Source organism: Amblyomma mixtum, chromosome 3 (genome assembly GCF_055824585.1).
Source record: "Amblyomma mixtum isolate Tamu chromosome 3, ASM5582458v1, whole genome shotgun sequence".
Classification (NCBI taxonomy): Eukaryota; Metazoa; Arthropoda; class Arachnida; order Ixodida; family Ixodidae; genus Amblyomma; species Amblyomma mixtum.
Window position 1 is genome coordinate 145,138,906 of NC_143014.1, and position 136,528 is coordinate 145,275,433.

General features: G+C 44.2%; 1 protein-coding gene and 3 long non-coding RNA genes across 7 annotated transcripts; 2 read left to right on the top strand and 2 right to left on the bottom strand.

Moving 5' to 3' along the window:
- The first annotated feature begins 56,490 nt into the window (after nucleotides 1-56,490).
- LOC149352273 (uncharacterized) lies at nucleotides 56,491-73,125 on the top strand. The gene is made up of 3 exons (XR_016290725.1): nucleotides 56,491-56,827; nucleotides 71,286-71,358; nucleotides 72,789-73,125. It is a non-coding gene; the product is annotated as an uncharacterized LOC149352273 (long non-coding RNA).
- A 6,539-nt stretch (nucleotides 73,126-79,664) lies between these two features.
- On the bottom strand, nucleotides 79,665-99,225 carry LOC149352274 (uncharacterized). The gene is made up of 3 exons (XR_016290726.1): nucleotides 99,196-99,225; nucleotides 85,533-95,647; nucleotides 79,665-84,800 (listed from the first exon to the last, which is right to left on the bottom strand). It is a non-coding gene; the product is annotated as an uncharacterized LOC149352274 (long non-coding RNA).
- LOC149352275 (uncharacterized) lies at nucleotides 85,176-93,509 on the top strand. 3 transcript variants are annotated; one of them, XR_016290723.1, is made up of 4 exons: nucleotides 85,176-86,071; nucleotides 86,248-86,311; nucleotides 89,745-89,907; nucleotides 90,428-93,509. It is a non-coding gene; the product is annotated as an uncharacterized LOC149352275 (long non-coding RNA). The 3 variants fall into 3 exon arrangements; XR_016290722.1 differs by having other exon boundaries at nucleotides 85,186-86,071; nucleotides 89,745-93,509; XR_016290724.1 differs by lacking the exon at nucleotides 89,745-89,907 and having other exon boundaries at nucleotides 85,214-86,071.
- Nucleotides 99,226-101,700: 2,475 nt separating the features above from the next.
- LOC149352276 (uncharacterized) lies at nucleotides 101,701-107,474 on the bottom strand. Of its 2 annotated transcripts, XR_016290727.1 has the most exons (3): nucleotides 105,815-107,473; nucleotides 105,118-105,280; nucleotides 101,701-102,289 (listed from the first exon to the last, which is right to left on the bottom strand). XR_016290727.1 is itself a non-coding variant. In XM_089581435.1 (2 exons), the coding sequence occupies exons 1-2, from the start codon at nucleotides 106,067-106,069 to the stop codon at nucleotides 105,188-105,190; spliced, it is 348 nt and encodes a 115-aa protein (XP_089437561.1). In that variant the 5' UTR covers nucleotides 106,070-107,474; the 3' UTR covers nucleotides 101,701-105,187. The 2 variants fall into 2 exon arrangements, 1 of the variants encoding a protein (XP_089437561.1); XM_089581435.1 differs by having other exon boundaries at nucleotides 101,701-105,280; nucleotides 105,815-107,474.
- Between the last annotated feature and the right edge of the window lie 29,054 nt (nucleotides 107,475-136,528).

Sequence of the window (136,528 nt, forward strand, 5' to 3'; positions counted from 1 at the left end):
CAGTGCTAAGTGAAGTTCACTCAGAAGCAACGCTGGTTGCAAATATATTAATTGAAGAACAAATGCACGACTAAAATTGCAATTGGGTTCCACTCATCTACACCAGAGCAGAAAAACAAAATTGGCAAGCTGATGCCAGTAGGAAAGCAAAGCAATGAAAACATAGCATTGTTAAAATTCCTATCAAAAATGCAGCTGTGCATTTGGTACACTAAAAGCTTGCTTATATGAACTTCAAGGGACCGGAAAAAATGTTCGAAGTATCTGGAAGTTTGAAGCATCGAATGACCCCGTAAAAACTTCCAAGAACTGCTTTTGCTTTTGAGATGAGAACAGCATGGCAAATGATTATCTTTCAGGTTTTCAGCAATACTTAATTGTGTGCATACTTTTGGGAGCGTCGTAGCAGGACAGCTTCAAAGTGGTAAGGGCTTCCCCAGCATCCTTCACGGTACAACGCGGTGGAACTCCACTGTTACTGTATCACACCCCCTCCCAAGCAGCACTGTCATGTGTGAAAAGGCTTCACTGCAGAAATGGCAAATGGCCCGTGACAATGCACAGTTTCGGCGCACTGGAAGAGCGGAACCTCACGGACGGAAGCGAAAAAAAATGCTCAATGGCGCCGAAGCAATGAGAAAAGAAAAGGGGGAAGAAAGCACCACCAACACACCAATCTGTGTCTGAAATGGTGCTCAGGTGGGTTAGGTTGGCTGGTAGATGTTGGCTGGTCAAGCCGCCGTTGTTGTGGGCTGGCATGAAGCTCAATAAAGCGAATGCTAAGCGGTTGGACTGTTCGCGGGGACAGGGCTGTACGTTTGTCACCATGTCTGCCACCATGTCTGCCATTGCGCGCACATCGGAGGTACACGAGTGACTCTACAGCATGGAATTTAGGTTTAGAGTAGGACAATTTCAATCACCTCTTGCTGAGCCGGTCACATCCATGAGAGACCCGTAGCATCCTAATTAGTGAGCGTACAACGCCACAGACTTACATGGGTGTTGGCCAGGACTGAGCCAGCAGTTCAAATTATCCGAATTTCTGTATTAACGGGGGTTGAATTAACGAAATTTTACTGTACTGAATTCACCTGGAGACACAAGTGGAAAGGAAAGGGTGTTCAAACACCTGGCTCATTGTCTGCTCTGATATCAGGACTCTTGGCATTGCAACAGAGATTGCCCTCCGGGGAACAGAGAATGGCAGGGAGAAACCACACACAGGTTAACCAAAGGATGCTGTTGTGCTTCCTCGCAGATGTGCATGCAGGAACTACAGTAGAAAAATCGGAAGTGCAGCAACAGCTATTGTAGTCATGGCAGCAGAAGGACAAAAAAATTAACACCAGTGAAGGAAGTATGGCATGTGTTGCTGCATAAGAGGCTGTTTTTAAGAAATTTGTTGAGGAATACTTTGGCACCGCATCATATCCAATTATCAAAAGCATTAAAAATTATTTCAAAACATTCCAAAAATATTTGTAATGTAAAATGGAGTTAGACCGTGATAAAAAAAAATTGATAACAGTTTGCAATTTTTCATTACATGCAATTTTTTATGAGAAGATTCGTAACAATAATGCAGAAATGAAACCAAAACGAGAGTTCAATTCAAGTGAACTCTCCTTAAAAATGTTCGCAGGAAATAGTCATTAACTCACAAGTTGTAAAATAGAGAAACATTCTGTGACAAACTCATTTTCAAGCTAAGTGAATACTGAACATGCATTGTAACAATTCATGATTTTTACCTAGCTTTGTTTGGCAACGCAAGCTTCATTATAAGAACTGAGTGCTTAAATAATAGTAAAAGAAGTCTTGTGATGTGCCACCACAGCACAAAAAACACTGCCAACAAAGAAGAGCGTGCGACTGTGTTAGTGACACAACAGGAGCAGCAGCTGCCACCTCCACTGCGGCATCATGAAGCTGCTACGCATGGGGGGAGCTGGGGGATGGAGTTGTCAGAAACTCCTGCCTCTATCCACATGTCTCGTGGATACCCTTGTCTCACATTTCTGTCATATCTGTTGCAACTTCTCCCCATGGCTGAAGTGAATTGGTTGTCAGTCCCGAAAATGCGTGAGCCAGAGCAGCAGCAGCGTGCATTACGGCATGCTGGCATAAGCTGTTGGTTTGTAGTGTGAGCTGTAGGATGCACAAACTGGTGCACACATGTTGACACACAGGCAACGGTGGCAAAAGCGTGTATAAGCATTTAAAGGGATACTGAAGCAAAATCTTAAAATTGAATAAAAACGCTGAAAACAGATTCTCGTAATGTGATTACACTGAAATCTGGTCGTCACTACGCATATTTTTCAGCGGATGGTTTTATTTTTTATGTTTTATGAGCGCGCGCCAAGCCCTCCCCGCCAGCGCAAGGAGAAGAGCGTGACGTCATGACACCCTCGTCCAACAGGCAACTGGTCGCGTCACTCAAAGCGCAATGTCACACTGCAGTTTGGGTAGACCAAGCGACAAAGGCGTGTTCACACTTGCGACATTCGGTGGCGAGATATCGGTCCTTGACTGATCAGGCTTTCCGCTGGATATTTCGGCGGAATGTCTGCCGCGATGGCGAGATCCGCCATCGTGGCAGAGATTCCGCCAAGCCTGATCAGTCAAGGACCGATTTCTGCTGCCAGAAAAAATTCTCCCGATTCTCATTGGCTGCGGGTATGAAGTTGCATTCCCACGGCGACAAATATGGCGGCGCCCTTCGATGCATGATGCCTCGCTTCGCACTGGATTCATCGTTGTTACTGCCTTCTTCAGCACGTTCAATGGCCATAAATGGGCCACTGGGCTTTCGCTTCGTCTCCTGTCGCCCATAAGAAAACGTACCAGTAATAAACTAGGCTTTTTTTTTTATTTAGAGTGATGATTCTGCCCCCTTTAGGTTTAAGAGGGGCATCGGTTTGTTGACAACAATGATTCCCCTCCTAACCACCACATGGCACCACTAGTCTAAACATCATGTGCCTCTGTTTTAAAAGTGAGAATGTTAGAAATGGCGTAAGGTCCGGAAGAAACAGCTGCATTTAGCGTCCGTAAGCGTGCATACGGGTATGGTATGTAGACAGCATCGATTAACATCCTCCCATATCTGTATACGCCGTGAGCGGACGACACACAGACGCAAAACTGGAAAATCCATGAGTAGCGCTGGCAATCGTGCTCCTGCGGGAACAGTGGGCGTGTAGGTGTTATGACGTCTAGTCGCAGCTTCCACAGGAGGCCGCCAGGTGCAACGATACGGCAATAAATCACGAAAAAAACATGCTATCCACTTTTTTTTGCTAAAAATTTTAGCAGTCAAGCTCTTGTTTACATGTAAAAGAGCAGCTCCAAAAGTTTGGTTAAGTATCCCTTTAAGAAATTTTGGGAGAGAACATGATGTCACGGCCACATTTCTTAACTGCTTAGATGTGAATAGGAATTAAAAAAGAAAAAGCAAAGTCTCACACATAGCCAGCTGAGAAAACAAATATATAGAACAAAGATGAAAAATGCATGTGCATGCAGACACACATGCACAGAAGCATATAACCAAGGGATGCTATTTTTTGTAGTGGAACTTGGAGTTGCACTACAGAAGTGAAAGCTGCAAATACTGCTATGTTTACCACAAAGTGATACTAGTGGTGCTCGTGTGTGGTGTACTGTTGCGACTATGTTCATTTGCTGAGATCATAAATGCTCCTCTCATGGCCATTCATGGTTTATTATTAATCTAGGCTGAACTTTCATGTGGTTTGGCTGAATTTCAAGGAACAGTGCACTAGCTATTAAAGGTGCACTAAAGATAATTCTGAGCTTGTCTTTTTACCGCGGAAACTCGATCTACACGTTCCGAGCATTCTTAGAAACTTCGAATTATTGTCTTGTGTGGCCAATTTTCCTATTCAATCAGATTAAACATCCCGGCTCCTGCCTTTATTTTGAACTGACCTCCGAGAGTAGCAGGGGTCAACCAACACGTGGAGTGCCTTTCAGCGAGTCGCATGGCGGCTTCGCTTTCACTTTTATTTTGTTTTTATGTTTCCGTGAATACATAGTTTCAGTCACAGACAACACAGCTGTAAATTAGGCACATGGAAATAAAAATGTGCGTGGACTCTTTGCTTTACGTATCACTTCGCCGATGGCAGAGCGGCAAGCCGCCATGGGACTGGGTGAAAGGCACTCTACACATTGGTTAACTTCTACTTTCGAAGGTGAGTTCAAAAAAAAAAAAAAAAGGCAGGAGTTGGGATGTTTAATTCAATTTAATCGGGAAACCATCCGCACAGGACAATAATTTGAAGTTTTGAGCGTGTAGGTAGAGTTCCCGCGGTAAAAAGATGAGCACAGAACCCTCTTTAGTGCACCTTTAAATGGTTGGCATAGCCCATTCACTATATTGAGGTCAACTCGAGCGATTCCTTTGTTACATGGAGTTCCCAAATGCACAGGCTTCAATGGGTGCTGTAGCTAGGAATAATTTTTGTGTTTCAGATTAATTTAGTACTTTACATATTGCAAATCGGATGCTTACTGATGTCCACAGTGAATGTAGTAGGTATTATTTCTTGAAACAGTCAGCTTGGTAGCGTGCAAGTGCACTGAAGCGAACAGGGAAAGTGGCAGAGGCAGCCCGCTCACACTCTGTGGGCTTTCCAACAGGCGGCGCAGCCATCGTCATGCGCATGTCATATTGCATGGTGAATTGTAACCCTTAAGTGGGAGTAATGGCAGGCGTGACAACATTTGGAGGGCCCCTGTTGCTAGGCCAAAATATAGCCTGGCCATGTATTTTCGGTTTCTGAGCTTCGCCACTCACCCGCCACAACTGCAGCTGCCTGCCCGCGCTTTCGCCGGCAGTCCAAACCCAGCTACAAACCGCTTTCGGACGCTGACAAGCATGTCACTGGTCATTTCTTTTCCCTTTTTAAAAGCAGTCTAGCCGTTGCTATGCATTTCCCCTCGCTTACGTTCGCGTTGTTCTTCCGCCATGCCAAAACTGGGCGCTGGTCACGGGCTTACAGCTGTTTGCGCGATGGAGTCACCTCATAAAGCTTCAGTGCATTTTCAAATTTTTGCCGTTTTTTTTTTTTTGGGGGGGGGGGGGAATCTTGTAACTCTACCTTCGAATAACCTGGAAATTTCTTCTTTCTGGTCTCTTGAACTCCAAATTAATGAGGTTTTACAAGTCATCATGCTATTTTTTGTTTCCAGTTTTGTCAATTTACGAATTTCATTTTTCACAACCACATTACAGGTTGGATATTGTTACGCTGTCTAATCAAGTGGTACAGATTTTTGTGCACACCAGGTTTTTCATATGGTGCTAAGACACTCTAGTTTTTGTTTATTTCAGCTGCAAAGACCATACACTACTTGAAAAAAAAAATAAGGCAACATTTGCTTGTTTATCATTTTCTGAAATATTTTTTTTTGTACTGAGCAGATGGTCGATATTAGATTTGATATTCGAAGCCATTTTTTCTTTATATCTGCATTCGATTCATTCAAAAATTTCAATATTTGCACACCCCTAGTTATTAATCATACAAGACTTACCAGCGGTGGCAGCAACTTTTCAGGAGGAAGGTGTAGGGCCATAGTGTCGATAAGCTGCACAAGTGTAAAACAGTATTGTGACAAACGGGCAACTTCACGAAACTGCGTTGCAATCCACACATGCTTACACAACTATGCTATTTGTGAGAGTGTACATTTTCACCTTGCAATGAAGAGTTTTCTTCTCAAAATGAACATAAATTTTAAGTCTGGTACCTTTGTCTCTGATGATGCCTTCCATTACTGTCATTTACAACCTCTGTATTGCTGCCAATGGTTGCAACCTCAACCATGTACCATGCCTGTGAAGTCAAACACTATAAAGTACTGAACATGGAAATATAGCAAATTTGCCCTCATACTGACTAACACTGAATCATTAAAGGCAAAACGAAATGTTGAAATATGCAAAACACTTTGTGGAATAGGAGCCCACTGTACTGAGCTTCATGAACTACAAAACTGCTCATGAGCTTGTCCTTAAGACAAGGGCAAGCTACAGAAAAAAAATGTTTCTGCCAAAAGCCACTTTTGAGAATCCATGCCACCTCACCCCCTCTGGCTCTATACTAGTAGGGCTTGAGATGACGCTTAGCTAAAGAAATAATTCGCAGAACTACTGGTACATGCGGAGCACGTACCAGTAGTGCAAAAGGCAAAATGGCAGTCAATTCTTGTGAATCCAGTGTTTCTTGTGAAGCACGAAGCGTAAGCAATGGCTGTAGAATGCTGCCATGCTGCCTGACAACACCATAAACTGTGTTCTTAACGAAATGGCATGGCTTAAACCCTTTTATTCTAGTTTCCCTGTATTGCAAAGGCTCCCAATAGTGCAGTAGGACAAGTACAGTGTGCTTTGAACCAGAATCTTCCAGTTGTCATTGTGCTTAGGTTAGGAAGGGTTGAACACTGCCAAGGTGAGAGGCACGGCAAGCCTCGTCTTAGCATTCTACGGATGCTGCTGCATACAGGTCACAGTGCCCTGAAGGAGCCACTGTGCTCCAGTGTGGCTGTGGGAGATGGCCTATACAGCTAGCCGTAAGCACCCTACAAGTGTAACTGCATGTCAGATTCATCAGATGCTACTCAGCAGCTATGTTAGTGCACTCAAAGACAATGGCTAGTTGCCCAGAAAATCTAGCTGGCTTTGTCTGTGCTACGTGATAGAAGAAACCAGCAAAAGCCTTCCTCATCATTGAGGCCACAAAGCACATGGAAAGCACTAACAACACCTAGTAAGGTTGTAAATGACAGTAATGGAAGGCATCATCAGAGACAAAGGTACCAGACTTAGGGAAGGTGCTGTTCTACAAGATGAACATTTCCTTATCAGACCACACAGTGTTTGTTAGCTAAGCACCATTGTGATTACAGGTTGTCTTTTTCACTCCGATTCCTGCTATTCTCCTTTATTTCAAGCTAGTATGCATAAAAATTTTCAATTTTTCATAAGTTCAGTAATGAGATTAAACTTCAGTAGTAAGCCAGGTGTCAGCACTAATGCTCTCTTTTGCTCTCTTTTGTTCCCTTTTTACTTGATGCTTGCTAGAACACATCCACTTTTAACCACAGTCTATCAGACCATAGCTAGAACGAGGTAGAGGCAATATCATTGTTAAAGTTAAAAACTGTAGCGAAAATTGTGGTTCGTTCTAAAGATGGTTAATTATATTCATGCTACCCAATTATTTCCACATTTAGGTTGGGACATGGTAAAAGCATGCATACACACAAATTTAATCAAGAAAGAATGCAAGTGCATCACACAGTGAGAAACCACATTTACAAGTAAATAAAAATGCAAATTGCAGACATAGCTCTGCTGATGATAAGGCACATACATTGCTTCATCCACACAAGTACTAATTTGACTTTTACACATTCAATGCACTTGTTTAATTATGAGAAAAAAGGAAGCCAGGTTCGAGGTTCCCTATGTTTACTTTTCCCAAGGTTCCCTCCCTACCACTGGTATTGCTAGCTTGATGAACTTATTTCGGTTTCTGAAGGTAACTTATGTAAATGACAGTGACTACGCACGTGAAAGTGACAAAACTGTTTTTAAGAACTAGTACATGGAATTGGGCCAGTTTTAAATCCATATAGCACTCAAATGCTGAGACAATCTTATTTTTCAGCTCTGCAAAAGGTCATACTAACTATGCACATAAATGTGCACTCATCACCTTCCATGCAGTCAGCAGCTAAAGCCTTGAGACAACACGAACCATGGAAACATTAAATGTGTGCCCAACCTAGGTATGCACTCGAAATGTACACAGCCACTGACACAAAGAGAAGTGCAGATAGTAGTAGTAGATTTCAGTGGCAAGCTATTCAGTCATGCAATCTACAAGAGAGAACACATGAGCATATGGCCCTCATTGTACAATCAACACAGCTTAGTAAGAGTGCAGCTGAGTTTATGTCTGCAGCGATGGAGTAGAGGTAGAGCATCCACCTCGTGTGCAAAAGGACCGGAGTTTGAATGCCGGTGCCACGCAAACCTCCAGCGGGTTAAAAAAAAAAAACTCTGTGTGTTGATGGAATTGCTCAACCAGGCCTGGGGTGCGGCCTGATCTCGGTGACCAGAACCAACAACGCACTCCCCTCACCAGAACAGGATTTGGACACCCTGGTGTAGCCCTTGGACGCAGCCTTCTATGAGCAAACCAATTAACTCTTGGTCCTTAGCCCCAGTGGCTGCAAAGCAACTGACCAAGGCGGCGGTCACACCTGTGACGTAGCGGAGGGTGCTAAGAATCACTGGCTCTGGACAGGCCGCCATTGGAAACTGAACCCGGCAATGTTTAATGCTAGAACCTTATCCAGTGAGGCTAGCTTAGCAGTGCTGTTCAAGGAACTAGCGGGTACTAAATGGGATGTCATAGGGCTTAGTGAGCTTATGAGGACAGATGAGGCCTATACCGTACAAAAGGGTGGGCACGTACTGTGCTATCGTGGATTAGCAGACAGACGAGAACTAGGTGTGGGATTCCTCATCAATCAGAATATAGCTGGCAACATAGAGGAGCTTTATAGTATTAACAAAAGGGTGGCAGCTATCGTAATTAGGCTTAATAATAGGTACAAGTTCAAGGTGGTGCAGGCCTATGCGCCTACATCGAGCCATGATGACCAGATCGTTGAAAGCTTCTATGAAGACGTGGAATCGGCAATGAAAAAAGTAATATCACAGTACACTGTACTGATGGCCAACTTTAATGCGAAGGCAGGCAAGAAGCAGGCTGGAGACCAGGCGGTAGATGACTATGGCATAGGTTATAGGAATAGCAGGGAAGAGTTATTAGTACAGATCGCAGATAAAAATAATTTACAAATCATGAATACCTTCTGCAAAAGAGAAAACAGGAAGTGGACGCGGAAGAGCCCTAATGGTGAGACTAAAAATGAAACAGACTTCATATACTATGCGCTCACCCTGGTATCGTAGACGATGTGGAGGTCCTCGGAAAGGTCCGTTGTAGTGACCAGAAAATGATAAGGTTTCATATTAGCTCAGATTTGATGAGGGAACAGAGGAAACTAGTGAAGCGGAAGCCCATCGACGAGGTAGCGGTAAGAGGGAAAGTAGAGGAATTCAAGATTTTGCTGCAGAACAGATATTCCCCTTTAAGTGAGGAAAATGACTGTAATGTTGAAACAGTGAACGATAATCTCACAGCTATCGTTACGGAATGAGCCGTAGAAGCAGGCAGTAGGATGGTTCGACAGGATACCGGCAAGCTATCTCAGGAGACGAGAAGATCTGATTAAGAAACGCCAAAGAATCGGGGCATCTAACTTTACAGACAGAACAGAACTAGAAGAGCTATCAAAGTTAATAAATAAGTGCAAGGTAGCCGACATAAGGAAGCTTAATGTGGAGAAAATCGAGCTTGCTCTAAAGAATGGAGGTAGCCTAAAAGTGGTGAAGAGGAAACTAAACATAGGTAAAAACCAGATGTATGCACTAAGAGACAAAGAGGGCATTGTCATTAGCAATATGATAAGATAGTTAATATAGCAGAAGAGTTCTACACAAATCTATACAGCAGCCAATGCAATCAGAATGTCAATGAGAGAGCAAGTAGCACACAGCAATGGGACATCCTGCCAGGAATGAAAGAGGAAGTAAAAAAAACCTTAGGAGCAATGCAAAGGGGGAAAGCAGCTGGTGAGGATCAGGTAACAGCAGATTTGTTGAAGGACGGAGGGGAGATTGTGGTAGAAAAACTAGCCACCCTGTATATGCAATGCCTTGTGACTTCGAGCGTACCAGAAGCTTGGATGAATGCTAACATTATCTTAATTCATAAGAAAGGAGAGGTCAAGGACTTGAAAAATTACAGACCGATCAGCTCACTGTCCGTTGCCTACAAGGTATTTACTAAGGTAATCGCTAATAGAGTAAGGACAATCTAAGACTTCAATGAACCAAATGATCCAGCAGGCTTTAGTAAAGAATACTCGACAATAGACCATATTCCTATCAATCAGGAGAGAGAGAAATGCACAGAATATAAACAACACCTATATATAGCCTTCATTGACTATGAGAAAGCACTGGACTTAGTGGAAACCTCAGCAGACATGCAGGCATTGCGGAATCAAGGTGTAGAGGTCTTACGTGAAAATACTGGAAGATACCTATAAAGACTGCACAGCTACCATAGCCCTTCATAAAGTCAACAATGAAATTCCAATAAGGAAGGGTGTCAGGCAGGGAGACATGATCTCGCTAATGTGATTCACTGCCTGTTTACAGGAGGTAATCCGAGGCCTGAATTGGGAACAGTTGGGAATAAGAGTTAATGAAGAATACCTAAGTAAACTGCAATTCGCTGATGACATATTGCCTTGCTAAGTCACGTAGGATATGAACTGCAAACCATGATCAATGAGCTAGACAGGCAGAGCAGAACGGTGGCTCTAAAAATTAACACACAGAAAAACAAAGTAATGTTCAACAGTCTAGCAAGAGAACAGCAGTTCGCAATTGGTAGCGAGGTGCTGGAAGTGGTAAGGGAATATGTCTACTTAGGGCAGGTAGTGACCGCTGACCTGGATCATGAGAGGGAAATAACTAGAAGGATAAGAATGGAGTGGAGCGTATATGGCAGGTTCTCTCAGGTCATGAATAGAAGTTTACCAATATCCCTCAAGATAAAAGTATACAACAGCTGCATCTTACCGGTACTCACTTATGGGGCAGAAATGTGGAGGCTAACAAAGAGGGTTCGACTTAAGTTAAAGGGACAGTGAGGAGAGCTCTATTAATATTTCTTTTATAGCAAAATCTGATAGTTCGGCATTTGATGGCTTTGTTGCCATTTGGCCGGCAGTGAAAGATGAATTTATTTCTAAGAAATTTGGATTCGAAGTTGAAAAGTTTTTCCCGCCGCTCTGATTCAAACTTGGGATTCTCTTATGACGACACAGGACTAAGTGATGTGAAACATGACGTGCACATGACGTAACGCAGACTCCGTGATTTCTGACGGCCAGCAGAGCGGCCTAGCAGCAGCCGAAAAGAAAGCTACCGCCGGCCACACGTTGAAGGCATCTATCGGCTATTGCGGCCGTCGCTACCGTCGCTTCGTTTACGTTTGCACCGGCGTTTTGCCAGCGTTACAATGGATCCCGTTCTCGAAGTAGTCAACGAAGTTCTCACAAATAGACACCTTTAGCATACTGTGTACCTTGTTACCATTAGCGGAATACCGGGAGCCCGCCTACCGCCGGTGAGCAGGCGCTGATTGGTCCCGATGCTGCAGGCGCGCGCGTAGCTGCCGGGTACGTGGCGCCATCTGGCGACATCAAAGAGATTTGCGCATGCAGTGGCTGCGCCTCAGTGATTCGTGGCTTCTCGTGTTCTAGCGTTGCTAGAACCATTGATTCTAGCAACACTGTTTTGTCCTATGACGTCATCACGCTTGTACTTGCGAGTTTGGCCTGTGGCGGCGATACCTGTACTTTGGTTCTTGCTTTTTTCTACGTTACATGAGCTTTGTTGTCAGTATGAGCGGCGTTTTTATAATCAGGAGCTGGTATTCTGTCGATACAAGACAACTTCAATTTCTCCTCAGTGTCCCTTTAAGGATAACACAGCATGCTATGGAAAGAAAATTGATAGGTGTAACGTTAAGAGATCAGAAGCACGCGGAGTGGGTGAGGGAACAAATGCGGGTTAATGACATCCTAGTCGAAATCAAGAGGAAGAAATGGGCTTGGGCAGGGCATGTAAAGCGAAGGCAAGATAACCACTGTTCCTTAAGCGTAACGGAGTGGATTCTGAGAGAAGGCAGCGTAGCAGGAGGTGGCAAAAAGTTAGGTGGGCGGATGAGGTTAAGAAGTTTGCGGGGATACGGTGGCCGCAACTGGCAAAGACCAGGGTTAACTGGAGAGACATGGGTGAGGCCTTTGCCCTGCAGTGGGCGCAATCAGGCTGATGATGATGATGATGATGTCTGGAGCACTCCCCCTTGCCTCTTACATACTACACTTGCTCCCAGCTGCACACTTTATCATTCAAGATTGAAAGGTGTAAGCATGATAGAATTCCCTGAATTGCCCTGCTCTACATGTTAGGCGACAAGAATCTTGCATCAGTTGTGATCTATTAAGCCCTCATTTACTTCCTACCTCTCCAACATGCAGCAGAGCGCAGCAGTTAGGGCAATGTTATTGTCCCTGTGCACATTTATTGTGACGTGCAACATGCAAGCAGAGGTGAATCTAGCAGAAAACATGCGAGGAGGCAATGCCTCCCCTTGCTCTGCTGCACTGATTTTACCAAAAAACACAAGCTAGTATATTCTCTCTCATAAAGCACACACTCAATGTGCACTCTAGATTAAAAGAGAAAGCAGAGGAGCCTTTGTTTTTTGTGGTTAAAATGGTCGGTAAATCCTTGCAAGTGAAAGTTATACACTGCATTAGTCAGAAGGTGCCCACCTCTCTAGCCTAGTGAGTGAACGACGAGGATGGAGAATAAGGTGACAAGTGACAAGGCATGTTTATGCCTCCCCACCCTTCTCTGAAATGCCTGGTTACCTGGGCTGCACAGGCAGATGGAGACTGGCAATACCGCTCATCATCCTCGTCCTCATGCTCAGAGTCAAGGTCACCAGGTGACACTTCTTCCATGATGGGGAAAAGCACCTCCAGAATATCGGGGATGAGCTTGTACTTCACAATTGTCTGCACAAAACCAACAAGTGAGGCCTGCATAAACCTTTGCTGCACAAAGCAGTGTGACCATGATTATAATATGAATGACACAAGGCAGGTAACAACAACAAAAAAAAAAAATCAGGTCAACTTTAGTCAATTTTCTTGGCCACAATAAGCCTTCGGAGCCCCAGTATCAAATTTCCGAAATTTTGCCAGTCTGAAAAAAGCAATAAAAAATTCCAACCCATTCAATTTCATCTTAAGGCAAATTGGTGAATAGCCACAGATGACAAAATTTGAAAGTTGGTGCAAAAAGATGGAGACGAAGCATACTTAACACAGGACTGGTGCCAACTGCCAACTGAAGTTTATTGCCAAGCTAAGTGGGGACGTGGCTTTCAAATCCCTAAAACCTCGAAAAAAAAAAAATTAATTTTAGAAAACACCACATTTCGTATCTATGATGTCTTTCTAATTATATTCCGAAAAGAGCCCAGAAATGACTTTAAAAAATATTTTTGTGACCGTAGGCAGCAAAAAACTGGCTGAAATCTCCATGAAAATGTCTGCTTTCTCAAAAGGTTTTTTTGACCCGTCTACTCTGCTTGCAGATGTGTAGCACAACAATGGCTTCACGATTTTCATGCAGTTTGTTACACTGTATTCCTTGATGCATTTTTTATGCAGTGGCATTCCTATATTTGTGAATTACTTTCTCATTTCTTTTTATGACAGTAATGAGTGCATTATGCAAGCGTGGATAAACATTCTATACAGAAAAAATTAAGCTGCTAAAAATATTTGGTGAATGTCACTGCAACAATCATTCCTTTGGGTAAAACTTAGAAGTAAGTGCAGACTCCTATCCTGTTTTGTTGTCCTGCCAGGCTTTCTGCAAGTTTGGTACAGCAATGAAACACAAAAATTTATCTAAAAGTCATATATTTATTTAAGTGTCAAACCTACTTGAGATATTTCAGTGAAATTTTGTATTTAAGTATTCAGTGGGCTTTCCAGTAAGCGTGCCAAACTTCATTGCTCTATGGAAAAAAAAAAAATTCACCTCCGAAACCCAAGTCCCCCCCCCCCCCCCCTTCTAGGCACTTTCATACAGCCAATGGGTCCCCATCAACAACATTTCACAGGAGGGTGCACAGACCTGCTGAAGAAAGCGAAAAGCTCAGGTGATCAATGTGATAAACAGACAAGAAAAAAAGCCCGTACAAGTGATTCTGTACTATTGAAGGCTTTCACATAACTCGAAGGAGTCTGGCAGGTACAGTGATAATGTGGTGATTTCTGCTCCGTGCACATTAGCAAAGATTTGCATCCTCCATGAAATAAAATGAAGCCAGTGCACTAATGAAAACGTGACAAAATACACAGAATGCACCTCATGAGTAACATAGACGGTACCTCTTGGTTACATAAAATATACCTAGGACAGACAGGAAAGGACCGGAGAGCACAACTTGTTCCTGTGCAGACACTTGGGAGGCCACCTGGTTGATCACTGCAGTCGTTGCAAAAACTACCACTCTGACTTCTATAACACAAATTCTTGAACAGAGAGGGTGACAGCATTGAGCAAAAAAATCATTGAAGCCTATTTCATCAGCCAACCTGCAACATCCTTTTCTTTATCACAGCGAGCTACAATTTCTAAGCAGATGGTTGTGGAAGTATTGGCATTTGTTAGCCTTCAATTATTTTTCAGTATTTCAAAAAATTTTTGGAATCACTGATTTGAGGGTTCCAGTAATCTACTTGCCAGTCTTACAATTTCAGCTTTTATATAAATAGTTTAACGAATAAAAAATTTCTGCATTCCCAGTTACTGAAAGTAAATACACCTTTGCAGCGACCTTAATAATCAGAATGCTATCATTTCTCATCTATAATTCACCTTTTTCTTATTGTCAGTTTATAATTTTTTATTTCACTTTCAACTCAGTGGGTTGACGACATGGCTGATAGCTGTAGTTGCAGGAAAAGTACATTGCTTACTGCAGTGGTTACAAATTTAACCATCTATGCAACTCTGCCTGATGCATGCACGGTTGATACAGCATCATGGTAGCGTGATTCTGCGCAAAAAAAAATGGTGGTGACATGTTGGCTTCATTAAAAATGCATGGCTTAGTAGTAAACTTCAGTCGGTAATAGGCATCAGTCCTGTGTTGTGTTCTTTGTTCCCATCCTTTGAACCAATTGTTCAAATTTTGAAAATATACCAGCTAGCCCACACCAAACAACTATTACAACTGACAAACTTTCAGATGGCCATGAGAACTTTCTGGCAAAAAGCATAAAAATATTGACGTCTAAGGCAGCAAAACGACGAAGTTTGCAAAAAATAATTTTTCAGGACTGTTTATCCATTGTTATTGTGCTTATATGGCACAATCTTTCTTTCTCTCTCTCTCTCTCCCCATATGTCCATCCGTCTCGTGTGTGCGCGTGCACATGCATGCATATATTCAAAACGAAAAAAAAAAAATGCAAAGAGCCCTTGATAACCTCATTTTATATTCTTTAAAATTCAAAGGGTAATAATGAAGATTTAATTCTTGTGCCAAAAAACTACGAACAAACCAGCTTTTTCTTGAATCTATTCCCCAATTAGGGTTATTCAGGTTTCTCTGTTATTTGTGGAATTAAAAATATTAACACCTGTTTTATTGAAGGGCACAAAATACATCAATTTGACAAACAAGCTGCTAAAGCTAACTTACATCAAGGAAATGTTAGCTACCACACGTTACATTTGTTGTTTCCAAAAACTACCTGATATTGTTAACATGTTCATTTGTAGCACAGTCATACTTGTCCTAGACTTAACTCCTAAAGCCTTATCACCCTTATCACCTTAACCTTGTACTAACTCCTAATGCCTTATCACCCTTATCACCTTAACCTTATCTCCCTAAACTCTAAACCCTATCACCCTTAACCCTAAAGGATGATAAAATTTTAACATCACAGATCCCATCTGGATGCACAACACAGCAGCACAGACTAGCAACAAGTACCACTTCACACAGTTACCACAACCTGTCTTGTGGACAGAGGCCTTTAATGTGTACTGCTCGCTTTCAGCACCAGGGGATAAAATCAACTTAAGGGGACTGAACACTGAATTTTAAAGACAATCTTTTTCGGCACAACAGAAAGCTTGCTGTAAAAGGCGCTAAAAAATTTTTACCCCAAAATTTTTCAATCAGTGCATGAGCCCATTTTTATGCATCCCAATGCTGGAAACCATGATCAGCGAGCGCGATGGCGATTGCACATTGACAAAAATGCTTAACCAAACACTGATATCTATCTCACCCACCAAATAGTAATAAGATATTCTTAGTACAGAGTAGAGTCAATTTTAGTTTCCATACCCAAAGCTGTTACGGCCCAGTGATGTGCACCTCGCCAATGCAAGTTTTAGTAGACCATGGTTGCCGCTCCAGCCAAGAAATTCAAAACACTGTGGCACCATCTAGTTACAAAAGCTAAAAGCTCATGGTCGACGACGCGAAGGGAGCGTTGCTTTTCATTGAAGGGCACACTGGAGGGAGTTTAAACAGTAATGAAGCCCGACAAACACTCCTGAAAGGAAAAAAAATGTGCTGTGCACTTAAAACAAAGAAATATTTTACCAAGATGTGGTCACATGGTGGGCTACACTATTAGTGGCGTGTTTCACCACACAATGACTTTTTATGTGATTTTCAACGCCAAATTAAAATTATAAATCCTCATTTCTTTGATACTGCAGCACTCAATTCTTACAGTATGAGGCACAATCTTTTCATTTCCGTCATTATCTCATGACATGTTTTGATCAGTGGTGAGTCCCTTTGAGGAGGGTGATAAGGGTGATCAGCCGTTTTCAAAGGCAAAAATATGCTTCTGAAAGACACATTTTGGGGCAGAAACAAGTATGACTACTTCAATAGAGAAAAACTGAGTTTTACCAGAAAGCGAAGGGCCCCATACATACTATACAGAGTACACACAGTAAAAAAAAAATTAATAGTACAGAAATAAAATATAAACTGAAAACATGATGGTCTGATGGAATACAACTTTTACTTTGTAGATTCCCCACCTGTGTCACATCTAACTTTCTTCTTGTGAGTCAAATTTATTTTAGTAAGTCTGAATTCAGTGACCTTTACATACACTTTTATTGCAATCTTGACACACTTTTACTTGTTGGGCACCTTGATTTTTTATACTTAAAAACAAGCTACAGTACATCAGGACTACTTACCCATATTTTTAAGGCTACTTAAAATACAATTACTAAATTGTAATAGGCTACCTAAAATACAATTACTAAATTGTAATATACTTTAAATATGCCAAGTTGAAGCAAATCTAGAAATAAATGCCCCAAGCAAGACTTAAAAGATATAAAAGTTTCAATAAACCACAACACGTTACCGAAACAAAATCTGTAATGAACAAGAGTAACAATAAATGACTAAGAATATATGTTGATATATACTCCTAACTAGGAGAGACATATTTACACAGTGAAAACAGATTACTCCAAAAGATTTACTACCAGAGTTTGCATAGTGATAATAATGTCTCAACACCACCTTTACTCAGCAATTGACACAGTAACCCAATGCAGAAAACAAACCTTTTTCTTGACGTTGATCATCCAGCTCAGAACAGACATGGCTCGCACACGCAGTACATCGCCACTCTTGGAGTCACTGGCAATCTGAAAAGATAAAGCTACTACTTTAATTGTTTGTCCAACACAAAGCTTTGGTGTACAGCAGATTCTCGTGATAGAATCAGATAGAAAAAAAGAATACTGCAGCTGTGCAGATATAGTTGTACGTATGTAAGGCAACCATATGCACTCAAGGGGGGGACCCTAGTCTCTGAAAAAAAAAAAAATTATTAATGAAGTCACAATTATGCAATCTTCAGGGAACATGTATTATTGTGTGCTGATTCCAAACAAGTCATTTAATTTCATGTAAAACAAGTCCTTGTGCACTTGTGCAATACGTTATGCAAGTCCTTTGGAGGGAAAATTGAAGAAAGTTTGGTGCAGGCAAGTTGCTGAAATGCATGCCATTGGTTTGTCTTAACACTCCTTGCAGCAAGATTTCTTAAAAGCTCTCTCTAAAAAATTACATAACATAATGCACAAATGCACAAGGACTTAAATTGCATTAAAAATTTGCCCACCACTTCAGACTCAACACATCTACACCAAAGCAGATTTTGTTATTACTGTTTTGAAGTGAATGGCAGTGCAGCCTAGCCTCTGGGATCCACAACCAAAAAACTGTTATGATGCATTGCAATTTGCTTGCAAGATTTGGCAGTGATGGCGACATCTGTAATTTCTTTTTTTGGCCTGTTCTCCCTTTTAGAAGCTGCACTGTCAGTCAAAGTGGTCACTACGCATAGAGTTACACGTATGAAAGAGCATGAACACACAACAGAGTACACTTCCCCGTGGGTGCAAGTATGAGTAGTCAACTACATGTCATGCAAGTCAGAGGCACCAATGCAGATGTATGTACTGTCAGCATCTTGTAGCACTGAATACAAGCTTTTTACACTGCCCCTTGCTCAATGTGCGTGCCTGTATCCCAGTTGTCAGCAAGCTAGAGAACTCTTTAGTAATTGTTATGCCAGCTTCACCTCCATGATACACGACAGACTAACGGCAGATCTGTAAATTTTGAAAACAGAATATAGAGCTACTAATTGCGTTTTATGATTGGAACATGACAATGTGCTTCAAGTAACAGTAACACATTGGCCTGTCATGCATTTGCATCTGTTTTACAGATGGCCAGTGAGGCCATTACTAGGGCATAACACAATGTGGGGACTCCAACTACTTGAATTATGAAAAGGGTGTATTGCACTGCACTAAAGAGCGAAGCTCCTACTCCTGTATATTCTCAAAGAATGCTCTGAACTTAGGAAAATAGACTCACACATAAGGAGTGCCACGAAGAGATTATATTGCAAAACTGTTGCATTTCAAAACCTAGAGCACAAATGATTGCTTTTTTGTTTATCCTCATTTTGCGTATGAAAAATAACATGACAGCTGATGGGTGGGGCACCATGAACAACCTAATTATTATGAACAAATGTTTTGCAAATAGCCAAAAATTTGGAGAAAATTTGTACCATGGAAAATGCACACTATCACATAAATTAAAGATGCACTAACAAGGATTCTGAGCTCATTTTTTAACACAAGAACTTGATCTACACGCTCCAAGCATTCTTAAAAACTTAGAATTATTGTCCTTGGTGGCTGATTTCCCGATTAAATCAAATTAAATGTCCTGGCTCCCGCCTTTTTTTCTTTAACTCACCGCCAAAAGCGGAAGAGGTCAACCAACGCTTGGAGTGCCTTTCAGCCAGTTGTGTGATGGTTTTGCTGTCACTTTTATTTTGTTTTTTAGGTTTCCATGAATAAATAGTTTCAGTCACAGAAAACACAGCCACAAATTAGGCCCACAGAAATAAAAATACGTGTGGACTCTCTGCTTTACGTATCACTCCACTGATGGCAGAGCTGCAAGCAGCCACGCGACTGGCTGAAAGGCACTCCACATGTTGGTTGACTCTCCTACTTTCGGAGGAGAGTTAAAAAAAAAAAAAAAAAAGGCGGAAGCCGGGACGTTTAATTCAATTCAATAGGGAAATGGTCGCACAGGACAATAATTCGAAGTTTCTATGAATGTTTGGAGCGAGTAAATCCGAGTTCCTGCAGTAAAAAGACGAGCACAGAATCCTCTTAAGTGCACCTTTAAATTCAGGCATCAAGCATTAGACTTCCTCCGATATGAGAATAATTTTGCACAGCACAAAGACTCAATTGAACGTGACCATGCTTTAGAAATTTAGCTTCCATCATTCCCGTCTAAAATATAATCCCATGTTAAATGAAGGACTGAGCAATGAAACTATGAAGTTTGCAACTTGCAATCAAGAATTATAGGTGTGGTTGAAAACATGATGGCAGCAAAAAGGTCGGTATTCAAAAAAAGGCACAATGATGTGCAACACTCTAACTGGCTAATCAGAAACATTCACCCCTCTGTCAAGGTCCAATTTCTGCCAAAAAGAAACCCTTTTAAGTCCATTTTCTATAAGAAAGAATAGGGTTTGCAGTTATTTTCATTTTTTGTTATACACTCAAACATTTCACTGGGCATCAACCCTGAGGCTTTGCAATGTTTAAAAACTAATCAGCAAAAGACAACTAAGGAAACAGTAAACAAAACACTGAACATTTGCACAGTTCTGCCACCATAACACAATTTAACACTGTTCTATTTGACAATGATCAATCTCTAAGCTGTTATCTTTTTTCTGCCTTCTGCTTTTCTCTTTTGCATTTCAACGTGAATAGTACATTAAAAAGGTAGGCGCTCCCCCCCCCCCCCCCCCCCCCGCTGGGCTCAGGCATGAGCAAGTTCTAATGCTTTCATTAAAAAGCTTCTAAAACCATGACCATGAAAGACCACCGCACATGCTTTCAGTATACCAAATCATCTCCTTCGCATATTCAGAGCAGCAACCAGATGAAGACACAAACTTCACAAGGCAAGAAGAAAAACTTTGCAGCAAATATTAACAGAAGAAGAACATACCTCAAGGCACATTTTAATCAGTGGCTTAATGTGAGGCAGGAGGACTGTAATCTCAGAGTCGATCAGTTCATCAAAAATTTCCAGTGCTTCTGTGGCCTTCTCCTGTTCCCAAAAATATACATCAGCAGAATAAAACACACATGTTTAGCTCATACTCATGGCAAAACAGCATAAAAGATATGAGATCTTATTCCTACTAAAGGCATTAAAATTTTCGGGCTGCGCACATTAACTCTTCCATACCATGAGAAAATTGGGCACTTTTTGTGCGTTTGTTTCACTATTTTTGACTGAAAAAATGCTGCTACTTACATGAGCAAGCAGCACACCAACATGTAGCTAAATAAATGTACTCGGGTTCGATCCCGGCTGCGGCGGTTGAATTTCTTTGGAGGAGAAATTCTAGAGGCCCGTGTACTGTGCGATGTCAGTGCACGATAAAGAACCCCAGGTGGTCGAAATTTCCGGAGCCCTCCACTACGGCGTCTCTCATAGTCTTAGTCGCTTTGGGACATTAAACCCCATAAACCAAACCAAACCAAATAAATGTACTACTTGAAAGTAAGCAATTAAAGTAGAAATATTAGGCAACAATGTGAAATTTTATTTGTCTAATACAAACATTGCTGAAAATTATTGTAAATATTTATGACGTTAAGCTTATAATGAGAAAAGAAAAATATAAAAAAAAACTGAAATATATAAAAAGTTTTTTTTTATAAAGCACCTGAAAGTTTCAATGCTTTGACAAGTATTTCGAGATACAAAAGAATATGTACAACCTTATAAAAAGCAGCCTTTTTTTTTAGGTCTTATAAAAGCTATTTTTCTCAAAATATTCTGGTTGCAAAATGCTGGAAAGTACAAGCATCAATGCTCCCTTGAAGAACAGACATTAAAAGCATATATGCAGAATTGTAATCCACAAGAAAAATCTACACAAGATGACAGTGAAACTTAGAAAGAAATACGAATGCCTATCATGAAAGAAAAAAAATGGCTAATATGTATTTTGTGCAGAAAACATGTTTTGAATCTAAGTGACTAAAGGTTATGCACAAAAATAGAGTTGCATCCCGATAATGTTTCCAGCTACAAAAAAAAACTTCACTAACCAAGGCTGACGTGTTACTGCGCGAAACAGTTCCTCAATGTTGAAAGACGCGTACAGACACCCAGCAAGCCCAGAAGAGCAGTAAAATAACTTGTGGAGGATAACCTGGGATACTAGAAAACAAGCTGGCATTGCTCCAGCAGAGATGCAATCACAGGAGCTCGACGACGTTCTTGGAAATGAGCAAGGCATCGGACGACACGCCTCTGCCCTTGCAGCCTTTTTATGGGTCATCTGATTTATTTCGAGGTTGTTTGCTCAGAGTTAGCATCCAGGCATACTTATTCATGTGGACTGAAATCTTAATTATTGCTGCTGTTGAGAAAAAATGGATGGCACACTTAAGCTCCTCCTTAAGGGCATGACGAGATAGTGCTAATGGGTTAACTCCCATATATGCAGAAGGTCATTCTCTACTTTACGTTCATGAACAGATGCTTGGGAGCCGTCATATCCCTCCAGGCGCAGTGGTGCAGCGGCTAAGTGATGCACCACTCCTTGTGCATCCCAGGCTGCTGTTCCCGGGCGACCAGTACTACCACCTGCCACGGTGGGCAGTTTGCTCATTACCTGGCTGGCAGGCTGTGTGTGCTGCACACACGACGACAACCGGCTTTACTTGGCAGAGTGAAGCTGTCGCTTCAAAAAAGCCCGATAACATTGTTACATCTCGTCACCTGTCTGCTTGACAGCACAGGTGCCATTGCCTTCACTGCATAGCGCAATGCAAGGGGAAGGTTCTTTTTTCGAGCAGAACGGCTGTATCTGTATAGATGGAAGTACCAAGTACCAAATCTTGGCTACATAATGTAGACAGATGGCAAATAGTAGCCAAAGTACCGTGATCATGTCTATTACACTTTAGGTGGCAAAAAAAAAAATTTAGTACAGTGGTAGCAGGTAGAAAACAATGCTCCCCAGTGAACAGTAGTTGATGTTTTGTCAAAACTAAAACCAGACTATCTGACATCATCCTGAGGTTCACTGCCTTAAATAGCAATCAAAAATATTGCTACAGCCAAAATAAATGACAAACACAAGGTGGTTTGCAAGATGGTCGGGATATCAGGGAGTTTTCCATGCCGTCTAAGAAAAGTCGTGCACTGCACTCTTTGGTCCCGCAGCAAAATTCACTACTTCTTAGCAGAGTTACAAATTACTTCGAAATTGAAAGTTGACTTCTTAGACTACATAACTGATAGAGTAACAAGTCGGCAAGTTCATTGGTAGCACTGAAATAGCGTGCAATATCTATGGGTCACTGGTGAACCCAGCTCCATGGGCACGATACAGAGAGTTAAACACAGATAGAACTGCAACCAGTGGCATTGCTACAAGAAAGAAAAACTGATGCCACTAAAGTTGGGAAAAAAAATAAAAGCATATGAATGCAAACATTAAAAAGAAATGCGACGAAAGGATCACATGGGCAACAGACGACTAAGAACATTGAGACAGCTTATAGCAAAACCTACGCACTTTGCATTTCCGTATTTCCTACAACATTACAGTGGCAAAGCCATGAACATCAAGTGCTTACCTCACTAACTTTCGCCAATCGCCGGATGACTTCCAGAACATATGGGATCAGCACTTGGAAACAGTTCTGTGTGGCCAAAAAAAAAAAAAAAAAAAAAGAAACCTAAGTTCAGAGATGTGATCAACATCATTTTCTGGACCATAAAGAAATATACAAAGTTCAAACAGTCTGGGAAGCACTTGCTCTGTGTTACTGAGGTGCTACTAGCCTCTGTGAAATGTACATTTAAATGTGCTGCATTACAGTTACTATCCCTATGTCCCACCAACCACAATTTGCTACTTCTCCCAATTTTCTAACATGAATTCATGAAAAAAAAAGGTTTACAAACATTAGGATAAAACTTTTTAAGAATGTGCCACAGGGTGCTCAGCCACAGCCAGATAGCCAGATAGGTGAGCCAGATAGGTGCAATGCCACTGAGTAACAGTCAATACCGATACTCGGCAGCAAGCTAAAAATAAGACAATGTCAGATGGCGATGATGTGGTTTTAATGACTGGCAGGCATACCTTGGCAGCATGACAGGTGGCTCAATCAAACTCACAGCCACTCGCACTCACACTCATGACCACTAGCACTCACAACCACTCCCTCAAACTCACACTCATAGCCACTCACACTCACGACTCACTCACACTCCCGTCCACTCACTCACACTCACAACCATTCACTTACACTCATGTCCACTCACTACATTAACGTTCACTCACCTCTAGCATAGCTTAGGTCGCACTGATGTTGTGGTGAGCCGCCTGGGGCCCTGTCAGTCTCTTTGGCATTTTTAGTTTTGATGCACGAAGGAAGTGGTCACTTATCATGCACCTTCCATGGCCCGAACCAATGTTATGCACGTGTGCTTCCGCACTTGCTGCTGAGACGATGAATGCCTGTTTAGCGTCCGCCAAGATGCTTACACATGTTTTTCAACAGTGCTTAAGTAACAATAATGAGCTTGCCTTGACAATGATGTGTCCGCGAGTATGCATGAACCCATTAGAGGCAAGTGGGGACTATGAATACTTTTCACGGCGTGGGAAATGCCAGCACCCTTCCAACATGCCAGCACCCTTCGACCTATTTATGAAAAGTTCCCCTGTGCACCCCTTCCCCTCCCCCTTTCTACCCCCCCCCCCCCCCCCCCCCCCTCCTGTTCTCTTTGTCACATTTTTGGCTATGGTGTCTTTTGGCTAGTTCTTTTTTGCTGCCTTCTCGGTATCGGCAGTTTGAACAGCAGCACTAACTTGCAGGATACTTTTAGGCGAAACGAGAACTGTCGCCCATAGCTTGATTCTTATTAGCTTTCATTCGCTTGTACTGCTTTTCTTTTGTAGTCTTTTCTCGAGCAAAATATGAAAGTACCGAGAGACATTATATTTTAGATCCCTATCCCGAGTATAGAAGAATTAAGTTCGAACTGTTCGCCAACCAAACAAAAAGGGTGCGGACAATTTGGTTGCCGCCTCATATCCACTGCCGAAAATCGACGCAACGTTTCGTCACCATAGGCACGAAACAAGCATTTCTAGAGCAGATTACAACATCAAATATTACTACTTCGACTATCTCTTCAGCATCAAGGCATCGTCATGTCTGATGCTATGCATACATAAAATAAAAACCACATACATGATTTGCGACGCAGGATTCCTTCAAGTACACGACTGAAACAAGAACCTCTGGCATTACCTAAAAGCGTGCTTGGTTTTCACGTCTTTTCTAAGCTTCAGCCGAGCTTGTGTAGTTCAAAAGCCGGGCCAAGTAGATCAGGTTCTTTGCGTCAGCAATGAAAGGCTCTGCCAGTTCTGGTTCCGGTCCAATAATAAAAAAATTACGATCAGAGCAGGGCTTTACAATACACACTTGGGCTAGTTATTGCTGAGAAGCAGGAAGTCATTGTTTCAGCAGCAAGCATTAGAACTCTGCGTATATGAGCTCGAGCCGTGTACGAGGCATGAGAAGAGACATCTACCTTTCTAGCAGTGGCAATGCAAAATTCAATCGAAGGATCAGACACAACACGTAGCAGCTCATTGCACCAGTAAGGCAAACAGCACTGAAACAGTGCTGTTCCCACGCCAGCGAAATCCTCTGTTTCAGGCATCCAAAGACACCGGCATGATGTCTTATGCTGCCTCGAGTGTACACGGCAGTGAATATTTGCTTCCCTCAGCTGTCAACAACATGCAAATAGCTAAGTGGACACCATCCTCGTGAAACACAAGTGGCAAATTTCGCTGTCATGTCCACCCACCACTCATGTCCGCTCATATCCACTCACAACCACTCGCATCCACTCATCACTCATGTTCACTCACCACTCACCTCCCCTCACACTCACATCCACTCATCTCCACTCATTCGCACTCACACTCGTGACCACCCACACTCACATCTACATACTCACACTTACGTCCACTCACACACATGGCAACTCACTCACAGACATGAGTGAGGCGATATGAGTGCACTCATGATTGAGTGTGCTGACTTATGCTGGAAGTACTAGCAGAGCACTCTTCTTCACACCACTGGCTGTGTCATTGTCTTCGGTTTCTCGTAACATCATGCTGGGGCACCATGAGATCACCTCGATTGATAAATAGCAAAGCACAAATATGCAACACATGACATGGCATGACAGTGGGCAGGACATGACAGTGGGCGTGGCATGACAGTGGGCATGACATGACAGTGGGCATGACATGACAGTGGGCAGGATATGACAGTGGGCGTGACATGACAGTGGGCGTGACATGACAGTGGGCGTGACATGACAGTGGGTGTGCCATGACAGTGGGCATGACATGATGGTTGGGCAAAGGAGAGAAGAAAGTGAAGGGCTTGCCACCGCGATTGATGAGTAGATGATCTGATGAGTGTGGGCCCATGAAGCTTCACTGCCAACAGTCCCAGGAGCAAACGGTCTAGGCCCAAGAATGCATCAAATGGCAGTGGTGGCTGTACAGTCTTCCCATGTTTGAGTGTGGTTTATCAGGTCATTGGGGTAGTCGTTGGGCTTTCATGTCTTCTGGCCTGGACTAGGGATGAGATGAGGAGAGCAGCAAAGTCGGGTCTGGAAGGCTGGGGCAGTGCCAGGTAGCACAGATGACAGATAATGAGCCGACGACCAAAGTGAAGGCAAGGCATTGAAGCTCCAGGGCTGTGATGATGATTGCCAAAAGCAACTCCACCAAACAATATATGGCAGCAAGCCGAAGAATAACATGGAATGACAGATGGTGATGAGAGGATTTAATGGCTGGTAGCCGTAGCGCAAGCACTTTGCTTCGCGCCACTGCCCATGTTGTAGTCTTCAGTCTCTTACATCCCATGTAAAAAACTGCATACTGTTTGGACTAATTCAGTTTTATTTAAGTCTAAAGAGGCATGCATAAAAATGCCTCTTGGTGGTGACAACTTTAGGTATCCTGGTAAATAACCTCTTGTTTTTTGAAGCGATAGCTTTAAGGCTCCTGTTAAGTGGAAAAGGTGGCATTGGCGTTGTGGCCAGGAACCCTCGTCACATGTGTTGAGAAAAAAAGGACTTGTAAGGTGAATTAAAGGTCGATGCATGTCTCAAACGACAACTTTTTTCACCCACAGAACCCAATCACTACCAACCGAAAAAAAAGAGAAAAAGTAGGAACTGCAAGCTTTGCTATAAAAAAACAAGAACAGAACTCAGAACAAGTGTAATGTGCAACAAATCCCTTATCTACCTCCACTTCACGTCCTCACATGACTGCTTTCTCTAGTGGCACAGAAGTCACATTGCCTAACTTGAAAGACCACAGAAAGGGCAGTGTATTATTTATGCAGCTGAAAATCACAAGAATGGTAGCTAAGAACATGTGCATCATTTTGTATCATTTAATTTTATGGTAATCAATTTCTGGCTCAGTGTAGCAGCTTATTTTTGTTTTGCTTGTATTCTTTTTTGTGCTATCAGAATATTTAACCAATAAATTTTCAAAAAGTTCTGCACACACAACTATGCTCAGTGCGCTTATCACTTCTTGAAGAAATAATATTTATTTTAAAACACTCAAAATCGGTAATTTTGCCGCAGTAAGGAAAGAGCTAAGTGTCCCCCTATTTTCTAAAGTATGAATGCTGTCTTCAATTAAAAAGTTTGTTCATTATTCCATGCTTGCACTTTTTGAATTGACAGACATGACTCATCAAGACACAAGCCACATTGGGTGAACAAGCTTTATGAGCGATTTGCTGAAACATGGTGAAGCGCAAACCTATACAATGATGGAATGCCCATGCTTGGTTCCCACAAGGTGAATAATTTTGAAGCAGCCGAGCCCATCAATATCCAAACACAGGCAAAAGTAAATGCAAGAAAGAATCAAATGGTCAGGTAAACTTACAACATCATCACTGCCAACGGTTCTCACTAGTGCTGACATTGACCTGTAGTAAAACGAAACACAAAAAAATGAAACCCAGTTACCAAAGGTGATAAGCAGGTGCAACTAAAATGCCTTTAGCAGCTCACTTACTTGATCACATAAAAGCAGAGATGCTCATCAACAAAGCTTTGCAAACAGCTCCCAAACAAGTTGAGAAGTTGCTTCATATGAAACAGGAACATTTCTGGAGCCTCAGAAGCAACAACACTAACAATGTAGAAGCCCAGCTGTGAAGCAGAAATGAAAAACCAAGTAGTGTTAAGCCTCACTGCTTGGCACATAAAGGTCCAGCGAGAGACTGTTTACCGCACGCTGCGCAGTGGGGCTTTGCTATTTTGCTTACATAGGGCACAGCAGCTACAGTAAACAAAGGCGCACTTGCTGTGCTAAGTACACACAGTAAAAACAAGCAATATTTTGCTCTTTCTTTTTTTTTTTTTATTGCTTTCACTCATGGCAGGGGCTTCTCTAAGGCAATGAATTTCTCGCTGCTGAGTGTGGCGCCGGTTAAGAGCTTTTTGGCCAGCCACAGCACTAGCAGAACTACACCTGGAGTGCGCAAGCGCGTTGCAACCACCTGCTCCCCCTTGAACTATTCAAGCCTTGCAAAGGTTCTGGCATCACAATAACTTTGGCTCCCACCACCTGTTTCTCCTTAGTTCTATCTTAGGTTGCGATGGCTCTCACGTCTTGCCGCCTGTGTCTTCAGATTACACTGAAGCTCAGCTCAGGGTGAGCTCCGTAAAACAGCTCTTGCCATAAAACAATGTTACAGGACATTCATCTCTAAATTAAATCCTCGGTACGTGTGTCTGATTTATGTCCAAGTCTCAATGCTCATGCAACTGGATTCAAAAGGTAGCAAAGCTCAGTGCAGAATTTAAACTGATATAAATCATTGACAGTTTTTTTGTACAGGCAAAACCTCGGTGCTATATAGTTCATAATTTTATTCCTTTTCAGTTTAGCCATATCAGTACACCCACTACACAGGCATAGAGAAAGAGTATGTCATGAACACATACACAAAAAGAAAGTAACAAAAGAAGCAGAAATTTCCCCAACTAACCCTGCATTCTTCAACATTCTTGCTGTTCATGAGCACATTCAAGAGTTCCTGTAACTCTGACCAAGGCCCGACCTGGCACTCGTGCTTGGCTATGACTGCCACCAGCTGGCCAATTGCCAGGACAACTGCCTTCCTGCATTGCACAAAAAAAGACTCAAGCCAATAAAGTCAATGTCAATGTTCTTCCTCTAGCCACATGCATTCATCAATGCTATCCATGAAGTTTTGGTTTTAATATGCCCCAAACTATGATAAGAGCAGGACGAAAAAGCACCGCCTGATGCAGAGTACAAGGCAGCATGGGCACTTTTCTCAGAAAAGCCTGCACAGGAACTAGCCTGTGCTGTCACACAGCTATGCAGCACTCCTATGCTTGGTTTATTTTGGTTTAACGTCCCAAAGCAATTCAGGCTATGAGGGACGCCGTTGTGAAGGGCTCTGGAAATTTCGACCACCTGGGTTTCTTTAACGTGCACTGACATCGCACAGCACACGGGCCTCTAGAATTTCGCCTTCATCGAAATTCGGCCGCCACGGCCGGGATCGAACCCACGTCTTTCGGGCCAGCAGCCGAGCGCCGTAACCACTCAGCCACCGCGGCGGAGCAGTACTCCTATGCAGTGCTGCAATGCAGCGCGCCCATGCTGACATCTTGCCTTTTCACCTTTTGCAGTCTTTTCACATGCACAGCTTCCAAAGCTCACTGTAGGAGATGCCTTTGCAGGGTGGCACTGGGGGTGCTAGTGAACAGTGCCCTCTTCAAGCAACTCAACGTAATTGGCCGAGGAGACCAACTAGATTTTCTACCCACGGCTTACGCGTAAGTATGTGACCAGAACTGGCTTTGCACAAGTGCTTTCTTGCTTGCATTTGGATGCCATCATGCATCAATTGAATGTATGCACCAATGTAGAGGGACAAAAGTAACTGACCCTTCCCTCAAAATTCTGAACCGTGCCGCACTGCATGCGGGCACCACCTAATGATGCACTCCTGGTGTCGAGACCAACATAATAACCCCACTCCAAGTTCTGAACTGTGCCGCTATAGTGTACTAGAAGAGACAGTGTAGCACGTGATAGAGACTGCCCATGGGGTGCTTATCCCCACCCGTGGCGGACGTGTGCCACAAGAGTCTGTGCCACAAGAGTCACAAGCTGCCTCCTAAACCTTGAAAGATACAGGCGGGCCACCCGCAGGTTTGAACATATTCCGACAGAGTCCTCGGACTCTGACCAGATGGCTCACAACTTTGACAGCCACGCTGCACAACCCTGATAAAAGGTTTAAAAACTTGGGGGATGCTTAAGCTTCACTTGAGAGTATAACAAGATAACATTATTGGATCCCAATCACATCGCCTACTCAACACACACAATGACCTAATTCTTAATTAGTGTACCCGTAATTACTCATGTTCGCATTAGTACATGTCTCTAAGTCACTTCATGAAGTCAAAGACCCCAACGCATTCAATAGGTCCACCTTTATTCAGCCTGAACGAACGAGCCTTTGTGTCCTATGGGTAGTGCGCCTGTCTCGCAGTCCAAGGTCCTGGGTTTGATTCCCACCCAAACCCAAAGTAACCAAATTTTCTTTTCAGCTCAGTTACTCTCCTCTGGTTACAGAAACCTCCCTAAGAAATTTCGTATTAATCCAAACTCTGTTTGGCCTGTTCCTGAACATTATTAATTCTTTGCTTCCATCGAGATTTTTCACTCACGACCATTGCCGCTGCCGCCATCACCAACAGCTTTTCTATAACAAGGGGCCCTTAACGCTGTCGCATTAGAAAGGCAGGCTGCATCCCATTGAGGTAGTGCATTTTCGGCAGATTCAGTCTCTCAGATGCCTCCCGCAGAACCGTATGTCCACAGTTCTTCCTACATCACACAGCTGCAACAGTCTCGTCATCAAGTGCAATTGCATCCAGGATGTGAGAGCTTTTTGTCTTCAGTATGTCTTGAACTTTCTTTCTCGCTCTCTTACTTTTATTGTTTATGCCTGTGTACCCCTGTATATTCCCCAACTACTTGTACCCATAATTATTCATGTTCGCATTAATAATTAGTTCCTATTCATCTCATTAATCCTGTGTGCTCCATGCTAATTGCTTGTGCCGCACTTTCCTAGAATTGAATGTACTGACTTCTGTCCTTATGAAGCTGTGGTAGTAGTACTTGGCCCACTTGGCTTTGTAAATTTTAGTCCTGCTATAAATACATATTTTTTAATGTGTGGAAACCGCAGTTCCATGAACTCCTTCTTTCAATCCACATGACACAGGTCGACTGGCCTAATGAAGTTAATGTGCCTCAAGGTTCGGTAGAGGGAAGGTGGGTAACTCTTTTCAGCTCAGGTAACCTGCCCAAGATGGAAGTTTGTGACAACTAGAGAGGAAAAACAGTTAACTGCAAATGTAGCTACAAGTAATAACCCCATTTTAGGGGGAGTCCTACTAAAGAAAAATAAAAGTCTGCAGCAACATAATGTAGAAAAGGAAAGAGAGTTTATCAAATTATAGTGCGCAATAAATCAATCATGCAAAGATAACACACAAAAGTCACTGAACAGAATACATGGCTCAAGAACTGAAATCAGCTTACACGCTTGTATATCTTACACAAACAAAAAAAATGGTCAAAGTGATTTAGTGAATTAACTGCTCAAGTACATGTGAAATGAAACTTCAATTAGGTTAAGATGCACAGCTGACACCTCAGTGAGCCATCTGCCTTTCTAGTAGTATAATATTAAGAACCTCAGAAAAGCAATTACAGGCCACAACTAAACAACAAGCACTGCAATTTGCAGGAATGGCTTGCTTTTCACAAGGCAAGAGCGGGGCCTAGTTGGTGCTTCATAGTGGAGATATCGCACTAACTGATACAGAAAACACATTTAGAGAACACATACACAGCAATATCTCCTCTAGGAAGCACTAACTAGCCCCCGCTCTTGCCTGTTAGTACCTAGTCATTACAAGTGCATCGGGCTTATATGTTCCTTGTCTTCCCCCATTGCCTGATACTTATGATGGCCATGCTGAAAATAAATGAAAAACAATTTTTCACAAATCTCTGCCAAACAGCCAAGCACTCTGTTTCCCAAAATTTCATACCAGTAACTCTGACAGCCTAAGGCGATGTTTTTGCTTTTTTTCCTGAAGAAGTTGACGCTCACCCATTATGTGCTTTCCTATTCTCTTGCATGCAGGAAATGAAGAAGGTGGCTTTTGTCACTGGTCACCGTAAAGGGATAAAAATCACATCCTTTCCTTCGATTTCGATAAAGAAATTCAAAGGTGGTGGTTTTGGTTGGTTTGGTTGGTTTATGGGGTTTAACGTCCCAAAGCGACTAAGGCTATGAGAGACGCCGTAGTGAAGGGCTCCGGAAATTTCGACCACCTGGGGTTCTTTAACGTGCACTGACATCGCACAGTACACGGGCCTCTAGAATTTCTCCTCCAAAGAAATTCCAGCCGCCGCAGCCGGGATCGAACCCGCGTCTTTCGGGTCAGCAGCCGAGCACCATAACCGCTGAGCCACCGCGGCGGCTAAAGGTGGTGGTTTTACATTAAACCTTGTGGCCTTTGGTTAATAATCATGGAATCCATCATGCACAAATTTTCCAATTATCAAAGGCTGCTTGACTCCAAAGTTTTCTGAGAAGCATTATGCAATCAATTTTTTAACCAAGTACTAGTGGTCATGTTATGCAATCTGCTGGTGCCAAATGGCAGTAAATGAGTGTGCCAAGATGGTGTCATATACAGCCAATAGTTCATTCTTAAGCTGTTTCACTTTCAGAAAAAAAAATTTTAAAAATTGCACTCTTTGCTTTCAGTATGGCCTGTGCAACCCTCACCAACATGTTTTATGACATACTAAACAATAATAATTCCATGAATATAAGTAGTTGACCCAGGCTGTTAAAATAAAATAAAAAGAATCTTCATTGGTAACAAATTTAAAAGAACAATGAGGACAGACTGATGTTGGCCGGTTTGAACAGAATACTGCCTTCTAATACAGACGCTATAGTTGGATGAAACTCGAGAACGAAGTGGCAGATGCCCCTCAAATTAGGCCCTCCAGAGAATGGCGTCGACCAATTCTCCACTTTAACAGATGCTCCCCCCTCACCCCCTTGACCAATCCCCTTGTGCCGGCTAGAGTGAAATCGCAAGGAGCGGCAGTTGAATGGGGAATAACGACGGCTTAATCAGATTAACCATGGCGTCATGAAAATCGATTGATGCCAATGGCTGGAGGGCCTTCTTGGAGGGGCATCTGCCGCTTCGTTTTTAAGTTGTATCCGAGTCAGTTCCACCAAAAATGAAGCTTTTATAAGCTAGAAAAGGTAAAAAAATGAAACAAAGGTGTCGCCACCACCAATAGTTTTTTTGCAAGCAAACTGCAAGGAGCTAAGACATTTTTTTGTGCACAGATCCTTCAGGCTAGGCTATATCACCACTAACTTCAAAGCAGTAATCATGAAGTCCTTTTTGGTCTTGACGCCCCGAGTTTGAATCAAATGGCAGGAAAATTTTTAAATCCAATTTTCTTGGCAATAAATGTCTTTTGCTGCTGGAAAAACACCAAAATAGGCAGAAAGAGCCACAGAATCACTTTTTACAAAGAACAAAAGTTGGGAGTTGTCCTCAGTGTTCTTTTCATATGACATGTTACTAGCACTAATGCTGCAGAGTGATACAAGTGGCCTTACTCTCTCTCAGAAGTGATTCTTTGGAGAAGGACACATTTTAACCTGAAACAAAGAGAGAAATCACACTCAAATTACAGTGAAAGCAAACAATGCCCAAAGCTCGAAGACATCAAAGGGCTTCTAATATAAAAAAAAAGCACAGATAGTAGACCAGAGAAAGATGTATAGACACTAGTATAACTAGGAAATCTTAGACCTGCACATACCGACACGTCCCTAATAACAGCATGCCCAACAGCAGAAATAGTAATAACAATGTGGGGAAATGTCTTGGGGCAAGCAGCAAGGCAAATTATAGCCACATTATTCTCCTTAAATGTACACCAAAACTTAAGCCTACTCGACCTCGCTATCATACACACACAATGACAATGGCCAGGACTAAACTCACATCCCTGAGTTCAACAGCCCTTTCCCTTGCTGCAACGCTACCATGGCCGCAGTAGCAAAAGGCTTGGTGCATTAAAGTGGCTCAATACAAAAACTCATTTTAGTTAAATTAACTAAAAAGAACAGGCTACTTGCAAAGCCTCTCTTCCACAGTCTTTTTACAATGTAAACAATTCCAAAGCAGAGCAGCATGTCCTTGAGGAAGAAATATTTACCCTTGTCAGAAGGGCACCTCTGATCCTCCCCGATTGTGATCAAACACCGCTCATCATCAGCTAATGTAACTGCACGGTGCTGAGACTATGAACACACTGTAAACATTTTCTTTTTCTTTTCTGAGCACAATTTTTCACAACTTTTTCCATGCTGAAATTTGAGAATTCACAGACACTAACTTCGTGAAATGTGCAAAACTAATTTTGTAAGACAGGTGCAGCTTCTGCAGATGATGACTACCAACACTGACATCTTTGTCCCAGCCAGCTGCCTTTGCATGACTCTCACATATAAATAACCTCAAAATTAGCATGTTTGAGATAGGCATGATAAAATATTTTATTATTACTATGCTGCAGCAGTACAAGAGGGCATGGAAAACATGACATTAAGGTGGACTTCAGAGGTAGTGCAACGAATCCTGTGCATGCAGCAAAGAATACTGAGGAGTAGAAGTGCAGTGAAAATATTACGGAGCATGCTTCGGTGCATGAAATTTTCTCATGCATTCTGCATAGAAGATATGATGCTTTTATGTAGAAAATACTTCCTGCTGTTGCTAGCTAGAACAACACACAAACCTGTTCAATCATGCAGCTTTCTGTATGCTGTTGGTCTCATTGTTGCATTCCCTTTGCTTACACAATGAAAAAGTGACACAGGCCAACCAGCTGCTTGACACAGCAGAATGCCAGACAGAGTAGCACTACAAGGTTTGCACAAGCTAAGATGTGTCATACCAAGTCCCTTTTTCTTTTTTGGCACTGCACCTATCGCAATACATTTCTGCAAAACTAAAGAAGGGTCTCCTCATTGTTCAGCTTAACATGCTTTGTCATAAAGGGAGTCCACTGAATACATTGCAGCCAACAGCCAAAAGTGTGAGTAATGTATAATCCCTGCAGAAGTTTATGAAACTAGTAAAAAAAAAAAAGAGAGGTCTAAATACTGAATGCCATAGTACATCTCATCATCCTCTGGCCAATGAGTGTGCTGCGTGACAAATAGTAGAATGCAAAATTAATTACAGAGAAAAGGAGACAAAGAGAGCTATATCCCAACTCCAAACCTTACCCATTTCGCTTGTCTTGTGAAAGTTTCCTCCAGCCTTTCAGGCGGTATATTTTTTTCCGCAGGAGTACTGCTGAGTATTGCCGGACCTAAATGCAAGTAACAAGTTCACTTGAACTTTTAATAGTTCAAGGAAGCAAAAATGTTGAAATACTACAGGACAGCTTCCGGTACCTAAGCATACGCAGAACAGTTATTTCCAACACAGTTACCGCACACCACCTCCAACCCATGAACCTTCAAAAGAAGGCCTGAATTTACTTCCCTTACAACAACTTAGAAGTAATGGGGTGGTCGTAATTGGTCATAATTCTTAAAGATTACACTTAACTGTATAAAATACCTATACATCTGCCAGTTTAACACAAAAGATAGCCACCACCAAAAATATTGATGATTTAAAAAATGTCAAAAGCTTTCAAAAAGGTGAAATAATTTTTTCCAGCAGTGTAAACACAATCACTGAGTATATAAAGGCATCCCATTTTAAGACTTTAATGTGCAAGAGGTAAAATCAAAACGCCATTTTGGAAACTAATTAGCATCAGGTTTTACAGGTAGCATTCTAGAATTGCGGCTGTACCAGGTTAGCTTTTCAATAAATAAAAGTGAATAAATGGTTTATGGGGGTATAATGCCCCAAAGCGACTCAGGCTGCGAGGGACGCCGTAGTGAAGGGCTCCGGAAATTTCAACCACCTGGGGTTCTTTAACATGCACTGACATCGCACAGTACATGGGCCTCCAGAATTTCGCCTCCATCGAAATCCGACCGCCATGACTGGGATCGAACCCGCGTCTTTTCAGGTCAGCAGCCGAGTGCCATAACCACTGAGCCTCCACAGCGGTTTTGAAAGTGAATAAAGGTTACAGCACACAAAATTTAGCAAGGCTCATTTATTGAAATAACAAAAACTTTTTAGCATTGGTTTCTTACTGAGCTACGCAGAAAATATTTATTTCCACAGCAAAATTTCTCTCGTGCAGATTTTTAAAACTGAGAGTGCATGTCTGCATAAGCATTCATTTTTTTTAAAGGGTCACTAAAGTATATGCTAACAGAAACAAGGAGCTAAACTAGACTGATAAATTAGCCTTTGGGACCATCACCTGCGCTTTTTCTGCACAAAAAGGTGGTTGTGTTTTTGATAAAAATTATAAGCGACGTCCCTGATCTTTATAAAGTTAATAATTCTTTTTGTGCTCCCTTGAATACCACTACCTTCTTTCAGATAGTTTTTTCTTAATCTGCGCTGAAAGTGTTTTTTTTTTCTGCATTGTTTTTGTATTCTTAATCACAGCTGTTAAAATTTTTAACGCTTTTCTATTTGCGCTCTAGTGTTGTTTTTTTACTGTACTTCAAAAAATGGCATCTGTATTTTTTGTTTCTCTCTTTTCTGCACCTTTGATTTTGAACAAAGTGCTTCGGATATCCCCTCTAGTAATACCCTCCCCGGAGGGCCTCTCGTGTTTTTGAATAAATAAACAAATAAATAAATAAATGCACGCAATATATTGGCCGCATATATGTAGACCCTTCACCCCGCAACCCTTGCTGCACAAAAAAAAAAGAGAGTTAACTTCAAATATAAGATGCACACCCCCTCCCACCCCGGCGCACACTGTGTAGTTCCCTGCGGGATGGCATGATGACATGTGCGAAGCTCAAAGCAATAAATGTGCAACCATACAATCGCGAAGTCGGCAGTCAGAGGCAAATGGAGATAACAGGCGATAAAACAGCATCCTCGCGTGCGGCTTGGCTGACCAGCGGCAAACTAAACAACAAATGGCTCAACAGTTTCGAATTTGGGCGCGTGCGCAACTGTTCGTCTGGGAAAGCAAGCGAGCCAGGTAAACGGCACACAATTCATGCTCTCGCCACTCACACCTTTCACAACTACACACGGCGACACAGCTGTGCCGATCTTCCCAAGCCTGCCTTGTGCGCACCTGCGGACATGCTGGCGGTCAGGCGCAGCAGAGAGCGCAAAATATGCGAGTAAAAGTTTCTTTTTCGAAATTCTGAGTAAAAAATTGTAGGAGTGCAAATTACACAAGTAAATACAGTACTAGTTGGAGCATGACGATGAGTCAGTGAATGGAAAGCACAACTGAGTGCACCTTTTTAAAGAAACGCTCGATGGACTGTACTGAGGTGAAACTAAGCAAGATAAAATATTAGCAGAAAAAAAAAAACATACAAATCTGCTAAGAGATTACAAAGGCACTTCCAATGATGTTACCGAAAATGTGGCCCAAATACAGGTTTGCAACAAATGCCATAAAACTGCCACACAAATGTGAATACCAAAAAGCATTTTTAAAGCCATGCAATTAAAAAAAAAAATCAAAAACTTACTTGAACACTCTGCGACTCGCAAAGTGTGCTGAGGAGGAGCTCAATAATATTTGGATCTTTGTAGAGCTCTCTAAGCTCCTGTGTGGCCTGTGTAAAAAAGAACGTTGAACCTGATATCAATTTTACGCAATGAGCCCCTACTATGCTACTGTACGCAAAAGAATTAACTTTAATCACATTATACAGCAAGCAAGATTTAAAATGTTGGTATGACTGCTAAGGCATGTATACAGTAAATCAGCTGACAAAGTCTTCAAAATTTGAGTAACAATTCCCAATTCAACATATGGCAACACACAGAGTACTGGGGCCGAATTACGGAACAATCACAATCTCAAAACAGTCACACAACGATCACAAAGCCCCTGTCCTATTGGTCGACAGTGGCTGGCAGACATCAACCAACAGGAGCAGGGCTACTGCATCTGTTTGTGACAGGTGTGTGGTTTGACCGTTCTGTAATTCGGCCCTTGGTGTGTCTGGTGAGACATGGAAAAGTTGAACAAAAGACACGAACAGAAGGCAAGATACAGGATAAATGCAAATGACATTTATTAGAGGGGTCCTCACAAGATATCCGAAGAAAAAAATTACACATGCACTAGAACACATACCTAACACTTAAAGGTGCACTGAAGAGGAATCTGAACTCGTCTTTTTGCCGCGGGAACTCGATCTGCACGTTCCGAGCATTCTTAGAAACTTCGATTTATTGCCCTGTGTGGCCGATTTCCCTAATTAAATCGAATTAATGTCCGGCTCCCGCCTCTTTTTTTTTAATTCTCCCTCCTACGGTGGGTGGAGTCGACCAACGCGTGGAGTGCCTTTCACCCAGTCCCGTGGCGGCTTGCCGCTCTGCCATCAGCGGAGTAATACGTAGTAATCCGCAGAAGCAAATAGTCAGCGCATTTTTATTTCTGTGGGCTTATTTTGCGGCTATATTATCTGCGAATGAAACTATTTATTCACGGAAACCTAAAAAACAACATAAAGCGAAAGCAAAGCCTCCATGGAGCTGGCTGAAAGGCACTCCACGCGTTGGTCGACTCCGCCCACCGTACGAGGAAGAATTCAAAAATAAAGGCGGGAGCCGGACGTTAATTAGATTTAATTAGAGAAATCGGCCATACAGGGCAATAAGTCGAAGTTTCTAAGAATGCTCAGAACGTGTAGATCGAGTTCCCGCGGCAAAAAGGCGAGTTCAGATTCCTCTTCAGTGCACCTTTACCAAGCAACAAGGGGTTGTCTTAGAGCATTGCATCTCAAAAGGCAAACTCACTTTGGCATAGCACAACTGATGTCTCGCTAATACAATCACGGCCCTTTTCCTTTATACAGAACGCTTCCATAGTTCACCTGCAACTGTACTGCAGCTCTTTCCTAGAATCTTAATCTTGTTCTTCTACAGCGTGTACGTATCAAAGAGAAGCCATCATAAGTTTCAATGGAAGTAATGTGAAAAAAACTGACAGAATGGTTACCATTGGTTAACACGAGATTCAGCGAGAGCTATTAAGGTATTTGTACTTTAGAATATGTTGTGGTAGAGAACAGCAGAGCGACTTTAGATCTGTATCGTTCTAGGATACTCTTTTTAGTTTTCCAGACTGTCGTTTTCTTCTATGTCTGCTCTCCAGCCTGCCTCTCTAATAGCACAGCGCTGCAGATGACCCTCTCCTCGGGTGGTGCATTTTGCAGCAGCTGTCACAGATTGACCATGCTACATTCCTCCACTTTCGCCATACCCTCCTCCACCTTCCACGGTAACCACATTTCCGATCGTTACTGTGGTACGCGTTCCTACACTCTTGCTGTACCCTCCTTTCAAACCAACCCTCTTTCTCCTTCTAGGGTAACTACCCTCCCATTGGTTTCCATAACAACCCCGCACCACCTTCTCACGCTCTCACCATAACCTCCTCCTTCTATGTTAACCAACTTCCGGACGGTTAGTGCTGTAACCATCCTCTGGTTATGCCTTCCTACGCTTTCGCCATAAAGCCTCCTTCCATGGTAACCCTTCTCGTCCTTCCAGGGTAACTACCCTTCAGGAGGTTTCCGTGGCTACAACCGATCAGTCGCACCTTCTTATGCTCTCGCCGTACCCTCCTCCTTCCAGGGTAACCATCCTCCTGTTGGGGATCCCTCCACTTTCCCAATACCCTCCTCCGTACCTGGTAACCACCCTGGGTGGTTCCAGTGGTAACCAACCGCCGGCTACACATTTCTCCACTTACATAATACCTTCTTCCTCGCACGACGACATCTTACTACGACACAAAACCAAGGAACGGCTGCTTAACAAAAGATTAAGCCAAACTAGAGCAACACCAAATTTGATAACTTATACTATACATTGGGTAGCAAAGCTACTTGAAATTTGTGAACTCTAGTGCACTTTCAAAGCACCTTTCAGCGTAGCATTGCTTCTCCGATGTGAGTCCTATGCAGTAGTCATGTGATTCGCTTCCTAAGGCACAAGTAAACAAAGCAAGCCAGCAGTTCACACTCGGAAAATCTACTGACCAACTTATTACTTTGCTGACATTTTGCATTCAGTGCTTCTTGCATCCACTACTCTAGCTGGACCCCCAATTTCAACATTACCTCCACTGAACAACAGGCATATCAATCAGTCGAACACCTTTACTGCAACTGAGAAAGTTTTTATGACAGGCAATAAACATAGTACCGAAACTACATTATTCAGATATTCTTTGCAGATATGATTCTTGTACAATGGGCTACAGAGAAGAACCTTGTCCAAGGTTAGTAAAATATCTGTACTGAAATAATTTTAAATATAGTACTGATATCAGGGTGTTCAGCCAGCAAACTGTGTTGAATTATACCTGTCACATGGCCAACTCGGAACACCCTTAAACTTCCTTGACCTAAAGGAACACAAAAGAAATTGTCGACATGTCACATGGCCAATAACGAGCTTCTCAGAGGAGCCAGCAGGGCCCATTAGGTGCTGTTCATTTAGTAAAAACACATAAAAGAATGACGTTCAAAACAACTTAAAAGTTCTTGGTAGCTCTTTTTTTATCTCACAAAATGAGATTATCTTACTGTAAAGGATCGGCAGTGTACGTGGCGTCATTGGAACGCGGCTAGGGGCGCTCAAAGCGGAGCGTCTCCTTTCTTGGAACGCGACCGCTCGCGAACGCGCCGGGAACTACGGGTGTCCACCGTCCCGCGGTACCGATTCGCGCACGTGCTGGCACGAACGTGTATTTGTGTTTGTTTTTATTTTGTAGTGGAGAGGGTGCTTCACCTTACGGGAGCTGGAGGGCTGGCCAGGCTCTCGATAAACCAATCATGTGAACATTGTAACATGATTGGAAGTTACCGAATGTGGGCTGGGCCTTTAGGGCTTTAAAACCGGGCCCCGGAGCTGGAAACGGGGGTTCTGGGATGATAAGAATTACTGCAAAAAACGAGCATGTTCTCAGCACAGAGCTTTTGTCCGCTCTCTGTAAACCATGTGCGGCACTGTGAAATGCTTAATGCTTGTGCAATGATTGAGATTCTGCGAGTGTGCGTGTATGGTGGCCTTCCAGCCACTGTAACACATGTGACAGATCTAACGGACCAAAACAAACAAAAATGATGTAGTCAAGGCAAGCCATCAAGCGCATAGTTTGAAACAGTAGTGCAACCATTAGAATTAAACTTAGCTGAGCTGGAATACTTAATTTATACAATCAAAACTAACAATTTTTAGTAAAGAAAATTATTGCAGAAAAAGATTATTTACTTATTCAGACATAAAGCACATTGGAAACAAGAGCACTCCTTTCACCCTTCGAAAAAGATTATCTCCTTCCTTTTGTTAGGAACTTCTTTAAACTTCCTTCCCTTAAAGGGCAGCTGCACCACTTTTTTGAGAATTTCGCGATATTAAAGGAATCAAATCTATGTAGGCTGTAGGTAAAGCATGCGAAGTGTTTTTGCACTAGCATTTGAAATAGTGACGTAATCGACGATTCAATTTTGCACTTCTCCTCAATGCAACGGAGGAGTGCAGGGAAACTCAGTGTGACGTCACGGAAGGTATCATTTCAAGTTACCGCTGTCGTCAGCCACACCCTGCCCTGACGCGTTAGACGCCGCCGAACACCTCTTAGCAGGGTTCGCCTTCGGTGGCGTTGGTTTTTTTTCTTCAAAGCAGGCGTTTGTGCGTTGGAAATGTACCGATACCTTCGATGACGTCATCATGCGCCCCCCACTTGGCGTTGTGCGCTGCGGAGAAGCTTGAAAGGCGTCCGGATTTTAATCGGCGATTACTTCACTATTTCAAGTGCTAGCCCAAAAAGACTTCGCATGCTTTACCTCCAAGTTTCACACATTCGACCCTCTTAAGCTCGTTGATTTCTAAAACCTTTGCAGTTTCCCTTTAAGGACTGCCATGTGACATGGGCACACCTACCTCGTGATAAAGACTACTTTGGTTGAAAGGAGTTGAAAGGAGTTGAGCCGAGCCCATGTGACAGGATAGTACTGTGCCAAACAAATATGGTGACACCAGCCAGTTTTTCTAACCCTAAGTTGTGACACTACATTCATATATGTGACTTTTTCCACTGTCTACCAAATACAGTCGAGCAAATACTTATTATGAACCTGGCGGTCGCATGGATTGCATTCGTAGTATCCGAGGTAAGCGGACTTTTCATTTTACGGCCAGAAATACGAAGTTCGATAGAAGTGGCATTTATTTCTCATAAAAATTCGTTATGCACCTTCATTAAAATTCGTCACCACCTTCAAAGGTGACCATGTTGCAGACCTCACCACGCTCTCCAGAGCGGTCATACGTATGTTCCTCACCGAGGTCCTAGGTACCATCAAGCTGCTTTGAAGACGTGTTTCTGATGGCAGCATTTGGGAAACCTGTGCCATCCTGTCGGCAGTGTCTTGCCTTTTTAATGTGATAACATTAGGAGTGCCAGGAAGGCGAAAACTGTTCAGTGACATTGGTGTCGGCGTCTGTGTGAAGCCTGCATCTGCCAGCTGTGGCAGGTGGTGTTAAGGAAGATTTCCCTCTCTCCACCCACCTGCCACCTGTCCAGTCTACCTCCTCTCCACTTGTAGGAGACAGGAGGGAGATAGCGCAAGAAAAGTGAGAATGGCTAAGAAGAAAATGATTTGGACAACAGCACGCCTATATGCAAAATAGAACCACCTGCAAAAATTGGGGTTGTATTGCTCGGGAAGGCTATCCTGGGTCCCACAAGCCCCATTGGTGGATGTGCTAGAAACAACCACCTGCCGGGGCGGAGGCGCATCACTTAACTGCTATGCCACTGTGCTGGTAGTGATATGAGGACTCGCCACGATCTACTGACGTGACAAATTTTGTGTAGTTGCGTAGTCAGAATTGGAATAGATTGGGGAGTAAAAGACAATGGACTCAGAATTGGAACTGAACCAAAACTGAAACAGATTGGTGAGTGCAAGAAGCATGTTTCCTCCGCATCAATCCAAATGATTGCCTCCAATTTTTTCCACAGCGTTTTTGTGTCCCCACGTTCGTTCTGGCGGTGGGGGGATGGGCGTCACGGTAGCCTAGAATGCTCTTTAACTTCTGCGCTTACTGGTTTTTCAACTGTAGGGTCCCATTCCCTTAATGCGTAATTTGACGGTACCCTCGTTTGTAATAAGCAAGCATTTGTTATAACTGCAGCCCCTATAAATGGGCTCAACTGTATAACACAGCATTGCATTTAACTCTGGCTATACTCGGCTTGTTCCATTTTCACAAATGTAAACGTTCACAGGCATACCACAGAAGAAGTACAGCTAAATAGGTGGAGACGCCAAATTTTTGCCGTGTGTTCTTTTTTTCAAACAATGTACAAAATGTTAGTTAACATAGATCACCTAGTCAAATTCACTGAAGCACAGTAAAAAATCTACGACTAAATTTCTTCTCTCATGTAGTTTCAGTTTCAGCAGCTGTATTCACCGGATGCATTTAAAGGGGAATGGTGGAGGGAAATTTTACATAGAGAAACCATGCAGAACACTATTCCTTTTAAGGAAAGTGAAATAGATACATGATTAGAATGAGACCGCTTCCTCCTCCTCCTCCACCACAGCTGCCCCCTCTAAAAGTGACATATAATCCGCCCTTGGCTGAACAGTGCCTGTGATGTCACAAGTAGGCTTGAGATCATGTGAGAAGATAAAAAACTTCAATACAATCGCTTCTTCACCATTTTAGTTCACTCTAACTCGTATGCTAATCTGTGCCAGGAGCCGGAATGAGCAGGAGTGAACAAAGAGCTATTACGCTGCAGTTTCTGTATGACTCGTGATCACAAACTTAACTATGACATAACAGCCACCATTCACTAGCTGATACCAAAAAAAAAAACTGCATGGGAGAAGAAATTCAATTATATAATATTAACTGGGGTAAATTAAAGACTGATCAGCTTACTATCCGTTGCCTAAAAGCTAATATTTACTAAGGTAATCCCCAATACAGTCATGACAACATTAGACTTCAATCAGCCAAATGACAAAAGAACATATTCACACTATCAGTCAGCTGATATAGAAGTGAGCAGAATATAACCAACCCCTATACATAGTCTTCATTGATTATGAGAAAGCATTTGACTCAGTGTAAACCTTAGGAGTCATGCAGGCATTGCGGAATCAAGGTGTAGAAGGGTCTTATGGGAAAATACTGGATGATATCTATAACGACTGCACAGCTACCATAAACCTCCATAAAGTCAGCAATAAAATTCTAATAAGGACGGGTGTCAGGCAGGCAGACACGATCTCGCCAATGATATTCGCCCCGTTTACAGGAGGTATTCCAAGGCCTGAATTGGAAACAGTTGGGGACAAGAGTTAATGGACCTAAACAATCTGCAATTCGCTGATGACACTGCCTTGCTAAGTCACTCAGGAGATGAACTGCAATGCATGATCAATGAGTTAGATAGGCAGAGCAGAACGGGGGGTCTAAAAATGAACATGCAAAAAACCAAAGTAATGTTCGACAGTATAGAATGGGAACAGCTGTGAATAACTGGCAGCAAGGTGTTGGAAATGGTAAGGGAATATGTCTACTTAGGGCAGGTAGTGACCGCGTTATCCGTATCATGACAGGGAAATAGCCAGAAGAATAAGAATGGGGTTGAGCGTATATGGCAGATTCTTTCAGATCCTAAATGGAATTTTACCACTATCCCTCAAGAGAAAAGTATACAACAGCTGTATCTTAATGGTACTCACGTATGGGGCAGAAACGTGGAGGGTAAAGAAAAGGGTTCAGCTTAGGTTAAGGACAACGTCGCGGGGTATGGAAAGACAATGATAGGTGTAACATTAAGAGACCAGAAGCGGGCGGAGTGGGTGAAGGAACATACGTGAGTTAATGACATCCTAGTCAAAATCAAGTGAAAGAAATGAGCTTGGGCCGGGCATGTAATGTGAAGGCAAGATAAACACTGATCCTCAAGGGTAATGGAGTGGATTCCAAGAGAAGGCAAGCGTAGCAGGGTGCGGCAGAAATTTAGGTGGGCGGATGAGGTTAAGAAGTTTGCGGGGATACGGTGACCGCAGCTGGCAAAGGACAGGGTTAATATGGGAGATATGGGAGAGGCCTTTGCCTTGAAGTGGGTGTAGTCAGGCTGATCATAATGATGACTGGCATCAAGCAAAGTCGATGTGAAGATATATGTTTATTAATGCCGTGGGCATCATTCATTGAAAATTTTATTACCCAATGAGTTGCCCCAGCAGCAGTAGGCACCAAAGGCCATTTTTGCCAGACTGACTTTTCGTGATTGATTTCCTAGCGAAATATAGGCCATTGCTTTGAACATCTTGTTGACAGAAAACATTTTTAACAAGAAGATTACAATGTTTCGATACCTTTAGCAGCGACAACCAGCACATTCAAAAGTTTGCTCAATTAGTACTTATAATTACATGAAATGAACCAGCACAAAACACACAACACAAATGAGAAAATTTAGGCAACACTAAGCTTCTCCTAAGGGTATGATGTGATAGCGTTAATGGGGCCCTTCAGTAGCCTTGGGTCCTCTTTGCATACCTCTTCAAAAACACGGACATTGTTCTTGATTTAATTATATTTCTTATTTATTGTTATTTACCACAAGATACACAAGGCCTCCCTTTAATCTCAACCCAAGGTGCAGCAGTTCAAGTCCTGGCTTGACCATTTTTCTTTTCAGTGCAACTGCTTTTCTTTCTTCAGAGACATTAGGTAATAGTGGTGGAATGACGTCATAACCTTATAGACCAATGAGGAATTGTGTAGTGATGTCACCACTGTTGTACTGTGCAATCGTTGTGGGATGTTTGAGTTACCCACGCGAGGCCATGTGGTTGTGACGTTAAGACCCTCCCACCAATCCTCATTTCTTCAACACACCAATTCCAACTACGGCAGTTTCTTCTCTGAAAGGGACCCTTAACACTACTGCATTTTAACACAGAACAATGCTGGATTTTCAAATCGATACAATACGAAAATGCCACCAAATTAACCTTTTACTGAAAGCGACACACACGCATGAACAACACTACAAAGATCAGTGTGAATGCATCACTTCAGGCAAGGTGTGTTTCATTCTACTATGTGGTGGAACAACAATACTCAGATGTGCAAAACAAAGGGCCAGACGAAATTTTCAGAAGTTCACATCATGTTAAAGCAGGCACTAATAAAAAAAAACTACACTTTAGCTATAATTGCATGAACAAGTAGATACTAGAATAAGGGTGTGGGCTAGTTGATGATCCATGTCGAATTATTGTAGCGCTCTGTGTGTCAACTTGTCTCTGTGCGTCGTTTTTTCTGCGTTGAGCTGCAATTTTTTTACAAGTAAATATAAACCTTGTTGTTAGTACCGTTATTTTGGACAAGTTAATGAAGAAAACTACATCTTCATAATGTCAAAAATTTTGAAAGCGGCTTTCAGTAAATTTACACTGACACCAAAGGAAGCACACCACTTGCATGTCCAATTTTGCTCAAGTGACAGTGCAAATGTTTCGTGAGGCCAATTTTTTGCAAACTGCAGCCCATTTGCAAAAAATAAGCAGTTACGTTACTTTGAAGCCCACTGACAAGTTATCCTAGGCTATAAGCCTACTGCCAACAGTTTATGGAAGGTGGCTCTATCAAAGAAATTAAAAAGGACTAAAAAAACACCAAATTTCAGTTACATATTTCCTTCTATGTAACGATGCATACGACATCAGAATATATGAATCAGTACGTGGTATTCGTTTAAAACTGTAACTAAATTTCCTCTTGATGCTGTTACAATTTCGGTTCCAACCAAACGATGGCTGTGACTTTAAGAAGTGTTTAGGTCTGTGAGGCAAGAAAAAAACTGAAGTAAAATCACTGATACGTCGTTTTAGTTCACTACAATGCTTAAGCCAGTCTACTTCAAGAGCTGAAATGACACCCAATGATGTATCAGCGATTACATTGCAGCTTTTTTTATGCCCCACATTATCTAAACACTTCTTACACATTGTTTGGTTGTTGAAACCAAAAGCAGAAGAGCACCAAGAAGGAATTCAATTATAAATTTAGCAGCTGTAGGTAAACGCCACATGATATTCCATGCATTCTAATGGTTTATGGTTTATTGGGGTTTGACGTCCCAAAGTGACTTAGGCTATAAGGGACCCCGTAGTGAAGGGCTCCGGAAACTTCGACCACCTTTGATACTTTGACGTGCACCGACATCGCACAGTAGACGGGCCCCTAGAATTTCGCCCCCCATCGAAATTCGATTGCCGTGGCCGGGATCGAACCCACGTCTTTCGGGTCAGTAGCCGAGCACCATAACCACTGACCCACCGTGGTGGCTGCATTCTAATGTTTATGCATTATTACAAGAAAAACATGCATCTAAAGTTAGGTGCCTATATTCCTTTAATCTTCGCAACCAAAGCATACTTCTTGAGATTACTGATGTAGTGTTATTCACACAATCATAATTAGGGTGCATACCATACAAAGATGCATGAAAAGACTTCAATGCAAATAAATGTTTTCATAAATACTGCCTCGCATAAACTTTCAACTGTGGGTGCACATTTCATTCAGTATTCAATGATTTCAGATTTGACACAACAGCTTGCTCAATGCCCTCAACTCCAGAGAAGAGAATACTGCAGCAAGAGACACGCAATCAAGCACATCAACTGTAAAAAAATGAGTGGATGCACAGCTACAGAAATGCTACCAGAAACTTGCTACATGTGAAAGCTACAGTATGTGTATCAGCACAGAAGATTGCCAACGTCCATTCTGCTGGCAGCTGGGAAAATCACTGCACTGAAATTCTCCCATCACTCGCCTTTCATCAGCTACAAAAAAAAAGCGTCATTCTGCCAATGACAATCCAGAAGATTGCGTGCCACGCCATGGTGACAAATTTTCATGGCCAGAAATTTGACAGCTGCTTGGATTGCAGGTGGCTCTAAGCAGGGACATATCTGGGCAGTCTTTTCGAGACAGACTTCATGAGAAAGAGAGCAGAATAATATACAGCACAACAGTACGCAGCCATCAGGGCATAAACTTTCAGAACTGAAAATAAAGGAGTTTAAACACTCGGCTGGCTCCCCTAGACGCTAAACCAGACGTAGAAAACGCACGACGAATGCGAGGCGTGGAATTCTGGCATGCTGAACATCGAACCAAGTGTAGCCCTTCTGAAGGCTGGAAAGGAAAAAAGCTCCAGGAGGATGGGAAACCATGCCAGCATTGCACACATCGCGCTGCGTGGTCAGTTACCGAGCTCTAGACTTTGGAGCAGCCGCTGCGGCTGTGGACTACTTCGGGCGCCGAATAACGCTCACTGCCTGTGATTTCAGCAGTGCACGTCGAAGATCATGAACTGAGATTTCTTTAAGTTTTGCATTCCGAAGCTCAGCGAGTTATCTACAGCCGATAAGGGCCACGAAAATAGCGAAGGAATCACTCGCACGCTGCCGGTCTTGCAGCTGAACTTTAATTGGCAAGCGCTAGTATTCTAGTTCACTATACCGATACTTAACCGGCTGGCGCCCAAGTACAGTACGGGCCACAAGAAGATTAAAAAACATTTTTCTAAGCAGCCAATCAATCGGGAGTTTGTTTTTTATTTTATCTTAGCCAATCAGAGATGAGTGCCAGGAGGAATTTTAGCCCAGTGGTTCCCTCAGATGCTAGCAGAACAGACGCTACCAAGAAACCAACACAAAACGACTCATTTATTCTAAATAAACGACTCGATTGCGAAAAGAAATAGACGGCCTGTAAAACCATAAACAGTGATTGCTCGCCATTGCACAGGAATAGCACGCGAAACGGGGCGTTGCACTGACAGTTCAGTCAATAGATGAATGATCTCTCATGGAATGTTCGGTTTCAGAACACACGTGTGGAGCAATGACGTGTCCCTAAAGGCTTAACCACACTGACCGGGCAGTTCGGAGAAAATGACGTTCGCAGCAAACACTCCAGATGCTTTAAACTGCGTTCTGCACGCAATTTTGTCATAGAGAGTACTGCCATACCTGAACAATGACAGCATTATCGGGAACGAGCAAGCGCAACAAGATGTTCTCAAGGGAGGCTGCCATCTTGACTTGAAGTGAATTACTAGCTTAGCACGAGCCGAAGCCAGCTGCGCAGATCGTTTGCATCGGCCGGCTGTGGGCGGCGCTGACCGCAGCACGGAAGACATGGAAGAAGGAAAAAAGAGGAGAGGCCGTCACGTGACATTTTGTGAAGCCCATGGATGGTGAAGCCGGAAACAAGCTCGGCGCCATCTTACTCCGGCGGGCTTCTGTTTACATTTCGCATGCATTTCGCCGCCGCGCCGAATGCGCGCGCGTTTCAAAGCCAACGAAGGAGCGTGCTACCGCATGGGCGCAGGCCCCCGCGCGAGTGGCGCTTGGCTGCTTGCCGGTTTAGGGTGCCCTATGTTGGTGTTCGTCAGCGGAAAAGTTAATAAAGCGGAAATACCCGTGTCAGACAGGCAACTGAAAGCGGATGTTTTTCATGACGTGGCAATAATCAAAGCTTAAAAAAAGCACCGCAAACAGTGCAAAACACAGCCCACGTAACAACGACAGAGCAACAGCACGTGGCTATCTGGGCTGCTGTGCAACACGGCGCACCCGGCACTCGCCTGGCGAGGGTGGCCCAACGTCGCTGTCGCCATCTCTCGGCTGCCAGCAGCGTAACTTCTCAAGGGAGGAGGAGCGGCAACGACGGCCGTGGGCCGCGTAGTTGCCAGGCACCGAGGCTATGGTACTGCATGTGATGATGATGTCCTCAGGCTTGATGGCACATACCCACAGCGGGGGATTGGCCAGGGTGCATAGCGGATACAAACGCACTCATGTACAAGGAGTTGAGTATTTGGATAATTTTGGTACTTAAAGCTAGAATTTGCACAAAATGAAAAATACGGAAAAAGTAGTGAATTCACATTCTAGCAGAGGAATCTACCAGATGAAATTATACAATCGTGAATATCATCGCACACTGGTAAAGTTGATTGAAAGATATTTTTTTATACTAAAACAAGCTTGGCACGTAGGCCGTGTGCCGGAAATGATGGCATAGGGCTGCAATAAAGAATGACACCGCTTTCTTAAAGGGGTGGAGACACCAAATTTGTGGTTCGCGCGTTCTTAGTTTCAAACGTTTCTTATGGCTCCAGGAAGCATGATACACACTCAGAGATTCATATATTCCCAGTGAATAATTTATTATCGCATTTTTAGGTGAACGATTTTCGGTTTCGGAACGCCGAGTTGGACAGTGACGTCACAGAGGGGGAAGATCAACTACTTCGCTTGGTCACGTGGGCCCACAAAAGTTGTGACGCACATACTGCTGCATCGTCTGCTTTCTCACACACGTGCTGACCAGCGCATGAAAAAAACAACAGCATGTCTAGTACCAGCAGCTCGGATTCTGACGGATCTGAATCCAATGAGTGAGGACATCGACTTTTTTTTTATCGCACGCTAATATCGCCTTCGCGGGTTCGCGTGAGGATGCGAAGCACTTTGCAAAATGCCAGTAAGCATCGCTGCGCCGCTCTACCCAAGCTGCGCCCACAACCGGTGTCACACTTCGCCGCCGTGCAGCAGTACCTGAGCGCTGCTTGGGATGGTGTACAAATATATCACAAGAAAAGACAAAATCGCCTTGTCATCAGAACTGCCAGCTATACTCGAGCAGCGACAAAGCATGCCTGCTTATGTTGGGAGCTTTCGGCAACGGCACCGCTCGCGGGCGCTCCGGGCGACGAGCTCTGCTGCTGCCTGGCTGCCGTGGTAGTCGCCTGCGCTATAATAAAAGGAATACTTTTCACAAATAGCTTTAGTGTTAACAGCTTCATCTCACAATAAAATAATAGTATGGTCAATCTCCTCGACGCCTTCGGCAGCGGAGCTAGCGGGCGCCAGGCGAGCCGGACCCCAACGTCGGGCCAGCGGCAGCTGCGAGGCGGTTCTGGCTCATATCACCGTTGTTACCTCTACCAGCAGCTCAGTATTGGTCAGCGATCCTCAAAAATGACACTTTTTTCACATTTATTGTACCATGGTTTATTATTTACGTCAAGAACACTCCTTAGCTCGCTTTTATGACGTCGGCAGACGGTATCCAGGCTGGCCGACCGGCTGGCAGGCACGGCGTACTTCACGTCCGCACAAAACAGCCATGCTACCAGTAAGGATGCTTCCTAGATTCGAGATACGACAGCATGACTGTACTAAAAGTGGATCTTTCGGCAACGACACTGCCTGCGGCAACGCCGGGCGACGACCTGCGCGCTGGTTCCAGACTGCCCTAGTCGTCGCTAGGCCTAAACTGGTTTCACATCCGCAGCTGAGGGCGCTTCGGGACTGGCCAGCGCTCAGAAACGTGCTCCGCTCGGCACCCCTTTACTGTGAACTCGTCCCACAATAAAATATATGTTCGATTTCCACGACGTCTTCAGCAACAGAGCTAGCAGACGGCAGGCGAACCGCACCAGGTAGCAGCAGCACAAAACCGGCTATGGGATGAAATTTGCTTGCATCGCAGTCATCACTTCTATCAGGAACTCGGTATTTGCCAACGATCGTCAGAAACGATGCATTTTTGATATTCATATATCCCAGGGTTTGCTATGAACGTGAACAAACAATACTGTCGCGTTCTTCGGATGCCGGTGGTCGGCACGAAGACTGGCGCAGGCCGCCCGGCTCCAAGTGCGCCCTATTTCATCATGGCGCTGCCGCTCTCCGGGCTCGCATGGCGCTGCCGCTCTCCGGGCTCGCATAGACCTTTCCATAGAGTTACTGTATATGCTACCAAAGGTAGCATATACACCATTTTACGAGGAGCGGGCAGGAGAGGGAGAAATACTCTCAAACACGTGCGCTGCGCGACACCCCACTGTTGCCGAACTCCCCTGGGCTGATAATCCGGCGCGCGGAGCAACGTCCGCGGCTGCTTAGCTACCGGTCAAGCGCGTGTTTGTGTCTGTACAACAAAAGCAGCAATGTTGTACGGAACACCAACGTCTTCTAGACATCACTGTTTTATTGTCGGTTGCGGAAACAGTCGACGAAAGTTGAAAAAAAAAAAAACGCCGCCAGTATGTACGCGCACCATGTTATGCGAAGGTCTCAGCACGTCTGCGGTGTCCATTTCTTCACCGCTTTTCCGCCGGTCCCGAGTGGCATTGGCAGTGAGCGTAGTTGTGGAACAAAAAATACTTGCGCCAACAAAAAGCTTAAACGTTAAACACTGCCTGTGCCTATAATATCGGGCGCGGAACGAAGCGCAGCGCCTGGGTTACCAAACTATAATCTGTGCATAATTTTAAGAGATCAAGTATTTGGACGGCCTTGGCAGAGTTCTTTTAATTCAGCAGTACTTTATGTGAGGACTTCACAAATTTGGCCACAACTTCGTTTCGCCACCCCACATGATCGTCAATATCGGGAGGGTGTGGGGATCGCCACCTGAAAAAAAATAAACATGTCGTTAGTGCAAAAATACTAATAAACATGTCGTTAGTGCAAAAATACTAATTTAATTTGCACAGCATGGCATGAATAGAAGCGGCGACATGAACTTTTACCCAACTGCAAAGTGAGGAAAAATGCAGCCATGGCAACGTAAGATGAAAAAATACACGGCATGCACAGGACGGTAAACTCTGCCACGCATTGTAATAAATTATTCGACTGAAATCGCATCGAATGCACTGTAAAAAAAATCCACACTATGCATAACCGTGCCAGAGGTACAACGCAGCGACTTGAGCAGTGCCCCGACCCGATTGAGATTGGAATTCTCAACACAGGTGCGGCGATTCTGCCTGTCAGTAAGTGGTAATAGCGTTCCATTAGCGTACCAACCTATCAGTTCGTGTAATTGCACATTTTCTGGTATTTGTGCACCAGTGATTACTGGCGGGAGTGGAGAAGGCGAGAATGCGAATTGCTTTCAGTCAACTGGCTTGTATCGCTCGTAGTACGAACAGCCGCAAGCGGCAGGAGGGGCCGAATTTCAATTTCATCGTGCGTATCTCCGCAAACAAACATTCTAATCATCAGAAGTGGATTCGTTTCGGTCGTATACTCGCTGTTTCCAAAATGTTCAGTTTGTAAACGGGGTACTCTGTCGCAAGCTCAGCATCTAAACTGTCACACTCGCCATGTCCAAGCAGGCAGCGAAAGCGTTCAAGAAAAACTGCGCTCCACGAAAAACTAGATATTCATTTCTCTCCGCGATCTTGTGTTTCAACACATTCTGCTTTCGTTTTTCTAACATGCAACACCGTGCCGCATTCGCCCTACAGGCAACCGGCGACAAAAAAGCACGTGTGAACTGCGAGCATGGCACTCACCGATGCTGATCGCTCGCTGCGTCGAGGAATGGTCGCCTGCTCCCAGTAGGTTATTGCAGGAGCTAATGGCATAGCACGCACGAGGATGGACACGAGGCGAACGCCCACCAAAAATTTCTAGGCTTTGCAGGAATAAAACGGGCGAATGACACTTTCAGAGATCGCACGCAGCTTCGTCTACAGCCCACCGGCAGCAAATTATCAGTCCAAGATGGCGTCGGCGGTAGGCGGCGCTTGAGTAAAACAAACATGGCGGCGCCCAGGTATCGAAACTAAAATCATGTTACTCTACCTTTCCACAAATTGCAGCGCCGCGCCATCCCCTAGCGGATCCGCGCAAAGCATGATGGGAGAAAGGAGCGGTCGCCGCCCGCGTCGTCTGCTGTCAAGCGTGTTGCTGTGTTGTGCCGCCGTGTTCAGGCGTTGTGCGTCTTCTCGTGCGCGATGTAAATGTTGCAGCGCACTGCTGTGGTGGTTATCTCTTAGTCTTTCTGCAATTATGTGGGGATTTTTTTAGACATTCGACATGTCTGCAGATTAGAATCGCGGTGGCGGTCAAAGGTGCTGCGTACCCGGCTGTAGTAACAACACGAGACATCAACATTTCATACCACGTATTCCCCAAGGACAAGAAGCTGAAGCTAGAATGGGTGCGCAGGATAAATCGGCAAGGTTCGCAAGGGCGATTTACCCAGTGGAAGCCTTCGAAACACCACAAAATATATGCTACGCATTTCAACACTAGCGGGCGCAAGGGATACATGGATCGTCTCTCCACGATCTTTCCACACCGAGTGAATGCGGAACGGACGCCTGCTGTGATTACGCAGAGCAATGGGCACATGCGAATCTCCAACTTCGGCTGGCGACCGGGGCAGAGCGCGTCGCGACTAGGTACGGCCAGGACGCCACAACCGGCAGCCTGAAGGCCGTCCGCAATGCTTCTGCATAATTTTCGTTTTTTTTTTTTTTTGGGGGGGGGGGGGGGCTTTTATGAATAAAGTTATTCACCACCACCATGGGCACATGAGCGGTGCTCGGCTGGTGATCCGTGGCCGCGGAACGCAACATCCGACTGTGTCACGCTTACTGTGCCAACCAACTGTGTCATGTTTAGCAAATAGCTCGTGTTCTGTCTAAGGGAGTGCTTGAAGATTATATATTACAGCAGTGAACATTTACCGCGTCAGCATGAAATTTCCCCAGGAGTGCGCCGATGAGGACTGCACTCATACTGTTGTTTACATCGCTGCGTACGAACAGTTTGTACTCGTTTTTATGACATAAAACGCAATCGGCGCTTTAGTTCTATTAATCAACCTGTTTTCTTTTTTACCGGCTGTAGCCGTGCTTGTTTACGCAGTGCGATAATGTGTGGGAAGCGATGGTGCGATCGCACGCCTGAGAAACACTTAACAACCGCGGGCTGTTGACATCGCGCAAGACCGGCGCTTCTCGTTTTTTGTCCCGGCTTCCTCCGACGTGACCAGTACTTTATTTTAAACTACTTTATCCAGAAGTATGTTTGGCGACCGTTCGCTTTAACTGAAACGGCCTAACTTGTCATCCACAAGCTAGCGATGGCGACGACTGCTGCTGGCCGTAAAGCACGGCTCGGCAGTCTGGGTCACACCGGCGTTTCACGTTCATCATATGCGTGCCCAGCGATGTAAGCAATAATTAATTTCAGGTCACTATTGCCAAAACTACACTCGGTGACCATTTTCATTCGCTAAAGCTAGTGATTCGCTCATCACAACCGCCGCAATCACAGATAATATCCCACGGACCCGCTAGGCCTAGTCGTCGCGGAAGGGAAGGGAGTCGTCGTCGACTGAAATTAATTTGGCAAGCGCTTATCGCTGGTGACTGTTCAGGTGTGCACATGTGAAATATGGCCGTTCGTTTCGCTCATTTAGAAGCGCGAACATATTTGCACTGCCGCCTCATCACCGTGCTTTCGCTCAGCCGCCGACAAGGCTGACCGTCCGCCGATCGGATTCGTCGGTGTCGTTGGCCTGAAAAATGTGTCCCACTGCAATCATATTATAGTAAACTAGATATTTCACTATAATCACATGCTGCGGTTGACCGTGATAGTGTCGTTGTCGGAGCAGTGTCACCACCGCCGTCGTCATCGTTGTACACTGAAAACGAGCTGAGGCTTTCTAATGCGCTTGGAAGGTTTCGTGTAGCACCGCGCGCGTCCGTCGAGTCCGAATGTCATTCCAGTTTCCGAATGTCATTCGACTCAGATGTCATTCGAACGTTCCCGTGTAGCACAGGTATAAGAAACAGCGATGGCGACGAAATGGCAGAGGAAGGCTTTCCGGTGATCAGGCGCAGTCGGAGAGACGGTACGAAAAGACGCGAGCGCGGCGCCGCGGGCGCCGCGGCGCTCCGTTTTCCCAGAGTGCTTTGCGCGGCCGCTTGGTGGCGCGGCGGAATTTGTGGAAAGGTCTATTGGCTACCGCTTCCCGTCGTTGCGTTTGTCGCGAGCGGCTCGCCGTTGACATCTAGCAGGCCGGACGTAGGCGACGAGCTGCAATCGGACGCTGCGACGCTGTTCGCAACGGCGCGCCGCAAACCGAGCGAGTGGCGGTTAGCAGCAAATGCGGCTCGCTGGTGCGTCGACTGCGCTCACGCGGCTGTGCCCCGCTCATCATACGTCACTGTATTTTGGTATGACGTCACTAAAACTTGTTTACCCCCTTGTGACGTCAGCGTTGATGGCGCTAGCGATGGGTCTAGATCGTGAGCATTTAGGTAATTTTTGGAACCGAATTAAAATATTTTTTAAACGTTTGTTGCGTCCAACACCTGGCTTTGAGTGCCCTTGCATACATAGGAATCCCATAGCAGGCTTTTTATAGCTTCAAAATTTGCTGTCTCCACCCCTTTAAATGCTTGCAAATTCGTCCTTGTACAGGTCTCCAATCCGATATCACTTCCAAACCGTTCCAGTGACCCTAGTCACTCAGCTAAGCAAGATTGCAGACGATTTTAACGCGAAAGCATTTCTTGCATGGTGGAAAAAAAAAACTAGGAGGGAGCATGACGTCACACGCTCAGCCTCTGCAAGATATATCCTCCTCTGACGCCGCTGCCGAGGAGTAGCGGCTAACAACCGCCCGCAATAACCTCGAGTAACCCCCAGAGAGCACAGTGTTGCTTGGATTTTTGCACTTCAGCCGAGCTGAATCCCTAGACTTCCCTAGTTCGGATCGTCCCCATGTGTCGGTGGCGCGGGGGCCGGGGCGCGTGTTTCCGTTTGCTAGCCGCTACAGACAAGCCCAATGTTGGCCACGCCCGTTCCCGACAAGTGCAATGTTGCCAAAACAGACGCTGCAGCCAAGTTCAGTGTTGCTCACGCCCGTTCCCGACAAATGCAATGTTGCCAAGGTGTTGTCTGCTGTTGCCATGACGCCCAAACAGACGCCCCGCTGGGTGAATGCTAGGGAGCCTACATGTTGCGCGCCACCGTCTTTTTACATGTAGGCTCTCTAGTGAATGCAGAAATGCAGCGCCGCGTCTTTCCTGGCCCAAGTGTATTGTAGCAACGTTTGCCTGGCCTGCATATGTGCGAAAATTATCGGTGAGTGGTTCAGCGGTAGAGTGAGATTCCTGGCCTTTCAAGCCAGCATTGGTGGCACTTGTTTTGATTGTCGGTGATTTGACTGTGTAACTGTCGCTTTTTTGAGTCTTTTCTCTTAGCGGGTTTCGTGTAAAGTCCACGGCGGAGTGGTTTTTGTATGATGTAGGTTTTGAGCGTATATTTTCGTGGTTTACTGCAAAAATGGTCGTGACAGCCCGTACTCATTGTGCCCATTCTTCGTCTTAGGTTGTGGCACAATTTTTTCAAATTGCTGAATCGTCAAACTCATATCTATCTCACACCTCTCATGAAAGCAGCAGTTACGGATGACGTTGTCGCAAAACTGAAATAAGGGAGCTGGAGTCAGGTAACCTAGAAGAGTGCATTGGGTTCCTTTAGACATTGTTGCAAACAGTTTCATGATGGCATATACCTGTTGTCTTATCTTATATTGGACACAGGAATGATGATACGTCCACACAAAGTACTAGTGTTAAACGGTTCCGAGTGCAAACAGTAGGCGTTAGTAATATTGCACCCACTGCTCTGTGTGTAATCTGAGATGGATGTGGCAGCCACATATTTTCTGCAATCTGTGATTTTGTTGGTAGTTCCTAAGCATAGATGATCTGAAAGTGCAAGCGTCTCTCATCTAGAGACCAGCTTTCCATGCTTGGCATATGTGCTTGCTCCTTTTCTCCAATGCATAATGACTCTTTTGGTGTAAATCGTACCTTGATGGAAACAGCGCTGCTAGCGATTTTTTTAGACAATTTACAACTTCTACATTGACACTTTGTTCCTCAATTCAATAATGAAAAAGTTAGCTAATTATGCTGAACTAATTAATTAACTTTGAAGCACGAAAAAAAAACTGCAGACTAGGTCCATAGGTCGGCACACTCACTCTTGAGTGCACTCATATCAGCTCACATGTGAGTGAGTGGTCGTGCGTGTGAGTGGACGCGAGTGCGAGTGAGTGTGGGTGGTGATGGGTGTGAGTGCGAATGAGTGGACGTGAGTGTGAGTGAGAAGTTGTGATTGCTAGTGAGTGATCATTGTGAATGCAAGTGGTCATGAGTGTGAGAGTAAGTCGTGAGTGCGAGTGGCTAAGAGTGTGAGTAGACATGAGTACGAGTGTGAGTGAGTGGTTGAGAATGCGAGTGGTTACGAGTGTGAGTTGACATGAGTGTGAATGCGAGTGATTGGTTACGAGTGTGAGTGCACATGAATGTGAGTACGAGTGAGTGGATGTGAGGGTGAGTGGCTGTGAGTGCGAATGTTATTGAGACACCCCCCATGGTGCCGAGGTATGACTAGGTCACATGACTCTGAACTACCCTCAGTTGGTCTCACGCAGCTAGGACATTCTGTGTTTTTTAAAAGCTTGGATACTTTTAGCTGGGGCACCTCGTATATGACGCATGATAAAATATGGTAGATAGTAACTGCATACCGGAAAAAGGTGCAGTGGGAATAAACAATCATAACAAAACATTTTATTAAGCATGCTTAATTTTACAAACGTATTAAGGAGCACCGCAAAAAGAGAACACAATACTATATAAAAGCACTCAAGCAATAAAAGCCGTACACAATAAACACAGGGTTCATTGGCATGGCAAATGAAGGTATTTAAAAAGTACACACTTTCAGGTTTTTATGGAATGATGCTTCTGTACTCGATGATTTGATGATTGTTAGTAGTGAGTTCCAGACACAAATTAATAAAACATAAATGAACAAAATGAATAATGAATAAAAACGAAATATCATCATTTTTCAAGCCAGGTATAGGGCTGTTGTCCTCACCAATATCTCTCACGTATTCCAATTACTCCGGGGAATTAAATGCCTTGTACTTTTGGTACACTTACTGCTAACTTTGCATAAGGGTTCCTAAGTCAGCACTGAACCGTAGTTTATCTCAAGCTTGCCTAGAGAATAAACTCGTGCCAGGACAGAAGCATTGCATTTTTAAAACAATTTCTCTGCAATTTATTTATTTATTTAGAGCATACTGCAGTTCCAGTGAAGGGCCCTGGCAGGAGGGGCACAATAAGCACAAAACAAATTTGTACAAGTCAAGTCATGAAACAAAAGCAATTCAATGATGATGGTGGTAGCTGATTCCACTCGGTAATGGTGCGGGGAAAAAAAAGAAAATTTGAATATGTTAGTTGTAGCAGCTCTGCATGCAGCACACTTGTCCGTTTTCGTTCGATGTTATATGAAGCTAGTTGGGACGATGTGCTGTCTTTAAAAGACGTGAATGACGCATATAATGCTTTTTTGTTCAAAGTTAAAACTGTCTATGATAAATGTTTTCCACTAGTCCGTCCGCGCAAACGCAATCCAAAGAAGCCGTGGGTTACGCAAGAACTGCTGCGCAAAATAAGGACCAAAGAGAAAATGTTTGCGCAATTCATGAAATCACGGGAGCCTTCCAAGCTTGAGAAATATAAGAAATACCGAAACCAGCTGAATAGAGAATTGCGAACTGCTAAGCTAAGCTATTTTAGTAATGCATTTTCAGTGGGGTCCAATAGAAGTGTTCACAACCAGTGGGACCAACTGAACAAATTACTAAATCGCACCTCAAAAACAACTATTACGACAATAGTGAAAGATGGTATACCAAGAGGTGGGGAGGAACTGTGTAATGAATGTAATAATTACTTTGTTAACATAACCAAAACATTATGCTGTCCCTCTGACACACCTGTGGGTTACGCGTATAATACACCATGCATTCCTGAATCCCTGTTCATGTATCCCACTGATGAAGGTGAAACAGTGACAGTGTTTAGAAATCTAAGAAATAGCAGAGCTGAAGATAAAGATGGCTTTCAGATCAAACCCTTCAAATTTGTAGTTGACATACTAGCTCCAATACTAATGCATATCTATAATCTAGCTATAGAATCTGGTGTGTTTCCAAAAGAAATGCAGGTAGCAAAAGTGGCTGTCATTCACAAAGGTGGTGCTACCTCAGATATGGCTAACTACAGGCCTATTTCCATTCTTCCGATATTATCCAAAGGTCTGGAAAAGATTATTTATGTGAGAATCAATACTTTTCTAGCCAAACATTCAATTCTATCAGACAGTCAGTTTGATTTCAGAAAACAAAGGCCCACGGAAACGGCACTAATTAAGCAAAAAGAAATAATAATAAATGCGTTTGAGGAAAAGCTCCTTGTACTAGGAATATTTGTTGATTTTTCCAAAGCATTTGACCTGCTTAATCATACTTTACTGGTACATAAACTCAATAACTATGGAATTAGAGGTAACAGCTTATCTTTAATTGAATCATATCTGAAATATCGTAAACAAATCAACCTTGCAAGCTATCCTCTCTGGTGTACCACAAGGCAGCATTCTGGGCCCCCTATTATTTAATATTTACATTAATGATATATTTTCTGCTCCCCTTCCTCTCAACATAATAGCGTATGCAGACGACCTCAAAATGCTTTCTTCAGGTAACACAGAAACAGACCTGCTAGAACACGTCAATAAGTTCTTAGAATTCCTGCGTCAGGGGTCCTTTAAGAACTACCTTAGGGTAAACATCACGAAGACCAAAGCAATAACATTCTGAGCTAAAAACAGAATGGTGCGTGCAAATTTTGACCTTTGGTTAGCAAACAAAAAAATTGATGTCGTGCCAGCTGTGAAATGTCTTGGTGTTGTTTGGACCGAATCACTTAATTGGGATAAACATACTGAGAATATCTGCGCTAAAATAAACAAGATTAATGGCATCCTATGCCGCCAGAGGCATACACTTCCGCCTAGAGTTAAAGTATTAATTTACAATGCATTAATATTGCCACATATAACTTATTGTCTCATGGTCTGGGGGACAACAACCAAGCAAAAGCAAATGAAAATTCTAATGGCGCAAAAACGAGCAATTAGATTAATAGCTAATGTGCTGTGGTGTACTCATACAGGTTCCTACTTTGTAAGGTTCAGTATAATGAAAATCTCTGAGTTATTCCCATTCAAGTTAATCTCTATGTATAAAAATGCTGTTTCAACTAAGAATGATTTCCTCTTATCAAGTTTCAACCTCATTCGTTCGATTCCATCTTATAACACACGGAACAAAATGTTATGGTCCGTACCTTTCTGCCGCACTACATACGGTAAGCAGTCACCGACATACAGTCTACCACATTACCTCAATATTGTGCACAAGAACAACATCATACTTGAAAAGACTTCATGGCATAAATTAATAACACTTATTCCTTTGTTTCAATGTGCATAATTTTTGACGTCATGATTAGAACATATACATATAGCTTTGTGTATCTTCTTTCTACTTGATTTGTATCTCGGTTGATTATAAATGCGTTTCCTGTACATAAATATTTTGAGCAGTTTCTTTTGTCAAATAATGTCGAGTGATAATAGCGGCATAACATCATGCAAATGTTAATGTATATATTTTGTGGCTGTATTTTCTTTTGTGCTTGCGAGTGCGCTCTTGCACTGCTGTTGTGATTAGCTGCCAGGCGATACCGCCGGCAGAGGGCGCAGGGTGGCCCTCAAGCTGCACCAACGCAGCTTTTTGCCTTGCGTCCTCTCTCCTCTGTTACTAATGTAACCTTGTGAGAGTTAATAAAGATGTATGTATGTATGTATGTATGTATATGTATGTTTTAGTTAAAAATGCAGAATCAAGCCTGCCTTTCACAAATGCACAGAACTGTCTCAAAGAGGAAACTTACTGAAGCGTTTTAACACACAAGGGACAAAAACACTGACTGGGCTGCTTTACCAATGGCTGTTCTGACAGAGTTGCTCGATGGGAATGCTTACAAGGTGATCTTGAGGCCCAAGATCAGATTATGTTTGATTGGTGCAGCAAGCATATACTTTCTAGAAAGCCCAAGAGGGAACCTAAACTCAAATGTCAGCATGTGTTAGTTAATCCTCTAGGTCATCCTGCTAGGATTGCAGCCACAGCAGAAAAAATGTGAAGTTGCTTCCATGCATGTTGCACAAAGCATTATCTATCCTAAGTTTCTGTGTACTCCATAAATGCAGAAAGATGACCCCTAGAAACTGCCAGAAGGCCCATGTTAGGTCCAACAGGTTTGCAGCATAAGAATCCAGGTATCTTAAAGCTTCCTGCTACATTTTATTCCATTGCAAAGAAAGTAACTTCGAACACTCTGTGGACTGCAGCTACTAGCCTGCTAAATGTACCTATTAATTGAAACAGGTGCAGTCAGACTTCACAGCCTTGGCAAAAGAAAAATAGGAAATTGGAAAGGGGTAGGTAATGCAGCCAGCACTACAGCAGAAACCCTCCCATAGCCAAACAGTAAACATGAACATTCATCGTGAGTCACTGAATGGAAGAACTGTAAAGTGAGAGTGTGATTGATTTGTGTCCTAAGTCTGTGTACACAATGCTGTATCAAAAGTATCGTTACAACAGGATGCATGTATTCTCAAAGACTGAATAGAAAATTCCTGTTGACAGTGTCAGCATGGAGCCTCTTGTTTTGTTTTGAGTTTCAGATCGCTATCTGTTTTGGGGCAAGGAGAATGTTGGGGAATGGAAGATGCCCTTGGAGTGCACATTCAAAATGTAGTCCATTAAGGGAAACACCCAAGGGGAAGTACATTTCAATTAGGCAGTAATTACTCATGAGTTTGTACTTGATCGCAATTATACGGTTGTAGAGCAAAGCTAAACAGCTTTCTCAGAACCTTTGCAGCTGAAGGGAAATCCGTCTTAGTCTGGCGATAGAGCCAGGGACCACTGCCTGCCTGGGCAGTCACTCTACATTTAAGCTAACCAGGGTGCCTAGCAGATGCCATGGTGAGGCCGAATTGATCAGCAACCCAAAGCAAGAACGGTGTTAGTCTCGCTCTGAGTTGTTGATCAATTAGCTCTCTTTATCTAAATGGTGTGAAGCTTCTGACACCATGAGACACTGTGCAGGAAATAGTTGATGATAGCCCTTGGCCTTTTGCTTCTGACAGCCTATGCAAAAGTTCTCGAGGCAGCATGGTCACATTGCATTAAGTGTATGTCTCTTCAGTCTTCTTTAGATGCTTTAAATTAATCCGGAGCCCTCCACTAAGACGACCCTTGTAGCCAGCGGGTTCTTTTGGGATGTTAAACCGTACAATTTACAATTTTTTTCACGCGCGGGATGCTGGAGCCATAGATGGGGCGGAGAGTAAGTCAAGAAGAGAGGCAATCCATTGATCTTTACGCTGCTCACGAGGCATGACGCAGGTGGTGAGTGAAGGCACAGCGGAGTGGAGGGCGGAGAGGCTGGCAAGCTCGGCCGGGAGCGGGACAGGGCATCAGTGTCCTGGTGCTTGCGGCCCGACCAATAAACGACACGTATGTTTTATTCTTGTAGACGGAAAGCCCATCGAGCAAGGCCGCCGGAGCGAAGAAAGCCAACATAGGGCATGGTGGTTGGTGATCACGTGAAAATGACGCCCATAGAGATAAAGTCTAAACTTGCCAAGGGCCCAGGCAATGGCCAAGCACTCTTTTTCTGTCACGGAGTAGCTGGATCCGGCTTTCATGATGGTGCGACTGGCGTACGCAATGACACATTGTTCGAAGCCAGACTTGCGTTGGGTGAGCACAGCCCTGAGGCCAATGCCACTGGCGTCCGTGTGTGGTTGGAGCTTTGCGGGTCGAAGTGATGCAAGATGGGTGGTGCCATGAGGAGACTTCGCAAGGTGTTGTAGGCGTTGTCACAGGAAGGCGACCAACTCGAAAAAATCCACGTTGCTGCCGAGAAGCTGAGTTAAAGGGGCAACAATGGCCACAAAGTTGCGACTAAAATAGGAACAGAGGCCTAGGAAGCTGCGCAGTTCCTTAATGCAAGTAGGTTTTGGAAATGCAGTCACAGCATGAAGTTTGGCGGGGTCGGGGCAGACTCCCCCTTTTGACACACAGCGTGGCCTAAAATTTTCAGTTCACGAGCAGCAAATCGACACTTCTTTAAGTTCAGCTGAAGGCCGGCATCCATAAGGCAGGTTAAGACGTGCTTCAGCCAGGACTGATGAGTCGCAAAGTCGGGCGAAAAGATCACGATGTCGTCGAGATAACGGAGGCACAACTTCCACTTCAGGCCGCACAGAATGGTGTCCATCATGCGCTCAAAAATAGCTGGAGCATTACAGAGGCCAAAAGGCATGACATTAAATTCATACAGGCCATCAGGGGTCACAAATGCGGTTTTAGGGCGATCGTTGGCTGCCATGGTGACCTGCCAATAGCCAGAGCATATATCGAGAGAAGAGAAAAGTTCCGCTCCTTGAAAGCAGTCCAGAGCATCATCAATGCGGGGAAGAAGGTAAACATCCTTTTGCGTGATTCAGGTGGCAGTAATCAATGCAGAAGCGAATAGAGCCATCTTTCTTCTTCTCGAGTACCACGGGTGAGGCCAGGGACTGTGTGAGGCCTGAATCACGCCGCTCTGAAGCATGGTGTCAACTTGTTGTTGAATAACTTAGCGCTCACTGGCGGAGACACAATATGGGTGCTGACGCAGAGGGGCATGGTCACTGGTGTCGATGTGGTGGGCGACAGTCAACGTGCAGGTCAAAGTGGGTTGGTGTAAATCGAAGGAGGAACGAAAGTGATGAAGCAGTGCGAGAAGTTGAGTGCGTTGAGGTGCAGGGAGAGAGGCGTTGATGGAGGGAAGGAAAACGTCTGGAGGTGAAGTGTCGAGCGAAGTGTGGAGGGCATCTACGTCGAGGGACAGTCTCATCGCAATAGAGAATGAAATCAATGATCTGGACGGTACCAAGGCACTCACCGCGACACACAACGGAAGCATATGTAAACAGACTGGTCATGAACAATGCGCTAAGGCCAGCTGACAGGGTGAGGATGGCGTAAGGTATGGGCATGTACTTGTGGCACAGAAAGAGGCGATGGTGTAAAAAGTATGTTGCCGTCGCGAACAAAGTCAGAAGCGATGGGCACAAGAACAGAAGAACAGGGAGGCAGTTGAGTGTCTTCAGCAGTGACGGCTTTGGCAGGAGCAGCAGAAGGGGCATCGGGCGACAAAGAACCGCTGAGAGCAAAAAGAACTCGAGTTCAGCCCGAGCACCATCGATGACTGCGTTTTGGCGCGATAGGAAGTCCAAACCCAAGATGATTTCATGAGAACAGTTTGGCAGAATGATGAATTCAATCATGTAGAGGAACTCCTGAATAACGACGCGAGCTGTGCACGTCGCTAATGGCGCAGTAGCCTGCGCGCTTGCGGTGCACAACGAGAATCCAGAAAGTGGGGGCGTCACTTTTCGCAAGGAGCGGCAAAAGGCGACTGACTAGCGAGGTGGAGCTACAATGGACGTTTTTCCAAGAACTCTCGTCCAGCAAACTTTTGTCCCCGATAGTACATATGTGAACAGTGGCGTGTCGCGTCCGCGAAATATACGGTGCGGCACTGCTGCATTCTTGTACACGTGGCTTATCTTGGCCTGCATTCTTTACCCGTCCTTGTGAAACGCAATACGACGCCTTGAAAAAAGGGATTGAGACTGCTAAATTAATAGCTTCGCCACATATTCCGTGAACCTCCATGAATGCTAGCACATCCATTCAGCCACTGCTGTGGTTATTGTGTTCGGCTTCTGACCCGAAAGACGCGGGTTCGACCCCGGCAGCTGTCGTATTTCGATGGAGGCGTTAATGCTAGAGGCCCGTGTACTGTCCGATGCAGTGCACGCTGAGGAACCGAAATCAATCCTGTTTATTTATTTATTTATTTATTCAAAATACCTTACAGGGCCCAGAAGGGCATTGAGTAAGGGGGCAAAAACAATAGATTAAGCAAATAGGAACAATGAGTTAAAAACAACGCGTGATACAAGGCAAAAAGTAAACAAAATTATAAATATACAGGGCAAAACGTAACTACAAGACATACATCACCGCATCGAAAGAAAAAGCAGTAGCCATAAAAAATATACTAATGGTTGAAATTGCACAAGAAACCAAAACTTAATACTATACCAACGAGAAGAAAAGGGAACCAAGGACACCGAACAACCTGAAACAAGACACAATGTCGTTAAAGAAAATGTTTGTGCAGCTTGTCTTGAAATGATTGGTGGTTGCCGATAGATGCGATACAGTTGGGAAGATCATTCCAAAGAATAATGGCACGTGGAAGTGCAGATGAATTGAAGGCTAGGGTTCTTCCGTAAATGCGTTTAATGCTGTACTGATTATGTAGGCGGTGTGAAATGCGTGAAGGCTCTTCGAGGGGCAAGGGAGATGGCCTGGTGCTGTGACGATATTTATGAAGTAAGCATAAAAGAGCGATGGAAAGGCGAATATGTAATGGTTCGAGGGAGATATCAAGTTTGATCTTAGTGATGCTGGACGGGGGTGGTACTTTTGTGTGATGAAACGAGCGGCTCTATTTTGTACGGGTTCAAGCATGTTGATTAGGTAATTTTGATAAGGAGACCACGTAGGTTAAGAAAATTCTAGTTGAGGACGCACGATTGTTAAGTAAGCGACTTTTCTCACGTTATTAGGGGTGTTTCGCAAGTTCCGCCGCAGGTACCCAAGTGATCTTGAAGCTTTGGCACAGATGGATTGAATGTGCGTGGCCCATAAAAGATTATCCGTGAGGTGAATACCTAAATACTTATAAGATGATGCCCGAGACACTACAGTACCTTCAATGGAGTACGAGAAATTAGAATTAGTACGCTTGCGGGTGAAAGAGATAACCTTGCATTTAGATGAGTTGAGCATCATTTGCCATTTACTACACCAATTTGAAATTAAGTTCAGGTCAGTTTGGAGAGCAAGGTGATCATCCATAGAATTAATGGGCCGGTAAATGATGCAGTCGTCAGCAAAGAGTCGTATAGAAGAAGGTATGTCTGTGGCCAAGTCGTTAATGTATATTAGAAACAATAAGGGGCCAAGAACACTGCCTTGGGGTACGCCAGACTCTACATCACTTAGTGGGGAGGTGAAATTGTTTACTGTAGTGAACTGCTGGCGAAATGAAAGAAAGTTACGTAGCCATGACAGGGTTAAAGAATCTAGGCACAGAGCAAACAATTTTGAGAACAAGCGGGAATGTGCAACACGGTCGAAGGCTTTAGCAAAATCTAAAAAGATACAGTCACTTTGAAGGTTAGCATCCATGTTGAAATCCAAGTCAGTTGTAAATTCTAGCAGTTGGGTGTCACAAGAAAAACCTTTCCGGAAGCCGTGCTGATTAGGAAAAAAGAAAGAATTAAGTTCCAGATGGCAGTAAATGTGGGAAGCAACAACATGCTCGAGTAATTCACAGCAAATGCAGGTTAGCGAAATGGGGTGGTAGTTTTCTGGTGAATTTCTGTTTCCACTTTTGAACACTGGAATGATCTTAGCAATTTTCCAATCTGTAGGAAGTAAACCAGATGATAATGATTGCTGATAGATGGGGCATAGAATTTCACTGGAGATTGATACAGTGTTTTTCAATATTTTAGAATTTATGTTGTCAACACCAGCTGATGAGGAAACCTTAAGATTTGCAATGAGACGAGCGATACCTTCAGCGGTAATGGTAATAGGGGCCATATATTGGTAATCACGATCAGGAACAATGTATATGTTGGAATGATCTTCCCGAGTGAACACTGACGCAAAATATCTGTTAAATGCTTGGGGACATTCACTCTCCGAAAGCTGCACGTGATCGTCGCTGTACAATGAAAATTGGTTGCTAGTACTGCCGGGAGATATCACACGCCAGAGCTTTTTGGGATTAGATTTTAGGAGGGCGGGTAGGTCATGAGAAAAATATTTTTTCTTTGATGCCCGGAGGGCCGAACAGTGAGATTTCAGACAATCGTATTTTTTCCAAGCATCCGATGTAGATATACCAACCGAGCTTTTCTGTACAAACGCTTTTTTTTGTTTCGATGACGGCGGAGAGATCTATTGAACCATGTATTAGATTTGTCGTTTGAAATTGAAACCAAGGGAACATATTTGTAAACTAGATTGGACATCATGATCTTCATGATCTTATAAAGTACCCAGTTCTGATCGACGGACCTGTCTGCAAATGAGGGCAAGAACGTTTGAATAAAAAAATCATTAAGTGCAATATTCATATCTCTATAATTAGCTCTACTGTAATCGCGAATTTTCCTGGATGTAAGACCTTGAAACGCTAATGGGACATTAAGTCGCAGATGAATGAGCTTATGGTCACTAAAACCGTCAAGGAGTAACACTTCGTTAATCGTTTCGGGCGCATTGCAGAAAGCTAAATCTAAAATGTTTGAACCGCGAGTGGGTTGGTTAATCACCTGAAAGAAATTAAAATCTAACATAATGTTGATAAGCTCTGTTGAGGCGCGGCAAGATGACGACAAATGTCACCAACCAGTAAGAGACAGCATTTCTAGACCTCCGATATACATATACAGCTTCTAAAGTTCTGCTTGAAATATTACTCATGCCTGGCAGAATTGCCGCTGCCGTGACGCAGACGCGACTCATACAGAAAAAATAATTGTGCCGCTTTCAGGAATAACAGCGTTTCAATGGCAAAAAAAAAAAAAAAGCAAAGTCGCTTGCCGAGTTTCGGTTTTGATCTCATGGTGGGCAGTTTTGTGTAAAATCTATTCTTTCGTTATTTTTGCTGTCAGCTCTCATTATTTTTATAGTGCTATTGTGGTGTCGGTTCTTACGAATTTTGAGCCATGCTTCCAGCGCATTTCGCATCAGTTGCAAAAAAAAAATTGCATTTCGTAGGTGGCGCAGCAGCGCCATCTGCCTGGGACGGCCTGCCTATCGACATCAGCATCATTCTCTGCGTGCCGCGGGTTGTTTATATCTGTGGCTGGATTGGTGCTGTTCGTGCTGTTCGTGTTTTTGTTGCGGTCGTGTACGTTCCAGCTTCAGTTTATTGTGCAGTTGTAACACTAAGTGCATTTTTAAGCGTAAACAAAAAGTCATCCTGCAGTGTTCAAGTATGACGCGTTGGAACCAGTTCAGGTGAGCTCTCCGTGCTGCGCAGCTGCCTACACGGCCTTCTTTGGTACTGTACTAATTTATGAGAAAACAGCGGTTGAGGTACCTTATGGTCACTTTTATTTTATCATTTACTTTTATTTTATCATCCAGAAATCTTGAGTCACAGTCATGACCTTGTGCTGCACTGCTATCTTCTATTTTGTCAGCCTCAAAAGTTTGCGGAATGTGGCTGTATAGGAAAAACTTCATTGCTGTGCCTTGTGTACCAGTTTCTTGGCATTACACCAGTGAATGGAGCGTGCATGTTCTCTCATGATTGCCTTGCAAATGTTGCTATGGGTTATGGCGCATGTATATGGGTTTTTCTGCGCACCCAAATTTCGTTGGGTTTTGTCAAGATCATACATGTCAGAAGGGCTGGTGGTTATTACATCAGAGCAGTGTGAATGTGAAAAATGTACTGCAGTGGGTAAATGAAAACTAAAAAGAATGGTACAAGGCAAAGCTGCCGAAACCGCTCACCAGTTCTTGAAACAAAGTGAACATAGCAGCACTAATTCTGTTTGGGCGAGTTGGTAATGATCCATTTTCTTAAGCAGTTGTGTTGCTTGTCTTGCTTTCATGTGTCCCCTCTTTCCGCACTGTTTAACAATGATATCACTACTATGCCTCACCATTTTTTACCTAATGTGTTTCTCTTGGGTGGCTTGCAAAAATGGCTCACGCTGGCATATCATGGTCCACTGAATGTTAAATTATGGAATAACTTGGATGGTTCTCTGTGTGCATTGCCGAATAATCAGTTTCAAAGAGAACTGCCATACCATTTCTTTGACATTGCTGTAATCAAATGCTGTGTAACCCATCCCTGTTATGCCTCTAACAGAAGAGACAGCAGTATGTGTAAGTAAATAAAAAATACTCGAATGCTTCCTTCTCAAAATTGACGCCATGCAAATGACACCATTTTAGTGAGCAAATTAGTCATGAACTGATAATTCTTATCACATGCTTTGTAGCGTTTCAATGCCTGTTTTTGTCAGCCTGTCTGTAAAGGCTTTCTTTGTTTTTGTTTAGGCGAAGTAAGTGCCGATTATACCAATGCGCAGTGTTAGTGCATGAATCTGTCAATAAGAGCAGCATGTTTATTACTGAACAGGTTCCAGTTGACCTCCACTGAACGTGTTCAAAAATTGAGAAGAAAGTGCTCAGAAAAAACTGTCAACTCAGCATTTATTTTGGCGAAGTTTGCTCGGTTGTAGCACTTGATTTGTTTGTTGCGAGTTGCTTTTTTGTGGGGCTCGAAATTGAGATTTCCCGTGATTATGGAACAATTAGTAAGGCCTTCTAAAAGTGTAATATTGGAACAAAGGTTTACTGGTTAGGATAAGATCAAGAAGTGTGGTATAACGACGCGTGGGTTCAGAAATATGTTGTTGCAATAAAAAAACAAGGCAAGACTGGAGGAAAGTCTGAGCTTCAGGATCATTAGCTGGAGCTGTTAGTGAGGACCAACTAATTGCTGGAAAGTTAAAATCACCTATCAATAGTAAGCCTGAATTAGGAAATTGAACAGTAACTTCCCTTAACATTTTACAGAATTCACATAAGATTAAATGTTCATGTCAGAAGGGTAGTAAACACCAATAATGACATCCGTAGAGTCACATTTCACACGAACCCACACTGGCTCGAGGCATGACATGACCTCAATAAGCACAGCAGTGACTTCTTTTTGTAATGGCAAGAAGTACCCCCCTACGGCTTACGCGGTCACAATGAAGTATGTTAAATTCGGAGTCGCAGAGGAAAATGCAATTGTCAGGAACCATGTCATTTAACCAGGTCTCGGTAAGTGCGATGATAGACAAACTGCATGAATCAATTCGTGAAGAAAGAGCCTTATTTTCAGATGGAACGCTTCTTATGTTAGTGTACAGGAAACTAACATGTGTCTCGTCTCCCCTTTCTGCGTCCTTCGTGAAGTTCGCGCTGTTTTCGTGTGTGTGCTAACATCTAAATCAGTGTGGCGCTGCATGTGACTGAGAGTGTGGTTTGACTGCCAGTTTATGAGGACTGGAAGGAATACATCACTTGTTTAACATCCGCACTGTGCAGAAGAGTTGTCCAGTTCCTTAACTTATGTTTCGAACAGAGAACTCGCAGTGCCTTGGTGCGAAGTACATTGTAGGAAATGTCTTGTTCGTTGAGAAGGGGTCTGGTCTCGCAGCATCAGTACTAGTAATTTTTATTTTTGGTTAAGTACACAGACAATGAAGACAGAAGAAAGGATGACACACTGCTGCTGCTGCTTGCCATTTACTGTTCGCACTCTTGCACAGACTTGTGCAGTAAAGAGTGCTGGCACTGTGAATGCATAAGCATCATCATGACTGCAGGTTTTTGCAGTAAAATGTCGGATGGAGTAGACGTGCATTTTTTTCTTTTCAGACTAGGAATTATTTCTGCTCAGACAATTTCTCGGTTTATCAGAAATGCTTCTTCCCGTGACAATATGTCAAAGGTATGTTGGCATCTGCATACTCTGCAACGAAAGTTGAGGAAACCACCATTCTGTGACTTTGACATTTTTGCAATGCTCATGAAAACAGTCATTTTAATGTACCCCAGTCTGCCGTTGAAGAAACCGTACCTAAGACAGCGGGATCCAATGTACAGTGAATCCTGCGCACTGAACAAATCTGATATTATGTTTGTTTGTTTTTTCACATTCTTTTCATGCAAGAAATGGCTGGCCTAGTCATCTGGCATAACGATTGCAGCTCGTCTGGCACAGAAAACAACCACTTTGACATTGCATCACTGTCCGATTTTCTCTTGGCTATATATATGGCAGTTTGGTTGCTCTGATGAGCAATGAGGAGACAGTGCCTTAATAAAGGACTGCTTCTGTACAATTCATTCCACCGTAAACTTGTCAAGACAGCTATCGTGAAGACAGCTCTTGAATGTCATGTTCACACCATGTTGGCATCAGGTCCTCAAACAATGCACACTTAGCAGAAGCACAGTACCTTAACTACATTTTGGCCAATGTTGCTGAAGGCTTCACTGATATAGTCTCCAGGGCACCTTAGCTGTCGCATAGCTTGAAGAAAATCAGACAGCGAAATAATGTCAGTGGTTTTTTCGTGCATGGCACAAGCTGCAGTACTTTGTTGGATGACGGGGGCAACCACTTCTGGAAAAAAAAATGTTCAAAGATACATGGAAGGGAAAAAATCTTCACTGCACAATATTCATTGTATATTAGATTCTGCTGTCATTGGGCAGGTGTTTAGAAGGGCACACTGGGGTATATTTTTTCTTTCATCTCCTCATGCCACAGTTTCACCTGAGGCTGCAGGATGTGAAGATAAATGTTCAAATGGCCATCTCCATAAACGTTTAAACATTGTAAGAAAAGAATGGAAGCTTCCTCAACCTTTGTTGCGCCAACCTGCGTTGCAAATTAAGCAATGTTTGGTATTGAGATATGACTGCAGTTAAGCGCAGAAGAACTCAGCTTAACAGCAGTTCGAAGCTCTAAATTTATAGGTATAAGCAGCAGGAACAATTTTAGTCCAACCAATGAGGGATGAAACTGAAATTAAACTTTGGGAGTTAGACAGGTCCCACGCTTGACCTCAGCTTTGACACACACTCTAGCATCGATACTGCTGGACTGGGGAACGGCTCAACTCAGCAGTGCAGTGTCTGTCATTGTGGAGCAACATCAGAATTGGGATTTGGTCAGGGAACATGCAAATGGTGCTGTCATGAACAGAGAACCATATGCAAACAAATAGGTGTACCAGGGAATCTATGACTCCAGTACAAAAGGTGCAAATGCACACACAAACCTAGAAGGATTCCGCAAAGCCAACAAAGCCCACCTATACATTGGCTCACCATCGTTGTCACAGATCAGCCAAGAAATCGCATTCTTTGCAGGAAGGTCACAGGCAAATGAATGTGCGCATCAATGACATCCTCCTTGCAAGTCTTCAGGAATGCCTGCAGCTGATGCAGTAGACCCAGGAAGTGGTGAAACACAAGTCATCTACAGGGCTATTGTGAATACAACAGCAAACGCAGAATCGGACACCCAGTGCTAATCCTGACATGTCTCTCAAGGCCTGGGAGGCATTTCGCACTGCAGTGCAATTTTTGTGACCAGGAAAATGTTCAAGTTTCCAAGATTATAATTTGGAATTCACTGCTTGCTGTTATGCAGAAAAGCATACTGTAATCTTAGTGTATATATCTGAATAAATGTGTGTTTGTTTTATTTTTCTTCCCAATTTGTTATGGACAGTTTTGATGGAGGACCAATGTACCATAATTAACGAGGCACGCCTGTATGACCATACAGTATCCAAAAAACACCACCTAGTTTTGCATGATATGTATGGCGTTCCTAAGAAACATCCCTCGTCCCTGCTATGACAAAACAAATGCAAAAATGGTAGAGCAGTTAAATGAGCTCACAGAAAAGGTATTATGCAAAACTTTCTGAAGTAAACAGCAGCCAGCCAAACAAGTGTCGGTGCTCATTTTCAGAGTCCTTTCAATGCTCCTGTTATGAGGAAGCCCACTAACTTTGCATGCATCTTCTACTGCTGTGCCTGTATCAAAGGATGAACAGCACGATAAACACTGCCACTAAAGTGGGAGCAGTGTATAGGAAGACTCTCAGGATACCAATGATGGCAGGGGGTCACCTTTATTTTGGCCATGGTAGAACAGATGCAGTAACTTGCAGACAGTGGCTATTTAAGAGGGCTAGAAGGTGGCATTTCTGGAGTGCACCCATGCCAATAAACAGCCTCACAGTAAAGGTGTTCCTGCATCACAGTCGGCTGCTGAAGTGTCGAGAAGCTTGATTTCTGCATATTTCCAACCAGTGTGTCGCCGTTTAGTGACTGCAACGAATATGACCGCTGCTTCAAACTACATTTCTGGTCATGTACCGCTCTAGTGTCAAAAAGAGGTGGCACCTTGCTCATTTTAAAAGTTCACTCGCACTTGACAAGGAAATGTGAGAACCAGTCAGAAAGGCAAAGTAGCAAGCAGTACGGCACTTGATGTAAATGATAGGATTTCAAGTCAACGTAATGTGCCCAGCAGTCTGTACCACATCTCCATTTGAAGGGACACAGCTTTCAGCAAAATTTCCTTTATTTCTAGCAGTATGAGGATCCATAGCGCACAAAATTGAAGGGACACAACACTTCGAATGAGACTAGAGCTTGTGTTGTGTCCCTTCAATTTTGTGCGCTATGGATCCTCATGTTGACTACGCACTAGCCCGAACCCTGACCATTCTAGCTGTATCTACATGAATTTTTTTTAGCAATTTAAAAATAATTTTACTCATCAAATGTCACTGTTTTATGTGCAGAAAATTATTTTATGATATATATTTTTCCTAAATCTTATGAAAAGGCTGCAAAGCTAAGAAAATGTGGCAGAAGGCTAGTTTAGCATTCATTGCTCTTGCAGGGTGAAGTCATGTAATTTTTTTTTGTTTTGCAAAGGTCAAATTTTTGTTTTGAATTTTTGAGATTCAGTGTTTGTTGACATATTCAAGTTAGAAGACAATTTCATACACAAAGTTTAAAATTTTTAAATGTGAAAAACACAGGTTGCCTAGACCTGCCGCTGTGGTCCTAGGAGTTCAACAAAACAAGTGCTCAAAAAAGATAAAACTGTTGTGAAGAAGTATGCTCCAGGAGGCAGCATCTAGGCAGAAAACCTGAACAGAGAAAATTGCCCGTTTCTTGAATGTTTCGTCACAATTCACAGCCGCCGAGGTTCACGAAACAATTTTTTTACAGTTCTTCCCAGTTGATTTCAGAAATAAAATTTGGGGACAGGAGGGTCATTCCACGCGAAAGGAGATGCGCCAAATTTTTGACATTTTAGATTTGGCTGAAGAAATTCATGCCAGTTAAGACCAGTCCCAACAGAAGTGTAGAGACCTTTCGAAGAAAAAAAAATTTTCTCCAAATATCATGCTCCAAAGTGTAAGAAATCTCCTTTATGTGGGCATTTTGTGAAAATTATTGTTCAGGAACCGTTCTGCCGGCAAAGTTTCTCTCCGCATGTAGTCTGGTATTGAGATGCCCTGTCATGCCTCAAAAAGTAAACCGTGGATGATGCCATTTTGGTTTCAAATGGAAGTGCTTAACATGGTTTAAAATGGAAGTGAAGATTTCCGCATTTTTTGAACTAAACTTGGAGTCTAAATTTAAGCAAACTTTTTTGCAGTTTTGCCTGAAACCTTGAAATAGCACTGTTTGCATTAAAGTTGAACCTTGCGTTGTTCTGTAATTTAATTAAAAGTATATCTATTTCTCCGAAAACGGCCACATTGTGGACCAGAAAGCTCTAAGTGGGCAACGGTGCTAGACAAAAAAAAAAATCCAAATGGTCAACCCATTCAATTAGTTTCACATATAAAAAAAACTAGAAAAGTATTTTTTGTTGGTGAGAAATAAATTTTTAAAAAGGAGTTTCAGAATGTGGCGCCAGCATCTGTTACGGTACGGTAAAACACTGCTTTTATTTCCAGCCTCGCTAAACTCTAGTAGCTGCCATTAGCATTTGGACATACTGTGAGAAGCCACTGCACTGTTTCAGTTATCTTTAAAGAATATGTTTGGGCAGAATACTCATGGTATACAGGGTGTGCCATGTTATTCCCTATAGATCTGACCTAAACGCAGGATTTAAAAAGCCAGTCTGAACGGGTTAGATGGATAAGCATTTATTATTTACATTTGACTTGACTGAGGCATCAGCCTGTCAGATTATTCAACTTCCAAAGCTGTGGTGTATAGCGAATACATGCAATGTTTAATAGACCATTTGTATTGAATTAAACAGGATGCCCTGTATATACACAAAATATGAAGGGGAGATTGCATAGTACAACAACAAAAAAAAAAGGATTATAACATCATGTAGGTCTCTTCTGTGAATACTGAAAATTTTTAAATACCGAATCAAATATCCTGGTATTTTATTTGGTGAATGAATGAAACAGCGTATGTTTAAAATTATTTGGAATGAACTGAATCTGTTCTCAAGTTTGCTAATCATAAGCAAGTTCGAATAGAGCACGTCAAGCAGAACCTGCTCTGGCATTGCACAACATGTTGTAGCTATCCGTCTGTGCAGAAAGGAGGGTCCAGCACCACGGCGCAGTTAATTCGTGAGACGGCATTCATAATGCTCATATATCGCCTTCAAGATTGTGTGATGCTGCAGAGTTGAACCTGGTTTAGCAAACACTGCCGTTTTGCCCAGTCTCTGAGGTCATGGCCTAAACTGTCGTTCCTCTCATCAACCGAGATATTGCATTAGTTTGTATGCTGTCATCATCGGTAGCAAAAGGTAAATGCCCTACGCAAATTTCCTAAAGATCATAGTGGTAACATACAGACTTCGTGTTGCATGTCCCCTGGAGGACATCGGTGCTGCGTCTTTCGATTGCTACAGCTGCAATTCCATGACTTATAGCGTAGCCGTTGGTGATTCCTTGTTTCACTTAAACATTTGTTTTGCACTAATATTCGTATAAGTCTGCACAAGCAACTTCAAAGCTGCAAATAATCGCACACATATACAATTCATATTTCATTCGATCCTTTCACTGTTTGATTCCTGTTCGATTTGGTTTTTAACTACATTATTCATGTTTTATTCGCAAAGCTGGCCTGCTTGTATTAGATTCAATTTCAAAATAACGCTGTTCACACGCCCCTAATGCTGGATTTCCCAAACAAGTTTGCAAATTGGGCTCTTGTACACCTATTACATACGCTGGAAGAGGTGCAGACAGTACTCTGCAGTGCAGAATTTTCAAATATCATTCAGTTTAGGAAGACTGAATAGAGGCTGATACAGGGGCAAAGAACGGCGTCCCTCATAGCCTGAGTTGCTTTGGGGCGTTAAACCGCAATAAACCAAACAGAGGCAAAGAACAAACGCATAGCAAGTTCAGCATGTGTACCATTGACTGCTTATTCTTTTGTCTTCTGCGGTAAGTCAGCTGAGTATGCTCAAAAACAGAAGTGCACCAACTTGCCGAACTTTCACTTGTAACTGTAATATCCTAGAAATTAAAAATGTGTAATGACAGGCACAGTCCCTTGACCTCCGCAGACTGCCACTAGTGACAATTTCGGTGCACTCAACAAAAGCTCTTTTCAGCTCATAATCGGAGCATCAGGAGCAGTTCAATAAGTGAGTTGCTGAAAGACTGCCAAACAAAAAATACTGCTAGCTGCTTTCTATGCAAGGGTGTGCGTTAGCAATTTTTCAGAACCGAATCAAATACGGAAGTAAAGCTGGAAAGTGGCTAGAATATGAATAGGATAACTTTACAAATATTCACTGTTTCACCACTTGAGCGAATATTTGTATGAAACAAGTATGATGTAAAACAGTGAAGCGAAAGTGGTGGCATTGTAGCACGCTGCTATGCTATAATTTATCAATTTTTAGCTACAGCTGTCAAAAAACAGCAGTGGTGACCTCAGCTAGGCGCTATGCAGCACTAAGAATATAAACTCTGACTATCATGTCCAATGTATAGAAAAAATTACATTTGCTATTGATTGCACTATGCTCTGCAAGACCTTCATGCGCGTGCGACTTGTATATATGTTATTATGTTAATATGTAAATAGATTAGTTGCCAGTGTACCTCTCCCCTGTCCTTTCTACTTTCCCCTCACCTCTTTCAATTCCTTTCTACACACTGCCTGCTATCCTTTATTTCAGCTGCCCCAGCTCAGGTGCTTCCAGCAGCAATGGCAGATGCCAGGGCGAGCAAAAATCTTTTTCCTTCCATTTACCATGTTTAATGAAACTACTTACTATTGATTGCAACAGCAAATACACCAACGCCCTGCGTCGATAAACACATGAGAGGCAAGAAATACCTATAAGTATGGCCTCAGAGATCAGGGCCATTTGGTAAACCTGCCAGAACACTGTTGCGTCGCCCAATCTTGGTGGCCATGAGTGAGCACTGTGAACCCCACCACACAAATGGATGCCATCACGAAACTGAAACCTCTATCTCATGCAGACCAGTACCAGCAAAATGCTGTGTGGTGTTGTAGTGAACGCTGTTTTTAAAACGGTCATCAAAGAAAACTATGAAAACTATGGTGTGCCTGATTCAAGCTTCATGCCCATTATACAGAAACTACTTGAGAACAAAAGAGCATATTCGAACCATTTCACATAATTTGGAATGTGTACTATTGAAGGCGTTCAGAGTATTGAATAACATGATGATTCGCTATAACAATTTTTTAAACGTTTGCTCACCCATAGTTTCATCATCATCATCATCATCATCATTTATTAACCCTTAAGGGTCCCGTTAGGGACATTACATAAGGGGGGGAGGTGGTACAGGGGTGTTCAACAGTCATACATGAATATATAAATATAGAAGGAATATGGAAATACAGAAAAATATAGAAAATATAAAATATAGAATAGAAATATAGATGGTGGCATAGCATCACCATCATTTCATCTAGCAACAGGCATGGGCAGTATTGAAGATACATATATCTTCTGTACTATTTTATGTATCGATATTAGGTATCGCTTGCCAAAAATGAAAGAATCAGAGTATCCGTATCAAAAACATATATTTACTATACCGTGCATTTTAAAGATACAGTGAATGAAGGCACATTAATGAAGGCAGTGATAGCATAGCAGTAGAGCATCTGCCCCACGTGCAAGATGACCGGGTTCGAATTTCGGTGTTACGCAATTCTCCACCGGGTTAAAACAAAAAACCATGTCGATCGAATTGCACAACCAGGCCTGGTTGTGAAATTCGATCAACATGTTTTTTTGTTTTAACCCGGTGGAGAATTGTGTAACCGGTGACCAGAACCGACAACGCACTCCCTCACCAGAACAGGATTTGGCCGCGTTTGAGTTAATGGCATGATCGTAATATTGACATTTTTTCACGCAAGTCGAAGAGTTTCAAAATAAGTGGTTGTGTCTTGTTTGTTTCCTTTTAACTCATCCTGAGGCATCTTTTGACACCACTCACTGTTAACCCTAGCCTTTCCATAAAAACACCATCAATTACTTCCTTTTCCAGGTCGTCACTAGTCTCCTCGCTTAGCTCTTTTATACTGTAAATGACCAGGTTATTTCTGCTGCCTCTGTTTCCTAAACAGAGGTTCCTAACTGTACTGAGCCGCTCCCGAAGTTCCAATATTGCCGATTCTATGTCTTTTACCTTCGTGGCTAAGACATTTAGGCTCTACAGCAGTTTCTCAATACCATCAATTACGAATGCTCAGTTAAATTGGAAAGTTTGTTCTCAATTATGTTTTCAGATGCCTGCAAGCCCTACATTGTCAAATTAATCTTGCTCTGGCCTTCTAGCAATTCCAATAGCATTTGTTTTTCAGTCGGGCCAGGATTTGCTTCAACATCGCTACAATGTCACGGATCCCCCGAGAACACTCGGGCCAAAAGAATGGACTAGGCGACAGGTGTACCCCCACAGACGCACATTTAATACACCCTACATGACACAAACACTAGCACACAAAACTAACAAACAAAACTAATACAAAACACAAAGACTACCAATACACACGACCCGGGAACACCCAGTCAGCAACTAGCGTTTGGCGTTCGTGCTCATGGTTTGGTGCTGATGAAGCGTTGCATGGGTCCAGTCAGGGGCATCTAGGTAGCTGATGTCGAGGTGGCATTCGAAGTGCTCAGGCTGGCGTCGCCTCTTTAAAGGAGGCATTCAGAGGACTGGATTGGGAACAGTTGGGGATAAGAGTCAATGGAGAATGACTTAATGATCTGCGATTCACTGATGATATTGCCTTGCTAAGTCACTCAAGAGATGAATTGCACATCATCAATGACTTACCTAAAATATAACACGCAGAAAACCAAAGTAATGTTGAACTGTCTCGCAAGGGAACAGCAGTTCGCAGTTGGTAGCAGATGCTAGAATTGGTAGGGCAATATGTCTACTTAGGGCTGTAGTGACCACTGATCTGTATTATGGCAGGGAAATAACTAGCAGAATAAGAATGGGGTGGAGGCATATGGCAGGTTCTCTCAGATAATGAATGGCAGTTTACCAATATCCCTCAAGAGAAAAGTATACAACAGCTGTATCTTGCCGTTACTCACCTATGGGGCAGAAACGTGGAGGCTCACAAAGAGGGTTCAGCTTAAGTTAAGGACAACGCAGCGAGCTATGGAAAGGAAAATGATAGGTGTAATGGAGGTGGGCGGAGTGGGTGAGGGAACAAATGTGAGTTAATGACATCTTAGTCGAAATGAAGAGGAAGGAATGGGCATGGGCAGGGCATGTAATGTGAAGGCGACATAACCGCTGGTCCTTAATGGTAACGGAGTGGGTCCCAAGAGAAGGCAAGCATAGCAGGAGGCGGCGGAAAGTTAGGTGGGCAAATGAGATTAAGAAGTTTACGGGGATAAAGAAGCCGCAGCTGACGAGGGACACTTAATTGGAGAGACATGGGAGATGCCTTTGCCTTACATTACGCACAGTCAGGCTGATGATGATAATCATGCAGAAGATAGACGGCGTGCTCATATACTTTTGTCGGCATTCTTGGCGACATGAAAGTCTCAGTTACCTTCCTTTCAGTTTTACCTCTTGCCTTTGCAAAGAACACTGTGTTTTCAAGGACAGGGCAGCAGCCATGCTTCTTGCACTTACTACAGTCCATTGCCAAATGGGCATACTCCCACATGGTAGGCGAATCTCGGCCTGCATTCCAATGTGTGTCCCCTTTGAAAACATCCCTTTCAGCGATACCTGATTGGCCAAAATGCCAGAAGCAGATGTGCATTCACTTCCGCCATTTGGGCCAATCAGTTGTCACCGAATGAAATTTTGAAAAAACATGATGCGCAAAACAGACAACACAGGAGAAAGACAGGCGAAACACGCGCAACTTTGCAACTGTTTATCCACTTAAGCGAGTGAATAAAAGGCAAGAGCAGGCTTCAGCAAGCTGGCTATCCTACTTTGCTGATAAGCTCAGTTGCCGAAGCATTACTGAAAAAGGTGAAAAAGTAAGTGCAATAACAGCGCAAAAAACGATGTTACCAAACAGAAACTTGTGATAATTGCTTATATTCATAAGATGGCACACAATCTGAAACATGTTGAGAGAAAGTTTAATGTTCCTGTAGTTTTTTCCACCCGCAAGAAGCTGTTCTCCTTGTGTGGCAAAATGGATCCCAACAAACTGAAAAAAGCAGAATGCCAGAAAAAGCATGTGATGCCGCTTGTAAAATGTGCAGTGGGCATAGTTTATCAGATCCCGCCAACGTGTGGGAAATCTTACATTGGCCAAACGGGCTGATGTATTAATTAATGATTGCCTTGCTGACCATAATCGCGCGTTAAAGAAAGGCTCGGGTACTCTCTTACCACGTAATTGTAAAGCCTGCGGGGAAAAAGAGAAAAAATTTCAGGCGAAGCTGAAGGAAACAAAAATTCTACGCAGGGGCAAAGACACCACAGCCCATGTAAGCACGCCCTGTCTTACAATTTACAAAAAAGAAGGTGTCTTTTTAGATATGTGCTGAGACACATTTTTTTCCTTGAGCCTTTTGTTATCTTTTTGTTTCTACTTGTGCGCATGTGTGGGTCCTCTCTGGTTTTGCCTGTTTGCCTATATATTCACTCGCTCCCTAGGTGAATAAACAGTTGCACTTGTTTCGTCTGTCTTCCTCCTGCATTGTCTGTTTTGCACGTCTGTTTTCAAAACCATGCACCAACTAGCCCCCCCAGCATGTATTACTGAATGGGATGTTTTTGAATGAGCCGCAAGTTGGAATACAGGTCCTCGTTGATGGCCATGAGGCATATTGTGTTTGCTGATGTCTTTTTTTTTTTAACTCTTTCAGCTATTAATCTTTTGGTCAACCTTGGGTACACCTCAGCAAGCTTACGAGAAGAGGTCTAAAATTTTTGGCCTTTAGCTGATGGAACGAAAGACAAGGGTTGTACCAAAAGAATGTATTCATGCAAACATTTTCAACGTATTTGCCACTGATGTCAGTGCGTTTTTTCTTGTAACAGATTTATTTTTCCTAATATGCTTTGAAATCATTCCTTTGTGACTTTTGCAATTCACTGTTCCCAGTGGCAGTGGTCTCATTTGTGGAAATAAACAGTGGTCCTAGATGAATCTTCACTCCAAAGATGCTGTTGTAGCTCGAAAAGTCAATAGGTGGGCCTGAGACCACAGTGAAAATGGTACAGTATCTTTGTTCATTTTTGTTCTTTCAAGAATGGCGCTGTTGTCTTTGTACCATCTCCACTTTTTTCTCATATTTATAGTCAGTATGTGTATTTGGAAAAGCACCATGAAGCAGTTATGGTTCAAAAACGACGTAGAAACACCACTGTAAGCTTGACAAGACAGAACATTCATGTATTGCCAAAGTTCACAAAAATTGGACCTCCTTGCATAAATGGCATCAAAAACAGGCTTACTCGTTACCTGCCTGCAACTTTCTTGACGTTGTGGGAAACGTAATGCAGGTAATGCACAGAACACACTTGCTTCCTCTCTTCCTTGCCCTTCAAATGGTGTGTGTGTGTGTGTAGTTCTCATTTCTCCTCCTTCCTTCCTCCTTGCTTTTTCACGCAGTTTTTTTTTAAAGGAATACATAGCCACTAAATATTTTCTTCCATGTTTTCTTGTTTGAAACGATGCCTTAATATATTAGTATATATGGATCACCCCGTGTATGCCAGGACTGCTAAATAATTTACAATCGAATTTCATCTTGGTGCTCTTTCGGTTCCAGCGGCTGGGATGGTTGTGACATCAAAGGTCTGCGTACTCCACATGCGGCATAAAAAAAAACTGCAATATAATTGCTCCTTCTTTGTTTCCATTAAGTGCAATGCTAAAACCAGCCTGTCTCAAGAGCGATAGTGACTACAAATGAAGAAGCAGTCACCTATATTGACCTTTGATGTCATAGTGATTGTCTGGCTGTCTAAACTGTTCAAAAACAGCACAAGAAAATAAATTGAATTTCAAATTATTTAGCAGTTGTAGCTAAATACCATGTGGTGATCCATGTATTCTAATAGTGTGCTCCACTACAGAGAAAACAACATGCAACTAAAACTAGGTGTCATTTCCAAAAGTGAGTGACAGTATGACATTCACTGCGACCTCCCTTTATCCTTGTTTAACCATGTTAGGACCTTGTTCATAATTCATCAACCTTTTCATGCAGTTCAGATGATAGTAACTGCATGAAGCTTATCTATGTAATAAGGTACACTACCTGTGCAATATATGACACAACTCGGATTGGCACCTACAAAATGTGCCATCTTCTGTCAGGAGCATGTTTGCAATTTGTAACAGTGGGAGAAAGCTAAGCTGGCAGCACAAGCGGCCACTTCAGTAAGAATGAAGCAATTAATGACCTCATTGACACCGCGCCTGGCCTCTTCTTTTTTTTTAAATGCATATCATTTCGTGTATGTAGAATTGCTAGCAAAATTAGCAGAGCTCAAAATGGGACTAAGAGCCTTTGCAAGTTTGTCCAGTGTTACACTATGTGTATGACCGTTTGAATTGTTGAGGACTGGCAGTGATTTCCTCACTAAATTCCCTTGAGATATAGTTTCATGCACCTACATTTCGAGCAATCTATCCCGAGTCAACATACACTGCAGCTGGGTGCGACACTAATGAGGTGTATATTTCAGTGTTTGCCATTCAGCAACTTTGTACACCACAGCTGTCTGGAATATGAAATTGCACATACGAAAGATCTGTTTTTAGATGGACAAGCTTATTATTAATCATTACACAACCTCACTTACACAGCTTTAGACTGGATATCTAAAAGTAATCTTTGTACAACGTGCAGTTATGAGCAGGTTTTATTGCTCTCTCAATGCATACCAATCGTGAACTTCATGTTAACAGTAAATTATTTAAAGAGAAAGTGCACTTTTTAAAGTAATTTTAAAGAAAGCTGCACACAACTACACACAACTTAAGCTTCAGTTATCACTGGACAACCAACTGATCTTAAAAGGGAAGCCGCCGCTATGGCTCATTGGTTATGGTGCTCGGCTTCTGACCCGAAAGACGCCAGTTGGATCTTGGCAGTGGCAGTCGCATTTCGATGGTGGTGAAATGCTACAGACCCATGTTCTGTGTGATGTCAGTGCACTTAAAGGAACCCCAGGTAGTCAGTATTATCTGGAACCCTCTATTACAGCATCCCTTACAGCTTAAGTCGCTTTGGGACGTTAAACCCCATAAATCAGACAAAAATTAAAAGGACACTGAGGATAAATTAAAGTTGACCTGCTTTTCGACAGACTGTGATATTTTAATGACAAAGGAACTGCTCTCGCCAAAAACTGAGCTTTAATAAGATGAAAAACACCAAAAGTCGAACTACAGGTGTTGTCATCACCAGCTGATTTTGAAAGTAAACTGCGTGCGTAAGCACCAAATTTTTGGGTGTGGATTGCGACACTGCCATTCACTTCAAAACAGCGGTAACCCGACCTTCTCAGTTCGGATATCATGAGTGTGACCATAGAGTATAAAGGAGGCTATGGTGTGACTCATGGGGCGGGGAAATTTTTAAATTCAAATTCCTCAGCCATAATTAGCGTTTGCCGGACAAACTTCAGCATATCAAAAAAAAAAAACTCGAAAATACCAGAAGATTCTAAAACATTTGCATGACTGAACAAGATGAAAATAGCCCAAGTTGTGGGAAGTGGACAATAGTGGCTTCACCCCGACAACACACCAGCACACAAAGCTGCCTGTGTGTGAACCAAAAACAGCATTACCTAGAATATTTACCTCTACCATTCACATCACCTTGTTCTTCACAACTTCTTTCTGTTCCCTGAAAGAAGAAAGTCCACAGGGTAAACTATTCTGTGGTCGTGGAAGAGGTAGAGAGAAAAAAAGGTGCAGCCACTGAAAGACCCCACTTCTCGCAAGAATTTCTGGACTGGTTCAAAAAAGTGAAAAACAAATTTCACAGCAGAGCATTGGATCAAATGGGCGTTACCTTGAAGGAGATTAAATGTGGGGCACCGCAAACTAATTACACAATTTTTTTTATACCAAATCTCCCCTTTTAAAACAAGACGTTTAGTTCATTTCGGCCATACATTTGTTCACAGTATGAAGGACGATTTTGTGACAGAGGTGACAAGATGCACAACAAAAGAAGCACTAAAAAAAAATATACCTCTATATGCGGCTCACAAAGTCATAATTTCACACATTTGTAAAATCATGCGTAAAGTTCGTAAAGTTAGTCATGTATTTCATGCAGTCACCGTGGTGAAAAATGCTACTTATTCAAGTCCGAGTTCCTCAACTATAACAACTGGTGTACAATGTTGAGCAAGTGGAAAAATAGATGTGAGAGTAAACTGTTACACTTCAAGAGAGAAATATAAAATGAATATGGTTTTATTTTCCTGCATTAAACTTATCCCAAGCGGCAGACATCGTTGCTTCTCAAATGGCGTGTAAAATTACTCACCGGCATAAAATAGATTACCTGCGTTATCGAAAAGCACGACAAGCTGCCATCGAAAAGCATGAAAGCGAATAAATTACTCACCTTGAATTAAGCTTGTCCAAACGGCACTGTGATGGTCACCGCAAGCGGCAGACATCGTTGCTTCCGAACTGGTGGGCATCGATACGCCCTAAGCTTGCCCAAACGGCACACATCGTCGCTCCTGATAATCACCGCCTCACCGGCGTTAAATAAATTTACCTGCGTTGTCGAAAAGCTGGACAACTTGTTATCCTAAAGGCACGAAAACCGGAAGGCGGCAGGGCGCCGCCATTTGCAATTACCAGCGTCGCATTTTCTTGCCTGAGTTGTCGTAGCAACAGCTGCTCCGCGCGCGCGTTGGCGTAGGCAACATTGGCGTGTTCATAGTTGTCATGGCAACAGGTCCTCCGCGCGCGCGTTGGTGTGGGCAACATTGCGTTTGTCTGTAGCGGCTAGCAAACGGAAACACGCGGCCGGGGCGGCCGCGGCAGAACGGTGGACCATGGGTGGACGGCGGCTGCATTTCGCATTCACGGTGCTCACGTGCTCCGCTTATCTGTGCGACCACGAGCGTCATGGAACAGCTTCACCACATACAGGTACGCATAATTGTCCGCTCTGTCCAATGCGGTATGCTTCTAATACTGCTAAGAATTTTCATTTGAAAGGAAAGCATCCTAACGTGTGTGGACCATTTGTGAAAAATGCTGCAACGCCGTTTTCGTGTGACGTTTGTGGAAATGCAACTTTTACTAATCGGTCCCATTTGATGCAGGACTACCAGTGCCTGCACGGTTTTGTGCCGACGTACAGCACGCACCAGTTCAGCACGACTGAAGGTGAGCGCTACACGACGCATGTCAGCGCAGTCTGTGTCCCCTCTCGTTCTCCCTCCGCCCTGAAGCGCTGTTGGGAAATTATAAATACCAGCTCGCCCAGTCTGCAGTTGTTCAGCATAATTAGCTGTGCATGAAAGATTTTTGTCCTCTTTTGCGGCGCGTATTGTGTTAATTGCATCCAGTCCTTTGTGCCTTTTTCCCCATGCTTGCAGGATGTTGTGAAATCCCGCATGCTGGCTTTGAACGCATATGACAATGCCCCACTTCAGCCGCGTGGCATGTTTGCATTCTTACTTCTCACTCAACCTCTCATTATCTTGAATTGCCGACTATACCTGTGACCCCACGCACCTGTCAAACAGTAGCGTGCATGTTAAGCACTTAGTACTCGTTTACTGATTGCTAGTTATGTGTTTACTAGAGCAAAGTGGAATAAGCGGTAACAAACGAAACGAATTATGGAAACAGTACACTGCATTGTGTGTGACAAATAGGTACAGGATGCATGCACGCTTGTGCTTCCCACCTTTGAACTGCTCATCTACTGTCCCCTTGACTGTTTTGAACAGGAATCTGTTCAGTGCTTAAATGTGATAAAAAGAAACTATTTCCTGGTCTGCGCCCTTCAATGCACAAAAAAAAAAAGCCATGAAGTATTCATTATGTAGCTATAGCATGCACATGTGCAGTCCAGTAGCTAGCTGACAATTGACACATAAGGAATGAACATTCTGAGTAAGAAATATCTTGCCGGGTGCATTTTTCATTTCTTCTGTCACATTAGTCATTTTTCAGACAGGCAGACAGATTGAGGTTGTAGTGCGATCCAGGTCATATATAGGGTTGACGAAAAGGTTTCGATGACCATCGCATCCCCCAAGTAGAATATACAGCAGCTTTTCTTCCGTGTCGTGCGTTTCTGCTGCAGCTGTCATCCTTAGTTTTCTAACTGAAGTATGTGAGCAGGTGTAACACAGAAACGAATGTGACAAAAATATAACATTGTGTGTACATTTGTTACAGCTGGCAAAATGAAATAATAAATCAGACTAATAGTGCCTTGCCTGCAAGAAGTGTGTTTGGTATGCTAAGTGTCAGTAAACAAAATATTAAAAACGGTGAAATGGTGAAGTGTAGAAGCATACCTTGGCATTCCTTTAAACGGCGTAGTAGATTGGGTTACTGCTGCTATGGGCTGCTTACAGAGATTTCAGTGCCCACTGAACATCACGCTCATTGAAATTTCAGGCGTGCATTTGTTGCATCCTTGTTCTTTTTTTGTGTGCATGCGTGTGTGCAAATATTTTTGTGGTAAGGTGCCTCCTGTGCTTTAAGTTTCAGAAGAATATGACTGAATGTTATAACATACCACTTGCTTGTTCTATGCATGTACCATATACACTTGACTAAGGGCCCTGCACTCGTCTATGGGCCACTATGCCCGGCTTGGGAGCCACTAATTACGGGGGGGGATTTGCAAAAAGCAACTGCACTTCACGCATGTGTAGCCTTCCTTGTGTGGCACGCTACCCAAGGAGCTACCAGTAATGACAGCTGTCTGCTGCTATCATTGTTGTCATCTTCAAGCATGCATGTGCTCAGAGCCAATGGAAACGGCCGACCATGAAATGATGCCGACTGGACAGCTAAGTTGTCTGCTTGTAGATTTTAAATTCTTAGTGTGTGGCGTCTCCAGACATTGTTTTAAAATTACAGGAATTTGAAATGCAATGAATACAACAGAAATGACTTCATCTACTATGGTAGCAAGGATTTGGGCCCAAGCATCCGTGACAGCAGTATCGACGAAGCATAAAGGTGCCTGCGACTGGCTGTATAGACCTTTTTCAGTTTTAGCCTCACTCCCAATGCGCCGAACACCGCCATATTGCTTTCCTCCTCTCTCACTGGTTCGGAAAGGTGGTGTCCGTGCGTTCTCTGCGGTTCTCCGTGTTTACTGTATGCGGTTGCTTAGCTGTAGTAGCTCGATTTGGGTGTATGTGCGATTAAAGCTGAAACTAGGTCTTCGGGAAACCACTGCACAGTCGTCTGCTGTTCGAACAACTACAGGAAGCGAAGGCAGCTTGAATCGGAGCAGTGTGAAGAACACAGAGAGCCTCAGCGGCAGTGCAGTTGCGGGCTGTTTCAGCTACACATACCTTACACGCGAGCACCTACTGCTGATGTCGCTACGGTATGTGTCGTCTATGACCCTTGCAAAATCAAAACATAAGCAATAATTTGGGTAAACGATGCAGCAGCAATTGCGGGTTATGTGAAACATTTCTGTTATAACTGCCGACACTGGTGACTGATTATTAACGGCACTGTAAACATAGCTACCTGACAGTACTTGAAAGCCATGATGCATTGCACAAATGCCACAGCTGTTTGCTTGCAGTAAATATCCGATAAACCAGCAGGACTTAAAAAACTGAAGGCCGCAGCTTTGACGTGTCTACCTTGCATCGTGACACATCATCGACCAAATACTATTTTCAACTGATGCCATAATGCAAAGTGCCGATTGTTTAAAAAAAAAATGTGCCTTTTAGGGACATGTAATCAGCAGGCACGCAGTGCCCACCCGAACACACGCACGCGCTTTCTCGCTCTATCGGCATTAATCAGCAGCCGCACCCGAGACGGACCAAGCAGATGTGCCCCTCAGAAACTGTCACAGCAGGTGCACCAGCTTCGAGTGTATAAATTACATCACGTTTGAAGGCCAGATGCCTCTCTACTACATCTTTTTCCGAGTTTAGCGAAATATCACACGGCGCGAAGCTCCAAATCCAATTTCCTCTGTTCCTCCAACACTTTGCTTCGACGCGCGACGCCGTCGGATGCACTGGCACTCCGAAGAGCGCTGCCACACACTCGCATGTTCACGCTAAGAGTGGACCACCCTACAGCTGCACACTTCACCAGTTATTTTACCGTTAGTACGAAGTAATCAAGAAATTTATGCAAAGCCAAAAGCTGCAACAGAACTCTGCGCTTATGCACTCCAGCGGTGCCTTCTCCATGTAGCACTGCAGAAAGTACTGTTTTTTAGGACAGTGCGGAGGGAAAATGTAGTGAAAGACGCGGTCGAACGCAGTTGCAACCTGTTCGTGTCACCGGCGCAATGCAGAGCAGACCGCTTGAGTGCTTGACAGCAACACTGCTGTTAGCTCGGAACGGAGCGGTTTTTCTTTTATAATTATAACTACTACATAGAAGCGCTCAGCAAGTTTCATGCTCACATTAATAAATGTCTCGATTATTGATACCAGAAAGCCGTTAAATGAATTGCGCACACTTGCGTAGAAGTGCGCCTCTAATGTCTATTTTCAGCACAACTTGCAGGGAAACATCCGCGTCGCCGCTCGCCGAAGCATGGGCCATTTTGTTCACAGTTGCTCAGTGCATACAGTGCAATACTTTGCAGGTCAAAAATCGTGCAAAAATCAACACTGGGATAAGGCTGAACAGCGCGGCGAGTACTCGCTGCGTGTATTGCAGCGGCGGCCACCCAAGCCAACATGGCGAAGAAATCGGCCAGACGCAAGACGGCGCTGCTGTCGAAAGATGGCCACGTGCACCTGAAAAAGGTCTATAGTACAGTAAAGTAGTTTTCCCGTAATATGGTTGGGAGATTGAACAATAAGTGTCGCTTTCGTGTAAGGGCTGCACCTTGCCAAAATTGCGAAATAAAAATGCAGACTTTACTATAGTAGAGTTTATGCAGCATTTCTTTATTCGTTGTTTCTGAGGTTTTATTTTTTAATGCAAGAGTATTAAAAGCCTGACTGGGGAAAAAAAAAATGTCAGTCGTAAGATTCGCCACTTGGCTAGAGGGAAGCAAGGTCACTTGTGGTAAAGGCACCAGCGGCATCTAACGCTATTCAATTGCTAACACACGTGGTAATCGGGTGTTCCTGCAATTTTTTTTTTTGTATGCATCTGTGGTTTGCCTTTCTTAGTGCAGTTTGTGTGGTTGCCTGAAGCAAACCACATCTTGAAATGTTGGCATGCCAAAACCTTAAATGGGGCACATGCATTCTGAGGCATGTATCCTTGGCAGAGTTTGTTTCGGTATGCATTCTCACGTATTATATTCTCTGTTTACAGGTTTCAGCGTGAACATCATTGCGTTTCTGGTCCATCTACATTAGAGCACTGCACGGGCCTCAATCTGGGGCCCGAGACCTGAAGCCCGAGCCCGGCCCAGGCCCGTGGCTTCAAGCCCGGGCCCGGCCCAGGCCCGCTAAATTATCGCTCTAGCGAGCCCGACCCGGCTCGGAATCCCGGAGTGAGACCCAGCCCGGGCCCGGCCCAGCCCGTTTCACAGTAACGCTTGAGGTACACCGCTCACTCTGAGCAAGTAGACTGCTACTAGACCGATAAGGAACTGGCCGTCAAAGGTTCTGAAACCACAGTTTGGCTTGCAGAAAGTTGGTTCTTTTTAACCCAGAAGGAAGTGATTAAGAGTAGTGCTCACCAGGCCCTCTTTTGGACAGTGATCTCGTGTAGGTGCGCAAAGATAAACTCGGAAGTTCCGAAAGCGAAATAAAAAGGGCTGCATACGCGCGTAATAGACTTTGCATTCCCCCATGATTTTAATCAGTTATATTTTTCCGCCTGGAAGAATAAACATTAAAGCTACCTAGCAAGCAGTGGGATGACATTTTTTTAGTGAACGCGATCTCACAGGTTGAAATCATAGCCGAACTGGTCGCCTTTCAGCAGAAACGAAAAGTTAAATGACCTGAGTATTTCATGGTGTGTGTTTGGAAGACTATAAGCGTCTTAAACTTTGGGATGACGAATGGTCAATGGCCAATTAAGACCGGTTGATTTTTACTCTTACTGGTGGAGCAGAAGATAACGTGCGAACGACGTGATAATTTACAGGGCAAAACCCTTGCCATCACAACCAGGCTGAAGAAGCGAGGAGAGATAGATGTGCTTATTCGATGAGATTTACAAACTCTCGCGAGCTTTCGTGGCTATTTCATTTACGAGACGTTCCGGTCAGCTCATCAAAAAGAAAACCAAACGCGCTTTAGTTTGTGAATTTTCTCACATGAGAAAAATATAGCTATAAAATTAAGGCTATGTTTTTGGGGCTTAAGGGCCCAAGGGGAGTCAGGCTGTGAGAGATACCGAAGCAAAGGGCTCCGGACCATTTCGACCACCTGGGTTTCCTCAACGAGAAATGATACTACAAAGTACATGGCTGTCATGCTTGCCGCCTAAACAGAAATGCGGCCGCCGAGGATTGAAGCAAACCCTGGTTCCCCGGCTCAGTAATCAAGCGCCTTGACCACTAAGCCACCACGGCGTAGAAATAAGGAAATAAATAAGTCAATGAATAAAGTTTAGTTTTTTTCTCAGCGCGTACTATAACCCATAGCTCATTCGTGTCGCTGCTCCAATGTCGCAGTTGTGTACTTGACTCTGCAATAGTGAATGAATAGTCGGACACCAGCTGTTTCTGTACGGACCCAAGGCCCACTCGCGTCCGCAACTTTAAGCCCGAGCCCGGCCCAGGCCCGCAACTTCAGGCCCGGGCCCGGCCCAGGCCCGGCAAAAGAGATCGTGTCCCGGCCGGGCCGGGCCCGGGCTTTCGGGCCGGCCCGAGCCCGTGCAGTGCACTAATCTACATTTTGCCTGCCCGCAGTTTTATCACAACGCTTGGATATTGCACCGTTGCTCTTGAGGAAACCTGCAAACTGCCTGCATTTTAGCACTAGAATTCTTTGCTCATGTTTATGCTAGTGTTCTAGCGCATATTTACTTTTTAAAATTGTGCATGATCCTGAACTGCCTTGTGATGGCATGTGCACCGCTTGGGGAGCAGCGTTTTTTCTTTCCCCATCCAGCATGCTCCTTCCTTTAATATCAGTTTTGCAGACATGCCATGATCTACAATGTGAACTTCTGCATGTTTTTTAATTTTTTTTCTCTTGTTCCTATCTCTTGATTCCTTATGCATACTCTGAGAAGGTTGCTGGTCAGCACCGGTCAGTGATGCTAACTAAAATACAGTTAGAGGGCCCGCCGTAATGGCTCTGGCTGCTGACTGCAAGGTGGTGCAGTCAAATCCTGGCCACAGTTCGATAAAGGTGTAAAAACTCCTGTGTGTTGTGAGATGTCAGTGCATGTCAAGGAACACGTACATTCAGTCTAAATTAATCCACAGCCCTCCACTAGGGCGTTCCTTGTTGCCACTGTGCAACTTTCGGGCATGAAACCCTGCGTGCCATACCACAGCAGTATGGCTGAGGGTCCAGTTATGTCAGAACGTTGATGTTTGTTTTGAAAATATTTAAAATTGGTTACTAGCTCTATGAGTGCAGCTGTGCACAATACCAGTGATGGCCAGTGTGCCATGCCTCTTGTTACCATGGCACTGGGCTGAAGCTACTAATATAAAAACATTTCAGCGCAGACACATCCAGCTGACAGTTTAGGACTATGGTTCTTGCATGCGATGCCTTGAAGGTGCACTAAACAGGATTTCTTGTTGTCTCAGTGTACATGCTGCGAACATTCTAACAAATGCCCTGGATCCCACATTTTTTTTTTAAGTCACCATGGAGAGTAGGAGGAGTCAGCCAACATGGTTGGTATGGTAAAAAGCGTGTGGAGTGGCTTTCAGCCAATTGTGTTTCAGCTCCGCTGTGCCGTTGGCTGAGTAATATGCATGCAGAGTAATCTTGGAAAATGTGTGGGCTGCTGTTTGGACTACGTACAGCTGTAACAGACGGCCGGGCACATCACTACTGTAGCTGCAGATGAGGAAACATTGTCAAATTGCTTCGGATTTACTTCAGTGATATATTCTCTGAACAACAAATATGTACCAGTTTTATCAGATTACTACTCACACAATGTCCAAAAACAGTAGTGAAAATTACTTTGGGTATCTTAACAGATGATAGTATTTTCATTGGCCATCGCAGATTGACGAGGTCGAGTCTCTCAAAACCAAATATAGTCCATGCGTATTTTACTTCCGCGGGCTTAATTTGTGGCTATGTTCTCTGCATTTGAAAATATTCATTCAAAGAAAACATAATACCTTTATGCTCGTGTTGGTTTTTTAAAATCAATGTAGGCATTTGCTCGTCTGCTGGAAGCTGCTCGCGACTTTGCTGTAGCTCATTTGAGCATGTGCACATGCTGCTGAATAAAGAATTTTCAGATATTTTGTGTTTTGATGAATGAGCTCCAACATGAGATTCCTCACATGCACAGCACTGTTTGCGAGCACCTTGAACACAGAATGTTTCCAAAGAAGGGGCCATGCAGAGCACACACTAGAGGGTTTGATGTTGGTCTCGTATCGAGGTCGTTATTGCTTTTGTGGGTGCAGAGAGGAAGTTACGTGATATAGAGCTCGGCACCTCATCATGTTTGAACAAGACGACAAATTCTTTGTCACAAACTTTATTTCAATGAAGGCATAGTCGACACATTACTCGGAGAATGAGATGCTGGCTGTTTGCTTTCACAAGGAACGAAAAGGAAGTGAACACTAGCGTAGGCAATTTCAATGGAGCTGCAGTGCAAAAGTGCCCGTGTGTTGTGGAAGTGAATCGGATATCTGCAGGGCGTGCGTCCAATGTAACCACAGTTCCACAATGCAGGTTCTTTTAGCTTGTGTGCAGTTTTGGGATCAAGCAGACTTCCAGTGAAACTTGGTCAGGCGAAGTACATGTGGCCAAAGCCCAGCCCTCCCGCAGCCTGTGCTGCCTCTAGGGCACACTCTAGGGTGTAGTGAAAAGTGCCTCTTTGCAACAAACTTATGTTAGCTGCATGTACCGGGTGTTTCAGTGAACATTTTCAAAATTTTATTCTTGAGGGAAAACTATGGCTTTTGTGGCATAGTATTATCAGTATTGACGGACATCAGAAAATGGGTGAATCATCTTAACTAGTAGAGCTATGTACCTAGTAGCAATTAGCGATTTGTAGTCGGTCGTTAGTAATAGCCATATATTTTTAGAATTTAGAAAACAATTACCCTCGGCACTGTGGCTCGACAAAATTTGGCTTTTTTTCGACTAGTTACGTACACTAGAGGGGTTGCTTTGCCTGCATGCTTTTGAAAGCACATGTATTAGGTTTTTTCGCGATGCAGCCAAATTTTGTCGAGCCACAGCGGCGAGGGTAATCGCATTTTCGAAATTCTTAAAACTTGTGTGGCGATTACAGAGCAGGCTTCAATAACTGCAACTAACTGTCTAACTCTACTAGTAATTATTAAATATTAGTTAATGAGCTTGCTAATTAAGAAATTTAAGAGGTTTTCTGGCGTCCATCAACACTAGCCGCCGTGGTGGCTCAGCGGTTATGGTGCTCGGCTGCTGCCCCGAAAGATGCGGGTTTGATCCCGGCCGCGGCGGTCGAATTTCGATGGAGGCGAAATTCTACAGGCCCGTGTACTGTGCGATGTCAGTGCATGTTAAAGAACCCCAGGTGGTCGAAATTTACGGAGCCCTTCACTACGGCATCGCTCATAGCCTGAGTCGCTTTGGGACGTTAAACTCCATAAACCAAACCAAACCACCAACACTAGTAATACTATGCCAAAAAAGCTATATTTTCACCCCAAAAAGCCTATTTTTGAAAATTCTTGAAAGTGTTCGCTGAAACACCCAGTATATTTGTATGCACACAGCTGGAAAAACCATCAGGTTAAGCAAAATATCACCTTGACAAAATTACTTCGCCTTGCTGTTGCATGCTGAGAAACCACAAAGCCCGAATTCCTGTATATTGCCGAAACTAAAGTTTAGCCTGCTCACAAAGCTGCGTGAGCAAAGAAACTGTCGTGCCTCTGCGCACAACCTTGAGGCTTTGTTTGCCTGCAGAACTTGAAAAGCACACCTTAAGTCCGGCTTGCCCACAAAACTCTGCACAAAGACACAATTCTAGCCCAGCCCAAAATCCAGATAGCTTGCACAACCTTCATGAGCAAGCTGTCCTGTTGAAAGCAAGATTCAGGTTTTTTGGCTCGCCTCCTGGTGAGGAATTGTAATAATGCTTGCAACCTGTTCAATCAGCTGGGTGCCTAATCCCTAATGACTGCAGGAAACAAGACGACCTTTTTCGCACTGACACTTGGCAGCATCTCTGCAAACTATTTACAATGTTCATTTGAGCCAGCAGGCCAGTGTGAAGTGTGCAGCACAAAACCAATGTGTTTTACCCTGAGATTACACCTTGGCACACGCATAGAATGACACTGATGATAAAGCAAATTTGGCCTGTATGGACGGGCCAATCCCTGACCGTCGTCCTGCTCCTCCATGAACATCCGAGAGAGTGCGGCCAAGACAGCTGTGACAGGAAATCATCTTTTTAAGTGAACACAAGAAGCAACTACAACACGAGAGTCACAGAAGCTTGCAAGAATGCCAATGACGATGGTGACTTCTTTGTCTGTCCCAAAGTTCTCAAAATGAGTATTTGATTATTCAAGTTAAGTTAGGCATTGACCTAAGCGCACACATTGTGTTGGATGCTAAATGTCCAATGCATCTTATTCCACCTGTCCTTGCAGAGATGCTTTCTGCATTAGGAAAAGTAACTGTTGGTCAAATGTGCAGGGAAACCCCCAAGGTGGGGTAGATTTGTAATAAGGGAGGAGTTACTCATTTGCATCCACCCAAGGGCAGGCATACGGCTACAAAGGAAGGCTACACAGCTTTCTCAGAAACTTCGTAGTTAAAAGAAAAATTCATCCTGGTCCGGGGTTCAAACCCGGGACCACCGCTTCACTGGAGCAGTCACTCTACCAACTGAGCTAACCGAGAAGGTTAGCATATGCCAAGGCTCTTAACTGGGCTAGTTGGTTGCTATAATTCGACATAATGGCTAGCACACACGGAAGGAATCCTGTCACTAACGTCACTAGACAGGACACTAGCGTTTGTCCTGTCTGGATTCCTTCTGTGTGCGTCTCCCTTGTGCACTACCCTTTATGTCGAAGTTAGCATATGGTAGCGCAAGAGCGAATTGATCAATAACTTGTAATGGGAACATTGTTGATCAAACACTTGACCAGCAATGACCCCTAAACATTTCACCAACACGAGTTATTGATCAATTTGCTCTCGTCTTGGTTAGCTCGGTTAATAGAGTAACTGCTCTGATGAAGCAGGGGCCCCGGGTTCGAACCCCGGACCAGGATGAATTTTTCTTTACCTACAAAGTTTCTGAGGAAGCTGTACAGCTTTCCTCTGTAGCCGTATGCCTGCACTTGGGCGGATGCGAATGAGTAATTACTCCCTTTTTAGGAAAGTAACTCCTTTCTAGGAAAGTAACTGTGATTCATACTGAAAAAATTGCGCAGAAACAACGAGGACAAAGCAAAGACACGACAAGGACGAGCGCTATCATAGGATAGCGCTCGTCTTTGCTTTGTCCTCGTTTTTTCTGCGCAATTTTTTCAGTATGCATATCAACCAACTTTGCAACTGGAATATTAACTTATAAAAACTGGGTTGTGATGCTGCTGTTGGGCTGTTGCACTGGGCTGAGTGAAAGGGCGAGACACCGCATGGTGTGTGTGCTGATCGCAGCCATATGGAACCGCCACTGAACTGTAACAGCAGCCAGAACATGACACTCTTTGGTGACATTTATTCATAGTTTCATGTCAGTGTCCTCATATGCAGTTCAAAAATCTGCTCAACTAAGTATCTGCCCTAAGCAGGCAATGACACTCGGCAAACAGCGCTACACTAGCAGACGACATATGGCGATATGATGAAACCCACCAGTTTGCTTGGGGGCAGCGGGACAATGCTGCAAAAAGCACCACTGCACTACCTAATTCAAAGGTACAAGGGTACAACCGTCTCACCACGCTCCCCGCTTTCAGTATTTTCATTTTCTCCTTCCACCGAGTATGACTCCTACTCAATAGCCAGCTAGCTGTGGCACGGATTTGGTTAAAACTGAATTTAGTACAAATTTATTAGTATTTTTTTTTTCACACAGAAAAATCTAAACCTCAGTCAGAGTCCGTGCGTCAATTCAGGATGCCGAACTCATACACCGTACTGCAGCATACCATACCAAGTATGCTGCCACCTAGAACTCGAAGAAACTGAAAATTTTGGAAATTAATGTCCCAAAGTGACACATCGGCTATTAAAAAACAAACTATATCAATGTGGATCTGCGTGGCCTTAAAGACATTTCCAGTGCCCACATGGGCTGAGGCCATTGCAATGACCTCGTTATCTTGGAAAGAAACTAGAGCAACTGTTATGTTCATCTAGGGTGGGTTTAATGTGAACTGAAACCAAACGCTATAATAGCAATGCTTCTTTACGTAGGAAGCCTCGGCGTAGCTACCACAGCCTACCTTTCTCACTTTTGTTTCTATTTTCACTGCTCAACCTACCATGCGGTTTCCACAAATAGTGCCACCAGCCAAACTCTCAAACCTTTTTCTGCTAAGGAAAAAATTTCACCAAATGAAGTAGCCATACATGTGGCATCCGACGTGTTCGCTTCGACACAGTTACTGTGTGCTGCACTACGACAGATCTGCCAAGTCCCCAGTGGAGACATACACTATTTATGCTTGCTTCCTTCCAATGATTTCAACAGCAAGGCCATCACAGTTGGAGCAGACAACGATAACTGTTTTCCTTTGGCTTTTTTGGCTTTCCTTTCGAAGATTGCTATCAAGCAATGCACTTTGTCAGCTGTATTATTCAGTTATTAATGCTTCGTTCCAAATGCACAAGCAGCAAGCACTGGTGTCTGCCAGCAAAGGTTTGACTTTTGAGGAACTAGTTCCTGTTCTTTGGGCCCCTTTCTGCATTTGAATCTGTACATCGAAAAGCTCCAATTTTGAAGAAACAACTCATGCTTAAACAGGTATGGCAGGGATTCTGGCAGCACTTTACACATTTCCGTGCACAGATATTAAAGAAACAAAACAAAAACCAACAATAGGAAAAAACACTTCGTAGCGCAATCTTTGCGCTTTTCAAAAGCGCAAGCTCTGCTCCCTGAAAGTAATGCGACAAAAGTGCACAAGTCGTCGACGCAGGACCCTCCTTCCAGCTCACAGTGGCAATCAATGCCACAGGGAGCAAAGTACAAGTGCCGATACAAGTTTTCGGGACACGCAAATTACAACAAAATTTATTTTCTGAACAGTTTCAGCATGCATCCACGAACTGACGGATGAACTACGTGTTTTCCTTCGCGAACAACACGATGCACTTCTTAATGCCAGGCTGGGCCTCTACGTAGAGCGAAAATTCAGGCTTTTTTGTGATTTCGGCATTCCGAAAACTTTCGTGGGCACATACACGTACTTTTCTTTCCACTTGGGTGTAACTTATGCCCCATCGAAGTCGCCTACGGCACTGGGACCGTGGCATGTGACGAGCATTGGCCACAGACGCACTCGCCTTACCATGATTTACTGAGAAAGAAAACAGCTACAAGCATGTCAGGAGACCATGCTATGCTGTGAAAGAAAAGTGGTAGTCAAATTCCGATTCAACGTCAGGAGTCTCCATGCAGACAGATCCGCCAGCTATTTTCGGCAGAAGCTGGCGCTGCCCTAGTAAACTGCATCGCTATCCTCCTCCTGTCATTCTTGCTCTGGACGTAGTGAAAAGGTAATCTAACGTTTTCACTGCGAAAAAAGAAACTGTCTGCTGCTGCTGCAAAAAAAAAAAGGCAACAGCGAGGCGCGATCGCTGTTCCGACCAAAACGTACTTATCTTTCCAGCCGCAAAAAGAAATGCGTTCACAGGCGTGCAGGGCGCCTTATCTTGCATTAACTACAGTCGATACTCGTCTCAGGTAAGAAGCTAGTTCGAATAAATTAAGAAATAATGCAGACAGCCACTTACGCTCCAAAGAGTGAGACGTCCATCTTGGAAACGGTGTTTATAAAAGCGTTTTCTTATAAAGTAAACAGATGGCGCCAGAGTGCAAACGCATTTTGTTACAAAACCGACAGGTGGCGCCACAGGGCATCATACTGATTTTTAGTGATATGATATGCCAACGTTTTGAATTTGTTCTCAAAAAAGCGCGAATTTTTCTCGGAACGTTTAAAAGCGTAAACTCCCCATACGTGCTCGCCGCGCCCGAACGGGTATGAAAGGTTGTAAAGTGCATTCCATGTCGTACATAGCATAAAAATACATGTCAACATAAATTTGATTTTCAGCATCATGCATCATTTCTGGCTTCCCACAAGGTATAATTGGCAAAATTAAGCTAGTATCTGGACTACACCAGGTCCTGTCTTGGCCGTATGACCATCCAACCAGGTTTAATAAAAATGTCTTACTGAATGATGCAGCCATGTATTGCAAAATTAGGATCCCGCAGCACTGCAGCAGTGCAAAATTGCATTCTTCATAAAGTTCCTGTTACTCAGTGCAGCCATTCATTGCACTTTACAGCTGCAGGCTGAAGTGCAATGCACAGACGAGTAAAAATAATGGTAACCATTAACAACGAACAGTGCTGTATAAGCAGCATTGTACTGCAGTCACTTTTAACACATTTCTGGAAGTATGCACTAGTTTCAGTCGCAAGTTGCACAGCAATGCGCCTTTGGTAATGTATTTAACAGCGGCGTCTCTCATAGCCTCAGTCGCTTTGGGACGTTAAACCCCATAAACCAAACCGTATTTAACAGCAGCGCCCATGTTAACTTTTCACATTTTTACAAGTAATGCCTTTCACAACAGCTTTAAGGAACACAAAGCAGCCTTTGTCTGTAGCTGCTCACAGCTAGCACACCACTGCAGTGGCTGATCACTGAGGAGTCTACAAAGTATCTCAAAATCAGAACTTTATTTTCCAACTCCATGTAGCCCGGTTCCCCAGCAGCTGACAGCAGTCAGTAGCTCAGGGGCACCAGGAGGATTGCACGAAAATCGGAACAAAACACTGCCAGGACCTTGCACATGTGGTGAATGGATATCATTACAAATGGTAAGACCACAGCACAGAGCAGAGGAGTGAAAAAAACTGCAACAAAGCATGTAACTAGCAGTAAACTAAAATGAAAGGTACCTGGCAATAGTACTGGGAGATGTGTAGTGATGGAAAAGTCAGCAAGGACCACGGCTTCAAAACACAAAACCATAAAACAGATGCTTGGGCAAGTTGGTAACTCATTTTCACCGGAACAGCGCGCACTAAGACACGGACAAGAAGGGAGACACGACACACACGAGCGCTGACAAAACCATAGTCATGATTTCTTCACCACTACACACACTGACATTTTCCACATCTCTACCTTTCAAATTCATTAAAGCACAAAAATCTAGGGCCTTTGGGCACAATGAACATGTCATTTTGATGCTGAATTATCATACACAATAAAAGATGATGATGATAGTGAATTTTTATGGTGCAAGGGCATCTGCGGCCAAAGAGCGCCATGGCGCAAGGTATTTTTCATTTGCTCAAGGTGGGGTCAAAGACCAATTCCCAAGAATTTCACCCTGATTAAGCCGAGCACTGGGCCAGGGGATGCTTGAACCCATTGTATCACCGGTGGGCACCCGGCGGCAATGGGGATGGAACCCCACATCTCCTGCATGCGAGGCGGGTGCTCAGACCACTAGGCTGCCTCTGCGGTACAATAAAAGAATCATCACTATGTAAATGCAGCACAAGCAGTGCAGTTACAGACATGGAAGCAAATGCATGTAAGATGTGCATGGGTGTAATCCCCATGTGGCATAGGTCGAGACCCTGAAAAAGTGACCAGTTTCTCGGTGTCGTTGATTCAGCTACTTTCAAAAGGCATACTTGCCAACGGCACAGGTAAAAGCGTACTAAGTGCATGCCAATTCTGATTCGGGTGCCAACATCACAGACCCAGCAAACCAAAAACCTCTCTGAGACATCTAGCTAGACGTCTCTGAGAGGTTTTTGGTTTGCTGGGAGATGTCGTAGAGGGATTTTGTTTTGAAACCGGAAGGCCTCAAGACAGCTGAAGAACTCAAGGGGAGAGCAGAGGGAACAGAGGAAATTTGCTCTACGCATGTAGAGCAAATTTCCTCTGTTCCCTCTGTTTTTGGCATGCCAAGACAACGTGGTGTATTCAGTCCCGTTGACGTGTGGTGGTTCATACATCAGCCAAACTGGCCGGTGTCTAAATGAAAGACTTAAAGAGCATGCAAACAATGTTAAGAACGCGGCCCGCCACATAGGTATTCACTGTCGTGACTGTTTGTGTTACCCAGAATTCAAAAACAGCCAAGTAGTTACCAAACACAAGGATAAGCTTACACGAGAGATTATTGAGGCATCTGAGATCATGAAGCTGGGTGCAAATTGTATCAGCACTCCTTCCGTTGCCATCTCGGTGAAAGAGCACAACTTCCTGGTTTCAAATGATCGATGTACACGCGATACAGCTGCATGCGCAAAGTGACTGGGATTGATACTTTCTGCTGCTCTCTGTTTCTTTGTTTTTTCTAAGGTGCAAAAGAGTATATATATGCTGTTAGCATCCGGAATAAACATTTGTTGTCAGTTCAGCGCTGTGTTTGTCCTCTTCTTCCCTTGGCCTTGTGCCGTAGCGCTGCTTCACTAGATATGTCAGACCAACTCGCCCACCAGTTCATGTTGTTCACTTACAAGGTTCAGGTTAGGATTCAATGAACTGTTAACAGTTCAAAGAGCTGTTCTAACACTTCACTGAAGCAGTTCAAAGAACTGTTAGAACCCAAATCTGAATCCTTCACATCCTCCACGGTGGTGTCCCTTGGCCCAACATAAAATAAAAAACGGTGCTTGAAACCGGGCTGCAGCTTCCTCAGTCCTGCCACGATGCTCAGAACCAAAGAGGGCGGCCACTCCCCGGCTCTAAACAAAAGCCAGTGCTTGTATGCCGCAAACACGGCACACATGGTACCAATCCACAGCAAGCATCTCCAGGTTTGGCTCTCGCTGAGCTGTCAGGAAGAGGTGCTAGAAAAATAGGCATAATTTTGATCAGGCAGGTTGTACAGGCCATTACCATTCAACACCAGTACCTTTACATATATTTTGAACGAGCTATGTAATTTTTTAAGGAAAGAGGCATACAGAAAAATGGCAAGGTTTTTCAGGCCACTGGCACGCACCTGTCATGCATCAGTAGCCAGAGACAAAGCAGGTGCAGTTTCATCACATGCAGATGAAAAGAGGAAGTTCATTGAAAGAAATATTCCAAATAGTAACTGCATGGGAGCAAAACTAGAGGGCACAATCTTTCACCCATACAATGGCTTATAAAGACTGCTGATGTATACAGCTGCAGACATAAGACTGCGAACAGAATTGAAAAGAACACCAAGGTCAAAGTGAAGTATGCCTATATCGACTGATTACTGTGTTCTAATAACAAAACAGCAACTTTGACTGAATAGAGCTTTCATAAGCTGGAAATGGCACTGGCTGCCAACAACAGTCTCCGCCGCGACTATTTTACGCCACAAACTGCTTCACAGACTGCGTCAACTAGTATTGAGAAAGTGCAGTTTTGGGGCATCCCACATCATTTGTATTCGACCAACCTCACACCACCGAGTTTGCTTGTTGTTTGTCCTGCTTTAAGAGAGAGAGAGAGAGGGAAAGGCAGGGATGTTAACCAGAAAGGATTCCGGTTGGCTACCCTGCACAGGGGAAGGGAATGAGGGGAATTAAAGAGGAAAGAGAGAAGTAAAGGGAAATAATCACAGTCTGTCAATCAAGGCAGTCGCTCTCAAAAAGCGAAAGAGTGCCTTGTAAGCCTTGAGGGCAGCTGACTGTTGTGGCCACGGACCGAGGATCTTGGCCTCTGTGAAAGGGCAGTCCTGCTTTAAAATGTATGAGGTAATGTATGAGGTGGAACGTAATGAGGTCCCACAACAACAAAGTTCACTCAGGAATGCATGAACTGCGCTAACCGATTTGAAATAATAATTTTTCCTCAGAATATATAGGCACTTGCCAAGAACTGGCAAAAAAAAAACTTAAAAGAGGGCTGTGTTGAGTACTAGCAATGTAATTATTTTAGTACCATGATTAAACCTTCTGTACAAGAAATTTAAAATTCCAGCTCCAGCTTACCACTGAATGCACCTCATATCTGCGTGCACAAAGGAAGTGAAAGTCAGAGGTGCTCCTGGAAATGAAGGTTACGTACGCAATACTGCCGAGAAGAAGCAGAGGTATGTAAAAATGATGACATGTATGGAGACTAGAATCGAGTGGCTATCAGATGGTTGAACAACACTGCAAAAGTCATGCAAGCTGTGAGCTTCATTGCTGTCTGCTGGTAGTACACTGCATTGGTAGATCTGCAACACTGCTTTGAGAACAGTGTGAACCATCCTAGGCTATACATAGCTTGGTCATGATGTCACGTCATTGATATCACTGCTATGGCGGCCATGTTTACGAACCACTTGGCTGCCACGCATGCTTCAAGATGTGGATAAACAGATGCGTTTTGTGCTGCAACCAACTCCTTTGCTCTCTGTGCGTGGAAATGTCTTCTCTTCTGAATGCGCAGTCCTTTCACTAGGGCTAAAAATGGCAACTGATCGTGTCAGTGCACGTTCAATACGAGGAAAAGGTTCGACAGTGCAAGAAAATTGGCCCCTCATGACTGGAAGCAGAGAAGAGCGCAGGCGTTAGCCTGTTTGCGGACACTGAATACACACTTTGTCAGCTACTTTGCGACCGTCGATTGAAAGTACACAAATCACTGTAATCGCACAATTCCTATGTTAGTGCATAGGTGAGAGCTCATCAGCAATGCAAGCTCAAGGAACGCGAAGTTCTACTTTAGAGGTCAGTGGAAAACTTTCTTTACTCTTAGGCTATTTGAGCTGGGTTAGCTCATCTCGAGGTGTTAATATTGCACTGCCAGTAAATGCTAGTTTCTTTTTTGCTGCAAAAAATAGACAGTTCACAAAAACATGTATTTCTGCTGTCAGCTGTGGGCGGGATGAAAAAAGATCAGCGCATGGCTAGGGTGCCTCGATATTGTTGCGGGAAAGAATATATTGTTATTTACACAAGCGAAGGGAGCAGCTCCGAGCGGCACCGAGAACACTGCCAGAACTTCGTTGTCGTCTTCGTCTGCTTCCACTAGTTCAATCGCTCATTGTCGTCATCTACCTGCTTTGATATGGAACGATGCATCAAGGCACCCTACGCAAGGCTAAATCAGCGTCCCTGCTACGTTGGCCTTCGCATGCTGTTTTTGCATGGGCCTCAGCTTGCCTCTTCTCACTGTGTATTGTCTCACTGTGTGCTGGCACTATGCGAAATTTTCATGCTTGGCACAAAGCATGAAGCGATGGGGCCCAGTCAAGCTTTGTCTCCTAGAGCTACTTGAGTGGTCACCATTTCAACAAAAAACATCCGGTTAACCACTGGCGCTTTCCTTGCTTCACCATTGTCACATACTCGACAGTTGAAGTTGCAAATTTACCTGTTATGAAGAATGCACCCCATACTTGATGGTAGCGGTTTTTGTGGTCAAAGTTGGCTCGTTAAATGTGCACCACACGCAAGCTCTATTGCTCTGTTCAGTGCGCCTTCGTTCGCTCACACAGCGAGAAAATTTCTGTTCGTCGGGTGTTTCCTACCACAGCTACTGCTGCGCTTGGACTGCCGATATATAGCGTGCTGCCGTGCTGAAATGATGTGGAATGCATACTGCAGGAGCTAGTGGTATAAGCATATCCTAGAATTTCTTTCAGTGACATCAGTGCAAGCTATGAATAAGTAGTACAGGACATTTCTGGAATGTAAAACACGCTTACATCAAAGTTGAGAATTGTGGCACCTAGCCTGGAAAGGCGCCGCACCAGAAGCCTGTTCAGGTGAGGGCGGTCAGCCTCCTTCTCGCCCCAGTTCGTCCCCTCGGGGCACTATCTTGTAGACGAAAATGTGGCTTGCGTACTGCTTCACTTCTGCCACAATCTCCTGCATAGAAAATATTGGATCATGAGCAGTGAACAACAATGCTTTGTTTTTGCAAGACCATTTTTACATCAGGAATGCAGAAGAATGCAAAGTGCAAGCACGTGTTTTCCACATCTGCCTCTTCAGCACTTCCAGCATCGATGACATGCACAGCTCCCAGCTTTATTTGAAAGTTCTATACATAACGAGACCTACAGTTTCAAAGACAACTACGACACTAAGCTGCACTTTCACAGCATTGCGAAAACAAGCTCCCGCATTGAGGGTCACCAAACAACACAAGCATACATGAAAAATGAACTGCTCCGGAAGGAGAAAGGTTAGCCCCATCTGCACACTGTAGCAACTAGTAAACCAAGTACAATCGCGGACAAAATGTGTACTTTGTTTTAAGCAATTTTATCCTCTGTCGCCGATTTCGAACAGCAAAGCAGCATATGACCTTAAACACAAAACAGATCCCACACACCAGTGCTTCACTTCCAGACTATAAAACGCGGCGCACCATGACGAACATCAGTAAAAGTGGCTTACCTCGAGGCGTGCAACGATCGTTGACACTGTATCGCTATTTCGAACGAACAAATCGTTCCCGCCCACGTAAACACAAATGAAATCTAATTGAGGCCGAAGGTGAATTCCCCGGACAAGATCTGGCAGCGTCTCCGTTGTGGCTCCACCGAAGCTAAAGGTGACGACGTTCACCGTATTCTGCAGCGGGATTCGGACTCTCTCGAGAAACTTCACCTGGTTGTCGCCAACGACAACTCCGCGCACGCTGCCCGGCATGTTGATCTTCGCGCTGCGCTGACGACAAAGGCAAAAGTGGAAAAAGGGCAAAAGAAAAATCCTGGTGACAGGTTAGACCCAACTAGGGACATCTGTGTCTTCTTTTAGGTACTTTCAAAACACATGCAGTTCAATGCAACAGGGAAACCTAGGGACAACCTCACATTCCTATTGCCGGCGGATTTTAGTCTCGTGCGCCGAGGGCCCTTTTGCGCACTGACTCTTGGGAAATAGGCCCTCCACAGTTACCAGACTGCCAACCAGCTTGGATCGCGGTGCTTTTTAGTGAACGTCCGTTCTCCGATGTAGCGCAGAAGCGTGTCTTGCAGCTTTGGCGGAATGCGTACGGAGCTCGAGGTTGACTGAATCTCCGCGTCTCAACACTTCTGTTGATTTTGTTTTTGGGTGCACAATAGAAAACTGCAGGTAAACTTTTCATCAAAGGGTTCGTCGGTGGGCACTGCGCATTTGAACTAACGTCGCTGTACGCTATAAGTGTACGGTACTCTAGTACCGACGTGAAGAGGCGTTTTCGTGGTCTTGCTAGAAATACAAATTGCTCATGCCCGCCTTGAATGTCGCTAGAATTCTAAATTTTTCCCAGTGACGACGTCGCGTCAACCGTGGTTCATAAAGAGTATGGAAGGGAATTCCTTTCGTCGATATCAGACATACGGAACATAAATTTATTTCAGCGATGATGATGATGAAAACTTTATTTGGAACAAGGAGTTTTGGACATGTCGGTACTTGGGCCCCCGCTCGGCCCCACTGCACTCAAACGTTCATGTCCCGGAGGCTTCTGACGCTGGCAGCCCGGCATGTGGCGATGGTTTGCTTGGCTGGGTTCTCGGAGCGCAGTAGGGTCTCCCACTCCTCGCAAGTGGCAAGGTGCTCCAGACCCCGCGGGGGAGGATCCGCCGGGCAGAGGAAAAGAATATGGTCGAGAGTGGCTTTGGGGTAGTGGCAGAGGGCAAGGAAGGGTTTGTGTGGACTTGGTGATATCGCGAGCGTATATAAGGGGAGGGCAAAGTGCGTGTTTGGAGCCGCCTCCAAAGTGTCTGATGGTAATTGTCGAGGGAGGGATGAGGGGGGGGGGGGGGGTAGAGTCCATGCTGTAAGCGGAGAACTCGAGAATAGGCGAAGGAAGAGCCTCTAAAGAAGGGTGCAGTGGCTTCCAGAGCGCTGACGGCGGACGGACGTGTTCAACGAGCGCTCCGGCGCGCTGCGCGATTCGATTTCTCGGGAAGGCAGACTTCGGCCAGCCCATGCGCCTGCCGTCCGCCCGCGTACATATGCGGTTCCGGCGTGAAATGCAGCAGTAAAGTATTTCTCTCTCTCGCTGTCGAGAGAGAGTGCCGACGGCTTTACGTCTGCCCCTGCGCGGGCCAGACCGAAAAACAAGCTAACGCCGGGAGCCGGCGTTAGCTTGTTTGTCAATTTCGGAGCCGATGCTTGGAGCTGACGCCGTGCTGTGGGCTCACGCGCCGTTGCTCGAGAACTGGCTGAACTTGCCGGAAGACGACGGCAGATATCGTCCTATAGAATATAATCCACCTTCAATTACTGCGACCTGACAGGCGCTGCCATTAGTGACAGTAGCAAGTTTTCTGTTTGTGATTGTGATGAGGCCCCCAGGACGGCGTTCTTCCGTACGGATCCTGACCCGGCGCGCATCACTTCACGAAACACACGGGCGCACTGCACACCGTCCCAGTGGCTATATCGATACCCAAACTATACATATTTCGAGGATCTTAAGTGTTAATTACTCTTAATTACAATGTTTCCATTAATTTGACACAAATCCGTCGTTTTCCCGGTCATTCTGTGACAATTTTCACTATGCCGCGACGACTTTCGGTGACGTCACACTGTTCTCGCGGCTATATCGATGTCTACGCTGTTTCGACATGTTTGCTTATAATTATCGAATTAATCGACAGACATCAAATCTGGCTTCTAGGTTCATTTTTTCTTCTATCTGAAGCAACCATTGGTTTTCTTCCATTTTAATTGCCGGGTTAAACGCGTGTGACACGCTTTGTTAACGGACGACAGAATGAGCCATTAAAGCTTGCGCCTTCATGTACAGTCCAAAGGGTTTGCTTCTAAGCTATATTTAGCGGCGCTCCCTAGAACATCTAGCAGAGCAGTAAAAAGCTTGGTAAAATTGAGGACTAAGCTATTCCTCTTTCGAGAGATTACCCTTTTTCAGAGGTGCGTAACGAGGCAGGCTACAGGCCTCACAAACAAACCCCCTAGGCTGTTTACTTTTGACAGGGGGTGTACAAATTTTGCACAAGCAGTGGGAAGAATCTGTACCGCTGGAGCGATAAGAATGCGGAAACATGCCAAGAAATCTTGGGCGTGGTCGTCAACAACGTTGTAATAGAAGCTGCACTACATTAATGATGACTTTTATAATGGAAGGGCAGTTTTAGCCAAAGAGCGACTTTACACAAGCTGGGGTCAAAGACATTTTCAAGCATATCACCCTGAGCACCACACAGAGGAAAGCTTGTACCCTTTGTATCATAGATAGGTGCGCGCCGGCACTGGGGATCGAACTCCGCACCTCCAGCATGCGAGGCTGATGCTCAAAGCACTAGGCCACCGCTGCGGTCTAGACGCTGCACTATTCATGCGCTTACGACCCGCCGCGGTGGCTCAGTGGTTAAGGCGCCCGTCTACCGAGCCGGAGTACCCAGGTTCGAACCCGACCGTGGCGGCCGCGTTTAGATGGAGGCGGAACGCAAAAGGCGCCCGTGTGCTGTGATGTCAGTGCACGTTAAAGATCCCCAGGTGGTCGAAATTATCCCGGAGACCGCCACTACAGCAACACTTTATCTCTTTCTTCTTTCACTCCCACCTTCCTCCCATCCCTTACTGTGCGGTTCGGGTGTCCGCCGCGATATGTGAGACAGATACTGTGACATTTCCTTTAATCAAAAAAACAATTTACCTTCGCGTGTCAAGCCTAAGCAACACACAAAGCAAATGTGGTTTTGTGCCCTCATCCTACATTTAATAAATATCTCTAGTTAACGCATGAACAAGCCAGGCCACTAGACAGAATTAGGACCACCGAACAACGTAGCTCCCGGTCAGTGGCCGATGACTTCAAGCACGGAGGCCTCTTCGTGTGTCCTGCGCATACAAAACAGCCAGCCTTGCGAAACCCGCGCCGTAAACAGACAGCACAGAACTGGGAGGCAAGTGAAGAGCGGGAATCTATACTCAGTCACATTTACGTCATCAGCCTTTGGTAGCACTGAAACCAAAAGAAGATGAATAAGCATATATCTTACCCTCCACCAGCGCATGTCGCAGGCAACATGTGGCGTAGTTACTCATTACCCGTGTGCTTGATGACGTTGACCTCGTTAGGCTTCACCAGGGCAGCAATATCAGCCTGCGAAGACACAGAAGCAGAAAGCGAGTAATGAGGCAAAGTGCGAGCGCAAATTTGTTTACACCCATTTTCAACGATTTCCACTGCGTTTTTCTTAGAATCAGTACTCCTTCAATATGAATTTTTTCAGTGCTATGTTTTGCCATTAGACGACTGCCATGACAAATCTTTTCTTGTTGCAGGAACCTTCCAAACAAGTACACTTCATATGTGAGAGACGTAATATATTTGCGCAAATAGCCTAAGGTACATGCATGTTATAGTCTGACTTCCTGCTAACTCTGCTGAAGTGCAAAATGATAGGTTTGAAGCTATGACACATTTGGAAATAAGAAGCAAACGAAATTCAAGTATTGGTTTGAGGGGCTGCCTGTAATAAGATAATTTATATCGCAACAATTTGTAGTTAGACTTCATGTCAGCCGGCACAATGGGTGACACAACGTGTCAGTTGTCACTTCTGTACCCGCTGAGAAGTTGACTCTCCAGCAAGGTGATAACTGGTCTGCATACTTTCGTAAGAAAGCTATATAACCTGGAACATTATGAATTTACCTGCAGTTGTAATATATTCTTGCCTCAGTAATATGTTCTTGCCTCAGTGTAACTGTTGTGTATGCCCACCTGCTAGGGCCCCGTAAAGGGGCCTGCAGTATTGAAAATAAATAAATAAATAAATATTAGCACAAGTAAAATGCGCTCAAAAGGCTTGAGAAGCTAACCAGCTCAGAGTAAGAGCTTGAAACTGTCTAAGATGACATACATGCTCAATATATCAGATATTGCTTTGTGACTGTTTAGTGCGGTCTTGCAAATGGGATTTCAGAGAAAAAATATCAGGTGGTTCCTCATAGCTGATACACAATAGTTTAGTCATTTCATGAAGATTCTCACACCGCAGTAGCAAATCGTGAATCGCTCACTTCTTGTATAGCTGGTCATAAGCAATTGTTTACAAACAAATCAGCTTATCTCTACAGGATAGTTGTTCTGTATGAAACACCAATAAACGCACCTTACTAAGTACCTCGGTGTGCGAGAAATGATAGCGCTTCTTCATCGGCCCGGATGACATGGGTGCGGTCGTTGCTGCCGTCAATGACTGCAAAGGGCACAAAGCATACGTTGTAATTACGATCAAGACACACCAGTCGTGAATCTCATCCTGCCTGAGCTACAATTTGCTCCGCAATGACGCGGACACGAAACGAAGTGAGAGAGACACAAGGCAATTTGGGTGTGGCTAAAGTGGAATGTTAAGTGCAGCCAACATGGGCGGTAGTTCTGCTCCGACGATAGTTCAGCAAAACCCATGTGGCTACCAGCCTGCATGCTTAATTCTTCAAGGCTCGCCTAAATCAGGAACCTTGAAAAACCGGCTGGCCAAGTCTCTCTCAGCGCTTCTGTGATGAACAGCAGACCTGCCAATAGTATTTGAGGGCTTGTAGTCATGTTGTATTCCGCAGATAATAGTATATGTATAGTGCCTAGAATATACTGGCAGTATATTCTAGGCACTATAGTATATGTGGCCTCGACTAGTGGTTCAGTCCTGAGTGCGGAAGCCTTGCTTGTGTCTTACCTTGGTAGACAAAGGCTTGCGGGCCTTGACTGTCTTGACAAGGAGGGGGCGAGCACGGGGTTCTCGTGTATATACTGAAAAATAAAGCAGAAAAAGAGAACAAAGATGAGAACTAAACGTTTATATCGGTGCACTGAGTTGTGCTTTTATAGGCTGGCATATATTATTCCTGTCCCGTTAACGGCGCTGTGACTCCACTGAACAGGGTTACCACTCAAACAAACTCCATGGATAAACAGCACTCAGAGCCACAAGAAAGCCTGGAACAGCACTGGGCTTGTCCAAGTTAATTTTTAATCCTTATATATACCTTCCATTTTATAGCACATGTGCCATCACAGTGCACAGCGTATAGTAGCCTCCATGATTTCACGGCGCAGGTGGCGATAAACTGATCAAGCATTCCTGCACATTTTCCTCGCACTCCGGTTCGGCCTACGTAGCAGCCGTTGTGACGTTAGTACAAGCTACTTTAGCAAGTGTCACAGAACAATTATCTAGGTGATTTGGAATGTCTAGTTATGCTGGTATCTTCTCTTCACGAGCGCACAACAAATGAACGATGTTTGTCAGTAGCTCGCATTGCTCATTCCTTGATGCCCCCAACCCCCAGTTCTGCACAGTCGTCATCACCGACCTCACTAAACTTGCCAGAAAGCATTATCCACAAATGAGGATAAGACTGAGTTAGGCCACAGGCTCAAGTCAGATCATGAGTTGCACAATAACCTCAAATTTTAATACCATTATCAGACAAACTACTCTTACCTCAATAAAAGTGCCGCTCCAATATATCTCCAATAGACCTCTCCTCGGGTACGTCACGCGAGAGCGAGTGACGTCACAGCGATGACGTTTCCGGCTAACGCCGGGAACCCGATGGGCAAAACAGCCCTCCGTTTGCGTGCGATCCCGTATAGTTTTGCTGGGCGAGCAAGGAAGCTATCGCAGTGCGGGCGCCGGAACCCGTGCCTCGACCCTGTCTCGTGATGCCTGCGAGCTGCTGTTCCGTGGGATGCACTAACCGTGCCAAGAAAGGCGTCCGCTTTTTTCGTTTTCCGCGGGACGAGAATCTCCCGAAGGTGCACGCAATGCGTCGAGATAAATGGAAGCCAAGACCGGCAGATAGGATATGCGGAGCGCACTTCATCTCTGGTGGGAAGCATTCCTTTCTTTCACTTGCTGATTTTGAAGAGCTAGCGAGGTGAATGGCACTGTGACCTTTTTTTCTGGTCTTATCCGCCAACGCAGGCGCCCCGGACCACCCGGACCGGGTGCCCAGCGTTTTCTCATTCAAGAAGAGAAATCCCAGCGCAGATATGAAGAAGTGTGGTCGTTTTGAGCGGACAATGAAGCAAAAACGCCGTTCAAGTACAAAAGTCCTTCATTACGAAGGCTCTCCGTCGTTGCTTGTGCACGCGTGTTTATAATACAGGCGCTAGTTGGATGCGTTTACGCGTGCGCTTGTGGCCCGTGCAGAGCACCGTGTTGTATTTATGGTAATTTTGTCCACATAAAGTAAGCAAATGACATTTGATGTACCAGTATGCGCTGCGTCCTTAACAGAAGTAGATTTATTTGTCACTCACGGAGGCTGCGGTGTGGCTGGCGGTCATGCTCGCACCACGGATGCAATAAGCTTTCTGCCAAAAAATTAAGGTTAGTATGATTTTCCCTATAAATTTCCCTATAAAGTCGGCTGCCAAAACTTGGCGCACGTGCCTTTCCGCTGCAAGAACGTACGCCTTCAGCGAACGGTACCACTTCATGCTCTCAGTAGTGTAAGGGCCGGGCGTCTGAACGAGACAAACGTATATGTCGCCAAAACGCACGTTTGGCCACAATTTCGGGTCGTTTCTCCAGTCCTTCAAAACGAAGGGGTCAGGGTACTGTTTCCCGTCGACTTTCAACTTTTCAACATATCGCTGCCGGGCGATTTCAGGCAGTGATTTCGCGTACTCTGACAGCTCCATCGCTTCCTAGGCACGTACGAGAGCGTTGGATGCCAGCCGAAGAGGGAGCGTTTTGCCCATCGCCGCTAGGAAGGAGAGCGCTGCAGTCGCTGCACGTGCGTTCCGTGACGTCACGTTGTTTACTCGAGGGAGAGGTCTATTACTTCCATCCAGTGCCCGCTGCAGCTGCCTTCACCCTGCAAACTTTCTAACCTCATCCGCCCACCTGACTTTCTGCCACCCGCTCCTACGCTTGTCTTCTCTTGGAATCCAGTCTATAACCCTTAAAGACCCTCGGTTATCTTATATTCGCATTACATAGACTGCCTATAACCATTTCTTCTTGATTTTGACAGCAGTGACTCGCGTTTATTTCCTTATACCATGTGCTCCACCTCGTGCTTCGGATCTGTGGTCACTACCTGCCCTAAGTAGATGTAATCCCTTACAACTTTCAATATCTCGCCGCCTATCGTAAACTGCTGTTGCCTTCCGAAACAGCTAAATATTAGGATTTTACATAGTTATTTTTGGACTGACCGTTCTGCTTTTCCTGTCTAGGTCCTCGACCATGCTTTGCAACTCGTCCCTCCCCTGAGATACTTAGCAAAGCAATGCCGTCAGCAAATCGCAGATTGCTAAGGTATTCTGCATTAACTTCTACCCTCTACACTTCCTAATCCAGACCTCTATATACCTCTTGTAAATACGAAGTTAAGAGCACTGAAGAGATCGCCTCTCCCTGCCTGCATTCTTCATGACTAGGACTTTATTAGTTTCTCTACGGAGGAATACCTTGGCTGTGCAACCACTATATATATTTTGCTGTAGTTTTAATATGCCTCTACTACACCCGATTATCCCTGCCTGCATCTTTCATGATGGAGATTTTGTTAGTTTCTCTATGGAGAAATATGTTGCCTGTGCAACCACTATAAATATCTCGCTGTAGTTTTACAAATGCTTCTTCTACACACTGGTTATACAATGCCTGCACGACTTCTCAGAATTAGAATGAGTAAAATGAATTCTCCTAATCTAGTAAAGCTGTATGTGAGGGTTGGTCCTATTCTGCACATTTTTCTGTCACCTGAATGATTGTGCAGTTATGATCTATTGTGGAGTAGGTTTTACGATTTTGAACTATTTCCACTGCATTTTTCTTAGTATCAGTATTCCTTCGATACGAATTTTTGCAGTGCTATGTTTTGCCGTTAGACGACTGCCATGACAAATCTTTTCTTGTTGCAGGAACCTTCCAAACAAGTACACTTCATATGCGAGAGACATTAAATTTTTGCGCAAATAGCCTAATGTGCATGCATGTTATAGTCTCAGACTTCCTGCTAACTCTGCTGAAGTGCAAAATGATAGGTTTGAAGCTATGACACATTTGGAAATAAGAAGCAAACGGAATTCAAGTATTGGTATGAGGGGCTGCCTGTAATAAGATAATTTATATTGCAACAGTTTGTAGTTAGACTTCGTGTCAGCCAGAACAATGGGTGACACAACGTGTCAGTTGTCAGTTCTGTACCCACTGAGAAGTTCACTCTCCAGCAAGGTGATACCTGGTTTGCATACCGTAAAAACCGGAATATAGGTCGAAGTACTTTTTCAAAAAACCATGCCGAAAAGTCGACCCCCTTCTTATATACCGGTCATTGGCAGAAAAACTATGGAAGTCTTGCAACAATGGGCTACTGAAGTCAACAGCCTTCATCGCCATCGGCAGCAGCGCTGTGTTTCGTGGCACAGCCATTTTGCGTTTCCGTTGACAAAGTTATTTTGGTTAAAGGCTGCTTTCCACCTTTTTTTCAAAATGAGCGGAAGCCGACGGCAGTTCACCGTAGCCTTCAAGAAAAAGGCGATCTAGTACGCGAAGCTCACAGCAACCTGGCGGCACAGCGCAAATTTGGAGTATCCGAAAAGAGCGTTCGATACTGGCGGAGGCAGAAGATGCGCATTACAACTTGCAGCAACCAGAAAAAAACATCATTTCGTGGGCGGACCGCAGCGTATCCAGAACTGGAGGACAAGGTTGCGGAGTTTGTCCGGGAGCTGCATGCGAGATCGCTGCCTGTGACTGCTGAATACATCCGCGTGAAAGCGATAGGGATCGCGCGTGCGTCTGGATTCTCGAGGGCGCAGTTTAAGGGCTCGCCATCCTGGGTGCGGCGATTCATGAGGAGGAAGGGCTTTGCACTACGGCGCCATACTTCTGTGTGCCAGAAACTGCCCGAAGAGTTCGAAGATAAGCTGGTCGAGTTTCAGCGATATGCGATTGCACTCCGGCACTGACGCGACTACATGATGGGTCAAATCGGAAACGCCGACGAAACGCCATTTTGGTTCGACATGCCCTCAAGTCGTACTGTTTCAGAGAAAGGAGCTAAGCAAGTGAAGCTTCTAACTACTGGCAACGAGCACTCGCGATTCACTGTGATGCTCGCGTGCATAGCCAATGGGTACAAGCTGCCCCCTTTCATCATTTTTAAAAGGAAGACATTGCCGAAAGAGGAGTTCCCACGTGACGTCATCGTCCGGGTTAATGAAAAGGGTTTCATGACCGAATCATTAATGTTGGAGTGGATCCGGCTCGTGTGGAAGCGGCAACCTGGTGCTCTCTTTGAGCGAGCAAATATGCTCGTTCTGGACGCGTTTCGAGGTCACCTTACAGCCAACGTAAAGCGGGCCCTGGGCGATGGCAAGACGGACCTTGTGGTCATCCCTGGTGAACTGACATCTGTGCTGCAGCCACTAGACGTTGTGCTAAACAAGCCGTTCAAAGATAGAGTGTGCGAACCCTACAATGAATGGATGATGGGCGACAACCCCACCACCCCCACCGGCCGCCTGTGACGTCCACCGCTTGCGACTGTTTGTGGCTGGGTGTCGTCAGCGTGGAAATCTCTCCCCGCAGAGATGGTGCGCAAGTCATTTAGGAAGTGCAGCATTAGCAATGCGCTAGACGGGACAGAGGATGACGCTCTGTGGGACGTGGGCAGCGATAAGCAATCGTCATCCGACTCAAGTTCGGCCGACTATGACGACTCGGAGTAGCTTGCTCACTTTGTGCCCTTCTCTGTGTTGTACACCCGGCCAATTTTTTAACATTATCGCGCGACCATCGCCTCGAGTGATGTCAGCACCTTATCACGGCACGGAGCAGCGAAAGAAGCGAAAGCGAGAGTAAGCGCGTGTGGATGCATATGCGTATCTCGTTTGTTTCGCCGCTCAGCGCCGTTAATAAGACGGTGACAAGCAAGCGAGGCGATGTTTGCGCGATAGTGTTAAAAAATTGGCCGGGTGTACTTACCAGCAGCCCATAAATGAAAATAAATACTGTCACCATTGTGCAACCGGTTGAGTCACATTTCTTTCAAGGTAAGGGTGTTTTTCGGTACTTCTGCCATTGAAAAAAATGTTTTTCATTTTTAGAATTGGTTAGTTGGGGGGTCGACCTATATTCCGGTCTGACCTATATTCCGGTTTTTACGGTACTTTAGTAAGAAAGCTATATAACCTGGAACATTGTTATGAATTTACCTGCAGTTGTAATATATTGGCATAATTAAAATCCCCTCAAAAGGCTTGCGAAGCTAACCAGCTCAGAGTAAGAGCTTGAAACTGTCTAAGATGGCATACATGCTCAATATATAAGCAATTGATTTGTGACTACTTATTGCGGTCTTGCAAATGGGCTTTCAGGAAAAAATATCAGGTGGTTGCTCTTAGCTGATACACAATAGTTTAGTCATTTCATGAAGATTGTCACACCGCAGTAGCAAACCGTGATTTGTTCACTTCTTGTATTGCTGGTCATAAGCAACTGTTTACAAAAACCTCAGTTTATATGTACAGGATAGTTGTTCTGCATGAAACACCAATAAAAGCACCTTACTAAGTACCTCGGTGTGCGAGAAATGGTAGCGCTTCTCGGAAAGGGAGGAAGCGCGTCTTCGTTGACCGGGATGACGTGGGTGCGGTCGTTGCTGCCGTCAATGACTGCAAAGGGCACAGCATATGCATTGTATAGCTACGATCAAGACACATCAATAGTGAATCTCATCCTGCCTGAGCTACAATTTGCTCCGCAATGACGCGGACACGAAACGGAGTGAGAGAGATACAAGACAATTTGGGTGTGGCTAAAGTGGAATGTTAAGTGCAGCCAACACGGGCGGTAGTTCAGCAAAACCATGTACTATAAGCCCGCATGCTTAATTCTTCAAGGCTTGCCTCAATCAGGAACCTTGAAAAACCGGCTGGCCAAGTCTCTCACAGCGCTTCTGTGATGAACAGCAGAACTGCCTATATTTGAGGGCTTGTAGTCATGTTGTATCCCGCAGATAATAGTATATGTGACCTTGACTAGTGGTTCAGTACTGAGTGCGGAAGCCTTGCTTGTGCCTTACCTTGGTAGACAAAGGCTTGCGGGCCCTGACTGTCTTCACAAGGAGGCGGCGAGCACCGGGTTCTCGTGTGTATACTGAAAAAAAGAGAACAAAGATGAGAACTAAACGTTTATATTGGTGCACCGAGTTGTGCATTTATAGGCTGGCATATATTATTCCTGTCCGGTTAACGGCGCTGTGACTCCACTGAATAGGGTTACTACTCAAACAAACTCCATCGATAAACAGCACTCAGAGCCACAAGAAAGCCTGGAATGGCACTGGGCTTGTTCAAGTTAATTTTCAATCCTTATACCATATAAAGGCGTGTAAGGGCCGCACGTTTTTTTCCGAATCCGAGGGCCAATTTTCGGGGTGCGGCCCATACACGCGATGTACGAAAAAAAATTTTTTTTTTAAGTAAAAACAACAATCAGGGAATGGGCGGCATTTATTCTACATTCAATCGCCACTCGCGGAGAATTTCGACTCTTGAGCTGGTGCTGTGCTCTGGTGCATGCTCATCCCAAAAAAAGCCCCGCAGCATGTCCGCACTTCCATCACATAGCACAGCAGCTCTTCTTCCAGTTCGGGAAACTCGCACGGCTTGACTCTGAAAGCCCACCTTTAGCAGCTTGCGTTTTTCAATGCACCCTTTTGGTTGATCGGACGCACTTCTTGGCCGCGTCGAATTCACTGTCCGCCGCACGCTTGCCGCATTCGAGAGCTAGCTCCCAGCCATGTAGCTGTTAAGGTGCTTGCCCATCGTGCTAAAACTGCAACACTCGGCGACGGGACGCGAAAGCCACAACCACCACAACAGCGTGAGCGCCCTAGCACGCCACAAAAGGGTGGAGCTCGCGATACTGATGCCGATCTGGATAGTGGGAAGTCGCGGAAAAAAAAAAAAACCCCGACGATGATGATGACGACGATGATGATGATGATGTAGCCTTCCCTTTGTAACGGGCAGGCGCCTACCAAAGGTGCCCTGGCTGGATAGATACACACATAAAAACACCACTATCAAACGCGAAGCGGCAAACATGACTGCGGCCTCGGGCGCCATCCATGGACGATTTTTGGAAGCTCTTGTGCACATGCTTGGCCTCCGCGATGAAGTGCGCCGCAATCGAGCGCACCGTTGTTCGCAGCCAGAGCCGATCGCGGAGGCCATGGCGCGTGCATTTAGAAGGCTATTCTCGCCTGAGTCATGGAAAGTTCAGGTGCGGCCCTTACACGGATTTTTTTTTAAATATTTCTTTCGGAAAATCGGGGTGCGGCCCTTACACGCGTTTATAAGGTATATTATGGCAAAAGTGCCGTCACAGTGCACCGCGTATAGTAGCCACCATGATTTCATGGCGCTGGTGGCGATAAACTGATCAAGCATTCCTGCACATTTTGCTCGCACTCCGGTTCGGCCTACGTAGCAGTGGTTGTGACCTCAGTACAAGCCACTTTAGCAAATGCCACAGAACAATAACCTAGGTGATTTGGAATGTCTAATTATGCTGGTATCTTCTCTTCACGAACACACATCAAATGAACGATGGTTGTCAGTAGCTCGTATTGCTCATTACTCGCGGCTCCAAACCCCCAGTTCTGCACAGTCATCATCGCCGACCTCATTAAACTTGTCACAAAGCATTATCCACAAACGAGGATAAGACGGAGTTAGGCCACAGGCTCAAGTCGGATCATGAGTTGCACAATACCCTCAAATTTTAATATCATCATCAGCCAAACTACTCTTACCTCGATAAAAGTGCCTCTCCAATATATCTCCAATTGGTTTGGTTTAGGGGGGTTTAACGTCCCGAAGCAACTAAGGCTATGAGGGACGCCGTAGTGAAGGGCTCCAGACATTTCGACCACCTGGGGTTCTTTAACGTGCACTGACATCGCACAGCACACGGGTCTCTAGAATTTCGCCTTCATCGAAATTCGGCCGCCGCAGCCGGGATCGAATATATCTCCAATTACCGTATTTTCCGGTGCATAAGGTGCACCTGCCAGATATGCAGGCTGTCATTGAAAAAGTTTGTATATAAGATGCACCCATGTATAAGACGCACCCCAATTTACCCAGTTATCGCTTTGGGACGTTAAACCCCATAAACCAAACCAATTAACCCAGTTAGGTTAGTGAACCAGGTGAAAATTGTAACTAGTCAAACTGGTGTAAGGAACAATTTCCCAGTCGATTCCAGTTGGATTCCAGTTGGCTGCAACTGGAACACAGCTGGGAGCATACGGAACATGACTGGAATCAAATGGGAAATTGTTACTTAAACCAGTTTGACCAGTTACGATTTTCGCTTGGGGAGGCTTAATTAAATATGCTTGTGTGACCATCATGAAATACACCTTACCCTGCGAGTTCTCGAGCAACGCTAAGTCATCGAAAAATGCAACACTCATGCCATACCCGCCCACGTTTTAGCAAAAAAAAAACGAAATAACTCTCCTTATGTCCATCACATTTTATTTTTACTTAAAACCTTTGAAGTCTTCATCACCGGATGCGCTATCAAAAAGTTTACCCGTTTCTGGAGGCAATGCAGCTGAAACATTCTCTTTGCACTACGCACGTGAAACAAAGTTGCAAAGGGCGACTAAAAAAAATGCCGGCTTCTCTTGGCTTGTCTTGACAATGACGAGAAGCACGATTGTCGCATTCTTTTGGCATTTCACATTACTTTTGCTTGGGGCCTCCGGGGATCATAAACACGCGGCCATTTCAAAGTCATCATCCCCTCCGTTTCATGATAAAGTTCACCTAAAAAAAGTTGCGCATGGCGGTCCCCGTATTATAGCAGTGTTACAACCGCGTTATTGGTAGCGATATTTTTCCGGTGAAAAAAGCTTGAACATGAACCTGAGTAATTTCTGAACTCGCAAAAAAAAAAGCCGAAAAATTCGCATATTAGACGCACCCTTGTATACGACGCACCAGCAAGATTTTTTTTTAAAAAGCCGCGTCTTACACACCGGAAAATACGGTACTTCCATCCAGTGCCCGCTGCAGCTACCTTCACCCTGCAAACTCTCTAATCTCATCTGCGCACCTGACTTTCTGCCAACCCCTCTTACGCTTGTCTCCTCTTGGAATCCAGTCTATAACCCTTAAAGACCCTCGGTTATCTTACATTCGCATTACATAGACTGCTTACAACCATTTCTTCTTGATTTCGACTACAGTATCAGTGAGTTGCGTTTATTTCCTTATCCCATTTGCTCTCTTCCTGTCTCAACGTTACACCTATCATTTTTCTTTCCATAGCTGGCTCTGCTATGTTCAGTTAATTTGAACCCTTTTCTTTAGCCTGCTCGTTTCTGCCCCATAAGTGCTGGTAAGATACAGCGGGTATATATTTTTCTCTTGAAGGGTATAGCCAACCATGATCTGAGAATAACTGGCAAATGCGCTCCACCTCGTTCTTCGGATATGTGGTCACTACCTGCCCTAAGTACATGTAATCCCTTACCACTTTCAATACTTCGCCGCCTATCATTAACATTAACTATCATTAACATTAATTCAACCACCGCAGCCGGGATCGAACCCGCGTCTTTCGGGTCAGCAGCCGAGCACCATAGCCACTGAGCCACCGCGGCGGCTCTGTATGTGAGGGTTGGTCCTATTCTGCACATTTTTGTCACCTGAATAATTGTGCAGTTACGATCTATTGTGGAGTAGGCTTTACTATTTTGAACTATTTCCACTGCGCCGCCGGGGTGGCTCAGTGGTTATGGTGCTCGGCTGCTGACCCGAAAGACGCGGGTTCGATCCCGGCCGCGGCGGTTAAATTTCTTTGGAGGAGAAATTCTAGAGGCCCGTGTACTGTGCGATGTCAGTGCACGTTAAGCCCTCCACTACTGTGTCTCTCATACCCTTAGTCGCTTTGGGACGTTAAACCCCATAAACCAACCAACCTATTTCCACTGAGTTTTTCTTAGAATCAGTATTCCTTCAATACGAATTTTTTCAGTGCTATGTTTTGCCGTTAGACGACTGCCATGACAAATCTTTTCTGGTTGCAGGAAACTTCCAAACAAGTACACTTCTTATGTGAGAGACATAAAATTTTTCCGCAGAGAGCCTAATGTGCATGCATGTTATAGTTCAGACTTACTGCTAACTCCGTGATCGAGCGCACTGTTGTTCGCCGCCGGAGCCGATCGCGGAGACCACAGCGCACATTTAGAAGGCTATTCTCTCCTGGGTCATGGCAAGTTCGGGTGAAACATTTCCTTCGGGAAAACGGGGTGCGGCCCTTACACGCGTTTATGTACAAAACGGGCAGAAGTGCAAAATGATAGGTTTGAAGCTATGACACATTTGGAAATAAGAAGCAAAGGGAATTCAAGTGTTGGTTTGAGGGGCTTCCTGTAATAAGACAATTTATATCGCAACAGTTTGTAGTTAGACCTCATGTCAGCCAGGACAATGGGTGACACAACGTGTCAGTTGTCAGTTCTGTACCCGCTGAGAAGTCGACTCTCCAGCAAGGTGATAACTGGTCTGCATACTTTCGCAAGAAAGCTATACAACCTGGAACATTGTTATGAATTTACCTGCAGTTGTAATATATTGGCACAACTAAAATGCGCTCAAAAGGCTTGCGAAGCTAGCCAGCTCAGAGTAAGAGCTTGAAACTGTCCAAGATGGCATACATGCTCAATATATCAGATATTGCTTTGTGACTGTTTAGTGTGGTCATGTAGGGGCTTTCAGAGAAAAAATATCAGGTGGTTCCTCTCAGCCGATACACAATACTTTAGTCATTTCATGAAGATTGTCACACCGCAGTAGCAAATCGGTCACTTCTTGTATTGCTGGTCATAAGCAATTGCTTACAAACAAATCAGCTTATACGTACAGGATAGTTGTTCCGTATAAAACACCAATAAACGCACAATACTAAGTACCTCTCTGTGCGAGGAATGGTAGCGCTTCTCGGGAAGCCAGGAAGCGCATTGTAGTCGACCCGGATGATGTGGGTGCGGCCGTTGCTGCCGTCAATGACTGCAAAGGGCACAGCGCATGCGTTGTAGTTAGGATCAAGAGACATCAGTCGTGAATCTCATCCTGCCTGAGCTACAATTTGCTCCGCAATGACGTGGACACGAAACGAAGTGAGAGAGATACAAGACCGTTTGGTGAGAGAGATACAAGACAATTTGGGTGTGGCTAAAGTGGAATGTTAAGTGCAGCCGACACGGGCGGTAGTTCTGCTCCGACGGTAGTTCAACAAAACCATGTGGCTATCAGCCCACATGCTTAATTCTTCAAGGCTCGCCTCAATCAGGAACCTGGACAAACCGGCTGGCCAAGTCTCTCTCAGCGCTTCTGTGATGAAAAGCAGACCTGCCTATATTTGAGGGCTTGTAGTCATGTTGTATTCCGCAGATAACAGTATATGTTATAATACCGGAAAAGTTAGAAATAAAGGTAAAGCGCCTCGACTAGTGGTTCGGTACTCAGTGCGGAAACCTTGCTCGTGCCTTACTTTGGGAGATAAAGGCTTGCGGGCCTTCACGGTCTTGACAAGGAGGGGGCGAGCACCGGCATCTCGTGTATGTACTGAAAAATAAAGCAGAAAAAGAGAACAAAGATGAGAACTAAACATTTATATCGGTGCACTGAGTTGTGCGTTTACAGGCTGGCATATATTATTCCTGTCCGGTTAAAGGCGCTGCGCGACTACACTGAATAGGGTTGCTACTCAAACTCCATGGATAAACAGCACTCAGAGCCACAAGAAAGCCTGGAACGGTCCTGGGCTTCTCCAAGTTAATATTTAATCCTTATATATACCTTGCATTTTATGTCACAAGTGCCATCACAGGGCACCGCGTATAGTAGCCACCATGATTTCACGGCGCAGGTGGCAATAAACAGATCAAGCATTCCTGCACATTTTCCTCGCACTCCTGTTCGGCCTACGTAGCAGTCGTTGTGACCTTATACAAGCCACTTAAGCTAATGTCACGGAAAAATTACCTAGGTGATTTGGAATGTCTAATTATGCTGGTAACTTCTCTTCACGAACACACAACAAATGAACGATGGTTGTCAGTAGCTTGTATTGCTCATTCCTTGTGGCTCCAAACTCCAGTTCTGCACAGTCGTCATCGCCCACCTCATTAAACTTGCCACAAAGCATTATCCACAAATGAGGATAAGAGTGAGCTAGGCCACAGGCTCAAGTCAGATCATGAGTTGCAAATACCCTCAAATTTTAATACCATCCACAGACAAACTACTCTTACCTCAATAAAAGTCCTGCTCCAATATATTTCCAATTACCGTATTTTCCGGTGTATAAGACGCACCTGCCATATATGCAGGCTGTCATTGAAAAAGTTGGTATATAAGACGCACCCATGTATAAGAAGCACACCAATTTACCCAGTTAGGCTAGTGAGGCTTAAATAAACATGCTTGTGTGACCACCGTGAAATGCACCGTACCTGTGAGTTCTAAAGCAACACTAAGTGATCGAAAAAGGCAACACTCATGCCATACCCGCCCACTTTTTGCAAAAAAAAAAAAAAAAACGAAAAACTCTCCTTATAACAACATTTTATTTTCACTTAAAACCTTCGAAGTCTTCATCACCGTATGCGCTATCAAAAAGTTTACCCGTTTCTTGAGGCAATGCAGCTGAAACATTCTCTTTGCACTATGCATGTGAAACAAAGTTGCAAAGGGCGACTAAAAAAAATGCCGGCTTGTCTTGGCTTGTCTTGACCATGGCGAGAAGCACGATTGTCGCCATCTTTTGGCATTTCACATTACTTTTGCTTGGGGCCTCCGAAACGGTCATGTGTTTATGATCATCATCATCGCCACCGTTTCATGATAAAAGTTCACCTAAAAAAGTTGCGCATGGCGGTGCCCGTATTATAGCCGTGTTACAACCGCATTATTGGTAGTGATATTTTTTTGGTGAAAAAACCTTGAACATGAACCTGAGTAATTTCTGAACTCGCAAAAAAAAAGCCGAAAAATTCGCATCATAGACGCACCCTTGAATAGGATGCACCAGCAAGATTTTTGAGAAAAAGCCGCGTTTTATGCACTGGAATATATGGTACTTCCATCCAGTGCCCCCTGCGCCTACCTTCACCCTGCAACAAACTTTCTAATCTCAACCGCCCACCTGACTTTCTGCCACCCCCTCTTACGCTTTTCTTCTCTTGGAATCCAGTCTATAACCCTTAAAGACCCTCGGTTATCTTACATTCGCATTACATAGACTGCTTACAACCATTTCTTCTTGATTTCGACTACAGTATCAGTGAGTCGCGTTTATTTCCTTATCCCATTTACTTTCTCTATGTCTCAACGTTACACCTATCATTTTTCTTTCCATAGCTGGCTCTGTGGTGTTAAGTTAATGTGAACCCTTTTCTTTAGCCTGCTCGTTTCTGCCCCATAAGTGCTGGTAAGATACAGCGGGTATATATTTTTCTCTTGAAGGGTACAGCCAACCATGATCTGAGAATAACTGGCAAATGCGCTCCACCTCGTGCTTCGGATCTGTGGTCACTACCTGCCCTAAGTAGATATAATCCCTTACAACTTTCAATACCTCGCGGCCTATCCTAAACTGCTGTTGCCTTCCGAAACAGCTAAATATTAGGATTTTACATAGTAATTTTTGGACTGACCGTTCTGCTTTTCCTGTCTAGGTCCTCGACCATGCTTTGCAACTCGCACCTCCCCTGAGATACTTAGCAAAGCAATGACGTCAGCAAATCACAGATTGCTAAGGTATTCTGCATTAACTTCTACCCTCTACACTTCTTAATCCAGATCTCTATATACCTCTCGCAAACACGAAGTTAAGAGCACTGAAGAGATCGCCTCTCCCTGCCTGCATCCTTCATAACTGGAACTTTATTAGTTTCTCTATGGAGGAATATCTTGGCTGTGCAACCACTATATATATATATATTTGCCTCTACTACATTCGGTTATCCCTGCCTGCATCTGTCATGATGGAGATTTTGTTAGTTTCTCTATGGAGAAATATGTTGCCTTTGCAACCACTATAAATATCTCGCTGTAGTTTTACAAATGCTTCTTCTACACACTGCTTATTCAATGCCTGCACGACTTCTCAGATTTAGAATGAGTGAAATGCTTTCTCGTAATCTAGTAAAGCTGTATGTGAGGGTTGGTCCTATTCTGCACATTTTTCTGTCACCTGAATTATTGTGCAGTTATGATCTATTGTGGAGCAGGCTTTACGATTTTGAACTACAGTAATCCCTCGTTATAACGAAATCGCTTTACTCGAAATATCGCTTTATTCGAAATTTCTTCCGGTCCCGACCCAAACGCATGCATTTTAAGCCGCATTACTCGAAGCGCACGAAGAGCTTGACCCGCTTAGAGCGAAGTGGCGAGCAGAGGCATCGCCGCCGCCGAGCGTAGGCATCGCCGCCGTGGCGGCGACCCTTTGCGCATGCAGTGCGAAATTAATACCGCCGACGAATTAAACTCATGCAGGCATAGAACAGGCCACCAAAGTACCAAACCCACGATCGATGGGCACCAAGAGAGTGTTGAGTGTCCCCTGCTCAGCGGGGCCAAATTCCATGGTGCAGCGCGCCCGAACCGTTAATCTCGGTCGGAAGCGCATTCCTGGTGTTCCCCGTGACAGAATCCACACGAAAAAAATTGGCAGTGGCTTAGCTCCGGTTAAACCTGGATATACAAACGAAAAGCTGCATTTATGCTTTTTTTGATGTCATGGCTGTCGCAGTTCGCGCACAAGGCACTGGGAGCACCACGGTAGCGGTGTAGATTTTGAGCCAACTCCCTCACTACCACTTCTGGGTCCCTCACTACCACTTCCATGGCGAATGTCTGCGTCTCTTCTACGGCCGCCGCCGCCGCTCACACGTGCGTTCTCGCAACGCCTTGCGAAAGAACCTTCTCTTGGGACCGCGGCAAGACCGTGCAGCAGCGGCGAAGGGTAAACCGGTGGCGAGAAGTGGCGATGGAGCGCGCGCTGCGGCGCGCGGCCTCTTTTATGTCCGCCGCTGCCGCTCGGGCGTTGTCACAACGCCTGCGATAACGCTATAAGAACGCGATAAGAACCGCTAGCAACGACGAAGCGTAAACCGGTGGCGAGGAGGAGAACGGAGGGGGTGGCGAGGAGGGGGAAGGGCGCGCCGCAGCGGCGCCCACGCGAAGCGCGGTGTTGAAGAGCCTAGTGAAGCTTTTCGCTTCAATAAAGTTTTCCTCGCGCTTTGCGATGCCAGAAAACCGCGGTGTCTTGAATGCGGAAAAGTGGCCGGTCATGCTCGATTCGCGGCATTCGACTAGACAAACGGTCTAATGCGCGTTAGGGTCACTGAATTTTGTTGTTACGGCGGGAACACGTGTGCGAAAAGCGAGCGCGATTCAACACGACGCGAGGTTGCGAACGGCGCCGCAGCGTCCGATCGCAGCGCGCCGCTTGCGTCCAACCTAGTCCAACCTGCTAGATGTCAACGACGGGCCGCCCGCGGCAAACGCGACGACGGGAAGCGCGAGCCAACGCAAGCGCGGAGAGCGGCAGCGTCATGATGACGTAGGGCGCGCTCCTTTGAGCCGGGGCCGGTCTCGACGCGCTCGCTCGCTCGCGCGTCGAGACCGGCCGTGGCCTGCCGGCCTGTCGATCAGCCTGGATCCCGTCTGGATCACAAAAATGAGCTAAAGCTTGTTCTTGATGTAGATAATAAACTCTGGTATAAGCAATTTGAAAACTGTATCATCTTTGAAGATCGCTGACCAATACTAAGTTGCTGGTAGAACAAATGTGCTACGAGAAAATTTTGTAGCGAAAGCTACATTGGCCACGAACTTGCGATTTCGCTGTGGCAGTGCTCCGAGGAGGCACAGAGACCAACCTTGAGCCGTTGCCTAGCAACCGCCGCAGCTGGCGGACGCCGCGCGGCGTCCGCCAGCTGCAGCGGTTGCTAGGCAACGGCTCAAGGTCATCCGCCAGCTTCCTCGCAGTTGTGGCGCAATTAAATCTCGACTGTTTTATCTTTTTTTGAGTTGTCGCTTATATCGAATTATCGCTTGTAACAAATTTTTTCGATGCCACGCTGACTACGTTATAACGAGGGATTACTGTATTTCCGTTGCGTTTTTCTTAGTATCAGTATTCCTTCAATATGAATTTTTTCAGTGCTATGTTTTGCCGTAAGACGACTGCCATTTCCAATCTTTTCTGGTTGCAGGAAACTTCCAAACAAGTAAGCTTCATATGTGAGAGACATAAAATTTTTGCGCAAATAGCCTAATGTGCATGCATGTTATAGTCTCAGACTTCCTGCTAACTCTTCTGAAGTGCAAAATGATAGGTTTGATGCTATGACACATTTGGAAATAACAAGCAAAATGAATTCAAGTATTGGTTTGAGGGGCTTCCTGTAATAAGACAATTTATATCGCAACAGTTTGTAGTTAGTCTTCACAGGACAATGGGTGACACAACGTGTCAGTTGTCATTTCTGTACCCTCTGAGAAGTTCACTCTCCAGCAAGGTGATAACTAGTTGGCATAATTTCGTAAGAAAGCTATATAACCTGGAACATAGTTATGAATTTACCTGCAGTTGTAATATATTGGCACAACTAAAATACGCTCAAAAGGCTTGCGAAGCTAACCAGCTCAGAGTAAAAGTTGAAACTGTCTAAGATGGCATAGCTGCTCAATATATAAGCAATTGCTTTGTGACTATTTAGTGTGGTCATGTAAAGGGGCTTTCAGAGAAAGAATATCAGGTGGTTCCTCTCAGCTGATACACACTACTTTAGTCATTTCATGAAGATTGTCACACCGCAGTAGCAAATCGTGAATCGCTCACTTCTTGTATTGCTGGTCATAAGCAATTGTTTACAAACAAATCAGCTTATATCTACAGGATAGTTGTTCTGTATGAAACACCAATAAACGCACCTTACTAAGTACCTCGGTGTGCGAGAAATGATAGCGCTCCTTCGTCGGCCCGGATGACGTGGGTGCGGTCGTTGCTGCCGTCAATGACTGCAAAGGGCACAAAGCATACGTTGTAATTACGATCAAGACACACCAGTCGTGAATCTCATCCCACCTGAGCTACAATTTGCTCCGCAATGACGCGGACACGAAACGAAGTGAGAGAGACACAAGGCAATTTGGGTGTGGCTAAAGTGGAATGTTAAGTGCAGCCGACATGGGCGGTAGTTCTGCTCCGACGGTAGTTCAACAAAACCATGTGGCTATCAGCCCACATGCTTAATTCTTCAAGGCTCGCCTCAATCAGGAACCTGGACAAGCCGGCTGGCCAAGTCTCTCTCAGCGCTTCTGTGATGAAAAGCAGACCTGCCTATATTTGAGGGCTTGTAGTCATGTTGTATTCCGCAGATAACAGTATATGTTATAATACCGGAAAAGTTAGAAAGAAAGGTAAAGCGCCTCGACTAGTGGTTCGGTACTCAGTGCGGAAACCTTGCTCGTGCCTTACTTTGGGAGATAAAGGCTTGCGGGCCTTCACGGTCTTGACAAGGAGGGGGCGAGCACCGGCGTCTCGTGTATATACTGAAAAATAAAGCAGAAAAAGAGAACAGAGATGAGAACTAAACATTTATATCGGTGCACTGAGTTGTGCATTTAAGGCTGGCATATGTTATTCCTGTCCGGTTAAAGGCGCTGTGACTACACTGAATAGGGTTGCTGCTCAAACAAACTCCATGGATAAACAGCACTCAGAGCCACAAGAAAGCCTGGAACGGTCCTGGGCTTCTCCAAGTTAATATTTAATCCTTATATATACCTTGCGTTTTATGTCAAAAGTGCCATCATGCATTTTATGTCACAAGTGCCATCACAGTGCGCCGCGTATAGTAGCCACCATGATATCATGGCGCAGGTGGCGATAAACTGATCAAGCATTCCTGCACACTTTCCTCGCACTCCGGTTCAGCCTACGTAGCAGTCGTTGTGACCTTAGTACAAGCCACTTTAGCATATGTGACAGAACAATTACCTAGGTGATTTGGAATGTCAAATTATGCTGGTATCTTCTCTTCACGCACACACAACAAATGAACGATGGTTGTCAGTAGCTCGTATTGCTCATTCCTTGCTGCCCCCAACCCCCAGTTCTGCACAGTAGTCATCACCGACCTCACTAAGCTTGCCACAAAGCATTATCCACAAATGGCGATAAGACTGAGTTAGGCCACAGGCTCAGGTCAGACCATGAGTTGCACAATACCCTCAAATTTTAATATCATCATCAGCCAAACTAATCTTACCTCGATAAGAGTGCCTCTCCAATATATCTCCAATTACTTCCATCCAGTGCCCTCCAGCTACCTTCACCCTGCAAACTTTTTAACCTCTTCCGCCCACCTGACTTTCTGCCACCCCCTCCTACGCTAGTCTTCTTTTGGAATTCAGTCTATAACCCTTAAAGACCCTCGGTTACCTTACATTCGCATTGCATAGACTGCTTACAACCATTTCTTCTTGATTTCGACTACAGTATCAGTGAGTCGCGTTTATTTCCTTATCCCATTTGTTCTCTTCCTGTCTCAACGTTACACCTATCATTTTTCTTTCCATAGCTGGCTCTGTTGTGTTCAGTTAATTTGAACCCTTTTCTTTAGCCTGCTCGTTTCTGCCCCATAAGTGCTGGTAAGATACAGCGGGTATAAATTTTTCTCGAAGGGTATAGGTAAACAGCCAACCATGATCTGAGAATAACTGGCAAATGCGCTCCACTTGGTGCTTCGGATCTGTGGTCACTACCTGCCCTAGGCAGACATAATCCCTTACCACTTTCAATACTTCGCCGCCTATCGTAAACTGCTGTTGCCTTCCGAAACAGCTGAATATTAGGATTTTACGTAGTAATTTGTAAACTGACCGTTCTGCTTTTCCTGTCTAGTTCCTCGACCATGCTTTGCAACTCGCCCCTCCCCTGAGATACTTAGCAAAGCAATGACGTCAGCAAATCGCAGATTGCTAAGGTATTCTCCATTAACTTCTACCCTCTACACTTCCTAATCCAGACCTCTATATACCTCTTGTAAATACGAAGTTAAGAGCACTTAAGAGATCGCCTCTCCCTGCCTGCATCCTTCATGACTGGGACTTTATTAGTTTCTCTACGGAGGAATATCTTGGCTGTGCAACCACTATATATATTTTGCTGTAGTTTTAATATGCCTCTACTACAACCAGTTATCCCTGAATGCATCTTTCATGATGGAGATTTTGTTAGTTTCTCTATGGAGAAATATGTTGCCTGTGCAACCGCTATAAATATCTCGCTTTAGTTTTACAAATGCTTCTTCTACACACTGGTTATACAATGCCTGCACGACTTCTCAGAATTAGAATGAGGCAAATGCTTTCTCGTAATCTAGTAAAGCTGTATGTGAGGGTTGGTCCTATTATGCACATTTTTCTGTCACCTCAATGATTGTGCAGTTATGATCTATTGTGGAGTAGGCTTTACGATTTTGAACTATTTCCGCTGCGTTTTTCTTAGTATCAGTATTCCTTCGATACGAATTTTTTCAGTGCTATGTTTTGCCGTAAGACGACTGCCATTTCAAATCTTTTCTGGTTGTAGGAAACTTCCAAACAAGTAAGCTTCATATGTGAGAGACATAAAATTTTTGCGCAAATAGCCTAATGTGCATGCATGTTATAGTCTCAGACTTCCTGCTAACTCTGCTGAAGTGCAAAATGATAGGTTTGAAGCTATGCCACATTTGGAAATAAGAAGCAAAGGGAATTCAAGTATTGCTTTGATGGGCTTCCTGTTATAAGACAATTTATATCGCAACAATTTGTAGTTAGACATCACAGGACAATGGGTGACACAACGTGTCAGTTGTCATTTCTGTACCCTCTGAGACGTTCACTCTCCAGCAAGGTGATAACTAGTTGGCATAATTTCGTAAGAAAGCTATATAACCTGGAACATTGTTATGAATTTACCTGCAGTTGTAATATATTAGCACAAGTAAAATGCGCTCAAAAGGCTTGCAAATATAACCAGCTCAGAGTAACAGCTTGAAACTGTCTAAGATGGCATACATGCTCACTACATCAGCAATTGCTTTGCGACTATTCAGTGTGGTCATGCAAATGGGCTTTCAGAGAAAAAATATCAGGTGGTTCCTCTCAGCTGATACACAATACTTTAGTCATTTCATGAAGATTGTCACACCGCAGTAGCAAATCGTGAATCGCTCACTTCTTGTATTGCTGGTCATAAGCAATTGCTTACAAACAAATCAGCTTATACGTACAGGATAGTTTTTCCGTATGAAACACCAATAAACGCACAATACTAAGTACCTCTGTGTGCGAGGAATGGTAGCAGTTCTCTGGAAGCGAGGAAGCGCGTGTCTTCGTCAACCCGGATAACGTGGGTGCGGTCGCTGCTGCAGACAATGACTGCAAAGGGCACAGAGCATATGTTGTAGTTACGATCAAGACACACAAGTCTTGAATCTCATCCCGCCTGAGCTACAATTTGCTCCGCAATGATGCGGACACGAAACGGAGTGAGAGAGATACAAGACAATTTGGGTGTGGCTAAAGTGGAATGTTAAGTGCAGCCGACACGGGCAGTAGTTCTGCTCCGACGGTAGTTCAACAAATCCATGTGGCTATCAGCCCGCATGCTTAATTCTTCAAGGCTCGCCTCAATCAGGAACCTGGAAAAACCGGCTGGCCAAGTCTCTCTCAGCGCTTCTGTGATGAACAGCAGACCTGCCAATAGTATTTGAGGGCTTGTAGTCATGTTGTATTCCGAAGATAATAGTATATGTGATAATACCGGGAAAGTTAGAAAGAAAGGTGAAGCGCCTCGACTAGTGGTTCAGTACTAAGTGCGGAAACCTTGTTCGTGCCTTACTTTGGTAGATAAAGGCTTGCGGGCCTTCACGGTCTTGACAAGGAGGGGGCGAGCACCGGGTTCTCGTGTATATACTGAAAAATAAAGCAGAAAAAGAGAACAAAGATGAAAACTAAACATTTATATCGGTGCACTGAGTTGTGCATTTACAGGCTGGCATATATTATTCCTGTCCGGTCAAAGGCGCTGTGACTACACTGAATAGGGTTGATAATCAAACAAACTCCATGGATAAACAGCACTCAGAGCCACAAGAAAGCCTGGAACGGTCCTGGGCTTCTCCATGTTAATATTTAATCCTTATATATACCTTGCATTTTATGTCACAAGTGCCATCGCAGTGCATCGTGTATAGTAGCCACCATGATTTCACGGCGCAGGTGGCGATAAACTGTTCAAGCATTCCTGCACATTTTGCTCGCACTCCGGTTCGGCCTACATAGCAGTCGTTGTGACGTCAGTACAAGCCACTTTAGCAAATGCCACAGAACAATTACCTAGGTGATTTGGAATGTCAAATTATGCTGGTATCTTCTCTTCACGAACACACAACAAATGAACGATGGTTGTCAGTAGCTCGCATTGCTCATTCCTTGATGCCCCCAACCCCCAGTTTTGCACAGTCGTCATCGCCGACCTCATTAAACTTGCCACAAAGCATTATCCACAAACGAGGATAACACTGAGTTAGGCCACAGGCTCAAGTCAGATCATGAGTTGCACAGTACCCTCAAATTTTAATATCATCATCAGCCAAACTACTCTTACCTCGATAAGAGTGCCTCTCCAATATATCTGGAATTACTTCCATCCAGTGCCCTGCAGTTACCTTCACCCTGCAAACTTTTCAACCTCATCTGCCCACCTGACTTTCTCCTACCCCCTCCTACGCTTGTCTTCTCTTGGAATCCACTCTGTAACCCTTAAAGGCCCTCGTTTATCTTATATTCGCATTACATAAACTGCTTACAACCATTTCTTCTTGATTTCGACTACAGTATCAGTGAGTCGCGTTTATTTCCTGATCCCATTTGCTCTTTTCCTGTCTGAACGTTACACCTATCATTTTTGAGTTGAGTTTAATGGCGTATAAGCGACTAAGGCTATCATGCGCCAAGCTCAGGGTATGAAAATTGTTTTATATAGATGTTACACAAAAGTCTAAATGAACAGCAGTGTAAAGGGCCTAAAAAGTTAATTCGTGCAACCTAGTAAAAATATAAGAAAATTTTGGAAGTGACTTATAGTAAAAGCATTAAAGACGGTCGGCAACCTCAGCAGCCATCCTTGGCTGTGCAAGGATCTCGAGGTCCTCAACCGATGGAATAGTGACCTCAGCCGTCTTCTCACGACGGAGAAGTTGGATGAGGTGTGTCAATAAATTCTACAGCATGGGGTAGGAATTCAGAGTATTTCGAGTACATTGGCTTCTTTTAAAAAGTTAAAAACGCTTGACTTATCAATAAGAGCTTCTCCTAAAATCAATGACGGATGAAAAGGGATGTGTTGGTTGAAAAACGCGGTAAAAAACTTGTTTCTGAGTGTTTCAAGTTCTCTGCATGAAATTAAGATATGAGTTACTGTGAGTTCATCTCCGCATTTTTCACAGGTAGGTTTGTCTTGATTTGTTAGTAGAAAGTTGTGGGTAAGATGTATGTGTCCAATACGCAAACTACATAACTTCAAAAAAGCGTTCCTGATGTGTGCATGATTTCCATTCTCCTAATATTGGTTTTATCAAGTGTAGCTTGTTATTTACCTGCCTATTCCATGTGCTCTACCATTTGTTCCCCAGTCTGCTCTGAACTAGATTCATACAATCATTATGTGGCATGCTTATTTTCTGTATTTCCTTGTTGTGGGCTTGAGCAGTGCATGCGTCCGCTCTCTCGTTACCATCAATTCCAACATGGCTTGGAACCCAACATAATTTTTTGTTATGCCCCTGTGTTACGATCCTTGTTATGTTATGTATGACTGTACCTAGTGATGGCATGACTGCATTTCTGAACTGTAGTGCTTTCAGTACACTGAGGGAGTCTGTGTAGATAATACTGTTTTCGATGTTCTTGCTTATTATTTTCTCCGTAGCAAGAAACACAGCATAACACTCGGCTGTAAAAACTGATGCACACTGAGGAAGCCTTACTATTTTTTCCCAGTTCCCTTCCACTACTGCACTTCCAACATAACCTGTAGTTTTGATCCGTCAAAGGAACTCTTGTATGATGTGTTCTGCTGGAGTTTGTCTCTTGTTGAACTGTGTAAGACATATCACAGACCGACGGAAAACTGCACCAAGGGGCAAATGCGTCAATGTTCTGCACTTCTCGACAGATCTCCTCAAACCGCATTAGTAAAGGCCTGGTTGCTTGGGACTTATTTGTAAATATTATTCGAGACAGGCACGTTGTGATGATTAAATAACACACGTGTTTTGTTTGCAACCTAATTCTAATAATGTATGCACATGTAAGTGCTTTTCTTCTATCTTCTAGTGACGGCTCATTTGCTTCAACATGAAGGCTCATTACCCAGAGACATTCTGTATGCTCCACCAGAAGGGCGGACACCTAGATTATGAACTGGATCTAATCTTTTTAGATATGAAGGCCTTGCTGAGCCGTACACTATACTCCCATAATCTAGACATGAGCGCACTAGAGAACGGTAGATATGAAGGAGGCATGCTCTGTCAGATCCCCAGCGTTTCCTTGAGAGTACTTTAAAGATATTCATTGCACGGGAGGCCTTTCCTTTCAAGTTGTTTATGTGCAGTAGAAATGCAAGTTTTTTCTCAAATGTTATTCCTAAAAATTTATGTTCTTGTTTTACCGGTAGCTTGACTCCATTTAGGTGTAAGTTCAGATTGATCTGCAGGCCTCTTTTAAGCGAGAAAACAACAGCCACTGTTTTCTGTGGAGAGAACTTGGACCCATTTTTGTCTGCCCAGATTGCTAGCTTCTGCCATATTGCTATTCTGCCAGATAGCCCAGATTGCTAGCGTTCCTGAAGCTCCTCATTGCTGTTGCATTGATTGTATGTTCCGTGTAGAGTCGACAGAAGCGGAGTGTTTTAAGAGACTGGCTTGAACAGAGCGGCACAGTGCAATTCAAGATCTCCAGGACCTTGTCCTGCCGCGTGGATGCAGGGTCCAAGAGCAAGAGGTCGTCGGCGAGCCACATGCAGAGGGGGGCTGGGCCAGTGGCTGTACTGCGAATTTTGCATTCTGTTTGCTCTGCAAAAATTAAGAGGTAGAGTGAGTGCAATGGAATCTTATTCTTGCATAAAAGCAGGTATGGTGCTGTTGTACCTTGAAATTATTGGTGGCCCTTGGATGGCAGTAATAAAATCATAGAAGAGGCTTGTACTTTGTTTTGTTTATGTGTTTTCTTCTAATAAAAATTTTCCGCATAACTGCATTTTTGTGATTTGTATGTCAATAAATGTTTTTATTAGGTGCACACAGCCTTACTACTGCTATGAAGGACTACAGTAATACAGGTGCATTACATTATGTAGGCAAATTATGTAATGGTAAATTTAAAGATGCTTAAGAAAAGTAATAGAAGTGACAACAAACTATGAACCCATTGCATGAATTTTTCCTGAAGGGTGTAGGGGTGTAAGAAGCGCTAAAACGCCTGTGGCTTGGTGGTAATATCATGTGATTCACCTCAACACCTTTGGGTCACGTTTCTTTCATTTTCGGGCTGGTTCTTTCTAGAAACACCCCACGCGAAAGATGTATTGAAAGCACAAGACTCCCTTCTGGGCCGGGTGTATGGGTGCGAGTTATAAACACCTGGAAACGCCTTTTAACGGTGTTTCACTGTTTACAGTGTACCTATGGACACATTTAATACGCCTCTATGGATATCCAAATATACCTGCAATGGTATAATTGCATCATCATTGTTAAGGTTGAATTTTTGCAAAAATTAAATGATATTGCTCAGGAGTGCGAGAAATTCGCTGCAACGCAACCAAGTACCATAAAGGTTCACAATGTCAAACTCTGATATTTTAGGCTTTTTTAATGGATAACGTTAAAGGCCCCATTACGCAGTAAATCCGGCGTCGGCGTTGTGAGCGAATCGTCACGAGCATGACTCCAACAAGAGGTGCCCAGAGAACCGCCTAGGAAGCCGGTGGGTCACCTAGGTCACGTGACCTTACG

Excerpts from the sequence above, each read along its gene's own strand:
- LOC149352276 (XM_089581435.1), bottom strand. The coding sequence starts at position 106,069 with ATGCCGGGCAGCGTGCGCGGAGTTGTCGTTGGCGACAACCAGGTGAAG. Across the intron at positions 105,281-105,814 it reads CGATCGTTGCACGCCTCGAG|GAGATTGTGGCAGAAGTGAA; the intron begins GTAAGCCACTTT and ends TTTTCTATGCAG.